General features: G+C 44.5%; 3 protein-coding genes and 4 pseudogenes across 4 annotated transcripts; 6 read left to right on the plus strand and 1 right to left on the minus strand.

The window, feature by feature from the left end:
• Positions 1 to 2,256: 2,256 nt before the first annotated feature.
• Positions 2,257 to 80,809, minus strand: LOC128847293 (olfactory receptor 5V1-like). Of its 2 annotated transcripts, none has more exons than XM_054046686.1 (2): positions 80,636 to 80,809; positions 2,257 to 3,214 (listed from the first exon to the last, which is right to left on the minus strand). In XM_054046686.1, exon 2 carries the CDS (start codon positions 3,187 to 3,189, stop codon positions 2,257 to 2,259), a length of 933 nt encoding a protein of 310 aa, XP_053902661.1. In that variant the 5' UTR covers positions 3,190 to 3,214; positions 80,636 to 80,809. The 2 variants fall into 2 exon arrangements, with proteins under 2 accessions (XP_053902661.1, XP_053902662.1); XM_054046687.1 differs by lacking the exon at positions 80,636 to 80,809 and adding an exon at positions 14,135 to 14,177.
• On the plus strand, positions 37,133 to 38,012 carry LOC128847334 (olfactory receptor 6N1-like; annotated as a pseudogene).
• On the plus strand, positions 74,980 to 75,938 carry LOC128847335 (olfactory receptor 6N1-like; annotated as a pseudogene).
• An 8,137-nt stretch (positions 80,810 to 88,946) lies between the features above and the next one.
• On the plus strand, positions 88,947 to 89,830 carry LOC128847336 (olfactory receptor 6B1-like; annotated as a pseudogene).
• A 24,077-nt stretch (positions 89,831 to 113,907) lies between these two features.
• On the plus strand, positions 113,908 to 114,870 carry LOC128848082 (olfactory receptor 10A7-like). Its single transcript, XM_054047843.1, has one exon. The coding sequence runs from the start codon at positions 113,908 to 113,910 to the stop codon at positions 114,868 to 114,870; it is 963 nt and encodes a 320-aa protein (XP_053903818.1).
• Positions 114,871 to 124,673: 9,803 nt separating this feature from the next.
• LOC128848073 (olfactory receptor 6N1-like) lies at positions 124,674 to 125,636 on the plus strand. The gene has a single exon (XM_054047833.1). The coding sequence runs from the start codon at positions 124,674 to 124,676 to the stop codon at positions 125,634 to 125,636; it is 963 nt and encodes a 320-aa protein (XP_053903808.1).
• Positions 125,637 to 137,616: 11,980 nt separating this feature from the next.
• On the plus strand, positions 137,617 to 139,192 carry LOC128848074 (olfactory receptor 6N1-like; annotated as a pseudogene).
• Positions 139,193 to 144,179: the final 4,987 nt, after the last annotated feature.

Raw genomic sequence — 144,179 nt, forward strand, 5'->3', positions numbered from 1 at the left:
AATGGAAATATTTTTTTATTTGGTTTGTATGTGTTCAGTGAAATCAATGTTTACTGACATTTACCGATGAAATTCTAATCCTTCCAAGCCTAGTCTTAGGGTATGTTTACACCACACTGTAAACCTGGGCTCAGATTCAGGTTTCAGCCCAACCCAGGCCCACCTCCTGGAAGTGCTACAGGATCAGAGCCTGAGCCCCACTGAGACTCAAGTCCAAGCCCTGTCATTTTGCAGTGTGGATGCAGCTCAAGCCTCAGTCCTGAGTCAGAAGGTGTGCATGGTGCAGCATGGACACGTTAGCATGGCTGTGAGACCTGGGTCCAGCAACTGCAAACCCAGGCTTATGATGCAATGTGGGTCCTCAAGCATGGGCTTGGAAATGCTGAGTTCACAAGCCTGGGTCCCACAGACCTGGGTATCCAATGGGGGTGTAGTCATACCATTAGATTGGACACTCTGCAGGGCAGGGAATGTCCCTTTGAGATAGGGTCCTGGCCTACAGGAACTAATTGTCATCCTAATACTGCAACCACTGTTGTAACTTGTGATACAGCGACTACTACAACTTTTCCTACCACTATTGAAGATGAAAGTGGTGCTAAACTAACAAAAAGTACACACAACATGGCTGAAATTCCCTTGCTGTCCCACCCTCACTCTGTTACCCCCTAGTGTGCATTATACAGTATAGCCGCCCCTTCCCCACCCCTCACCCTCTGCTGCCCCCGTGCCCATTATACAGAATAGTTGCTCCTTCCCCGCCCCCACCCTCTGCTGCCCCAGTGCCCATTGTGCAGGCTAGCCACCCCTTTCTCTTGTTAGTGCTGCGGAGAGTTGTTAAAGCTGCTAAGTTGTTCCGGCTGCTCAGTGCTGCTGTTCTTGGAGCTCTGGCGTCAGCTGCACGAGCAGAGGACACAGGTTGCCTATTCAGGAGGCCTCAATTTTACTCATAAAGAAAGACCACAGGCTCAGTTGGATGGTGAAGGCCCTTGGACAGGTTTATTGTTGATGAAGCCTGTCACCAGCGGCCTGACTCAATGGTTACAAGTTCACTAACACATATATTCCCGTGACAATGGTACCAGCTCAGTCAGGACACCATGGTCCTGTCCTCTAGGCCAACACAAAGATGCCCCTCCTGGGATATCTCCTTTTATACATTGAGACAAACAAGTTATGTTTTACACTCCAGATGTTAGTTACCAACCTTGTCCTTGTACCTGCTAGTTCGAACAAAACATCCTCACCCATTATCCTGTCATTCCCTCCTTTTCTTACGAGGGGTCGATGTGTTCTTGTACCATCTCTTAAGAATGTGTTTACATAGTTATTTGAGAGATCTGTATGTTTTTGTACCATCCTCTCTGGTCAGGACTGTTTTTACTTGGTTATCTGGCACCTGGTGCATTGCTATTTTGCCAGAGCCAGGCCTACTCTGGTTCCTAGCCTTTGATTCATACTGGTTCTCATGCATAGGGCTCCAGCAAGGCCTATAGCCACCAGCATCCATTATACATTGTGTCTCCTTATCTTTGGTACCATCTTACAACTAGTATAAACCTCTCTTTACCATGTGTTATTGTTCTCTGCCATTTCATTTACTGATTAATTTACAGGGCTTTGTAAATAAAGCATTTTTTTTGGAATTCGCTGTGTCTTTTTGGTTCTCTGTTCTGTGAGATGAGCCGATGAGTTGATTTTTATTGATTTTGTTTTGTTTGTTTTATTTTATTTTATGTTTTGTTACTAATAGGAGACCAAACATTTTGAAACAGAAAAAAAATCCTAAAAAATGGTCTTTCATAAATGTGTGGTGTGAGTGTGTAAAAAGTTGTGGACATTTTAATTTTGTAGGTTTTATTTTTTTTGCAATTAATTTTATGATATAAATTTTTTTATTGAAATAGTTGTTGTTTTTTTTACCTGAGCAGTTTCAGTAAATGAAAAATTGTGCTAAGCATTTTGAGAATTATTTTGAATACAATTTCACTTAAATATTGTAAAACAAAAACAAAAACAAAAAAAAACCATCATTAGCAATTCAGTATAACGTTTAATCAAAAAAAAAAAAAGACAAAAATGGGACCATTTCAATGTTCAAATTGAAAACAATGTCTAGATTTTTATTGTATATTGTTGTAATTTTTTTTTCATGTTTTCACCAATTCTACTGAACATAGATGGGAAAACACAAAGCAGAGAACTTTAGCCCCCAGATAATATTGAGAATCCTCCGGGAGGGGAAATTTGCCCCTTTCATTGCAAACACAATTTCCCCATGAAAACTTTTCTCAGAGCCCCCTTCACATCCTTGTTCCTCAGGGTGTAGATCAGTGGATTCATCATGGGGGTTACTATGCTGTAAAGCACCGAGATCAGTCTGTCGTTGTCCAGTGAGTAGCTGGAGATGGGCCGGACGTAGGTGAAGATGGAGCTTCCGTAGTACATCAGGACGATGGTCAGGTGAGATGCGCAGGTGGAGAAAGCTTTGAGTCTCCCCTCTGTGGAGCGTATCTTCAGGATGGTGGAGATGATATAGACATAAGACAGGACTATGCACAGGAACGGGGTCCACCCGATGAAGACCCCGATGGCGAGCAGGATGATCTCATTGAGGGAGGTGTCCCCACAGGAGAGTTTGAGGAGGGGTGGGATGTCACAGAAGAAGTAATTGAGCTGGTTGGCCCCGCAGAAAGGCAGCCGGAAGGTGAAAAATGTGTGCACCACAGAGTTGAGGAAGCCGCTGGCCCAGCAGGCACCAGCTAGCTCGAGGCAGACAGCTTTCCTCATGATGACCAAGTAGTGCAAGGGGTTGCATATCGCCACATAGCGGTCATAAGCCATCACAGCCAGGAGGATGCACTCTGTGCCCACAAAGGAGAGGAAAACATAGAGCTGCATGATGCAGCCTGCATAGCTGATCCTCTTCCTTTCTGCCAACAGGTGCACCAACATCTGGGGGACATTGGTGGTGGTGTAGCAGATGTCCAGGAAAGAGAGGTTTCCCAGGAAGAAGTACATGGGGGTGCAAAGCCGGGGATCTGTGCAGACAATCACGATGATGGAGATGTTCCCCACCAGAGTGCAGAGGTAGGTGACCAAGAAGACGCTAAAGAGCAAGAACTGCAGCTGCTGGAGGCTGGAGAACCCCATGATGATGAATTCAGTTGGGGCAGTTTCATTTGCCATTTCTTCAGAGCTGAGAGGGATGACTCTAAAGAGAATAAATGTAAGGAATGAGGCTAAGGTTCTCAAAGCCACCTAAAGGATTTGGATGCCCAGTCCTCATTACAGTTTATGGGAACTGGGCATCTAAATCCCTTAGGTGGCTTTTGGAAATCTCAGATTTAGGTTGTTTGTGAACTTGGACAGAAAATTTTAGGGGATAATTTCATCTTAAATTGTGCAATATAAAGGCAAGAAAGTGTATCTGTGTGTCTCTTCATGTGTGTGTTTGATTGCATGATTGTGTTTGTTACTGTATCTGGTTGTGTGTATGTGTGTGTGTGTGTGTGTGCGCGCGCATGTGAGAGAGAGAGAGAGTTTTATTTTGTGTGTGTGTTTATATTTGATTGGGTGTATTGTTGTGTATGTTTGCCATTGTGTGTATGATTACGGTAGTGCCTATTTTCTATTTTCTATATATATATATATATATATATATGGTTGTGCTGTGTGCGGTGTTGTTTGTGTATGTGATTGTGTATGTGATTCTGTGTGATTGTGATAGTGTCTCTGTGTTCATTTGTGTATGTATACAGTTATGAATGTTTGCTGATTTGTATTTAGATGTTTGTGTGTTCAATTGTGTGTGCTTGTGTGTGATTCTGGTAGCACATGCACATGTGTGTTTCAATGTGTATGTATATGATTGTGTGCGTTATGTGTGTATGTTTTTGTGTGTGTATTTGTGGTAGTGTCAGTGTGTGTGTTTAATTGTGTTTGTGCATGTGTAAGTGCAGTAGTGTATATTTGTGGTTTCTGTGTCTGTATATGTTTGAGCATGTCTGTGCTCTTGTGTGCTTAGCTATTTCTACTCAATACAAATTTGGCTGCAGACCTAAATTCATCATTGATCGAGGAGAGGATAACCCCATCTATAGCTCTGTGAGGAGAGAATGCGGTTTCAATTCTGGTCATGTCAATACAGTAGGAATCCTGTATCAGAACATTCCCTCTATACAACTCTGGTACTAAATTCATAAAGCTCCACAAAACTCTCCCATCGCTGGTGTGTTTCATACCAACCTTTCCCACTACCACCTCCATGAATGTTCTGTGCCACCTCCGAGCCAGCCAGCACACATTTCCTCATCTACATCCCATCTGGGCCCATACCCAGGTACATCACTAACTATGACACACATAAACCTAATAACACTTTTCAGCGGTAGAAGACAGAATCAACTAATTCCCCTTATCTCCTGCTAATCACTCACTCACTCCTATCTAATTTATCTATCGTCATCATCATGACTAGATTAGTCTCTTTCTTTCCAGGCATGTCTGTCTATTTCTTGTTCTCTTTCTATGTCCTTCCTGACTGTGGCCACCCCCCACTCTCTCCTCCTCACCTAATTAATATCCCTCTCCCACCCTGCCATAAAGCACCCAAGCCCCAGGACTTTCATACTGCCGCTGAGGTCTTACCTGCATGGACACTTAGTGCACGGCAGCAGTGTTCAGATGGACACTTGTTACACTGCAGGCTAGTGTGGGGTAGATTTACACCCTTCACTAACAGTCCCCTAGTGTGCTTTGATCTAGCCTGCTTTGCAACGGGAGTAGCTCAAAGTGCACTCAGGAGCTATTAGTGTGTGGCAGCAGCATCCAGTCAGATACTTAGTACACCCCAGCTTGCTGCAAACTAAGGCTAGGTCTATACTACCCGCCTGAATCGGCGGGTAGAAATCGACCTCTTGGGGATCGATTTATCACGTCCCGTCGGGACGCGACAATCGATCCCCGAATCGGCGCTCTAACTCCACCAGCGGAGGTGGTAGTAAGCGCCGCCGACAAAAAGCCACAGAAGTCGATTTTACCGCCGTCCTCACAACGGGGTAAGTCGGCTGCGATACGTCGAATTCAGCTACGCTATTCACGTAGCTGAATTTGCGTATCTTAAATCGACTCCCCCCTGTAGTGTAGATGTACCCTGAGTGTTCATTTAGACGAGATGTGACACTCATACTTAGTCAAGATATGTTGAGTTCACAGGAACCATAGATTTCTTTGGGTTGCAGGGACCTGGCAGTCACAAGGGAGAGATATGAACTGCAGAATATGGGGCTGCCCAGCTGAGCAGAAGCCCAGCTACAATATTTAATATGGCATTGAGAGTTGGCACTGGGTAAAGGGGTGGATTTTTAAAGACAAAGGGTGCCTTTGAAATGGGAGCTGGAGGTCTAACTATCCTTTATGCCTTTAAAAAATCTCCCCATATGACTAAGATTTTCAAAGCTGCCCAAAAGATTCTGAATTGCCCAATTTAAGTCACCTTAAAGGGACATGATTCTTCCCCACTTTCTGAAAATCAGCCCTCTTTAAGGCATCACACATTAGAAAACTGAAAATTGAGGCATCCAAAATCACTAAAGGTCCAAATGATTTCAATGGGTGTTAGGCACCTAGATCTTTTGAAAATCCCATGAGGTGCCTAAATACCTTTAAGGCCAGAATTTTCAAAGGGAGATATGGGCCAGTTTTTTAGTCATCAACATACATACACAACAGTCTGACACAAACAAATCTACAGATATAAGTAGACATTGAATTGCAGAGATGTGGGGCTGGAAGAGATCTCAAGAGGTTATCTAGTCCAGCTCCCGGTGCTGAGGTAGGACCAAGTAAACTTAGATCAGTTGTGACAGGTGTTTGTCCAACCTGTTCTTAAAAATCTCCAGTGACGGGGATTCCACAACCTCCCTAGGTAACCTGTTCCAGAGCTTAACTATCCATAGAGCTGGAAAGTTTTTCTTAATATCTAACCTGAATCTCTCCAGATGCAAACTACACTGATTCCTCCTTGTCCTACTCTTAGTGGACATGGAGAACAATTGATCACCATCCTCTTTGAAACCACCTTTCACATATTACACAACATACAAATACAAACACAAGGACATAATGAAATAATGACCCGAAGAAGAGCTCTGTGTAAGCTTGAAAGCTTGTCTCTCTCACCAACAGAAGGTTGTCCAATAAAAGATATTACCTCACCCACCTTGTCTCTATAATGAAATAAGGGTTGTTACGCTCTGGAAAAGGCTTCCAAGGGTGGCAGTGGAATCCCATCACTGGAGGTTTGTAAGATGACGGTGGACAAACATCTGTCAGGGATGGTCTAAGTTTACTGCCTCAGCACAGGGGGCTGGATTTGATAATTCCCAAAGTTCTTTCCAGAGCTATGATTCTATGACACACACATGAGCACAAAGACACAATCTACAAACACAGATCCTCAGACCTTGTGTGGGATTTTTAAAAGTGCCTAGAAAGACAGAGATACACGTCTCTGGAGTTTTATGTGACTTGTGCTCCTTACTCACTTGGTTTCTTTGGAAAATCCCCCCAAAAAACAATTAAACATACACAGATGAACATACATTCACAACAGAATCTCGCCCACAAACCTATAGTCAATCACAATGACACACACACACAGATGAGCAGACAAATGCAGTTAGACACACACTTAAGAACACGCAAAAAAAAATGATTAACCCAGGTATATGACCATAAAAACACAATGACACATAGCTGCAAACAGAATCACACACACAAACCTACAAACAAAATAAAACACACAAATATGATCACACAAACATGATCTCACCCACACAGAACTACAAACACATCCATATAAATTCCAGACAAATACAGTTCTAGACATAAACACACAGAGAGAGTAAAGGAAACAGACAAACACATGTACCAAACAAACTGTACGCAAACTCAGACAAACACACACTAACCATATTAAACCAGGTCCCTAAACTGGTATAATTCAGCATAGCCCCTTTGGAGTCAATGGGCCAGATTCCCTGCTTGCATAAATCTGTGTAGCTCCACTGCCTTCATCATTTGCTGTACTGCTTTATACAACTTAGGATCTGGCCAGCTGGCTTTGATTTGCTTCAGACATGATCTACTGGAAATGCCAGTGGAATAGAGAAACAGAGAATCCACACATACACACTCAGACACCCCTAATGTCCTCAATAAAAATCCCGGCCTAATTCACCTAAATAGAAGTGAATGGCACAACCTAAGCAGGATTCCCAACGTGCCACACTGCGATTACTTATATACGTTTTCATGACCACGAGGTAATTATCCCCAAAGATCTTCTGCCGTGATGTTGCCAAGAAACTCCAACTGCCCTTAGTAACAAGAGAGGAAAGAAATCAAACATTCAGAATCCTGCAAGGAACATCTGGCTCTATTTCCCACGGGGATGGATTTACAGCTGGAGATCTTAGATTACAAGAGATTTAGACTCAAGGAAACAGAGTCACTTTGGACCAAATTTTTAGAGGTATTTAGGAACATAGACAGATTTTCAATGGGTATTAGATACCCAGATGCTTTTGAAAATCCCACTGGTGCCAAATATCTTTAAAAATCTGGCCCTTTGTGTCTGAACAAAGTTGCAAAGAACAGCTGTACCATCCTGGTCCCTGTTATTGCTTTGCAGTATTTGTGCCATGGAATAAATGCCACCTTGAGGTAATATTATGAAATGCTAATGCACCATCAGGACTCAAGACATTGACAGGAAGGTGCACCAGGGATACTTTTGATCCTGTGTGACACTATTTGCTATCCTGGGCCAACTATCAAGCCTGGTTTAACACATTTCTCTCTCTCGCTCTCTCCCTTTCCAAATTCTGCACCCCTTCTGCATGCTGAAGGGCGGGGAAGATGTTTCTTCTCTCTCTTCTTCCTCCTGAATGGTGAGTGCTTTCTCCTTCCCCCCTGTTTTCCAACCCTTCCTAGGACCTGAATTTCTCACTTCAGTATGGAATTGATCCAGTGACCATGGAAGTAATTGGAAAGGCTCCCATTGGGTTGTGTGATGCCTATTATATGAATATCCTCATTTAATACCAGGCACTCAAGTTCACTCATCTTAGTACTTCTAGCATTTGTGTACAAGCATTTATAATATTTGTCAATATTTAGTTGTTTGCCATTATGTGATGTAATTGAATGGGACTCTTCTTCATTTGTCTGTTTCTCTTCACCTCCTACCTGTGCTTTATCAATTTCTATCCTCTCCTCTTTACTAGGACATAAAGAACCCCCATTAATAGATCCTCCTCTAAGGGATGTCTCTGTCTGAACCATGTACTCTTCTGTAGCTTTCAGCTTTCACCCAGACCTTGGTGTAAGAACTCCTTTGTGACCTTTTTAATTTTACTTGCCAGCAGTCTGGTTCCATTATTGTCTTGGGTGGAGCCCATCCTTCCTCTATACTCTGGTCCTTTCCCAAAAGATTCCCCAGTGTCAAACAAACCTAAAATCCTTCTCCCAACACCATCATCTCATACACGCATTGAGATCCTGCAGTTCTGCCTGACTGATTGGCCTTGTGTGTGGAACTGGAAGCATTTCAGAGAATGCTACCATGGAGGTTCTGGACTTTAATCTCTTACCAAGCAGACTAAATTTGGCCTCCAGGACCTCTCTCCTACGTTTCCCTATGTCACTGGTACCTACATGTACCACAACCATGGCTTCTCCCCAGCACTGCACATAAGCCTGTCTAGATGTCTGAAGGGGTCAGCAACCTTCACACCCAACCAATTCACCATGCGGTTCTCCCGGTCATCGTAAACCCAGCTATCGATATTTCTAATAATCAAATCCCCTGTTACTGTTACCCCTACAAGGGAGGGGAACCCAGTTATTAGGAAGAGATAGGTATCATCAGTGCAAGAGGATACCATGACATCATCTGGAAGAAGGGTTCCAACTATGGGATCATTGCCCTCCACTCGGGCTTGATGTTCTCCTTCCCCAAGACTTTCATCCTCCTCAACAGCACCGAGGCTCTCAGTCCGGAGGTGGAATGGCTTTATTGTGTCCACACAGATGGAATGAAGGAACATATTACTGATTTTCTTAATCCTATCAGAGAAATCCCCACAGGATGGAGGAGAAAAATTCCATTATTGCCTCAGAAGACTAAAACCAGGTGAGTGTCATCAAATGTTTATTATATCCTTCACCCTGGAAATTCAATCTCCCTTTGCATGTACACTTGTGGAGAATTGATATTGGTGAAAATGATGTGAACAGTTGCAGAGTTGTTCAATTCATTGCATTTAAATTACAATATTATGCTGTGTAACATTTCAGTGGTTAATTGTCCTCAGAGATGAACATTTGCACCTTATTTCCTGTTTGAGTTTTGCTGACTTCTATTTCCAGGTGCTGGATCTTGTTTTGTCTTTGTCTGCCATAATAAAGAGCCCTCCACTATATCTTCTCTTCATGTGAATACGTATAGATGGTACTCCAGTCAAGATAGATAGCTATCTGAACTAAAAGATGGGAGAGGTACAGCTGTGAGAACTTCGTACCTCAAATCCTGTGTGGTGCTGAGTACCTGTTACTCCCCTTGTTTTCAGAGGGACAGATACTCAATAAGGTTAGTGTTGTTAAGTGCTGAAGTGTGTTATTGCTCCTGCAAAGTTGTTACTGTTTTGGAGCTCTGATGTCAGAGGCACTAGCAGACAGTGCAGCATGTTAATTCAGCAGACCTCGATGTTACTCATAAAGAAAGACCACAGGCTCAGGTCGGTGACAAAGGCACTCGGCCAGCTGTATTGGCCTCAAGGCACAGTTCTAGCATCCTGGTTCTGTGGTTACAGGTACAGTAACACACGAGTGCCCAGTGCCAAGGAGTGGCTCAGTCAGCAGCGGGAATTTCTACTGTCCCTTGGCTACACAGAGGTTTAAACTGAGGTACCCTAACATTTATAGACTGAGACAGCCTTATGTCCCACCTCACATGTTTCATGACATCTGCTTGTTACCTCCTCTTGTACCTTGCTCCAGGTGTCTCAGGCAAAGCATCCCTATTCATCACTTCTGTCAAACCCTCTTATCTGGTGTTAGGTCAGGACGTACCTGGGCTAAACTTTTGGAGTCTGTTCACACACATACCCAGTGTCTATTGCTTCCTAGGGGTGCCTGTGTGTTAGCATAATGCAGTGGTTTGCATATTACAAAATACGGATCACAAGACATTGAGGCTAGGAGATAACATTCTGTAGATACAAGACCACTAAACAAATTGAACTGCACAAAACAGCTGCTAACAGAAATGGTTCTGTGTTCAGTCAGGAGACTGACCAGCATACTGGGCAGGATGGTGGAGGTGTAGCAGGTCTCCAAGCAGGACAAGTTCCCCAGGAAGAAGTACATGGGGGTGTAAAGGTGCTGATAAGTCACAACTAGCATCACAGTGAGGATGTTCACAGCCAGGGTCACAATGTACCTCGCTAGAAACATCAGGAAGAGAAAAATCTGCAGCTCAGGAAGCTCCCCAAATCCTAGGAGGATGACATATGTGATGGTCATTTATAGATGTGATTTCCACATTCTATATTTATTATGGTTTGCGTCTAAGAGGGAATAAAACAAACTCTGAAAAAAACTCAAGGAATCAAAACTTTTAGTATTTTAATATAATGTTAACATTTTAATTCCAAATTGTTCAAAAGCTGTCTTCCATTGCGGGTTACCAGCCCAATGGCTGGCTCAGGAAGCCAGACTGGGAAGGTTAATTCTAGTGTCTCTGCTGGTGGAGACATCTGAACTTTGGAATCTATACATCTATGAATATATAAAAACAAGGTCAGAAGGACCCATTGTGATCATCTAGTCTGACTGATAACACAGGCCCTAGAACTTCCCAAAAAATAAATCCAAGAGCAGATCTTATAGAAACAAAAAAGTCAGCCCAAATTTCTTTGAATTGTTAGGGCATTCCCTTTTTAGGGAATGTCAGTCATTCTTTAGCTGCGAGGTCAGCCATATCATTGAGCCAGGCACCAATATTTGGAGAGGATTGACTTTTCCATCACTGGCAATTTTTATATGAAAATTGGATGTTTTTCTAAATGATCTACTGTAGTTCAAACAGGGATTATTTTGGAGCATTTTTATGGCCTGTGTTATACAGGAGGTCAGACTAGATGATCACAATGATCACTTCTGGCCTAAAGATGCTATGATGCTATGAAAACCCTTCAAGATCAAGTATTCTCTGTCAAGTATTCCTGATGCAATTTTTTTTCCTATTACTTTTATATTAAATGTTAGGGAGTTTGGAAAAAAAAATACTTCAGATAAGGGGTTGCCCACCCCTTTTTACCCAACTTCATAAAAAGGCATGTGGTTGGACTGAAATGTGTTTACATGACCAAATAGAAGTGACCCTGACAATTTTCTCCTGCCTAATTCTTGCTAGGAGCACACAGCTTTTTCTTTGGTGTTCTCGCTACCATCACCTATGCCACTGTCTGTTCAGAGGTAGGTTACTGGTGTAAAAAGTGGAAGCACTCTTGGGGTATGTGAGAATGATGTAAAAAGGTCCCATTGAATTTTAAAAGCATCCTTTTTTCATTGTATATATAGGGCCATGAAGAGAAGAGAGTCTTATTGTAGGTGTACGTCAGACATTCTGTTATGTACATGGGTTGCTGCTTAACTTCTGGATAGAATTTATTCTAACCTCTAACACCCTTAATGACTTGAGGCATGCATACCTGATACTACCTGTCACCCCTGGTGAGAGTAGAAGGTACATGTGCTCCATCATCTGCATTGGTTGCTGGCTTTCTGGGTAGAATTTAAAGATGTTTGCTCTACTCCTATATTGTAGGTAGAACCTATAAACTTGAGACTGTCTCTCTGTCTCATATTGATACAACTGCAGCCCGTGGAGAGATCATGCCACTACCTCCTTGAAATAATACAGAGAAGCTGCTGGAAGAGTATTCTTCACAGGGAGGGCTGGATTTAAGGGCAGGTGACCCAGACAACTGACAGGGATAAATCATGCAGGCAAATTGTGCATCAAAGTCGTGAAATGGGCTACAAATGCAATACAAATAAGGTATTCAAAAGTTTATCAAATGGAGGGGGCGCCAAAGACGCTCCTTGCCTGGGGCACCATTTGGTCTAGGGCCAGCCCTGTCCATAGGGGCCATACATTGCTGGAATTCACTTCCTCACTTGATATGAAATAGCCTGAATCTGTTGAGATGGGGAGGGCTTATGGAATTGGGCATTGATCTGCTATTGGGTTTTGAGGCTCATAATCTAAAGCTTCCTAAAGGGATTTGGACATACAATTCCTGATGAGTGAATGGGAACTGAGCCCAAAGGTGGCTTTGAAAATCTTACCCTGAATGCTTTGATGGTGGCTGGGTCCTGTTGGGGTGGCTAGAAATTGTCTGGGATTTGTGTAAGTAATAGCAGAGAGTGCTGAGATTTGGAATAGTGCTTGTAAATCACAAATGAGAAGGTTTCCTAAATTATCCCTATGCTCAATTCCAATTAATATTAATGGGGGAGGGATATCGAGTTTTCCAAGACAGCTTTGAAAATCTCAGTCCATCATAGTCTCAAACTGTGTTTCTGGACTGATGTGTCACTTAGCCACTATTATACTGGAGATTGTGATGTAGTTCAGTGGACTAGGCACCAAAATGGGAGTGCAAAGCTGTGAGCTTCATTTCTAACTTGTTTATGATCATGGACCGGTCAATTCCCCTCTCTGTGCCTGAGTTTCCTCATTTATAAAATGGGGACACAGATACTGCTTAAAGTGGTTTGAGTGCTATAGATAATGAGTGCTTTTCTAGGTGCTAAGCACTACCATATCATTATTCTGCCATGCGACCAAGCACAGCTCTCCAGACACACATTCAAACATGAAGCTGAAACTGTCTCCCTCACTTGATCATCTCTGCTATTTTAATCCTCAACCAGTGCAGAAATGTTAACAAACTTGTTCTAACCTCCACCCCACTCCGACCCCAGTATTTCGTATTTGTTCATATTTCTCATAGACATTTTGCCTGGGATTTTCAAAATAATCAACACTGGTCTAATTCTGATCCCAATTAAATCACCTTTCAATATCCCGCCTGAAATTCACTGGGAGTTGTGTGCCTGAATCTATTAGGCTCCTTGGAAAATCCTACTGCTCTTTCGGATTCTCCTACTGGAAAATTGATAGTACACTGATATGAATCAGCTTTTCATGGGTCTTTTTGGCAGGGATATCAAACTCCAAAGTTTAAGCCTGATTGGTGATCCCTTATCAAACCTAATTGATATGTCACTCAGATACCATAGTAAGGATAGAGAAATGTCAAAATAAATTCGGGATTTTAATGGGAGCTAGGTGCCCTACACCCTAAATCACATTTAAAAATCCTGGCCTAGATAAGCATACAGGGCAACATTTAATGTGGATAGAAGGAGATAGATCTACCTCTCCATTCCAGTCCTATGAGACAACAGCACAGAGATGGTAGCTGAATTTCTGTTTGTGGATGAGATCACCCAGAGGTAAGATGTAGAAGGAGAAGAGGAAGGGACTAAGGAGAGAGCCCAACAGAATCCCCATAGAAAATTGGAGAGGGGATGATAAGGAACCTCTGAAGAAGCTGAAGCTGCTATTAGAGAGGCAGAAGGAGAACCAGGAGAGGACAGACACATGGAAACCAAGGGAGGACAAGCTTTCAAGAAGAACAGCATGATCAGAGGCATTGACAGTCTGACAGTTCAAAGAGGATAAGGATGGAGTACTGGTTCTGAGCTTTAGAGATCATTAGAGACTTTGGTGAGAGTGATTTCAATGGAGAGCAAGGGTAGAAGCTGGATTGGAGAGTATCTAGAATGGAACTAGAGAGGAACTACCATCAGTGATTGTTAATAGCACATTCAATGAGCTTAGAGATGAAAGGGAGAAGGATTGGAGAGGCAAGTGGAGTCAAAGATGGATTTGGGGGGGGGGCAGTGGGGGGTCAGGTGGGAGAGATTAAAGCATGTTATATTGTGGGGGGGAAGAGCCAGAGGAGAGTGAAAGATTATCACATTTTCTACTCACGTTTCTAACCTCTCAATATTTCTTTTTCCTGGCTTCAAGGCACTAACCCTAGAAAAAAGATATTAAAGAGGTGGTGAAGAAAGACTCCTCACATATATTGCTGCTACTTCAGCTTGTCTAGCACTGTGTCTGAATTAACTATGAGTTTTCTGTGTATGCCTACCACTCACCGAGGTGGGAAGTATCTTAGAAAGATTGTCTCTGCTATACCATGTTCAGCAGTATAGCAAAGACAGTTACTGTTCAACATATTTATTAATGATCTGGATAAAGGGGGAAACAATGAGGTGGTAAAATTTGCAGATGATACAAAACTACACAAGATAGAACGAGGAGTACTTGTGGAACCTTAGAGACTAACAAATGTATTTGAGCATAAGCTTTTGTGGGTTAAAACCCACTTCATCGGATGCATGCATTGGAAAAATAGTAGGAAGATATATATACACAAAGAACATAAAAAATGGGTGTTGCCATACCAGTTGTAATGAGAGTAATTAATTAAGGTGAGCTATTAGGTGAGTTAATGCTATCATTGAGATGTATGGTGTTTAATTTAATTTCCTATATTTTAAAGGTAAAATAAAATCAAATTTGGTGAGTTAAATAAAACTTACTGTGATGGAGTTTGTAGATGACCCCTGATTTATAATGTGTTTTCTCCTGCAACTTCAATGTTCTTCTGATCAATAAGGGAAATGGATTGTTCTGCATTATAACTGGCCCCCTATCTATTGATCTAGCACTCTGTTGCTGTCTTCAGATGAATTGTGTATAGCTAACTGTGGTCTTCACTAGCAGCAAAAGGGGGTAGCTTTTGGAAAGATCTATCCATTGTCATTATTTAAGGGTTTGGGGGGACTCATTCCCTGGAGCCCTGCACAACTCAAAAGCAGAGGACCAGAGGCAAAACTTAACTTTTTTGTGCTTTGTGTGTGGTCTAAAATTTCACCAAACTAATGTGAAAACAGATACAGGGCAGAATGGCTAGTGCTCAATGGCTGAGTTCATGACTGGGAGCCAGGGACTCCTGATTTCTAGCTCTGGCCATGTGGAAATGACACATGTGGTTCCGATCCATTGTCACTGTGTTCTTATTTTTCTATCCAGACATTCTACATATCAATTTTTTTTCAGAATTTTTGTTCTGCAGGAAATTTTGACATTTCAGTTTTCATTTTGGCTTGGAATAGAAACAAATTTTGAACTGTCGGAATTTCCCAAGGAATGTAAATTCCATGTTGCAACCAGCTCTAATCTCCACCTTGTAGCCTTTAAATTAATTTGGGGTGCAAAATGAATTTGTCACTAATAACAGTTTCATTCTTTGGTGGCTACTTAGAGATTAATAAGGAAGATGATTGGTGAGACACACAGAGATTGAGTTTTATTAATAACATGATCGACATAAGCAAAATCACAGAACTAGAAAAACAAGATGAGAATAACAGCCTAATCCACATCATCTGTACTCATGAATCTATGGAGCTGTGGGTTCTTGTTTCTCAGACTTGTAAATGTTTGGTTTCACTGCTGGTGGAACAATGGAAAAGAACACAGAAATGAACACAACAGGTCATGATTCAGAGACAACACTGAACTTGGGTATCATGTGATATAACAAAGTTAAGGAACATAGAAATAATGACCACATGTGGTGGGCAGATGGCAAAGGGTTTATACTGGCTTAAATAGAAGGAACTCTGAACAGTAAACGTAGATATAGCCTGAGAGTGCAACATGAGGAATTATTTTTGCTTGGTGAAAAATACCCTCTCTATCAATTTTCTCAGCACATTTTTAGCTCCTTGTTTCTGTTGACCTGATTTTTAGAGGGCTGATTTATTATAGGCTCGCCAATGATCTGACCAGAAGATAATCAGATTCTGGTCCTAAAATCAGGCTACAGAATTAAATGTAGAGAGTTCAATACTTTGTAAGGACCCTGGGGGTGTGTTTCAGGAACACTCAAGCTGAGGACAAAGCAAAGCTTTAAAGATTTTTATTAAAATAAAGGAAAAAGTTACCAAAGCTCCAAACCACAGAACCAAAAAGAAATAATACAATTCTAGGGAACCCTGTGGTAACATTCCTTACAAGGCTATTTAGGCTAGCGCACTCATACCCTTCCCTGGGGACTTGATGATGAGAGACAAAGGACCAGACTTGTCTCTGGCAAGGCAAATGAGTCCGATGATCCAGGTTCCTCAATGCCGAGATGGTGGTGGTAAGGGTCAGGTGTTGAATAGCTAAGTTATACTTAAAAGCTAAGCTAACAGCTAAAATTAAAAGAACAAAAGGAACTAAAGAGCTCTCTCCACATGGTGGTTTGCCTTTTTATAGGGTCTTGGCACTATCCTAAATATTCATGTCAGTGCCCAGCCTTCCATCCTCAAATCTTATTTCCTCACGCACATAATCTTAGGGTACACTTACTCTACAGACTAGCATATTCATACATATTGAAAGAATATCCATGCATATTAAAATCAATTATCTCATTCTCAAAACCTGTTACCGTTGGCCTGAACCATTATTTCCACGTTCTTGTGGTGTCTCTTGCGGTTACCCAGTATGTCCCAGAATTTTGGTAAACACATTCAGTTCCCCAAAGTCTAAAAGGGTAACCGGTAGGCCATTTATCTATGCCAAAGGTTACAAAAACTCATGCTAACTTGCTTTAGCTAATCATAGGATACAGGCCTTTAGGTTCCTTGCCTTACAGCCCAATATAATGAATAAATGTCTACTGAAATTATTCAATACAAAAATAAAAACCAAAATAATATAATCAAACCAATAAAGAAAAACAGGATATATAATATAGCAAGCTAGCAGGCTAGCCCTATGGGCTACATTTCTCACTACCCTTAGGCGAGTTCTACATTAGAAACTTTTGTGGGTATAGTAATGTCGGTTAGGGGTGCTAAAGCCCTAGACACATTTGCCAGTATAGGTTATTTCATTAGTAAAATATGGTAATGGCTTTATTATTAAAGCTTCAATATTGCATGAAGCAACTTGCTGCTCACAACACTCAGCCCTGGGATATGCAAGGCTACATTGAAGGGATAATGTCCTGTGAGTGTGTGAGCCCATACTCTCATTGATGGGGTTTGAGAATGAAAATGTGCCCAAGACTGTGATGGGAAATTAGCACTACCTGAAAAAGGTAATTTAATGCATCTCTGCCATCCTTCTGGCTGCAGAAAGTTAGAGGAAGCCTTGCCTGGATTTGCTGTCACTGCATTGACATTGGTTTCATGATGCATTTTTTATCAAGACTAACCGGAGTAGCGTCTTCCCCAGGGGACCTTTTCTCTCCTTATTTCTCAGGCTATAAACCACCAGATTCCACAGTGGTGGCAAAACAGAGTAAAACACAGCAGCCAGCAGGTCCTGATATAGTGAGGACATTGACTTTGGTCTCATGTAGGTGAACATTGTGGTGCTCAAATAATGAAAAAAACCATCAGGTGAGGCAGTTAGGTGGAAGCGGTTTTGTGCTTGCCTTGTGCAGAAGGGATTCTTAGAATGGTGGTTGAAACAACGAAAAGTAAACCAAAAAATAAAACACAGACAACAATAAAAATTTCATTAGCTGATGTATCGTAGCAAGAGCTCTTTAGTAGCTGTGGGATATCGCAGAAGAACTGCCCAATAACTTTGGAGTGACAGAACGATAACCTAAAGGTGTTACCAGTTTGCAGCACTGAGTAGAGGACACCACTGATCCAGTATCCAGATGCCATCTGGGCGCACACAGCCTTGTTCTTGATCACTCTAATGTAGGGGACAGCAGATAGCAATATAGCGATCATACGCCATGACCACTAGAAAAATCATCTCTGCAAAAGCTAAGGTGGGAACCAAAAAGACTCGGGTGACAACCAGAGAAAGATCAATCTGGTGTTGGTTAAGGAATTGGCCACGGATTTAGGGACAGTAACAGATGTAGCAGACATCTAGGAAGGACAAGTTTCCAAGGAAGAAGTACATGGGGGTGTGAAGTTTGCAGTGGAGGGCTACGACCAGGATGATGAGACGATTCCCTACCACAGCTTCCAGTAAATTACTAGAAACACCACAAAGTGTAGAATCTGCACCTCCCAAATGTCAGAGAATCCCAGGAGAAGAAACTCAGTCAGGGTGGTTTGGTTGAACATTTCTTGCCTTGGATACACTTTGTGGAGAGATGGACATGGAGAGAAAGAAAGAAGGAGAGAAACTGTTTATATGTATTATGTAGCAGAAAAGATACGGGGGGCTGAAGAACTACAAATGGACTCTCCTTTTTTTTTGCTTTGCTATGTGGATGTACATTTCTTATTATAGTTAAGAGGAGTTTTATTTTGAAAGATGACAATTTAGAAATATATATTTTTATTCAACAGGCTGCCTGCCTGTGTATATTCCAAATCATATCTGCTGGCTCTACTGACCAAAATGAGTTATATTATTTATTTTCCTGTTAACCCTGTAGAAGCAAAACAGCTATAGAAGAATAGCATGTATAGTATTCTGGCTCACTGATCAGCTTTAGCAAGAGCATTCTTAGCTAAGTTTCAAAAACAGACACAGTTTTGCCCTCACTTACACCTGAGGTATAACATTGTCTTAAATTCCACACATACTGACACCTGTACAACCCAGCTGCCTTCAAATTCCTCCCTCGGTGACACACATGCTGTCATAACTATAAAGGGAAGGGTAACAGCTGTCCTGTGTACAGTACTATAAAATCCCTCCTGGCCAGAGACTCCAAAATCCTTTTCCCTGTAACGGGTTAAGAAGCTCAGGTAACCTGGCTGACACCTGACCCAAAGGACCAATAAGGGGACAAGATACTTTCAAATCTCGAGGGGAGGGGGGGAGGGAAAAGGCTTTTGTTTGTGTTCTTTATTTGGGAGTGTGTTCGCTCTCGGGACTGTGAGGGACCAGACATCAATCCAGGTTCTCCACATCTTTCTAAACAAGTCTCTCCTATTTCAAACTTGTAAGTAAATAGCCAGGCCAGGCGTGTTAGTTTTCCTTTGTTTTCTCAACTTGTAAATGTACCTTTTACTAGAGTGTTTATCTTTGTTTGCTGTACTTTGAACCTAAGACTAGAGGGGAGTCCTCTGAGCTCTTTAAGTTTGATTACCCTGTAAAGTTATTTTCTATACTGATTTTACAGAGATGATTTTTACCTTTTTCTTTAATTAAAAGCCTTCTTTTTAAGAACCTGATTGATTTTTCCTTGTTTTAAATCCAAGGGGATTGGATCTGTAGTCACCAGGAGTTGGTGGGAGGAAGGAGGGGAATGGTTAATTTCTCCTTGTTTTAAGATCGAAGGGGTTTGGATCTGCATTCACCAGGGAATTGGTGAAAGGTTTCTCAAGGCTTCCCAGGGAGGGAATCCATTGGGAATGGTAGCAGCGGGACCAGAGCTAAGCTGGTAGTTAAGCTTAGAAGTTTTCATGCAGGCCCCTACATTTGTACCCTAAAGTTCAAAGTGGGGATACAGCCTTGACACATGCTAATCATTTATTTCACAGTCTACCCAGTACAACTCTATTGTCTTTATTTTCTGCCCTCAGTGACAGCAGTTGAGATTTTCAAAGTGGCCAAAGGGGTTTTGAAATCCATTTTCACGATTTTATTAATAATTGATCATCCAAATCTATTAGGTGACTTTGAAAATCTCAGTCGAAATTTTTTACAGACGAGGATACACAGATATTCTTCATAGACACATTTCTCTAAAGACATTTTATCCCACAGCAAGGACTTAGTAATTTGTCTCTTCACAATTTCAATCAAAGATTCAGAAGCGTAAAGGATGGAAAAATCTATTGAGCCATCTAGCCCATCTTCCTGGGTTCTGTATAAGATTGCTATCTCTGGGACATTTTCTTGTATCATGTTCAGTGTTGTTTGTGAAATATGAAGCAATAGGATTTCCAATATTTGTTCCATGTGTTTTAGCTCATTATTGCTTCAAGTCCAATTCCTCTGGTACCACCCAATGCAGAGAAATTAATGGCCTTCTGAGCAACCCGATGTCAGAAATATTTTGGAAACATGGACTGAGTTCAGAGAAGAGCAATAAAAATGAATTTGAAGACTGGATTTGTTGATTTAGGATGAAAGTTTAGAATGCTGTAGATCAAATATAAAATAAAAATAATGATTTTGAAGGAATGCATTCACATATCTTGTCTTAAATTCAGGTGGCTGCTAAAAGGTGTACATTAAATTTTATTTGTTCAATTTTGGTCATAATTTCAGTGTTGCTAGCATAAGCATAAGTGTGTACATTTATTTCATTGGTCATTTCAGGTGGTGTTAATGATTCACATTCTTTCAATAATAATGCTGGAAAAATGTAATTTATACATTTTGTATAAGAGTGACATTAATTACTCCAGATAATTAGCCTTAATAACGAGTTAAGAGGAAAGTCTACCTTGGATCTTCCTGCAAATAAAACCCTCAGATTATTCCCTGTGAAGGGGACACTGCATTGTACCCTAGTATACCCACCCACATACACACTCACACATGCACGCATGGCTCTGACTTTTCAGTAAATTGCACGTTACCCCAGCATGTCTGCCACTGTGGGTTAGCATGAATAGGAAGGAAGGATATTCCCCTGGTCCCCTTTGAGGCTACTACCCTTCCTTCTCCCCTCTCCTGTTGTAAGATCTATGCCAAGACCTATGAGTATCTCACAGTGCTGCCCCTGCCCTTGTCTGTCCTGTACTGTGACTCCAAGGGACTTGGAGGTACTCACTGAAGACCACCATCCATGCTGTCCACCCATCCATTTAACACCAGCCTCTGGGGCAATGTGTCCCACTGCCTGCTGAGGGTGAATGTTGGCATCTGAGTCTCTGTGTGGTGAGGAGACATCATCCCCAATATCCAGGCAGTCGATTTTGTCAGGTTCCTCCCTGTGGGTCACCAGCTGGTGGAAGCAGATGGCCATCCTCTGGAGGCTGCTCAGAAGAGCTAGTGTAACCCGGATGTCAGTGTATGTTAGGGGTCCCTCTCTGTGCCCAGTCCACAGAGGATCTGAGTCTGTTACAGCCCTGACTAGGGAGCTTTGGCTCAGGTGGTAGCTCTAGCAACTCATGTAGCACTGGAAGTCCCCATTTTAGCCCTTGATCTGTTTGCCAAAGTGTCGGCCATCACACCAGCATAAAAGGGGCCGTTACTGTGGGGCAGGTGGACAGCTGAATGGGAGGGCATAGATGGTGGGCATCCATGAGGGAGAATGAAGTGTCCCCAGGCCCCTCCTGAGCCACAACATGTGGGAGAGACTGCAATGGAAGACACAACATCTGGAATACAGTGCAGCAGAGAAGGGGGAACATGCAAGGTGGGGTGAATGTCCCTCCCCAATGTCCAGCCAGCCACAAGGTGAGGGGCTTCTTGGGTGGGGAGAACACCTCAGTGAACACCTATCACAAGCAAGGAATGAGCTGTTATGACAGTTGTTATCGTGACTGATAGACCAGAGACTGAAATGGGGACCTCCAGAGATAAAAATAGAAGCTTGAACTCAAGGCCTGGGGCACCTGAGATCAGGAGCTAAGGCTCTTGAGCTGTGACTCTTACATACTCATATCCTCTGTGGATTGGGCACTGTGTTACTGGGAACATCCTCTGTTACTGGGAGCCTGTAACACACACTCACAAATCGATTACACTCTCACACCTCTGCTTGGCCCATGGCACATCATCAGCCTCTATGAAAGCCCTCAAGTCCCCTGTAGAGGTCTTCCCAGGACCACACCTGAAGTGAGACCTCTCCACACCACTGCATTTATATCATCATTTGTGAGTGTGGTAGTGATACCTTGGTGGTGTTTTTGCAGTCATGGGGGGGGGGGGGGAAAGAGAGGGGGATAACCAATAACAGGTCCTAAAAGCAGGTATTGTAGACGGAATGCCCCCTCAGCAATGTTTCGCTGTAGTGTTAGAACTTAGGGTGGAACATTTTCTTTGGTGAAGGTTATTTTTTAAAAGTGAGAGATTTCCCTGGAATTTGAGAAATTGGTGATTTTTGAGCAGTTATTCAGTGTGGATCAATGTCTCATTCTTCAAAACTCCTGTGGAAATTCAAGAGCAATGGAAATATTACATTCTAGAGTTAGGGACAGATTATTAAAGATATTTAGACACCTACTGGGATTTTAAAAAGCAAATGGTGCCTAACACTTATTGATTCCAATGGGAGCTGGGCACCTAGATGTCTCCCTTATTAGAATGGAATAAAAATTACCATGATAGTATCCAGATGTCAAAGGCACAGTTATCTAAGACCCTTTCACCCGTCACATTAAGACTTAACTGATATAAGCAAACCGGCACCTGTTGCTCTCTGCAGATGAGCTGCGTATAGCTGACTTTGGCCTCTACTCTCAGTAAAGGATTGTTGGTGCTGGGGAAGGAGATTTATCCAGGTCTTTTCTCCCAGGGACTTAGGGGACATGCTCTCTAGAGCCCTGTACAGAGCAGGGCCGCAAGCAGAGGCCCCAGGGCAAAATATAACTTCTCTGTCCCATGTGTTTCTACAGTTTATCAAAACAAAATGAGAGAAAAGACAAAGAAAAAGGCCTAGAGGATTGAACTCAGCGCTTGCATCCAAAGCATCCTGAGTTATAATCCCAGCCATAGGTAAAATACATATGCGTTAGCTATCTATTGACGGTGTCCCAAGTATTCTCTGCTTTTTAACATAGGGATATTTGGGTAACATATATGGTTGGTGATATGCAATAAACCAGATTAGATGAACTGATGATTCCCTTCTGGCCTTAAACTCTATGAAACTGTTAAACAACATGTGTATCCTGTAATCTGAATTCAGTCCTGCTCATTGCTTAGGCCTTTCAGTGGTTGCAAGGCTTAGTTAGTCCTTAGAAAGGCTTCAGGCTTTGGTTAGGCCTTGGAATAACTGCAGGCCTTGGTCAGGGATTTAAATGTCTTCAGGCAGTGATTAGCCTGTATCATGGCGACGTCTCTTTGTTAGGCCTTAGAATAGCTGCAGCCTTGGTTAGGTATCAGAATGGCTGCAGTACCTGGTTATGTTTTAGTATGTATGCAGCCCTTATTTAGACCTTGGGGTGGGTGCAGGTCTTTCGTTAGGCTTTGGAATGGAGACAGAACTTGACTAGGCCTTGGAATGGTTATATGTTCAGCTTGGAAAGACTGTTGGCTCTGGTTAGGCCTTGGATTTACTATAGGCCATAGTTAGACCTTGGAGTGGCTGTAGGCTGTAGTTAGACTTTGGGATGTCTATAGGCCCTGATTAGGCCTTGAAATGGCTGTAGACCTTGGTTAGGCTTTGGAAAGCCTGTAGGCCTTAGTTAGAGTTTGGAATGGAAGCAGGCCTAAGTTGGGTCTTAGAATGGGTGCAGGCATTGCTCACCTCTTTGATTGGCTATAGTTATACCTTGGGATATACTTTCATAACATCTCACACAGACACACAAACAGCCTCAAGGAACAGGAATGCCTCTGTAAGGGTCAAAATCTAGTCACATTTAAGGAGTCCCTTCCCACCAATGTTTCTAAAGGGCAACTGGGCCTTTCTTTCTTTATAAACACTGGGAATAATAAAGCAGAAAGATGATGAATATTCCTGGCTGGAATATCTAAACTGTCAAGAGGAGGGTTATGATCTAGGGTTCTGGCCCTATCCCACCTCTAGAAAACCCACCCCTGTCATGTTTGCCTTGGGGCGGGGGGGGGCAATTGGTGTGTTCTCCAGAGAATCCAATGGCTTAATGGGAACTGGATTCTCTCTCCTGCTTGGAGAGGTCTTTCCAAGTCAGGGCTGGTCCTTGCTCTCTGCTGAGTGTCTCAAAGGAACCAAGTAGCTCAGATGGGTTGGTTGGTATATGTGCTGTGGTTTCTCATTCAGGACTTTGAGAAGGGTCAGTTGCCTCCTGAGCACCTCCTCATGGCCTAGGGTCACACTATAGGCAGCCTGCCTCAATTTCCCCTCTTCAGGGCCCTTAACACAGATTCCACACACTTTTTTTTTGGTCCATTTGTAACCCACATGCCTAATAGGGAGATATTTTTTTAAGGGATCTATATGGGGGCAGGGGGCAAGAATGAGTTGCGTCTAGGTTATTGTTGCTTGACAGATGCACAATTAGCACTCCACGCTCAGATGTTTCTGGAATTGGGTGTGGTAGTTTTGAGTAGGCTCAATCCCTGTTGCTGGACTCAGGCTCCATGAGGGCGAGTAGTGAGGGCAGCTGTTTTGCAAAAGGCCACATGCCCTGTGTGTGTTGGGAGAAGCTGAGCCCAGGAGCAGTAAGCAGGCTGGTTTCCTAAACTCCGAAGCATTTTGCAGCAGGTTAGTGATATTGTTAATAGTCCAGCAGGGAAGCCCCATCACTGTTAATTACAGGAAGAGAAAACTAATTTTTTATTTTAATTTAATACTTTGAATGTTGTTTGACTTTAGACAAACTGTTTTAGTTAAATTGTCTCAACTAGTAGGATTCACCAACTTTTATTTTATTTAAATGTAATACTGGGGAAAGTCATTTATTTTGCTCTTCTCAGTTTTGTATTTTTTCCTATAACTTTTTTTTTTTTTAGATCTATATACTTAAGTGAGTGGTTGGTTAATTGGTTAGTTGACTAGCTACCAAGGAGGAAGAGTCTGCATGGATTCCAACTGAAGATTTCTACAAACAAGTAGAGGGAAGATGTTGCTTTTGACTCAGACTATATATATTTGGTGATCAAAGTATCTAACTGAGATTAAGGTGAACTCAGACAAATTTTTAGAAACTCTGAGTTTCTTCTCACTGTGTTTCTGGGGGGACTGACCTGTTTAGATTTAATTTGTTTTCTTTATGTTTATGTGTAATTGAGAATAACATATGTGGTTTATAACTTAGCCAAGTTATTAATTATATTTCTTTATTATAAGATTTTAGAAAATTGGTACTTAAGAATTAAGTTAATTCCTTTGTTCTTTTGGACTTGATTGTGGGGAGGTTGACTCTGTGTAATCCTTGATGAAAATCCTCAATGACTGAATTTTGGGTCACGAGGTGCTTTTCTATGGGAGTTGGGGGTTTTTAGGCACTGGAGAAGGGCAGTGAAGTAAACTCTAGTCCACTCAAAGGTTATACATTCACAGCCCCCTTTTTGGTGTCTGGGTTCATTCATAGAAAATCTCAAAATAAAACTCAAAGTCCCCAATTAAAGTCCAACAAATAAACATTTCTTTTTCTACTCCTAAGTCTTTCTGCCTTGAGAGTTCTGTGCTCTCTGCAAGTTCTGTGCTTGCTCAGGGTCTCCCCTGCCTTAGTAGGCTACCCCCAACCCTTCCTAGCTAGAGTCTTAATTCCCAAACCCAGAACTCTGCTTATTCCTAGTAGCCTCTGCTCTTCCTGAGCACCACTGCAGTTTCCAGCTACTCTTTACAGGGTTGTAAAAGGGTATCCACCCCCACACAATGCCTGAGCAGATTAAAAAGGGCCAATTAATGTCTGACAAGCTGCACCTGAATGAGAGTCAGGGCTGATAAGGTCTAATGGATGATGAAGCCCACTTGGGCAGAGGCAGGTTTAGTTTGTATAAAAACAGGAGGTAGTATGCAAAAGGAGAGTCTGTAGGGAAGATCTCTGTAGTGTCTTCCTAGAAAGGAGTGGAGTTGGCTAGGTACAAGGAAATGTTTTAGGTATTGAGTAAGTCCTGGGATTCTGTCTTGGACTATCAGCTTTGGTAAGAAGCTGAGAGGGATGAAGTAGCCACAGGCATGAAAAAAGCCTTAGAAGCTAGAGAAGGGCAGCAGGAAAGAGCCCAGGCGAAACACCAATAGGGTGAGAACTTGAGCAGACTATGGTTGCCTAGTATAGGGTCCCTGGGTTAGAACCTGGAGTAGTGGGCAGGTATGGGTTCCTTTACCTGCCTCTAGGAAAGCAACACAAACAGCATAGTGGATTGGAAGAATACCAGAGATAGTTTGTTTAGAGGGACTTTGTTACCCCAGAAGGGGAAGATTATAGTTATGTGGCTGGAGGACTGAGTCATGAAGAATGAGCAATCAAGTCCAGAGAGAAAGAGACCACTGGACAAGCAACCAAAGGAGGGGGCATTAGACTAGATGAGGCACAAGGAGGTGACCCAGTGGTGACTAGTAAACCCTATGATAAGGGGATTGTATGCTCCTTCTTAGGGCTGGCTCCTTCTGTAATAAATGTGGGCTTAATCTCAGGCTTTTAACAGCTCAGTACACAGGAGTCAAAAAGAACAGTTTGGGGGCACTACTTACTTGGACTGGTTGCAGAAGTTCACTATAGATGAAGGGGCCTATCTCATTCCCTGTGCCCAGAGCCAGCCATTCCCTGTCAACACTGAGCTCTCTGTAATGTTCATGGGGAAATGTAGTGTAAAATGAGGCCTCATTTGCTTCCTAGTGGCCAGAGCGGGGTTAATAGCAAGAACTGTTGTGCTTTCTCAGGATAACTGGGGCACACACTGTGCCCCAATGTTCAGTTTCTGCTCAGTGCACAGGGATCATCCCATCATCTCAGTAATGCAGGTATCTATAGCTACTAAACCAAACAGACCATGTGGAGTTTCCCTGAGGAGGTACTTAGGGGGAGCACAGTACTCTGGTTGTCCCAGTGGGCACTGGAGTGGATTCAGGAGGAAATAACTCAACAGAAAGGGCTGGACTCATCCCTGGTGCAAATCCATTTACTTCTGTGGAGTTACATAAGGAATAGATTTGGCCCCTGTGATGGCATACACCCCTGTATTGACACCCTACACACTACTGTAATAATCTTTGTACAAAATATACCTGGAAAGTTATCATTTAGAAACCAACAACTTGCTGGTCAATATCATGGTCAAATTCATATAATGTAGTTGCATGAAAAGTTATGAACAGAAGATGAAATCATGACTTGAAGTGTGTTTACCAGACAAGTCTGGGAAGTGAGTAAAGCTGTTTCTCGAAGACAAATGACAAGTTGACATCTGGCCCGGTGTCATCAAAGCTGATGGGCCATCACCTGTCAAGTGACCATTCTTTGGCAAGGGAAGGGGGCAAGAACAAACAGAGCTGCATCTTGGCAAACACCTTAGCAAAGCTCCCACCACCACCACCAGACTCCATCTCCTTGCTCTCAGCTGGAAAGAACATTATCTAGGGGTCACTCTCAGGAAGATGCATTTCAAAGGGTAACTGAACTATAAAAATGAGGGGCAAAAACACAAAATTATCTCTCCCTGTCCATTCTTCTTCTTGAACCTAAGAAGAGAAAAGACTTCAGCCCTTTCCCTCTGGAAGGGATCCTGACCTGAAGATTGGTCAGTAATGCTGTTGGAAGCACGTGGTGAGAATTTTACCTTGATCCAAACTTAGTTTGTAAAGGTTTTTGTACTAGGAAGCATTTTCTCTTTATTTTTCTTGTAACTTTTTCTGACTCTAATACCTTAATACTTGTACTCACTTAAAATCTATCCCTTTGTAGCTGAACTTTGTTTTGTTCGCTAATCAAAATTAATGCTTGTGTTGTGAACTGTCTGGGTAACCCCCATTAAAGTGGAAAGTTGTTGTATATTGTTCCATTACCTGGACAATAGACCTTTGCTATCTGAACTGTCCAGGAGAGGGCTGGACCGTGCTGTTCCAGAATACACACTTTGGGCGGGGGGAGGTGGAATCCAGGACTGGGCACATATTGGGGTCACCCTTCATGTGGTAACCAAGGCTGGTGGAAACCAGTGTGTGACTGGAGTGTGCTGGCAGGCTGCAGCTATAAACAGATATGCAGGGTGTGACTTCCTTGCTGGTGGCTGTTTTGTGAGCGGCCCAGGTTTGAGTGACAGCAGCAAGGCATTGTAAGGCACCCACAGTTGCAGGGAAGGTGTATCACAGCCGCTCACTCATCTGGATTGCATCCCAAAATATCATAGCCCCCATGGGCCTCTGGAGAAAAATGTAAGTGACTATGCTATGTCCCAGCGAATCATAGGTGGCATGATGTGCTTCCAAATGTAAAAACATAAACCTGATTAATTGATTAATATTGCTCCAATGTAAAATGATATCACTAATTTGTCACTACTCCAAATTTTGACCTATATTTTTACGGCACTGGGATTCTTACCAGGATCTCCATATCCGCACACCACTAACCCCTTCACTCTACCCCATCCTAGTCTGCAATGTTGCAGTGTGTTCCAGCCGTTCCTTAGAGGGTGCCCTTTTGCTTGTAGTTAAGGGAATCCATTCTTCAAGTCATGTTCAAGGACTCGCCATCTTGGTGTAAATGATTGCAAATAACAGACAACTTTAGAAATTCCAAAAGGAATTTCATACAGACCACTCAAAACTCGGTGACTAAGCCAGGGGATCTTATTAGCACATTGGCTTAAACTTTCATAAGTGATTAGAGATTTTGGGTAGCCAAGTTGAGACCCTTTAAAGGGTCTTGATTCACAGGACCTGTCCTTAAAATCAGGCTCATTTAAAGGTGTCTTATGTTTGGGGGGTGTCCAACTTGAGGCTCTCCAAATCACTAATCGCTTTCAAAATCTTATGCTAAGCCTCATTTTCCCTGTGTTCATATTAGTTAGGATGCAGCTTCTTTCCAAGGTAATGTCTGTTGGGTCAGAGTGGAGCCCCTAACCCTCTAGTGAAAGACCCTGTGTGAATTGCAATCACTTGGACTCTGCTTATTCATCAGCAGACAGGATAGCATGAGCATGTGTGTCATGAGTTCTAACTTCAATTCCTGCTTCTCCTGCAGACTCTGTGGATGAGCTCAGGACCGTTCCTTCTCTGAGTACTTCACTCTCTCTGTTATCCTGTTACAAGCACTAGTGAGTGGGGAAATCTTTCCTTTTCAGACACTTACTAGCTGAGCATTGCATAGAGCAATCACTTCCCCCTCCCCCTCCCCCTCCCTGCTTTCTCCTCCCTTTGAAGTCAAAGATGGTTAGGCTATTTCTCATCTTTCATGAACTGAAATTGTTCCCCAGGGCCTTTTTTTTCTTTCCTCTTAACCTCAGCTGCCACAGGGTGGAATTTCACGGTTCCTCCACTCTTAGACCAGGACCTAAGCAGCTGGTATGTGGGGTAGTGTTCTTATCATCCTGCGGGTCCAACTAGGTTTCGGGCACCTGCATTTCCTCCTTCCAGGGATCTGTGGCCAATGAAATTGACTAGCAGACACCTTTAAAAATTTCTTTAGTTTTCAAATCAACAAAAGCCTACACTCGTATAATCAAAGCTCATGCTTCAGGATGTTAGCTGGTTATCTGCAGGGGGGGCATCAAGTATTCTTTCCCCAATGCACAACTGGTCACAGATTCTGGGGGGATTTTTTGACCACCTCTGAAACATGCAATATTGGCCACAGCTGGAGATGGTAACCCAGATGGGGTGGACCAGTGATCTGAGGTGGTACAGATTGGTATTTTCCCCTCGAAAGTTTCAATTTTGATGAAAGGTGCTGGCTTGACAGCCCTGGAGGATGAATATTCTCTCAGCATCCAAACATCAGACATAACATGGGCTGTGGTAGCTCCATCAGATGGCCCTGCCAGTGACTCCCAGACCCCTTTATGGATATCCCCCTTCCAGCACCAAAAGAAGAATTTACTCTATTCCAGGGCATTCTGTCCTGCACCATGTGTTGTTGAGACTCTACAAAAAGGACCAGTAAAGGCCAGCCAGTATGGCTAATTGCCCATCAATTTTATTTCTGTGAGGATACCTTCCTGAGCTCCCATCAGAACTGAATTTCCTTAGCTCACTTCACATCAGGCACATGGAACTGCTCTCATATGGAAATAACTTAGGGACAGATTTTTAAAGATCTTTAGGTATTGAGTGGGATTTTCAAAAGCATCTGTTTAAATTAATGTGAATTAGGTGCCTAGATGCTGTTGAAAATCCCACTCAGTGCCTAAATACCTGTTGTTGTTTGTTTGTTTTTAAATCTGGACTTTAGTACTTAGTTATTCCATGGTAACTGACTGGAGCCATCTGGGTTACTCCATACAAGTTGTATCTCTCTTTCTCTCTTCTTAGAGAAATAAGGTGGGTGAGGCAATATCTTTCATTGGACCTGCTTCTCTTGGCAAAAGGCTAGTTTTTGAGCTTATACAGAGATTTTCTTCCTGTCAGACCCTGACATATGCTCACGGCACTGGGAAATTTGAAAAATGCACCATATCCTTCTAGGAAAAATGACACCTAAAGAAATACTGGAAGTCCTGAAATGTACTCATGGAAATAATTGGCATTAATACATGCTGCAGGATCAAGTGTTTGGATAGAAATGAATCTCATCTTGAATGCCAAGAAGAAATACAATTCCAAGCTAGAGACCTCACAGCAGAGGAAAGGTCCAAACTAGTCCAGATGGTCAAATTCCTGGACTGTATTTTCTCTAAAGGCAACCTCAGTCATGGACTCCCTGTGCTCCACATTGTAGAGATCCCATAGCTTTCCATAGAATCATGGAACATTAGGGTTGGAAGAGACCTCAGGAGATCATCTAGTCCAATCCCCGGCTCAAAGCAGGACAAACATCAATTAAATCATCCCAGCCAGGGCTTTTTCAAGCCAGGCCTTAAAAACCTCTAAGGATGGAGATTCCACCACCTCCCTAGGTAACCCATTCCAGTGCTTCACCACCCTCCTAGTGAAATACTGTTTCCTAATATCCAATGCAGACCTCCCCCACTGCAACTTGAGACCATTGTTTCTTGTTCTGTCATCTGCCAGCACTGAGAACAGCCGAGCTCCATCCTCTTTGGAACCCCCCTTCAGGTAGTTGAAGGCTGCTATCAAATCCCCCCTCTCTTCTCTTCTGCAGATGAAATAACCCTAGTTCCCTCAACCTCTCCTCGTAAGTCATGTGCCCAAGCCCCCTAATCATTTCCGTTGCCTTCCACTGGGCTCTCTCCAGTTTATCCACATCCCTTCTGTAGTGGGGGGGGGGGACCAACACTGGACACAATACTCCAGGTGTGGCCTCACCAGTGTTGATGAGAGGGGAATAATCACTTCCTTCGATCTACTGGCAATGCTCCTACTAATACAGCCCAATATGCCATTTGCCTTCTTGGCAACAAGGGCACACTGCTGACACACGTCCAGCTTCTTGTCCACTGTAATCCCCAGGTCTTTTCTGCAGAACTTCTTCTTAGCCAGTTGGTCACCAGCCTGTAGCGGTGCATGTGATTATTCCTTCCTAAGTGCAGGACTCTGTTGAACCTTATCAGATTTCTTTTGGCCCAATCCTCCAATTTCTTTAGGTCACTCTGGACCCTATCCCTACCCTCCAGCCTATCTACCTCTCCCCACAGCTTAGTGTCATCTGCAAACTTGGTGAGGGTGCAATTAATCCCATAATCCGCATCATTAATAAATATGTTGAACAAAACCAGCCCCAGGACCGACCCCAGGGGCACTCCGCTTGATACCGGCTGCCAACTATACATCGAGCCATTGATTGCTACCCAGTTAGCCTGACAATCTAGCCAGCTTTCTATCCACCTTATAGTCCATTCATCCAATCCATACTTTTTTAACTTGCTGACAAGAATACTGTGGAGACCATATCAAAAGCTTTGCTAAAGTCAAGATATATCACACCCAGTGCTTTCCCCCTATCCACAGAGTATTTATCTCATCATAGAAGGCAATCAGGTTGGTTAGGCATGACTTGCCCTTGGTGAATCCAGTTTGACTTTTCCTGATCACCTTCCTTTTCTCCAACTGCTTCAAAATGGATTCGTTGAGGATCTGCTCCATGATTTTGCCGGGGACTGAAGTGAGGCTGACTGGTGTGTAGTTCCCTGGGTTCTTTCTTCACTTTTTTTTAATTATGGGCACTATATTTGCCTTTTTCCATTCATCTGGGACCTCCCCCGATCACCACGAGTTTTCAAAGATAATGGCCAATGGCTCTGCAATCACATCAGCCAACTCCCTCAGCACCCTTGGATGCATTAGATCTGGACCCACGGACTTGTGCATGTCCAGCTTTCCTAAATAGACCTTAACTTGTTCTTTCACCACTGAAGGCTGTTTACCTCCTCCCCATACTGTGTTGCCCAGTGCAGCAGTCTGGGAGCTGACCTTGTCTGTGAAGACCGAGGCAAAAAAGCATTGAGTACTTCAGCTTTTTCCACATCATCTGTCACTATGTGGCCTCCCCCATTCACTAAGGGTCCCACATTTTCCACGACCACCTTCTTGTTGCTAACATACCTGTAGAAACCCTTCTTGTTACACTTCACATCCCTTGTTAGCTGGAACTCTAATTGTGCCTTGGCCTTCCTGATTACACCGCTGCATGCTCTTGCAATATATTTATACTCCTCCCTAGTCATCTACCCAAATTTCCACTTCTTGTAAGTTTCCTTTTTTGAATTTAAGGTCAACAAAGATTTCACTGTTAAGCCAAGCTGGTCACCTGCCATATTTGCTGTTCTTTCTGAACTCCAGGATGGTTTGTTCCTGTGCCCTCAATAAGGCTTCTTTAAAATTTAGCCAGCTCTTTTGGACTCCTTTCCCTCCATGTTATCCTCCGAGGGGATCCTGCCCATCAGTTCCCTAAGGGAGTCTAAGTCTGCTTTTCTGAAGTCCAGGGTCCGTGATTTGTTACTCTCCTTTCTTTCTTTTGTCAGGATCCTGAACTCAACCATCTCATGGTCACTGCTGCCTAGGTTGCCACCCACTTCTTCTTCCCCTACCAATTCTTCCCTATTTGTAAGCAGCAGGTCAAGAGGAGCATGACCCCTGGTGGGTTCCTCCAGCACTTGTACCAGGATGTTTTCCCCAACACAATAGAAAAACCTCTTGGATTGTCTGTGTGTTGCTGTGTTTCTCTCCCAGCAGTGATTCAAGTCCCCCATTGGAACCAGGGCCTGTGATCTGGAAACTTCAGTTAGTTGTCTGAAGAAAGCCTCGTCTACCTAGTCTTTCTAATCTGGTGGTCTATAGCACACGCCCACCACAACATCGCTCTTGTTGCTCTTGCCTCTAAACTTAACCCAAAGACTCTCAACAGGCTTTTCTCCAGTTTCAGATGGGAGTTCTGAGCAATTATACCACTCTTACATACAATGCAACTCCTCCAACTTTCCTCCCGTACCTGTCCTTCCTGAACAGTTTATACCCTTCCATGAAGTGCTTCAGTCATGTGAACTGTCCCACCAAGTTTGTTATTCCAATCACATCATATTTCCCTGATTGTTCCAGGACTTCAATTCTTCCTGTTTGTTTCCAAGGTTTCTTGCATTCGTGTACATGCACCTAAGGTATCTAGCCAATTGCCCTACTTTCTCAGTATGAATCAGAAGGCTTCCTGTCTTTTGCCCTCCTCCTTGTGTTTCCTCCCAGTATGGGAAAGCTGCAGCCCAATGGCCAATGGCCAGCAACCGAAGTGGAAGGCCAAGAAAGGACACGTTATGTTGCCAAATGACCAACAGAGGGAAGTGAAAAGGGAGGTGAGGCTGTATAATGTTGTATAAGTGGAGAGGAAAGAACATTGAAGAGAAAAGGACCTCTATGCTATGTAATGAACGGTGGATAGTAGCTGATGTTACGGATTGAGAAATGGGCTGTTATACTAAATAATGTCCACCAGGTGACATGAGAGTCAAAAACAGGAAAGAGGCAGCTACAGTAAGAAGAATCCACTAGAGGAGAGCAGAGTAACAGGCTGTCATGCTAGGAAATTGACATTATATGGCAACAGAGTAGAGAAAACCAAATGCGGGGGGGGGGGAGAGAGGGGAGTGAAATACTGGATAGTGACCAAAAGATTTCAGTAGCCAATAAAAAAAAAAATGGGAAAGTTATACTGTAAAATGGCCACGAGGTGGCAGCATAGAACCATTGGGTTAGAAGTGACTGCAAGGATGATCTAGTCTACCCCCCCTGCCAAGATGCAGTATTTGTTGAGTCTCAGCCATCCAAGACTTATGTATTTTGAAGACCACTATCATGTATTTGAAGAACACTACCATGTCCCCCCTTAATCTCCTCTTTTCCAAATTAAACATATCCAGTTCCTTCAGCCTTTGCTCATGTGGCTTGCCTTCCATCCCTTTGATCATCATTGTTACTCACCTTTGGATCCTTTCCAGTTCTCTACATCCTTTCTATACATTGGTGACCAAAATTGGACACAGTCTCCAGCTGAGGCCTAACCAGAGCTGAGCAGAGTGGTACTATCACCTCCCAAGACTTGCATGTTATGCCTCGGTTTATGAAACCTAAAATTGCATTTCCTTTTTTTCCAACAGCATCACATTGCTGACTCCTGTTGAGCTTGTGATGCACCACAACTCCCAGATACTTCTCAGCAGTGCTGCTGCCAAGCCAGTTATCCCCCATTTTGTATTTGTGCATTTAGTTTTTCTTCCCTAAGTGAAAGCATGTTGTAAGGGTGATATAATGTACTTACACCATCAAAATATGCTGCCATCTAGTGGGCATTTCTGAAAATAGATGCCCATATAACAGACCATCACCTTGGATAGGCATCTCCCAAAAATGAAAGCTGGTGTTTGATCATGATCTCAAATATTTTACACATAGATTCATTAGACTTAAAAAAAAAAGTTGCAATTATAGAAGTCATGCTGTACAAGTCCCATTGGTCATTGTTAGCAACAAAGCTTTGGAGACACAAAATGAACCAAGTGGGAGAAACCCTGAAGTGGGACCATATTAAAAAGCGTGAAGACTAAATACAAATATGAGGCAGCATTTACACTTTGGAAAATGAGCTTCTCCTTCGATTTACAAAGGTAGATCAAATGCAGCTGCTCAACCCTTCAGGTAACTTCAGGTCTCTTCAATGGAGAAAATCCAGTTTCTGCAGAAAGAGGAGAGACACAGGAACCTCAGCTGAGTAACCTATGTCCTGGTAGCCAAGCCCTGAGAAATAAGAGCTCATCGCTTCAAGCTTGGGATGTCCTGTGGTTACAGGTGAGCACCAGCTTCTTGACTGTATTTCTATATCACCAGGGCCGGCTCTGGCTTTTTTGCCACCACAGGCAACCGCCGCCCCCCTCCCCCACTGCGGCAGGGGAGGGCGCCGAGCCCAGCCTCGGGCCCACTCTCCCCGACCGGCCAGAGCGCCGGAGGGAGGGCGGCGAGCCCGCCGCGGCTCTGCTGGCGGAGGGAGCCCCGGGAGGAGGGTGGAGAGCCCGGCCTGGGCTCCGCTCTCCCCGGCGGCCAGAGTGCCGGGGGGAGGGCAGCGACCCGCCGCGGCTCCGCTCTCCCCAGCGGCGAGCCCTGCCGGGGCTCCGCTCTCCCCAGCGGCCAGAGCGCCGGGGAGAGGGTGGCGAGCAATGCCAGGGCTCCGCTCACCCCAGCGGCCAGAGCGCCGGGGAGAGGGTGGCGAGCAATGCCGGGGCTCCGCTCACCCCGGTGGCAAGCCCGCTGCTGATTCGCGCTCCCCGGCGGCGAGCCGGCTGGGGTTCCGCGCTCCCTGGTGGCCAGAGTGCCGGGGAGAGGGCGGCGAGCCCGCTGCAGCTCTGCTCTCCCCGGCGGCCGGAGTCGGAGCGCCGCGCCGCCCCCGTCCAGATGCCGCCCCAAGCACAAGGTTGGTGGGCTGGTGCCTGGAGCCGGCCCTGTATATCACCACCAAACAGAGGCATGAATGTGCTTGTGAATATTCGATGGACAAGGTGGTGAGGTAATATCTTATATTGCACTAAGCCCTGTTGGTGGAGGACAGAAGTTTTTGAGCTACACCGAGCTCTTCGGGTGAATATTAGCAGTTTTAGCCTCACCTTCCCACAGCAGTGCCAGACAGCGTTCACAGCACCATTTCACAGAGATGGAGCTTGAGATCCATGTCTGGTGACACATCCTCAGTTGGGGATCTGCCCCACTGACACAAAAGGAGCTACCTTGATTTACACCAGCTAAGAATCTGGCTCACTGTGTGCCCCAATGGGGTGGCAAATGCTGATAGTCTTACTAGCCGGGATGACACATGCCAGATTGTTTCTAGACTCTGACTTCAGGGACAGCATCTCCCGCCTCCCCACCCTCTAGTGTCTTTCTTGTTCTTGTGTTATCATCCCACAATCAGTATGGCAAGGGGAGGGTCACTCTCCAGTTTGGGTTGCACGTCAGCCTGGTTTTGTCCCTTCCTAAGATCCAACCTCCAAAGAGCTCTATTTTATTACTACTAAATAGTGAACATCAGGAAACAGAAAAGGCATTGCCAGTCCCTCACCACATCACCATCACAGGAACTAAGGGAGAATTTACTCCATTTCATAATTTATGGCATAAACTGACCTCTTGTGAGGGAGGCATGAATTATTCCTTTTCTTACAGGGAAGTTGCTGAATATACCAGGAAACTTTGTTAGATTAATTTTCATTAATTCTAACAGATGATCAATGCCTAAGGAAAATAGATTGCACTGGAAATCTCAGTTCAACATTTTAGTTGATGTATATATTGATTTTTGACTCCTAAGTCATGGCACGATTCTGGCAATTGTCAGAGGTGAAATACTGCATTTAAACATCATTGTTAAGCTTCAGTATGTCACTAGATGGGATACAATAGCAGATAAAGAAAGAGAGACTGATCTGATTATCAGCATTCAGCTACCAGAGATATGGACAATTATATTAGTCATTGTTCTGATATGGCAGAGCGTGGTCTACATGGATACAAAAGATCAGTTGTCGACCTGAGACTCCTTGCACTTTGACTGAAGTCTACTTTTAGTCTTAAAATTTCAGCTGGTAACTAGGAGAGGGAGGGAGTTTCTGAATATTTATAGAATTAATTCATGACACTTGATTACCTTTCAGCTCTATGTTCTTCCAATTCAATTGCATCATTTGCTTTATTATTCCTAGACTCAACCCATGGCAGACATAATCCGGAGAAACCAAACGGCTGTCACAGAATTTATCCTCGTGGGATTCGGGGATCTCTCTGACCTGCAAATTCTTTTCTTCCTGATGTTCCTAGTGATCTATATGGCAACCGTGGCCGGGAATATGCTCATCACTGCACTAGTTGTTGCTGATAAGCACCTTCACACCCCCATGTACTACTTCCTAGGGAACTTGTCCTGCTTGGAGACCTGCTACACCTCCACCCTACTGCCCAGGATGCTGGTCAGTCTCCTGACTGGGGACAAAACCAACTCATTCTGTGGCTGCCTCTCACAACTGTATTTCTTTTGTGCTCTGGCTGGTATGGAATGCTGTCTCCTAGCAGTGATGTCTTATGATCGGTATTTAGCGATATGTAAACCCCTGCACTATTCAACTCTTATGAATAACAGGTTTTGCCTCCAGTTGGCTGCAGGTTCATGGTTAAATGGTAGCTTGGCCACTACCATCTTTATATGATTCATATCACAGTTAATTTTCTGTGGCCCAAATGAAATTGACCATTTCTATTGTGATCCCATCCCACTGATGGAACTCTCCTGCAGTGACACACACCTAAGCATATTGGTGGATCTCATATTAGTCTCCGCATTCACCCTCCCTCCATTCCTACTAACCCTGACATCCTACGTGTGTATCATCACCACTGTCCTAAGAATCCCTTCCACCACTGGGAGACAAAAGGCCTTTTCCACTTGCTCCTCTCACCTCACTGTGGTGACAATTTTCTATGGCACCATAATGATTTTCTGTATGCTACCGAAATGTGATACACTCACAGATCTGAAGAAAGTGCTCTCTTTGCTTCACGATCCTAACTCCCCTGGTAAACTCCCTCATCTACAGCCTGAGAAACAGAGAGGTCAAGGAAGCCTTGAGCAAAGCAGTCAGTAAATGTGGCTTTCACAAAAACATGCAGAGACTCTCTGAGATAATAATTTAGCCTGAGTTTTTTAAAGCTGCCTGTGTGATTGAAGCAATGAGCCTGTGATGCACTGTACCTCAAAGTAGCCCCCTGTAACCTCCATATTCATCTTTTATATGTGGTTGTGATAAAAAGCATGCCTTGTAAGGTATCATATGAAACATCAGTCTGTTGAAACACAGTGCTCTGTCAAAATATGTATATCATTATTGTATACATCATTATCAGATTTTGTTATATGGTTGTTACCAAAATATGTTGGGATTCTGGGAGTCGCCCACTGTTAGTTCTCCAGTGACAACATAGGAGCTGATCCACACCCAGACGGGCGTTAATCGAACATCACCAGCCATTGACGAGCAGGGGAATTTTAAACAAGATATTCTCAATTTTGTAAGACAGTTGTGCAAGCACCGCATAATGGGAATTGCTGAACTCTGTGACTTAGCAAGGCCCACCAGGACATGTCTGGGCCAGTATTTTTCCAGAGACATGAATTGAGAATATAAAATAAGGGAGAGTGGCATCATGAGATCACTTCTCTCCTCCCCCACCTACTCTAGAGGCAACAAGAGCACTGGGAAGACAAAGACTTAAACGGGGGAGGTTGGTCCCAGGCTGAGAAGGGAATTCTGACTGTGCATTAAAAACTGTAACCTGGATGCAGCATCCAGTGGGGTGAGAAACTGTTTGAATCAAATTGTACTGAGTCTGATAAAGTTTAGGATTTAGAATGAGTTTTTATTTTTTTTTCCTTAAGCATAAAGGTCAGAGATAGTTACCTAAAACTTATAAAAACAACAAGGAGTCTGGTGGCACCTTAAAGACTAACAGATTTATTTGGGCATAAGCTTTCGTGAGTAAAAACCTCACTTGCATCCGAAGAAGTGAGGTTTTTACTCACGAAAGCTTATGCCCAAATAAATCTGTTAGTCTTTAAGGTGCCACCAGACTCCTTGTTTTTGTAGATACAGACTAACACGGCTACCCCCGATTCCTAAAACTTATAATTGCTTAAAATCTATCTTTCTGTAGTTAATAAACTTATTTAAATGTTTACTCTTAATAAGTGAGTTTCTCTAAAATGCTTGGGGAATCTGCTCAGATTATAAGGACTAGTGCATGCTCACTATCCTTTGATGAAGTGGCAAACTAATTAATGAGCTTGCATTGTTCATGAGAAGGTCTTGAGCACTGTAAGATGGTACATTTCTGGGGGTCCAAGGCTGGGGGGATTTGCTGGTGTCTACCTCTGTGTAGTTCATGAGTAGGTTGGAGAGCATTCATGCAATTCAACTCTGTATTCTTGTGACTGAGTGATAAAAGCAACTGGGGGGAGGGGGGGTTGCTGCTTCTCACTATTAAAGCATCTTGAGAGACAGTCCAGGCTGGAGAGAGAAGGGGGCACAGTGGTCCCACAGCTCCAGGTTGTACACTGGGGGTCCCATTGCATAGCCCCCTTAAAATTAAGTTGAAAACTCCCATTGTCCATCTAAATGGAAGGATGAGGGTGGGAGGTGGCCAAAACCATGTTCCTATCATGAAGTTTTCAACTGGGCACCAGGAGCGGTGGAGTCAATTTTAACCATTTTGTTATTTGTAAAACAGCCATTATTATCAAAATAAATGTTAGTATTTTTGTTGTCCAAATGCTTGGTGCAGCCTTTGTGGGGTCATAAGCCTAGGAAATCTGCCATCTCTAAAATTGTGCCTAATTCCATCCCACCGTACACCACTGCAAACCAACTACCTTCATTACACTCACACAGGCCAGAGGCAAACAGCCAGACCCAGCAGTGATCTCTGGACACTTCACCAGGAACAGCTTTATAGCTCTTATCTGAACTAAACCTGGCTGTGACCAGCTCCAGTAAAGCAACAGCTCCAGGATCACAGGACCCTTGGAGGTGAGGAGGTTGGGCAAACAAAGAGGTAGACTCACAAGCCAGGACACCTCTAGAACTGAGGCTATTTCTGGGATCGAGTCTGTCAAATGGTCACTGGCGAGGGACTCTGCATGTGGCCCTCCAGGGCACAAGCTGCTCTGCTGCCACCCATTGCACAGAGCAGTACAAAGGGTTGGGACCTGTACAATGACAGGTTTCAGAGTAGCAGCCGTGTTAGTCTGTATCCGCAAAAAGTACAGGAGTACTTGTGGCACCTTAGAGACTAACAAATGTATTTGAGCATAAGCTTTTGTGGGCTACAGCCCACTTCTTTGGATGCATAGAATGGAACATATATTGAGGAGATATATACTCACATTAGGGGGGGCATGAAAAGGTGGGAGTTGTCTTACCAATTCTGAGAGGCCAATTAAGTAAGAGGGGAAAAAAACTGTTGAAGTGATAATCAAGCTAGCACAGTACAGACAGTTTGATAAGAAGTGTGAGAATACTTACATGGGGAGATAGGCTTGAATAGAGACTGGGAATGCCTGAGCCATTACAAACATTGAATCTATCTCCCTTTGTAAGTATTCTCACACTTCTTATCAAACTTTCTGTACTGTGCTAGCTTGATTATCACTTCAAAAGTTTTTTTTCTCTTAATTAATTGGCCTCTCAGAGTTGGTAAGACAACTCCCACCTGTTTATGCTCTCTGTATGTGTGTATATATATCTCCTCAATATTTATTCCACTCTATATGCATCCGAAGAAGTGGGCTGTAGTCCAAGAAAGCTTATGCTCTAATAAATTTGTTAGTCTCTAAGGTGCCACAAGTACTCCGGTTCTTTATACTAAATAATGTCAAGTATCAGAGGGGTAGCCGTGTTAGTCTGAATCTGTAAAAAGCAGGACCCTCTGTTGCTTTATACTAAATAATGTACACCAGGTGACAGAGTCAAAAATGAGAAACAGGAAGCTATAGCAAGAAGAATCCACTAAAGGAGAGCAGAGAAAAAGGCTGTCATGCTGGGAAATCGACATTAGATGGCAGCAGATTAGAGGAAATGAAAGGGGGATAGGGTGTCAGAAATACTGACTAGTGATCAATAGATTTCAGTACCAAATAAAATAATGGGGAAGTTATACTGTAAAATGGCCACTAGATAGCAGCATAGAACCACAGGGTTAGAAGGGACTACAAGGGTCATTTAGTCTACCCCCTGCCAAGATGCAGGATTTGTTGAGTCCCAGCCATCAAATACTGATGGCTGTCCAGCCTCCTTTTGAAAACTTCCAGTGAAGGAGATTCCATGACTTCCCTAAGTGGACTGTTCCATTGTCCTACTGTTCTTATATTTTGGAAGTTTTTCTTGAGATTTAATCTAAATCTGCTATGCTGCAGTTTGAACCCATTGCCTCCTGTCCTGCCCACTGTGGCAAAAGTGAACAACTTTTCTCAATCTTTTTTATGGCAGCTTTTCAAGTATTTGAAAACTGCTGTCATGTCCCCCCTTAATCTCCTCTTTTCCAAACTAAACATACCAAGTTCATCCAGTCTTTGCTCATATGGCTTGCATTCCATCCCTTTGATCATCCTTGTCACTCGCCTTTGGATCCTTTGTAGTTTCTCTACATATTTTCTATACATTGGTGACCAAAATTGGGCAGAGTCTCCAGCTGAGGCCTAACCAGAGCCCAGCAGAGGGGTACTATCACCTCCCAAGACTTGCATGCTATGCCTCTGTTAATGAAACCTAAAACTGCATTTGCTTTTTTTGAAACAGCATCACATTGCTGACTCATGTTGAGGTTGTGATCCACCACAATTCCCAGATCCTTTTCAACAGTGCTGCTGCTAAGCCAGTTATCCCCCATTCTGTATTTGTGCATTTGTTTTTTCTTCCCTAAGTGAAAGTATGTTGTAAGGGTGATAGATGGGGAGCTATTTTCAGAAATGCCCACTAGAGGACAGCATATATTGACTATTAATAAAGGGGCAGTGTAAGTACATTATAACAGGCCATCACCTTGCACAGGCATATTCCAAAAATGTAAGCTGGTGTTTGTTCATGATGTCAAATATTTTACAGATAGGTTCATTAGACTTTAAAAAAAAATGAATTATACAAGTCACACTGTACAATTCCCATTGGTCATTGTTAGCTTCAAAGCTTTGGAGACAAGTGGGAGAAAGGTTGAAATGGAACCATATTAAAAAGAGTGAAGACCTAATACAAATATGCAGCAGCATTTACACTTTTTAAATCGAAGGAGAAGCTCATTTTCCGAATGTAAATCAAAGGTACCTGCTCGTCCCTTCAGGTAACTGCAGGTCTCTTCGCTGAGAAAATTCAACTTCTGAAGAAAGAGGAGAGACAAGAACCTCACCTGAGGAACTTACATCCTGGCAGCCAAGCCCTGAGAAATAAGAGCTCTGTGTTTCAAGCTTGGGCTGTGCTGTGGTTACAGGTGAGCACAATCATATTGACTGTATTTCTATACCACCAACAAAACAGCGTCATGATGTGCTTTGTGAATATTAGAGGGACAAGGTGGTGGTGTAATATCTTATATTGCACTAACTCCGGTTGGTGGATGAGAGAAGTTTTTGAGCTCCACAGAGCTCTTCTTCAGGTGAATATTGGCAGTTTTAGGCCTGGTCTACACTGGCCTGTTATTTCGGAATTAGCCAAGTTATTGCGAGAAAAAATGATTCCGTCCACGTGACCCAAAGTTTTTTTTCGTTTTAAAGAGCTCTTTAATTCGATTTCTGTACTCCTCCCTGGCAAGTGGAGTAGCGCTTAAATTGAGATCGCAATCCCGGGTTAAAAGTATTGTGGACGCAATTTGACATTATTGGCCTCCGGGAGCTATCCCAGGATGCTCCCTTGTGACCACTCTGGACAACACTGTCAACTCCAATGCACTAGCCAGGTGGTCAGGAAAAGCCCTGGGAACTTTTGAATTTCATTTCCTGTTTGGTCACCAGCAGCACAGGTGTCCATCAGCACAGTTCACCATCACAGGCGACCATGCAGAGTCCAGCATCACAAGAAATCACGCAGTCCTGGATTCGCAGACGAGCTCCAGCATGGTCTGAACGGGAGGTACTGGATCTCACCACATTCTAGGGAGATGAGTCTGTCATGGCAGAACTACGTTCCGAAAAAAGGAACACAAATACCTATGCTAAAGTCTCCAGGGCCATGATGGAAATAGGCTACTCCAGGGACACGTAGCTGCGTCATACAAAAATCAAGGACCTCAGGCCAGCGTACCAAAAAGCCAGGGAGGCAAATGGGCGCTCTGGGTCACAGCCCCATACATTCCGCTTTTACTGTGAGCTACATGCAATTATAGGGGGTGAAGCCACCACTACCCCACCTCTGTCCATGGACACCTGCAAGGGGGGAGTTGCACAGAGTGAGGAGGAAGTGACATTGGAGGACGAAGAAGAGGAGGAGGAGGAGGACAGTGCACAGGAGGCAAGTGGGGAATCCGTCCCATCCCCCCCCCCCCCCCCCGCCCCCAGCCAGGAACTAATCTTAATGCTGGATCTAATAGCCTCCCCTCACTCCCAAGGTGGGCTCCTGTTCCATGACCCTGGAGGAGGTACTTCTGGTGAGTGAGAGCCTGATCAGAGCCACATGGTGGGAGGCATCGGGGGAACCCAGCCACGCTGGATTGTTCGCGTTTAGTGTAAAGGGCTCATCCCTGCTGTGAGCCTGATCGGAGCCACGCGGTGGGGGGCAGAGGAGGGGGCTTGTTGTGTGCAGTGATCATCCCAGAGAGTCCACAGGCCCTCCTTTTATATGGCAAACCCACGGCTTGCTGTGGGAAAGGGGGCCCCGCAGTTTGAAAACATTGAAAGAATTGTAGAAGAAGCAGAACCCCGCGTGCCCCTAGGGGCTGCCTGCAAAATGAATTCTGTTGCCCGGCCGTATATGATGGCTTACTCATACCAAAGTGCCCCCTTTGTTCTCTGCAATGTGTTTTTTTAAATACTACCCTCCCTTTTTCTCCTGCTGCAGGGGCTAATGTTTCAATGCGGCCCCTATCTACTCCGTCCCAGAGCCTGGTCCAGATTAGAAGGCGGAAAAAACGAACTTGGGACGACATGTTCACCGAACTCATGCAGTCCTACTGCACTGATAGTGCCCAGCTGAATGCATGGAGGCAAACAATTGTGGAGTCCCATACAGCATTACAGGAACACAAAGAGACTAGGGACGCGCGCGATGAGAGCAGGCAGGACGCTATGGTCAAGCTCATGGGGGAGCAAACTGACATACTACACTGTATGGTGGATCTAATGCGGGGAAGGCAGCAAGACCACAGACTTCTGCTGCAGCCCCTGTATAATCAAACTTCCTCCTCCCCAACTTCGATAGCCTCCTCACCCAGACGCTCAAGAACATGAGGGGGAAGGCTACAGGGACCCACACACTCAACCCAGGAGGATTGCCCAAGCACCATAAAGCTGGCATATGCAAACTTTTGATTTAGTTTCTGAACTTGTCCTTCCCTCCTCCTCCACCACCCTAACCCAACCCCCCCCTCCGCCCCAGTCTACCTTCTAATTTTCCTCAGTACATTGTGCATCAAATAATAAAGAACAGTTTTTAAACAATTTTGACTTTGTTTCTCTTGAAGTTACCCACACCCTATACATATGAAAGGAAATAAACACAACTGTAATACCATACCCTGGCCAGTCATGAAACTGGCTTTCAAAGCTTCTCTGATGCTCAGCGTTCCCTACTGTGCTCTTCTAATCGCCCTGTTGTCTGGCTGTGTGAAATTGGCCACCAGGCGAGTTGCCTCAACCTCCCATCCCTCCATAAAAGTCTCCCCCTTACTCACACAGATATTGTGGAGCACACAACAAGCAGCAATTACAATGGGGATATTGGTTGCGCTGAGATCTAACCGAGTCAGTAAACTGCACCAGCGCCCTTTCAAACATCCAAAAGCACACTCTACTACCATTCTGCATTTGCTCAGCCTATAGTTGAACTGCTCCTTACTACTGTCCAGGGTACGGCTTCATGAGCCATGGCATTAAGGGGTAGGCTAGGTCCCCGAGGATAACTATAGGCATTTCAACATCCCCAACAGTAATTTTCTGGTCTGGGAAGTAAGTCTCTTCCTGCAGCTGTTCAAACAGACCAGAATTCCTGAAGATGCAAGCGTCATGCACCTTTCCCAGCCATCCCACGTTGATGTCGCTGAAACGTCCAATGGAAAAGTACCCCTTGCGGTTTATGTACTGGCCGCTATGGTGTGCCAGGGCCAAGATGGGGATATGCGTTACATCTATCACTCTGCAGCAGTAAGGGAACCGCAGCGCATTAAAGCCATCCACAGTGGTCTGCACATTTCCCAAAGTCACTACCCTTGATAGCAGCTGGTCAATGATTGTGTTGACTACTTGCAGCACTGCAGCTCCTACAGTAGATTTGCCGCACTCGAAACTGATTCCCGACTGACCGGTAGCTGTCGGGCGTTGTAAGCTTCCACAGTGCTATGGCCACTCGCTTCTCAACTGTGAGGGCTGCTCTCATTTTGGTGTCTTTGTGCTTCAGGGCAGGGGACAGCAAGTCACAAAGTTCCATGAAAGTTGCCCTATGCATACAAAAGTTTCGCAGCCACTGGGAATCAACCCAGACCTGCAACACTATGCAGTCCCAAGAGTCTGTGCTTGTTTCCCGGGCCCAGAATTGGCGTTCCATGGCATGAACCTGGCCCAATGCCACCATGATCTCCCAATCACCACATGCTGTGCATCTAGGAATGTCCAGGGCTGGCTCTGCCTTTCTAGCCGCCCCAAGTAAAAAAAAAAAAAAAAAAAACCTGTGGCGTGGCCGAAGCCAGGGTGCAGGGGGACTCCCTGCCCTGCAGATGTGCCCCAGCTAGCGGGGGGAGGGGGTTGGAGCGGGGGGGCAGAGACAGAAGGGAGGTGGCCAGGGCTTCAGCGGAGCACTGCCAAGCAGCCCCGACCGCTGTGCCACCTGCCGGGAGGGCTCTATGCTGCTCTGGTTGGCTGGGGGGAAGGACGTGGGCTGCCCTGCCAGGCTTGCTGCAGGGCACTCCCGTCCTCCGCGCCACTGCCCCCTACAGGGCGGCCAGAGCGGAACAACAACAACAGAAAAGCAGCCGTGCCACCCTAGGATTGGGCGGAATGCCGCCTCCTACAAGCTGCAGCCCCACGCACCAGCTTGCTCGGCTGGTACCTGTAGCCGGCCGTGGAAATGTCTGTGTCCATGTCCTCATCAGTTTAGTAATCACACTGTCGTCGCTTCCTCACCTGTAGCAGAGATCTGAGTAGACTCCATTTTTGCCACGCAATGGTGCCTGCACGGGTAATCCTTGAAAAAGGGCTCAAAATGAGCTGTTCGGTTCAAGATGGCCGATAAAATGCAGTAAATGGTTGTCTTCTGTAGCTTCCACAGGAGTCCAGGACAGCTTCTGCCGCTTTCTCCAGATTGTCTGTGTGGCTCTGTTCATGATGGCCAAGAAACAGCAGGGAATTGTTGCCTTCTGTAGCTTCCACTGGAGCCCAGGCCCAACAACATGGAAAAAGCGGCGAGAGCAGAGTTTGCAGCGGAAGCATGAGCAGCGTTTGTGGTGGAACTGTGCGTCTCTGTTCACGATGGCCAAGAAACGGCAGGGAATTGTTGCGTTCTGTAGCTTCCATGGGAGCACAGGACAGACAATCTGGAGAAAGCGTCAGAAGCTGTGCGGTTCTGTTCACGATGGCTGAGAAATGGCGGGAAATGGTAAGATGAAAGAACAGATAGAAATAGGAGAGGACATTCTAAGTGGATTCAACATACCAGGAGACGTGCTGCACCATCTGCTGGCAGCATGGCATCTGACGTAACTTTCACAGAGGGAGGAGCAGGTGACAGCACACACTCAGAAAAACCCGGGAGAATGTTTTTGCCCCATCATGCACTGGGAGATTAACCCACAATTCCAATGGGCAGCAGAGACTGCAGGAACTGTGGGATAGCTATCACAGTGCAACACTCTGCCATTCAGTGCTAGCCTTGGTACTGTGGATGCACTCTGCTGAATTCACACGCTTTAGTGAGGACACATAACATCGAATGTATGAACTCAATTCTCGAAATTCAAATAAAATAACTTCGAATTAATTTCGTACTGTAAACGGACCCTTAGCCTCACCTTCCCACCGCAGTGCCAAGCAGCATTCATAGGACCATTTCACAGAGATGGAGCTTGAGATCCATGTCTTGTGACACATCCTCAGTTGGGGATCTGCCCCACTGACACAAATGGAGCTGCCTTGATTTACACCAGCTGAGACTCTGGCTCACTGTGTGCCCCAATGGGGTGGTGAATGCTGATAGTCTTATTAGCCCAGATGACACATGCCAGATTGTTTCGAGACTTTGAGTTCAGGGACAGTGTCTTTCCTCCCCCCCTCCCCCAGTGCCTTTCTTGTTCTTGTGTTATCATCCCACAATCATTATGGAGTGTGAGGGTCACTACTCAGTTAGGGTTTTACATCAGCCTGGTTTTGCCTCTTCCTAAGATCCACTCTCCAAAGAGCTGTATTTTATTACAGCTACATAGTGAACGTCAGGAAACAGAAAAGGCATTGCCAGTCTGTGACAGATTTTTGTTACCAATCTGCCTGCAGTGTCAGGTGATCAGGATCTTTTGGGGAAGAGATGACGGAACATATCAAGCATCTAAATATTAAAGCTTTATTAATAAAATACAAAAACAACAGCAGAGAGTTCTGGGAACTCTCCCATGACACTCTGGGCGTGGGGGAGAAGAAAGCATTAGCACCCCAAGCCCTAACCCACTTTCATACTCACATACGCACTACCCAAGACTGGCCAGGCCTGGGTGTAACCTCAGAAGAAAGTGCGGGGAGGTGGACGAGAGTACTGTCCTGTGCCCAGGCCATCCAGGTCTGCTGTTGCTCTCCAAATTGCTCCAGCTCTCAGGAGGGTTTTAAGTCCTGGCTCCTCTGGGCGGGGAGGAGAAGGGATACTCCATTCGGGGACCTCTGTTCCTGGTGCCCACTGTGCCAATCCAAACCGGCTTTTTGTGGTCTCTTCAATGTTCCCAAAACACCACGGTTCCAGGAACACGAGGCTCGGCTCCCCCTTTCGCTATCTCATCTGTGTTTTCCATCTCTTCAGCCCCTAGACTTTGTTTTCCTTCCTGCTGGCTTTGCTGTTTTACAGGTCTATGCAGCTGAATTTTTCTTTCTCACGGCCGCTCGGGCACATTCAAGCCCCCGTCTTTCTTGGCTGTGAGCACTGTCCTTGGGCAGGGGCAAGCATCTTATCTTCGCACTGAGCTAGCTACAGTGTTGAGTTAACTCGTTATCCTATCTCCTAGAACTGGAAGGGACCTTGAAAGGTCATCAAGTCCAGCCCCCTGCCTTCACTAGCAGGACCAAGTACCGATTTGTACCCCAGATCCCTAAGTGGCCCCCTCAAGGATTGAACTCACAACCCTGGGTTTAGTAGGGCAATGCTCAAACCACTGAGTTATCCCTCCTCCTCCTCGTTCTCTGCTCTTTTCTTATTCTTCCCCCCTTCTCGGCATCTTGTAACCTACAAAGGAAACTGTCACTACTCACTCACACCTTTAACCCTTCCCAGCATGCTTTGCAATGTTTGCAACAGTGTTAGCCACATACAATGCTGATCTGCCCTCCCCGGGGACCTATGGGAGGGAGGGGACCGTTGAGGTGTGACAAGTCCCTCACCACGTCACCATCACCACCACAGGAACTAAGGGAGAATTTACTCCACTTCATAAATGTATGGCATAAACTGATCTCTTGTGAGGGGAGCGGGAATTGTTCCTTCTCTTACAGGACGTTGAAATGCTGAATATACCAGGAAACATTGTTAGATTAATTTTCATTAATTATAGCAGAAGCTTATTGCCTAAGGAAAATCGACTGCACTGGAAATTTCAGTTCAACATTTTAGTTAATGTATTTATTGATTTTGACTCCTAACTCATGGCATGATTCTGGTCATCTGTCACTTTCTCATGTTCAGGACTGATATACACAGTATGATGATATTTTTGTCCATCGTCTTGTCTAAACATTCACCCTACGTGAGGAGTGTTTACGACATTTAAAATGCACAGGGCTGACATTGATTGTTAGTGGATTTTGTACCTTACACAAAGTAAATTCCTGTGTATATGCCCTGTTCATTGTTTCTCTATGTTAGATAATGAAGTTTTGTAATCTAATTCAGACAGTCAAATAGAAAATAAAACACAATGGGTGACATCATGTTTTTTTGCTGCAGTTCTTATGCCCCTAAGGACACAATGGAAAATCCAGCCAGAACACGGGACAGTGTTGTCAATCTAGTGGAAGGACCAGGGAGGGAGGTGGCCATAACTATGTTTCCATCATGGAGTTTAATTAGGCACCAGGCAGAGTGGAGACAATTTTAACCAATTTTTTATTTCCATAAAAAAAAGCTGGTTTTGATCATAATTATTTTTTGGACAATAAAAATACTAACTCCTGGTGCAGCATAGATGGGCACATAAACCTGGTAAATCTACCACCCCTGAAATTGAGATTACTGCCATCATAGCCCTCTGCAAACCTACCTTCACTGCACTCACACAGGCCAGATGCAAACAGCCAGGACCCAGCAGTGTCCTCTGGACACTTCACAAGAAACAGCTTCATAGCTCTTATCTGGGCAAAGCCCAGCTGGGACCAGCTCCGACAAAGCACCAGCACCAGGCTCACAGGGCCCTTGGAGGCAGGGATTTTGGGCAAACAAAGAGGAAGACTCACAAGTCAGTGGCATTGGGACTGTCCAGACCCAGGTGGGGATTTGCCAGAGCACACGTAGAACGGAGGCCATTTCAGAGGTCACATCTGTCAAACGGGCACCGAGGAGGGATTTGTCATGTGACCCTGCAGGGCAGAAGCTGCTTTGCTGCTGCCAGCTGCACAGAGCATTTCAAAAGGAGGGGACCTGTTACAATGAGTGTCCCTAAAACTGATTGCAATGAATGCAAGTCCCGAAAGGGCTAGTTCTCAGGGCATGGTGTCCAGACAGCTCGCGTGCCTTAGGGTATGTCTACACTATAGGATTACTCCAAATTTACAGAATTTGTTTTTGTGCAACCGATTGTATAAAGTCGAATGCATGCGGCCACACTAAGCACATTAATTCGGCGGTGTGCATTCATGTACCGAGGTTAGTGTTGACTTCCGGAGAGTTGCACTGTGGTAGCTATCCCATAGCTATCCCATAGTTCCCGCAGTCTCCCCCGCCCATTTGAATTCTGGGTTGAGATCCCAATGCCTGATGGGGCAAAAAACATTGTCGCTGGTGGTTCTGGGTACAGCCTCACCCCTCCCTCTATGAAAGCAATGGCAGACAATCGTTTCACACCTTTTTCCTTTGTGAACTGTGCAGACGCCATACCACGGGAAGCATGGAGCCTGCTCAGCTCAATGCAGCAGTCATGAACATTGTAAATACCTTGCGCATTATCGTGCAGTCTATGCTGAACCAGAACCTGAAAAACCAGTCGAGGACGAGGCTGCAATGGGAGCACGCGGATGAGACTGATGAGGACATGGACACAGAATTCTCTCAAACCGCAGGCCCCGGCGCTTTGGAGATCATGGTGTTAATGGGGCAGGTTCATGAAGTGGAAAGCCAATTCTGGGCCTGGGAAACAAGCACAGACTGGTGGGACCACATAGTGTTGCGGGGGTGGGACGATTCCCAGTGGCTGCAAAACTTTCGCAAGAGTAAGGGCACTTTCATGGAACTTTGTGACTTGCTTTCCCCTGCCCTGAAGCGCCAGAGTACCAAGATGAGAGTAGTCCTCACAGTTGAGAAGCGAGTGGCGATAGCCCTGAGGAAGCTTGCAATGCCAGACAGCTGCTGGTCAGTCGGGAATCAATTTGGAGTGGGCAAATCTACTGTGGGAGCTGCTGTGATGCAAGTAGCCAAAGCAATCACTGAGCTGCTGCTACGAAAGGTAGTGACTCTGGGAAATGTGCAGGTCATAGTGGATGGCTTTGCTGCAATGGGATTCCCTAACTGTGGTGGGGCAATAGATGGAACTCTTATCCCTGGTTTGCACCGGAGCACCAGGTCAGCAAGTACATAAACCGCATTGGGTACTTTTCAATGGTGCTGGAAGCACTGGTGGATCACAAGGGACGTTTCACCAACATCAACGTGGGCTGGCTGGGAAGGGTTCATGACGCTAGTGTCTTCAGGAACACTAAACTGTTTAAATGGCTGGAGGAACGGATTTATTTCCCAGACCAGAAAATAACTATTGGGGATGTTGAAATGCCTATAGGTATCCTTGGGGACCCAGCTTACCCCTTAATGCCATGGCTCATGAAGCCATACACAAGCAGCCTGGACAGTAGACAGGAGCTCTTCAACTATAGGCTGAGCAAGTGCAGAATGGTTGTGGAATGTGCATTTGGATGTTTAAAGCGTCGCTGGTGCACTTTACTGACTCGCTCAGACCTCAGCCAAACCAATATTCCCATTTTGGAGCACACAGCAAGCAGCAATAACAATATCTGTGAGAGTAAGGGGGAAACCTTTATGGCAGGGTGGGAGGCTGAGGCAAATCGCCTGGCCACTGATTACGTGCAGCCAGATACCAGGGCGATTAGAAGAGCACACCAGGAAGCGCTGCGCATCAGAGAAGCTTTGAAAACCAGTTTCATGACTGGCCAGGCTATGGTGTGAAGTTCTGTTTGTTTCTCCTTGATGAAAACATTCCCCCTTGATTGACTCATTCCCTGTAAGCAACCGACCCTCCCCCCGCTTGCTTTCAAAGGAAATAAAATTACTATCATTTAAAAATCATGTATTATTTATTAATTGATTATAAAAAGAGGGAGAGAACTGACAAGGTAGACCGGGTGCAGCTTGGGAGGAGGGAAGGAAAAGGCCACCTCAAAAGTTCAAAATAATGACAGCCTTTTGCTTGGGCTGTCCACTGGGGTGGAGTGGCTGGGTGCACAGAGCCTCCCACCCCCGCGTTCTTACACGTATGGGTGAAGAGGCTATGGAACTTGGGGATGGGGGAGGGCGGTTATACGGGGCTGCAGCGGCACTTTGTGATCCTGCCGCCATTCCTGAAGCTCCACCAGATGACAGAGCATGTCCATTTGATCATGCAGCAGCCCCAGCATTGCATTCTGCCTCCTCTGATCCTCCTGTTGCCACCTCTCATCTCGGGCATCCCTCCTGTCCTCACATTCATACCTCCTGTCCTCATGTTTGTCCCTCCTGTCCTCTCGTTCACTGGCAGCTTTCCTTTACTATGATACCATGTCCTTCCATTCATTCAGATGAGCTCTTTCATTGCGGGTCAATTCCATGATTTCAGAGAACATTTTGTCTCGCGTGTATGTTTTTAGCCGCCTTATCTGAGAGAGCCTTCGGGACGGAGGAGGGAGGCTTGAAAAATTTGCAGCTGTGGGAGGGATGGAAAAAGGGAGAGAAATATTTTAAAAGATACATTTTACCAAGCAATGCTTGTACTCTTTCACGGTGAGCAACGCTATTCACATTACATAGCACATGTGATTTTGGTACAAGGTCGCATTTTGCATCTTGATATTGAGTGCCTGCAGCTTCGGTGTTAGAGTCACAGATGCAGGTCTGGGCAACAGAATTCGGCTTGCATGCGGCCATGGTAAGCCATTGTCTTTCAGCTTCTGCAACCTTCCTAAAAGCAGCGACCTCCTTTCCCACATAAAAAGCAAAGCCCGTTGAGTGGTGCGGTTTTCCTGTTAACGTGCAGCAGCAGAAACCAAAGTAATATCCCCTCAATTCAATTATCTGGAATGACCGCTTTACCCCTCCCCGCATCGCGTGGCTGGTATCAGAGAAGTTCCTTGCTAGCCAAACGCGAAAAGCTCAGCACCAATGCCCCCCGCCCCGCTTGGTGAACTGCAGGGAAGGATTTCTTTCCAGCCACAGGCAAACAGCCCAGTAGGAACAGCCACCTCTGTCTCCTTAATTAAATTCCCGTCTTTCAACCACGTTACCATGAATGATATCACTCTCCTGAGAATAACACAGCGAGATAAAGAATGGATGTTGCTTGAATGCCAGCAAATACCAGGACCATATCTGCCAGGCTTTGTCATGCAATGATACCAGATTACTTGCTACTAGCATGGCGTGGTCAAGTGTCCTCCATGGAGGATAGAATAAGGGTGCCCTGCCCAGAAACCTTCTGCAAAGGTTTTTGGAGTACCTCCAGGAGAGCTTCATGGAGGTGTCCCTGGAGGATTTCCGCTCCATCCCCAGACATGTTAACAGACTTTTTCAGTAGCTGTACTGGCCGCAAATGCGTCCCAAGTCCTCAGGGCAAATTAATCATTAAAAAACGCTTGCTTTTAAACCATGTTTTATATTTACAAAGGTACACTCACCAGAGGTCCCTTCCATGGCTTCATGGTCTGGGATACCACGTTGGGAGGGTACTTCAGTCAGGCTGAGAAAAAGATCCTGGCTGTTGGGGAGAACAGAGTGCTGTGTGCTCTCCACAAGCTTGTCCTAGTCCTCCTACTCCCCGTCCAGGGAATCCTCAGGCATGTTTGAGAGTACCCCCTGCTCAGAATCCATGGTCAGGGGTGGGTGGTGGTGGTGCCACCCCCCCAGAATTGCATGTAGCTCAGCGTAGAAGCGGCATGTCTGCAGATCTGCCCCAGACCTTCCGTTTGCTTGTCATTTTCTGGTAGTCTTGTCTGAGCTCCTTAACTTTCACGCGGCACTGTAGTGAGTCCCTATTGTGGCCTCTCTCCATCATGCCCTTGGAGATTTTTTCAAATGTTTAGGCATTTTGTCTTTTGGAACGTAGTTCTGCTAGCACAGAATCCTCTCCCCATATATCAATCAGATCCAGTGCCTCCCGTACGGTCCATGCTGGTGCTCTTTTTCGATTCTCGGACTGCATGGTTACCTGTGCTGATGAGCTCAGCGTGGTCACCTGTGTTCTCCACGCTGGGCAAACAGGAAATGAAATTCAAAAATTTGCGGGGCTTTTCTTGTCTATCTGGCCAGTGGATTCGAGTTCAGATTGCTGTCCAGAGTGGTCACAATGGTGCACTGTGGGATAGCTCCCGGAGGCCAATACCGTCAAATTGCGGCCACATTAACCCTAATTCGAACCAGCAATGGTGATTTTAGCACTACTCCCCTTGTCGGGGAGGAGTACAGAAATTGATTTTTAAGAGCCCTTTATGTCGAAGGAAATGGCTTTGTTGTGTTGACGGGTGCAGGGTTAATTCGATTTAACGCTGCTAAATTCTACCTAAACTCGTAGTGTAGACCAGGCCTTAGAAAGCTCTGCTCCATGGAGGGCCCTCCCCTTGGGGTGTGAGGCAACCTATGGCAAGAGGAAGCAGCTACAACCTACCAATGGGCAGAACTCATGTGATGTCAAAATGGCAGTGCTGGCTCAATCACTGGGAGCACATCAGTGCTTGGCCAGGGGTAAGGGAGTTGGGCACCAGTGAGAACGGTAGGACTTGAGTCCTGAAGAAACCATTTTCCATGGGACCTAACAGAATTAGGCACCCAAATCCCTTTGAAATGGTTGCTTAACTCTCTTAGATGCCTCTGAGAATCTCAGCATCAAGAGTCACTGGGATTCTGTCACAGTAGCTTCTCTCATCAAATGTTTTTCGGCTGTGTTTGTGTGTTGTGTTGTCTCCGCGCTGCACAGTCTCAGACTCTCTCTAACACAGGTTGAATCTATGCATTTCCATTGGAAGCAGACCCCACAGCAACAGCAATGCACTGGATGGATGGGAAACCCCTGCTAAACCTTTGAGATCCACTGCTATTGTTGTATGTGCTTTTGTAACCAATCATGCTGTTGTACAGTTTTGTTCCCAGTGGCTCTAATTTGGAACAGCGCACACCTAAGAAATGAGGAAAGATGTGATTATGTTCTCTAGGGTCACTAGAGGGTAGAGATATAGGAAAGGTGCAGCGGTGTTACCCAGTGGATAACAACCAAAGTGGAAGTCATGTAAGAAGTTATGTTGCCAAATGACGCACAAAGGGTAGTGGGCAGAGGTAAAGCTGTATAATACAGTCAAGAAGGCATCAGTGTAAATGGTGAGGAAATAATTTTGTGGATCAATGGACCTCTATGCTATGTAATGAACTGGAAATATCTTTAGAAACCAAAGTGAGGAATGTGAGTGAGCAATGTATAAATGAAGATATTGAGGAATTCTGAAGCCGTGTTAATAAGGGAATTGGAGACAGCCAGCATAGCTAGTCCTAGGTTACCAACACTACCTAAAGAGAGGAAAAGTGTACCATGGTGGAACAATGACCAACGGGGACACGAGCATCAAGGATGGAAAGAAGCAGCTACAGCATCCACTGTAGTTAACTCCAGAAGAGAGCAGAGTGTAAGAACAGAGCAATCGATTGTTCATTTCTTTAAATCTGCTGCACCTAGATTCGATTACACAGCATTACAATGGTCAGTCGTAGTGGCCAGTATATTTCAGAACAGGATAAAGTCTTGTAATGTGAAAAAGAAAGGTCAGTGATGCTGCAAGGTGTCCACTAGAGGGCAGCACTTTCAAAGCAGGAAAAAAGGGGAGCTATTTTCTGAAGTGCCCAGTAGGTGGCAGCAGATATAGGCTTAATATTATTTATTATTCTATGGGCAGTAGGTTTTAACAGGCCATCACCTAGAGTTTCATCATGATGTGAAGTATTTCCCCTGTGGGATTTTTTTTCCGCCTTTTATAAGTGTAAGCAAGGTCAACATGAACTCTCCCCTGACCTCTAGTGATGAACTAGGGAAGAAGACTTCATGAACTGACCTTATTTACATAGACACACCCATTCTACCTAGCATGATGGAAATGCTTTGCCCAAATAATGACTTTTGGTGGTGTTGGGTCACAAGTCACTTTGTTATTGGGGCAGACATAATAAAGAGTTGTGTATCCCTATGTGGGGATCAAGGGGAAGCAGAACTATACTTGGTATACTCTGATGGAGGGACTCACCCTCAGCTAAACTGCATTTGCTAAGCAGGAGACATGGGTGCCAAAGCCCAGTGGAATTGAGAGAGGGTGAGGGTAGGTAGTTTCTGGTGTGGGCTTTGCTGAAGGGTACCAAACACTACTTGACACTTCTTTTCTCCACTGTTTAATAATAGAGTTTAATAAGACTCCCGTGAAAGTCTTGTTGCAAACCAACAGAATTGAAATCACTAATAACCAGCTTTAAGCATTACACCTGTTTTGCAGCGGTGTTTCTGATGCCAGAGAGTGTCCAATATGTACTAGTAGCTGGGTTTGCCCACAAACAGCTGAAATCACAGAGAGCTGTGTTAAGTTGTAGGCCCTCAAACCATTCCAGAGGGTACAGGAAGTGGCCGGTGGAGGGGCAGGTGTCAGGGCATGAACCTGGGCAGCGGACCAAACAACGTGCTATTTTCTCCCCATCACCCCCTGATGGGAGGTGAACTCATGCAGATGCATTTCTGAACTCTGGGTCTTTACTGACTAATGACAATAACTGTGAGTGGGGTTTGGTGAAGGCAGGGGCACACTAAAGGAACTTTTGGTTTCTGGACTTAAGAACCTGAGGCACAGTGGCGTAGCACGGTCTACGTGTAGGGAGAGCAAACATAAAAAAGGTGCCCCCCTTTGGCTCGTCCTCTGGCCACGCCTCGCCTTGTCTCCTCCCATTTCTCCCCCGGATTAACCCCGAGGCCCGGCTCAAGACTCCAGAGGGCTTCCCTGGGCTGCGGATACCTCCATCCCCCCGCGGTCCTGGGAGAGTCTCGCCTGCCCAGCCCACTCTGCAGGTGTCCCCCACCGGGCTGCGCCACCCCGCCCCACCTGTGGGGTCCCATCCCCCCCTCTCTGGGCTCCAGGCTCCTGCGCCAGGGCCCCCCATCCAGACAGCAAGGCCTGCACCCCTGCCCTGTGGGCCCGGCCTAGGGGAGCCCCTCGCCTGTAGGGGACCCCCCAGTGCAAGACACCGGACCCCCGCTGCTCACCTTCTGTCCTGCACTGCCGCCTGTCCCCAGCTGATCCCGGACCCGCGCTGCAGGCGCATCCCAGCTCCAGTCCCGGCTCCGGTTCGGGGCGGGGAGCGCTTGGCCGCTGAGCCCTGAGCTTCCTCAGGAGGTAGCTGCGCCTGCAGCGATGTTGGGGCCACGTGGGGTGCAATGGCGGCCCCCTCGCTCCTCCGGCTGCGCGTGCCAACCTCCACCCCCAGCTCCTCCAGCCATGCTGCCCGCAGCGTTGGCCCAGCCGTCCTGCCCAACATACTCAGGGGTGGGTGTTTTGCTGATGGTTTTATGTGATGAATCCTGCTTGCAGCATTTTCCCAAGTTAATGCCAGGTTACTTTCCCCGATTATATTAAAACTTTATTTTCTGCATTCAGACTCTGTGCTTGTAAGAGGAGAACTGTTGCCTCTAGAGGCGCCCCAGGGGTAGTATGTGTAATTGTCTCAGGTTACTGGGTTGGGGTTTGAGCCAGTTTTGTGTTGAATTGTTGGAAAGGAAACCTTAGATATTGAACCCGTCCCCTGTTGCTGCCGACTTCACCTGGAAGAAGGATTACATGAGGAATGAATAATTCACATTGGGCAATGTTCGCAACAAAGATTTGGAGACACAAAATTAGTCAGCTGAAAGATAGGTTGAAGTGGGACCCTTATTGAAAAGTTCAAACACCATCACCATAACAACAAACCAACCACACAAAAATGGGTTGGGAATAATGTTTTCCCAATCTATTTTGCAACCAAACTAATAATAAATGTGCATTACTTTACATTCATCCACATCAAATGTCATTTGCCATTTTGTTGCTCAGTCATTTAGTTTTGTGAGATTGTTAAGTTCTTCACAGTCTGCTTTGGTCTTAACTATCTTGAGCAGTTTTGTATCATCTGCAAACTTTGCCACCTCACTTTTTACCCCTTTCTGCAGACATTTATAAATAAGTTGAATAGAATTGGTCCTAGGACTGACCTTTGGTGAACACCACTAGTTACCCCTCTCCATTCTGAGAATTTACCATTTATTCCTACCCTTTGTTCCCTGTCTTTTAATCAGTTCTCTATCCATTAAAGGACCTTCCCTCTTATCCCTTGACAACATAATTTATGTAAGAACCTTTGAGGGACCTTGTCAAAGGCTTTCTGGTAATCTAAGTACACTATATCCACTGGATCCCCCTTGTCCACATGTTTGTTGACCCCTTCAAAGAACTCTGATAGATTAGTAAGACATGATTTCCCTTTACAGAAACCATGTTGACTTTTCCCAAACAAGTTATGTTCTTCTATGTGTCTGACAATTTTATTCTTTACTATTGTGTCAACTAATTTGCCCGGTACTGTTAGACTTACCGGTCTGTAATTGCCAGGATCACCTTTAGATCCCTTTTTAAATATTGGCGTTACATTAGCTATCTTCCAGTCATTGGGTACAGAAGCCGATTTAAAGGACAGGTTACAAACCATAGCTAATAGTTCTTCAACTTCTCATTTAAGTTCTTTCAGAACTCTTGGGTGAATGCCATCTGGTCCCGGTGTCTTGTTACTGTTAAATTTATCAATTAATTCCAAAACCTCCTCTAGTGACACCTCAATCTGTGACAATTCTTCAGATTTGTCATCTACAAAAGCCAGCTCAGGTTTGGAAATCTCCCCAACATCCTCAGCCGTGAAGACTGAAGCAAAGAATTCATTTAGTTTCTCTGTGATGACCTTATTGTCTTTAAGTGCTCCTTTTGTATCTCAATCGTCCGGGGGACCCACTGGTTGTTTTGCAAGCTTCCTGCTTCTCATGTACTTAAAGACATTTTGTTATTAACTTTTAAGATTTTGGCTGAAACGGTGATGCGTTTCAGTTTACTAATAACCATGACATGCCCACAGGTTAGTAACCTTTGAACAACCCCTGTGCAGTGACTCGGTACTTAGTGCTGTTTTTCACCACCTCAGATATTTCAATTAGGAGGCAAGTTCAAATACATTGTTTCTCTCCATATCTCTTGAGTCAGTAAGACCAGGGATAGGGGAGACTAGTTAGACAGCCTCCAAATGTCCAGGTTCCATTCTGTAATCAGGCAGGGGCTGAAAATGAACTGAATATAAAAAGGACACATTTATGGAAAACCCTTTCCAAACTGTCATCTCTACAATCTCAGGCACTTTTGCAGGTACAGTTTTGAGAACTCCTCAGTGCCGCTTAGGATGAACATTAGCCAAATTAAACAGATCAGAAAACCTAAGAAGTTTACTTTAAAAGAGGGTTTCCCCAAAAAGTGGGCACCGTGCATCACCCCAGTAGCCTCAGGACAGATAAGGCTGGACATTTCCTTTCCAATTTCAAACTATTTTTTTTCTGTTCCTTTTGGAGAGGCAGGAACCTCTCAGAAATGAAAATCCAACACACAGAATGCTCAGGCAACCAACAGGGCACATATTAGGAATGACAATGGATCTATAGGAAAGTTATTGCAATAGTTATTAGGATACAGACCAGAGGGCTGTTGCATTGAAAATATGTAAACACATGATGCAATAGCATTAGAAAGAAGCACAGCGACACGCCTCAGAGTCCATGCAGAGAAGTACCCTGCCTTGCCCAGCTCCCACTCACTGGTAATGACCCAGCTTTCACCCTTAGTGTCCTAGGAAGAAAATATTGTGTGGGGAAAAGGTCCTTTCACACTAGTCCTGCTCCTTGCATACGCCTGAGATTCCTAAAAGAGGGGAGACCCTGCATGTTGTCTGTGGCCACCTCTGTTTCAGGATTAGTGTAGATAGTGTAAACATATAAGTTACAGTAAGAGGCCACACCACTGGATTCTCCTCCAATGGGAAACTGACGGTCTAGGTGGTTTCCCAGGGTACAACTTGGAACTGTGAGACCTGCTTTGCCCCCTGAACACACTAGCCTGGGGTGTCTGTCACAATGCTCTGCTAGTGACAAGAAGCAAACCCCTCCAGGTACTGTTTTCAGTCTGTCCAGCAGCAGGAGGAGCCCCACACCCAGTTAGTTTGCATGAATGCTCCCACAGCCATTCATATATCTCACAGAGAAGGATACCAACCGGATCCCACCAGCTCCTAGCCTTCTAACTCAGAGATATACCATCTTGGACAGAAAAATACCAATTTATTAATTGATTCACCACTTACTTCAAGGGAAAGTGGGCATGCACAGCCTTTGCCACCTGAGTAGATTTACCAAACACTTCAGACAAACTCACTGGTGAGGATAAACATCAAAGTAAGTTTATTGGCTACAAAAGATAGATTTTAAGTGATTATAAGTGATAGGCAAAAAGTTCAGATAAGTTACCAAAAGAAATAAAAGGAAAACACATTTTAAACTAATCTAAACACTCAGTAGCCTTGCAACTTAGATGCTTCTCAGCACAAGGTAACTTGTTGCCTTTCAGCCAGGCTCTCCCCTTTGATCAGCGATTCTAAGTCTTGGTGGTGGTGTTTGTAGATGGAGGAGGAAGAGAGAGAACATGGCAAATGTCTCTCCCTTTTATAAGGTTCTTTCTTCCCTGGTGGATTTGCCCCCCCCCCCCCCGCCCCGTTCACAGTCAGGTGAGCATTACCTCATCATAATCCCAAATTGACCAAGGGAAGGGGGATGGCTGACTCGAGAGTCAAACTAATTCTTGTTCTTGCTAGGCTGGGTTGGTGTAATCAGGCGCAGACTCACCCCATGGTGCCTTCCACTGGTAGACTCGGGAATTAGCTCACCAGTCGTCGGAGCGCCCTCTGCAGATTAGGTGTCCCTCTGCTTCTGGAGCGTTTTGTCTGGGCTTGTTTTAATCCTTGAGGATACATTTTCAGCCTCATACCTATATACATGAATTTACAACCGGTACATTACTAGACATCTACCTCCATATAATGCTGTCCTCGGGAACCAAAAAATCTTACCGAGTTATAGGTGAAACCGCGTTATATCGAACTTGCTTTGATTTGCTGGAGTGCGCGGCCCTGCCCTGCCCCTCCCCAGAGCACTGCTTTACCGCGTTATATCCAAACTCATGTTATATTGGGGCAGAGGTGTATAACAAAGATGATCAGTGCATCATAAGCCTCCCAAAGACACCCAACATGACAAACTTTGCATTGGATACTACACAATCATATTATCAGGATGAACATGAGGGTGCAGGATGTTCCCCCGATGTACAGAATGTCACCGAAACAAATTTGCAAGATGCTGAGTTCCACTACTGCTCAGAAGAAGGGGGAGAGTATTGTTAAATAAACATTTGTAATTAAGAATAACAAAAGTTCCTTGGGAGAAATATTTCTGGGGGGGAGAGGGGAAGAGTCTTTCATTTACAAATTATGATTAAATCTACTTTACATTCAGTTTCCTGTGTGTTTGTTAAACTGTGAGGCTTCAGCACCAGTCTGGCAGGCCTAACGTTCTTAGCCATTGTTACTCACGTAGTTGCGTTCAATGGAACAACTGACATGAGTAAAGATGACTGAGTAGAGTCAGTCTCTGCACAGTCATGCACTCCATGGGTGTTGCATTAGATTTCAGCCATGCAGAGCTATGATCTCATACATCAGAAAGGCGATTCATCTGGGTGGGGGAGGTTGGTTCCATCAGGACAGCTGTTTTTACTGTCTGCAAACACAAAAAATCACAAATTCCCCAGGCTCAGCCTCTTCAGAGACTGAATCAAGGGAGACGCAGCTTTCCATGGAGAAAGATACAAGTATGAGGACACCTTTGCACTTTGTAAATTGTGGGGGAAGAGCGTGTTCTAAGACAGATTGCAGAGGCCGCTCGTCCATTCAAGGAGATGCAGGTCTCTCTACTGAGAAAATCCAGCTTCTGCAGAAAGAGGAGAGAGGTGAGGATCCTGAGTCCTGGCAGCCAAACACTGAGAAATAAGAGCTCATTGCTTCAAACTTGGGCTGTGCTTTGGTTACAGGTGAGCACCGTCTTCCTGACTGTATTTCTATATCACCTTCCACACAAGGAAGTGCTTTGTGAGTATTATAGGGATAAGATGGGTGAGGTAATATCTTTTATTGGATAAACTTATGTTGCTGAACAAGAGAAGCTTTTGAGCTACACAGAGCTCTTCAGGTAAATATTTACAGTTTTAGCCTCTCCTTCCCACAGCAGTGCCAGTCGGCGTTTATAGCACCATTTAATAGACAGGGAGCTTGAGATCCATGTATGGTGACAGGTCCTCAGTTGGGGATCTGCCCCACTGACAGAAATGGAGCTACCTTGATTTACACCAGTTGAGGATCTGGCTTAGTGTGTCCCCAAATGGGGTGGTGGATGGTGACAGAATGTTACTAGCCCGGATCACACATGCCAGATTGTTTCTAGACTCTGAGTTCAGGGACAGCATCTTTTTTCCCCAACCATCTAGTGCCTTTCTTGTTCTTGTATTATCATCCCACACTCATTCTGGAGTGCAGAGGGTCACTCCCCAGTTCGGGTTGGACATCAGCTTGATTTGGTCCCTTACTAAGATCCACCCCCCAAAGAGCTGTATTTTATTACTGCTACATAGTGAACATCGGGAAACAGAAAAGGCATTGCCACTCCCTGACCACGTCACTATCACCACCACAGCAACTGAGGGAGAATTTACTCCACTTCATAATTTACCACATAAACTGATCTCTTATGAGGTGATGAAAATTGTTCCTTTTCCTATAGGGCATTGAAATGTTGAATATACGAGTATATATGTTGTGATGTTATTGACACAACCTGTGACTGTATAGACTGCAACTACTATCTTGTACAAAGAGGATTAAGTAAGGTGTCTATGAGGAAGTTATGATTTGCTGGTTATGATTATGCTACCTGTTTGCATGTATCATGTTTGTATTTAAAGTCATAAGTATTGTCTCTATACTATCTGTATTTCAAACTTGTGTTATGCTTCAGGGTGAGAACCCACACAATTTGCATCAGCCTGGTGTGCTTGATGACCCATTAATGACCATCAGCTGTACAACTGACCCACTGAGAGAAGGCAGATACACCTTCTGACTCAGAAAGACATACAGGAACATGCCTAAGGACAGAACTCTAAGGTTTTTCTATGCCATGTGCTGGGTAGCATGTATTTGAGACAAAGGAAGCACAAGCCACATGGCAAAAGGACTATAAAAGGGAGCTGCATCATCTCCATTTTGTCTTCAATCCTGCTTCTTACCTCTAGAGGAACTTTGCTACAAACTGAAGTTCTGAAAAAAGGACTGAATGACCCATCCAAGTGTGAATGTACTCCAGAGACTTGATTTGAATCTCCAATTTATTCCATCACCTCTAAAAGGCTGAACCAAGAACTTTGCCATTACTGTATGTAATTGATTCCATTTAACAAATTTTAGCTCTCATCTACATTTCTTTCTTTTTATTAATAAACCTTTAGATTTTAGATTCTAAAGGATTGGCAACAGTGTGATTTATGGTAAGATCAGATGTGTATATTGACCTGGGTATGGGGCTTGGTCTTTTGGTATCAGGAGAATCTTTCTTCTTTTATTGGGATATTGGTTTCATAACCAGTCATCTGCATAAAGAGTGATGTTGGTGGTGATATTGGGAAATTGGAGTGTCAAGGGAATTTCTTGTGTGACTTATGGTTAGCCAGTGAGTTTAACCAAAGTCCTCTCTGTTTGGCTGGTTTGGAATCCCTTAATAGTAAAGGAACTCTAGTTTTGGGCTCTAACTGCCCTCCTCAAAGCAAATTTATCCTGAATTGAGTCTCTCAGTAGTGTACTGCCAGAGGCCGCATCATTCCATATACTTAGATTAATTTCCATTATCTCTAACAAGAAATCAATACATATGGAAACTAGACTTCAATGAAAAATCTGAGTCCAAGATTTTAGTTGACGTACTTATTGGTTTTGACTCCTAAGATCTGGCATGGTTCTGGATATTGACAGAAGAGAAATATAGAACTTAAGCATCATTGTTAAGCTCTGGTATGTAACAAGATGGGATATGATGGAGAGCCAAGGTCTGATATGACAGATCAGACCAATTCTCTACCAGAGATATAGACTGTTATATTAGTCAATGCTCTGATATGGCAGAGGGAGGTCTACATAGGTATCAATGTTCTTTCCTTGTACTGAGACTCCTGGCACTTTGCTCTGAAACCTACATTTAGCCTTAAAATTTCAGCCTGTAACCAGGAGAGGAAGGGAATATTCTTAATATTTATGGTATTAATTCACAAGACTTGATTAAATTTTAACGCTATGTTCTTCCAATTCAATTGCCCAGCTTGTTTTTTTGTTCCTAGCCCCAAACCATGGCGGACACAGATTGGAGAAACCAAACGACCGTCAGACAATTAATCCTCCTGGGTTTCGGGGATCTCCCTCACCTGCAAATTCTTCTCTTTCTACTGTTCCTAGTGATCTACATGGCAACTGTAGCTGGGAACACTCTCATCCTGGTGCTTGTTGTCACTGATCAGCACCTTCACACCCCCATGTACTTTTTTCTGGGCAACTTGTCCTATTTGGAGATCTGCTACACCTCAACCTTCCTGCCCCGGTTACTGTCCAGTCTGCTGACTGGGGACAGAACTATCTCAGTGAGTGGCTGCATCACACAACTGTATTTCTCTGGCTCTCTGGCAGCTACAGAATGCTACCTCCTAGCAGCAATGTCCTATGATAGGTATTTAGCGATATGTAAACCCTTGCACTATTCAACTCTTATGAAACAAGACTGGTTGTTGAAACAATCAGTCTGCGATGCACTGTATCTCAAAATAGCATCCTTTAACCTCCATCTTTTGTATATAGTTGTTATACTTCATAAAAAACATGCCTTGTAAGGTATCATATGAAAGGTCATGATCTGCTGAAACTCATTCTTCTGTCAATATATATATATCATTGTATATGGCGTTATGATATTTTTTTATATGGTTGTTATTGAAATGTGTTGAAAGTTTGGGAGTTGCCCACTGTAAATTCTCCAGTGACAACATATGAGCTGGCCCACACCCAGGCAGATGTTAAATGACCATCACCAGCCATTGACCAGCAGGGGAATTGTAAACAAGATGTTTACAAATCTGTAACAGACAGTGTGCAAGCACCATAAAATGGGAACTGCTCAACACTGTGATTCAGCAAGGCCCACCAGGACATGTTTTGGCCAGTATTTTTCCAGGGACATGAATTGAGAGTATCAAATAAGGGACAGCGGCATCATGAGACCACCTCTCTCCTCCCCCACCTATTCCAGAGGCAACAAGAATGCTGGGAAGACAAAGGCTTTGAACTGGGGAGGTTGGTCCCTGGCTGAGAAGGTAATTAATCTTGTGTGTTAAGAACTGTACCCTGGCTGCAACATCCAGTGGTGTGCGAAAAGCTTTTTGATTCAGATCTTACTAAGTCTGATAGAGTTTAGGATTTAGAATGTGTTTTTAATTTTTTTTCTTAGGCATAAAGGTCAGAGATAGAGTTTAAGTGATCATAAATGTTAGGTAGCTATCTTTCAGTAGTTAATAAACTTATTTTAGGGTTTAATCTTAACCAGTATTTTGTCTAAATTGCTTGGGGAATCTGCTCAGATTACAAGGGCTGGTGCATGTCCGCTATCCTTTCATGAACAGCCAGGCCCCAGCAGTGACCTCTGGACACTTCAGCAAGAATAACTTTATAGCTCTTATCTGAACTAAACCTGGCTGTGATGCAGGGAGTTCCAGACGCAGCTGGTGGATTGCCAAGGCACTCATAGAACTGAGGCAATTTCTGGGATTGGGTCTGTCAAATGATCACCGATGAAGGACTCTGCTTGTGGCCCTGCAGGGCACCAGCTGTTTTGCTGCCATCAATTGCACAGAGCAGTCCAAAGGGAGGGGACCTGTTAAAATGAGTGTCCCCAAAACTCACTGCAATGACTACATGTCCCGAGAGGGCTAGTTCTCAGGACACGGTGTCCAGCTTTCCCAAGTTGTCTTGGATAGCTCTACTGCATGCAGGGCCCTCTCCTCAGGGCATAATACAACCTATGGTGAGAGGAAGTGACTACCGCCTAGCAACGAGCAGAACTCCTGTGGTGCCAAACACAGCAGTGCTGGCTCAGCCACTGTGAGCACGGCCAGAGGCAGGGGAGCTGGGCACCAGTGAGAACTGTATGATCTCAGCACTGCGGAAAGGATTTTCCAAGTGACCTAACAGACTTAAGAGTCCATCTCCCATTTCAAAAGGCTTTGGGTACCTAACTCCTTGAGACCCACCTAGAATCTCAGCCTGGAGAACCACTGGGCTGCTGTCACTGTCGCTTCAATCTATGTATTTCTACTGAAAACAGAGTCCACAGCAACAGAAATGCACTGGATTAATAGTAAACCGCTGCTAAACCTTTGAGACCCACTAATGTTGTACGTGTAGTTGTAGCCATTAATTTTCCAATCATGCTGTTTTGTAATTTGGTTCCCAATGGTTATCATTTCAAACTGTGCACACGTAGCAATAGGTAAGAAATGAGGAAAGATGCAGTTATTCTGTTTATGGCCACTAGAGGGCAGAGGAATGGGAAAGGTGCAGCCCAATGGACAGCAGCCAAAGTGGAAGGGCAAGAAAGCAGAAATTATGTTCCCAAATGATCAGCAGCAGGAAGTGGAAAGGGAGATGAAGCTATAAAATGGTATATAAAAGGTAAGGAAAGAGAATTGAAGAGAAAAGGATCTTTATGCTTTGTCATGAACTGTCGATAGTATCAGATATTATTGAGTGAGTTATGGGCTGTTTTACTAAATAATGTCCACCAAGTGACATGAAAGTCAAAAATGGGAAAAAGAACAGGAGTACTTGTGGCACCTTAGAAACTAACAAATTTTTTTGAGCATAAGCTTTCTTGGGCTAAAACCCACTTCATCAGATGCATGCAGTGGAAAATACAGGAGAAGAATATATATATATATATATATATATATATATATATATATATATATATATATATATATACACACAGAGAGAACAAGAAACAATGGGTGTTACCATACACACCTGAGAGATCAGTTTAGGTGAGCTATTACCAGCAGGGGAGAAAAAAATTGACAAGAAGGTGTGAGGAACAAACAGTAGAGGGGAAGAATAAACATCGGGAAATAGTTTTACTTTGTGTAATAACCCATCCACTCCCAGTCTTTATTCAAGCTTAATTCAATTGTGTCCAATTTGCAAATTAATTCCAATTCAGCAGTCTCTCTTTGGAGTCTGTTTTTGAAGTTTTTTTTTGTTGTAATATTGAGACTTTTAGGTCTGTAATCGAGTGACCAGGGAGATTGAAGTGTTCTCCAACTGGTTTTTGAATGTTATAATTCTGGAAATCTGATTTGTTTCCATTTATTCTTTTTTGTAGAGATTGTCCAGATTGGGCTATGTACATGGCAGAAGGGCATTGCTGGCACATAATGGCATATATCATATTGGTAGATGTGCAGGTGAACAAGCCTCTGAGAGTGTGGCTGATGTGATTAGGTCTTATGATGGTGTCCCCTGAATAGATATGTGGACAGAGTTGGCAACAGGCTTTGTTGCAAGGATAGGTTCCTGGGTTAGAGTCTATAGGGTGCAGGGAGCGGCCGACAGAGAAGGAGATGCCAGGGGAAGAACTTGGGCAGTGGAGCTCTCAAGGTGCTTTCCCCCGCCCCCAACAGGTGAAGACAACGCACACTAAAGGAACTTTTAGTTGCTGGACTTAAGAACCTGAGGCACAAGGTTGCCTCTAGAGGCTCCCAAGGGATAGCTTGTAATTGTCCCAGGTTACTGGGTTGTGGCTCAAGCCGGTTTTGTGTGTTAATGATGGAAAGGAACCCCTAGATATTGAATGTGGCCCTTGTTGCTGCTGACTCCAACTGGCAGAAATGTTACATAAGGAATCAATGTCACCTCGGGAAATGTTCACAACAAAGATTTGGTGATAGAAAATTAGTCAGCTGAAAGATAGGTTGAAGTGGGATCTTTATTAAAAAGTTTAAACATGATCACTTTAAAAACCAACCAACCCCAAAATGGATTGGGATTAATGTTTTCCCAATCTATTTTGCAACCAAAATAATAATAAATAAATCAAGTGCTTTGTTGCGGAGAATCTGAAACAGCAATTTTATTTGGGTTCATATGAGAAAACTTGGGTTAAAAGATAAGAACTTAATGCTTGTATACCAACTTCTGGAAAGCAGGTGTATGGAGAATATCCTGATAATATCAAATAATATCAATGTCAAAATAATTTAAGGAAATGGGTGTGGAGGACTGTCCTCTAGTGGATGGAGCTAGATCATGTCAAATGTGCCTCTTCTGCTAGTATGTAATTCAACTATTCCAGAATTCAGATATTGGTCTATGCTTTGAGAAGAATGACCCCAGATTTACCTATTCTCTTTCCATAGCATTATAGGATTTGACAGACTGGATCAGACATTAGGTCCATCTAGTCCAATATCCCTGTCTGACAGTGGCCAGACCCAGATGTTTAAGAGGAAAGTGGAAGAATCCCACAGGAGGTAGAGGTGAGATAATCTGCCCCCTTCCCGCCCCCCATATAGCTCTCACCGTGGTTGCTATTACATAGGGATTGGTTCAATACCTGAAGCATGAGGTTTAATACCCTTCCAGAATGTTGGTTGGCATTAATTATGATAACCCTGGAAATTACTGATATTCATGTAAATATCCAATCCCTGATGTTTGAAACGGTGATGCCCTGTGAAATGATTCTGTACTGAGTGCTGCTTTTCACCACCTCAGATATTTGCATTTAGGATACGAGTTCGAATACATTGTCCCGCTCCATATCTCTTGAGTTAGTAAGACCGGGGATAGGGGAGACTAGTTACGCAGCCTCCAAATGTTCAGGTTCCATTCTGTAACCAGGCAGGGGCTCAAAAAGTGCTGACTATAAAAGGACACATTTATGGAAAACTAGGGTTACCATATTTCAACAATCAAAAAAGAGGATGGGAGGAGCCCCGCCCCCATCCTGTCCTAGCCCCGCCCCTGCCCCTGCCCCTTCCACTCCCTCCCACTTCCTGCCCCCTCAGAACCCCCAACCCTCCCCCCCACTCCTTGTCCCCTGACTGCCCCCCAGGATTCCACCCCCTCCCTAAGCCTCCCTGCCTCTTGTCCCCTGACTGCGCCCTCCTGAGACCTTCCCCACATCGTAACTGGCCCCCTAGGACCCTACCTCCTACCTGTCCCCTGACTGTCCCAACCCTTATCCACACCCCCACCACCTGACAGCCCCCCCCGCAGAACTCCTGACCCATCTAAACCCCTCTGCTCCCTGTCCCCTGACTGCCTCCTCCTGGGACCCCTGCTCCTAACTACCCTCCAGAACCCCACCCCCTACCTAAGCCTCCCTGTTCCTTATCCCCTAACTGCCCCCTCCTAAGACCCCTCTCCCTAACTGCCCCCCAGGACCCTACCTCCTACCTGTACCCTGACTGCCCAAAACCTTATCCACCCCCCCCAGAAAGCCCCCCCGAACTCCCGACCCCCCCCGCTCCTTGTCCCCTGACTGCCCCCTCCTGGGACCCCTGCTCCTAACTGCCCTCCAGAACCCCACCCCCTACCTAAGCCTCCCTGTTCCTTGTCCCCTAACTGCCCCCTCCTGAGACCCCCCCACCTGTACTCTGACTGCCCAAAACCTTACACCCCCAACCCCTAGACAGCCCCCCCCAAACTCCTCACCCATTCAACCGTCCCCCCTGCTCCCTGTCTCTTGACTACCCCCCCCAGAACCTCCCTGCCGCTTCTCTGACCCCCGGCCCCCTTACTGTGCTGCAGAGTGGCGCACTCGATAGCGGGGGAGGGGAGCAGGGTCAGAGCTCCAGACTGCCGGAGGCCGAGGCGAACGGCCAGCCGGCCATCTGCAAATGCAGGGTGGGGGGAGGGAGAGAGAATAGGGGAGTGGTGTCAAGTTTCCGGGGAGAGGAGGGGGAAGTGAAGGAAGGGCTCTGGCTGCCAGAGCCCTGTGCGAGTGGCACGATCCGGCCGGCTGCCCTGAAAGCCGCGCACGCTCTGCATGGGGGGAAGTCCGGACATTGACAAATTCCCCCCGGATGCTATTTTTAACTTTAAAAAGCCGGACATGTCCGGGGGAATCCGGACGAATGGTAACCCTAGGAAAACCCTTTCCAACAGTCATCGCTACAATATCTCTGGCACTTTTGCAGGTACAGATTTGAGAACTCCTCAATGTCACTTGGGATGAACATTTGTCAAATCAAAGCAATTAGAAAACCCAAGAAATTGACTTTTAAAAAGGGTTTTCCCCAAAAGTGGGAACTGTGCATAATCCCAGTAGCCTCAGGACTGAGAAGGCTGGACATCTCCTTTCCCATTTGAAGCGATTTATTACTTTGGGAGAGGCAGAAATCTCTCAGAAATGAGATTCCAACACAGAAAATGCTCAGGCAACCCATAGGGTGCATCCCAGGAGATACATTGGACCTATAGGGAAGGTACTGCAATTGTTATTAGGGTACAGACCAGAGGGCTGTTGCATTGAAAATATGTAAACACATGATGCAATACCATTAGGAAGAAGCACAGCAACATTCATCAGAGAGGTCATACAGAGAAATACCCTGTCTTGCTCAGCTCCCACTCCTTGGTTATGACCCAGATGTCACCCTTAGTGTACTAGGCTGAAAATATTGTGTGGGGGAAAGGTCCTTGCACACTTGTCCTGCTCCTGGCTTATGGGCTAAGATCTGTAAAAGAGGGGAAACGCGACATGTTGTCTGTAGTCACTTCTGTTCCAGGATTGGTGTATATAGTGCAAACAAACAAGTTACACTAAGAGTCCACATCACTGAATTCTCCTCCAATGGGAAACTGTGATGGTCTAGGTGGTTTCCCTGGATACAATCTGGAACTGTGAGACCTGCTCTGCCCCCTGAACTCACTAGCCTGGGGTGTCTGTCACAATGCTCTGCTAGTGACAAGCACCAAATCCTTCCAGGTGCTGTTATCAGTCAGTCCAGCAGCAGGGGAAGTCCAACATCCAGCTAGATTGCATGAGTGCTCCCAAAGCCACTCAGGAATCTCAAAGAGAAAGACACCAGGCAGATCTCCCCGCCCCCCGCCCCAAGTCCCAGCCTTGTATCTCAGGGATATACCGTCTTACAGTGAATAATGCCAATGTATTATTTGTATTTCACAACATACGTCAAGGGAAAGTGGACATGCACACTTCTGAGGATAAACATAAAAGTAAGTTCCTTGACTACAAAAGATAGATTTTAAGTGATTATAAGTGATAGCCAAAAAGTTCAGATAAGTTACCAAAAGAAATCAGAGCAAAACGCATTGTAAGCTAATATTAACACTTTCAGTACCCTTACAACTTAGATGCTTCTCACCACAGGCTGGCTGGTTATCCTTCAGCCAGGCTCTCCCCTTTCATCAGTGCTTCAGTCACTTGATGGTGGCATTTGTAGATGGAGGTGGAAGAGAGAGAGCATAGAAAATGTCTCTCCCTTTTATAAAGTTATTTCTCTCCTCTTCGCTTTGCCCACCCCCCCTTTCAGAGTTAGGTAGTCGTAGGCTGGGCTGGGTTTGTGTCAAACACACCCTGATGAGGTGTGAACCATCCCTCTTCTCCCAGAGCATTTTGTCTGGACTTGTTTTAAGCCATGAGGGTACATTTTCAACATCGTAACTATATACATGAAATTACAGCCAGTACATCACTATAACAATGATGATCAGTGCATCATGAGCCTTCCAAAGACAGCCAACATGACAAAATTTGCATTGGATGCCACACAATCATATTATAAGGATGAACATGAGGTTGCTGGGTGTTCCCCCAAGTGTCACAGAAATCAATTTGCAAGATGCTATCACTCAGTGAAGGCTGAGAGTATTGTTAAATAAACATTTCTAATTTACAATTATAAAGTTCCTTGGGAGAAATATTTCCGGGGTGGGGAGGAGGAGGGAGATTCTTTCATCTAAATCTTTCTTTTGCAAACTATGGATTAAATCTACTTGACATTCAGTTTCCTGTCTGTTTGTTAAACTGCATGGCTTCAGAACCCAATCTGGCAAGCTTAATCATTTTAGCCATTGTTACTCTTGTATTTGCCTTCAACAGAACAACTGACATGAGTAGAGATGACTGAGAAGAGTCAGTCTTTGCACAGCCATACACTCCATGGGCGCTGCATTAGATTTCAGCCATGCAGAGCTATGATCTCATACAGCAGGAAGGCGATTCCTCTGGGTGGTGGAGATTGGTTGCATCAGGACAGTTGTGTGTAGTGTCTGCACAATAAAAAAAAAGCGCTAACTCCCCGGGCTCATCCCCTTCAGAGGAGAAATCAAGGGTGATGCAGCTTTCCATGGAGAAGGATACAAGTATGAGGACACCTCTGCAATTTGTAAATAGAGGAGGAAGAGCGTGTTCTAAGAAAGATTGTGGCAGCCGCTCATCCATTCAAGGAAAGGCAGGTCTCTTCACTGAAAAAATCCAGTTTCTGCAGAAAGAGGAGAGAGAAGAACATGAGCTGAGGATCCTGAGTCCTGGCGGCAAAACACTGATAAATAATAGCTCATTGCTTCAAGCTTGGGCTGTTCTGTGGTTACAGGTGAGCACCATCTTCCTGACTGCATTTCTATACCACCTTCCAAAGAGGGGCATCAATGTGCTTTGTGAATATTAGAGGGACATGATGGATGAGGTAATGTCTTCTATTGGATAAACTTCTGTTGGTGAATGAGAGAAGGTTTTGAGCTACACAGAGCTTTTCCGCAGGTGAATATTTACTGTTTTAGCTTCTCCTTCCCACAGCAGTGCCAGTCGGCATTTATAGCACCATTTAATAAAGAGGGAGCTTGAGATCCATGTCTTGGGACAGGTCCTCAGTTGGGGATCTGCCTCACTAAAATAAATGCAGCTTGATTTACACCAGCTGAGGATCTGGCACAGTGTGCCCCAAATGAGGTGAGAAGTTGTAACAGATTCTTACAAGCCCAGACCACACATGCCAGATTGTTTCTATACTCCGAGTTCAGGGACAGCATCTTTCCCCCCTCCCTCCCCTTCCAGTTCCTTTCTTGTTCCTGTATTATCATAACACACTCATTATGGAGTGCGGAGGGTCACTCCCCAATTAGGGTTTCACATCAACCTGGTTTTGCCCCTTCCTGAAATCCACCCTCCAAAGAGCTGTATTTTATTACTGCTACTTAACATCAGGAAACAGAAAAGACATTGCCAGTTGTTGACCCACGTCCTCATCACCACCAGAGGAACTAAGGGAGAATTTACTCCACTTCATAATTTTCAACATACACTGATTTCTTGTGACGGGATGAAAATTGTTCCTTTTCCTACTGGGCATTGAAATGCTGAATATACCAGGACATATGGTGTGACATTATTGACACAAACTGTGACTGTATAGACCACTGTTGTAACCAAGATTCTGTAGTGGCACCAAATCTTGTAAAAGGGAGATTAAGTAAGGTGTCTATGAGGAGGTTATGATTTGCTGGTTATGATTATGATACTTGTATGCATGTATCATGTTTGTATTTAAAGTTATAAGTATTGGTTCTGTGCTGGCTGTATTTCAAACTTGTGCTATGCTTCTGGGTGACACTCCACACAATTTGTCATCAGCACTGCCTAGCCTGTTTGATTACTCATTAAGGACCATCAGCTATACAACTGAACCATTGAGAGAAGGCAGATACACCTTGTGACTCAGAAAGACGTACAGGGACATGCCTATGGACAGAACTCTAAGGTTTTTCCATGCCATGTGCTGGGTAGCTTGTATTTGAGACAAAGGAAACACAAGCCACATGGCAAAAGGACTATAAAAGGCAGCTGCATCATCTCCATTTTGTCTTCAATCCTGCTTCTTACCTCTGCAGGAACTTTGCTAGAAACTGGAGCTCTGAAATAAGGACTGAATGACCCATCTAAGCTGTGGATGTGCTCGAGAGACTTGATTTGAATCTCCAGTTTATTCCATCACTGCTACAAGCCTGAACCATGAATGTTGCCATTCCTGTATGTCATTGATCCTATTTAACCAATTTTAGCTCTCATCTGTATTTCTTTCTTTTTATGAATAAATCTTTAGATTTTAGATTCTAAAGGATTGGCAAGAGTGTGATTTGGGGGTAAGATCTGATTTGTATATTGAACTGGTCTGGGACTTGGTCCTTTGGGATTGGGAGAACCTTTCTTCGTTTACTGGAATATTGGTTTTCATAATCAGTCATCCACATAAAGAGTGATGCTGGTGGTAATATTTGGAAATTGGAGTGTCTAAGGGAATTGCTTGTGTGACTTATGGTTAGCGAGTGGGGTAAAATCGAAGTCCTCTCTGTTTGGCTGGTTTGGCGTGCCTTAATAGTAAAGGAACTGCATCTTTGGCCTGTAACTGCCCTCCTCAAAGCAATTTGTCCTGAATTGATACTCTCAGTAGTGTGACACCAGAGGCACATGATTCCATATGGTTAGATTAATTTCCATTAATTCTAACAAGAGATCAGTGCCTAGGGATACTAGACTGCATTGGAAAATCTCAGTCCAAGATTTTAGTTGATGTACTTATTGGTTTTGACTCCTAAGACATGGCATGATTCTTGCTATTGACAGAAGTGAAATACAGAACTTAACTACATAGTTAAGCTCTGGTATATCACAAGATGGGATGTGATAGATAGCCAAGTTCTGATATGACAGATCAGACCAATTCTGTACCAGAGATATGGGCTGTTATATTAGTCATTGCTCTGATATGGCAGAGGGAGGTCTACATGAGTATCAATGTTCTCTCCGCGGACCCAGACTCCTGGCACTTAGCTCTGAAGTCTACATTTAACCTTAAAATTTCAGCCTGTAACCAGGAGAGGAAGGGAATTTTCTGAATATTTATGGTATTAATTCACAAGTCTTGATTAACTTTTAATGCTATGTTCTTCCAATTCAATTGCCCAGCTTGTTTTTTTGTTCCTAGACTAAACCCCTGGCAGACACAGATTGGAAAAACTAAATGACCATCACAGAATTGATCCTTTTGGGTTTTGGGGATCTCCCTGACCTTCAAATTCTTCTTTTTCTAATGTTCCTAGTGATCTATATTGCAACCGTGGCTGGGAACACTCTCATTGTGGTGCTTGTTGTGACAGATCAGCACCTTCACACCCCCATGTACTTCTTCCTGGGCAACTTGTCCTACTTGGAGACCTGCTATACCTCGATATTCCTGCCCAGGTTACTGTCCAGTCTCCTGACTGGGGACAGAACCATCACAGTCAGTGGCTGCATCACACAACTGTATTTCTCTGGTTCTCTGGCTGCTACGGAATGCTATCTCCTAGCAGTGATGTCCTATGATCGGTATTTAGCAATATGTAAACCCCTGCACTATTCAACTCTTATGAATAATAGATTTTGCCTCCAGTTGGCTCCTGGGTCATGGTTAAATGGTTGTTTGGCCAGTACAGTCATTATATTGTTCATATCACAGCTTATATTCTGTGCCTGAATGAAATTGACCATTTCTATTGTGATCCCATCCCACTAATGGAACTCTCTTGCAGTGACACACACCTGAGCATATTGGTGGATTTCATAATAGTCTCCATATTCACCCTGCCTCCATTCCTACTAACCCTGACTTCCTACGTGTTTATCTTTGTCAGTATCCTGAGAATCCCTTCCACCACCGGGAGACAAAAGGCCTTTTCCACCTGCTCTTCTCACCTCACTGTGGTGACAATTTTCTATGGAGCCATATTCATTGTCTACATGCTACCGAAACGTGATACACTCAGAAATCTGAAGAAAGTGCTCTCTGTTTGCTTCACAGTTCTAACTCCCCTGGTAAACCCCCTCATCTACAGTTTAAGAAACAGAGAGCTCAAGGAAGCCTTGAGCAAAGCAGTCAGTAAATGTGGCTTTCACAAAAAAAAGATGCAGAGACTCTAAGATAATAATTTAACCTGAGGTTTTGAAAGCTGCCTGGGTGAATGAAGCAATCAGTCTGTGATGCACTGTACCTCAAAATAGCACCCTGTAATCCTCATCTTCATCTTTTGTATTTTGGTTGTGATATTTTATAAAAAGCATTCCTTGTAAGGTATCATATGAAAGGTCATGATTTGCTGAAACTCATTGCTCTGTCAAAATACGTATATCATCATTGTATATGGCGTTATGAGATTTTGTTATATAGTTGTTATAGAAATATGTTGTAAGTCTGGGAGTCACCCACTCTTAGTTCCCCAGTGACAACTTAGGAGCTGACCCACATCCAGGCGAGCGTTAAACGACCATCACCAATGATTGACCAGCAGGGGAATTATAAAAAAGAGGTCTACAATTCTGTAATAGGTAGTTGCGCAAGCACCACACAATGGGAATTGCTGAAATCTGTGACTCATCAAGGCCCACCAGGACATGTCTTGGCCAGTATTTTTCCAGAGACATGAACTGAGAGTATAAAATAAGGGACAGCGGCATCATGAGACTACCTCTCTCCTCCCACGCCTATTCCGGAGGCAACAAGAATTCTGGGAAGACAAAGGCTTTGCACGGGGGAGGTTGATCCCAGGCTGAGAAGGGAATTCAGCCTGTGTATTAAGAATTGTAACCTGGCTGCAACATGCAGTAGGGTATGAAAAGCTTTTTGATTCAAATCTTACTGAGTCTGATAAAAAGTAAACACACAATCTAAATCCTAAACTTTGTTTCTTAGGCATAAAGTTCAGAGATAGATTTTAAGTGATCATAAGTGTTAGGTAACTACCTTTCTGGAGTTAATAAACTTATTTTAATGTTTAATCTTAACCAGTTAGTTTGTCTAAAATGCTTGGGGAATCTGCTTAGATTTAAAGGGCTGGTGTATGTCCACTATCCTTTCATGAACAGCCAGACCCCAGCAATGACCTCTGGACACTTCACCGAGAATAGCTTTATACTTCCTATCTGAACTAAACCTGGCTGTGACCAGCTCTAGGAAAGCAACATCACCAGGCTCACAGGGCCCTTGGAGGCAGGGTGGTTGGGCAAACAAAGAGCTAGACTCACAAGCCAAGGATATTGGGACTGTTCAGACCCAAGTGGGAGTTTTCCAGGGCACCCGTAGAACTGAGGCAATTTCTGGGGTCAGGTCTGTCAAACGCTCACTGACAAGGGACTCTACATGAGGCCCTGCAGAGCACCAGCTGCTCTGCTGCCACAAACTGCACAGAGCAGTTCAAAGGGAGGAGACCTGTTACAATGAGTGTCTCCAAAAATCACTGCAACAAGTGTACATCCTGAGAGGGCTCGTTCTTGGACAGCTCTGCTGCATGCAGGGGCTCTCCTCAGGACATGACGTAACCTATGGTGAGAGGAAGTGGCTATCGCCTAGCAATTAGCAGAACTCCTGTGGTGCCAAACATGGCAGTGCTGGCTCAGCCTCTTTGAGCATGTCAGGATTTGGCCAGAGGCAGGGGAGCTGGGCACCAGTGAGAACTGTAGGATTTCAGCACCGCAAAAAGGATTTTCCAAGTGACCTAAGACACTTAAGCGTCCATCTCCCATTTCAAAAGGCTTTGGGTGCCTAACTCCCTTAAATGCTGCCTAGAATCTCAGCCTGGAAAGCCACTCAGCTGCTGTCACTGTGGCTTCAATCTATGTATTTCCATTGGAACCAGACTCCGCAGCAACAGAAATGCACTGATTAATGGTAAACCGCTGCTAAACCTTTGAGACTTGCTAATGTTGTACGTGTAGTTGTAGCCATTAGTGTTGCAATCATGCTGTTGTGTGATTTGGTTCCCAATTGTTATAATTTCAAATTCCGCACACCTATCAATAGGTAAGAAATGAGGAAAGATGCAGTTATTCTGTGTAGGGCCACTAGAGGGCAGAGGAATGGGAAAGGTGCAGCCCAATGGAGAGCAGCCCAAGTGGAAGGGCAAGAAAGCAGAAATTATGTTCCCAAATGACCAACAGTGGGAAGTGTATAGGGAGGTGAAGCTGTATAACGGTGTATAAGTGGTGAGGAGTGAGCATTGAAGAGAAAAGGAGCTTTATGCTATGAAATGGACTGTGGATACTAGCAGATATTATGGAGAGAGTTATGGGTTGTTATACTAAATAATGTCCACCAGGTGACATGAGTCAAAAATGGGAAAGAGGCGGCTATAGCAAGAAGAATCCACTAGAGCATTGGTCTCCAAACTTTTTTCATTGTGCATCCCTATCAGTAAAAACTTTTTGAGCACGCACCCCCAAAATATGTATATTTATTTATGTATAAATTATATACATGTGCTACTGTACTAATATATTTTGTACATTATAAAACATACAGAAAAATATAAATAAACAATATTTCATACTTTTTAAAATTTTATTTATTAACTGTACAAAAAAACGTTTTGCTCACAAAAAATATTATTAATAATAATATTTTTAGTGAGAGCAATGTGATTGAATAGGTTTCATTATGTCTGAAAATCTTGGTTTATCACTTTGTGAGGCATCTTTTTCAGTAGTTATGTAGCCTGTAGTTATCCGGGTCACCTTTTTCCCCTTCTTGAAAATAGGAACCACATTAGCTATTCTCCAGTCAAACAGTACCACCCCCGAGTTTACAGATTCATTAAAAATTATCGCTAATGGGCTTGCAATTTCTCACGCCAGTTCCTTTAATATTCTCGGATTTAGATCATCCAGTCTGCCCAATTTAGTCCCGTTAAGCTGTTCGAATTTGGCTTCTACCTCGAATATGGTAATGACAACCCCCCCTCCTTTATTCCCATCCATCTCGCTTCCACTATTCCTCAGCCCTTCATTAGCCTCATTAAATACCGATGCAAAATATTCATTTAGATATTGTGCCATGCCTAGATTATCCTTAATCTCCACTCCATCTACAGTCTTAAGCGGTCCCACTTCTTCTTTCTTTGTTTTCTTCCTATTTATATGGCTATAAAACTTCTTACTATTGGTTTTAATTCCCCTTGCAAGGTCCAACTCTACACGGCTTTTGGCTTTTCTCACTCCATCTCTACATGCTCTGACCTCAATAAGGTAGGTTTCTTTGCTGATCCCTCCCATCTTCCACTCTCTATACACTTTCTGTTTTTTCTTAATCACCCCTCTGAGACGCTCTCTCATCCAGCTCAGTCTAAATCTCCTGCCTACGAACCGTTTTCCCTTTCTTGGGATACAGGCCTCCGACAGCTCCTGCAACTTCAATTTGAAATAATCTCAGGCGCCTTCCACCTTTAGATCCCTAAATATGTTAGTCCAATCCACTTCCCTAACTAGTCCCCTTAATTTATTAAAGTTAGCCCTTTTGAAATCGTAAACCTTAGTCTCCGATTTAATTCTGTTAATCTTTCCATTTAGTTTAAACTGAATTAGCTCATGATCACTCAAGCCAAGGTTGTCCCCTATAACCATTTCCTCAACGAGGTCCTCACTACTCACCAAAACCAAATCTAAAATGGCATCCCCCCTCGTCGGTTCAGCAACTACTATCATGTCTAGGAAAATCTGAGCCCTATTATTGTTACTAGCATTTGTTCCCCAATCTATATCTGGGAAGTTAAAGTCTCCCATGATTACACAGTTCCTATTAGTATTTACTTCCCTAAAAACATTAAAGAGTTCTCTGTCCATATCCAGGCTAGATCCCGGCGGTCTATAGCACACCCCAAGCACTATCCCAGGGGAGGCTCTAGTAGTTCTTTTAGCCAATGTGAGTATTGCCCAGACAGACTCTGTCTTATCCATTCCATCACTTATTATTTCTTTATAGTTTACCTCATTATTGACATACAATGCTACTCCCCCACCTTTACCTTTGTTCCAGTCTTTCCTAAACAGCACATACCCTTCCATACCTGTACTCCAGTCATGACTACCGTTCCACCACGTTTCAGTTATTCCTACGATATCCGATTTCATTTCTCGGACCAGGAGCTCCAATTCCTCCATTTTGTTACCTAGGCTTCTCGCATTGGTGTATAAACATCTTAATTTATGCCGTTTGGCCTCTCTCACATTCGTTATCCCATTTGGTATGGACACCGTACTGCTAGTATGACCTATTAGTCTAGTATCCATCCCCACCCTCCTCCTTATGTCCAATCTCTTTCCCCCGGCTATATCCGTTCTTATCTCATCATCCTCCCTCTCAATGTTATAATCTGGTGTGGAAATTAACTGGACATCTCCCAACCGTCTCCCCCAAATTCCTAGTTTAAAGCTCTTTTGATGAGATGAGCCAGCCTCCCTCCCAGAAGTCTATTTCCTTCCCTACTTAGGTGAAGTCCATCCCGTGAGAACAGTTTTCTGTCCCCGAAAGCCTCCCAGTGGCCATAAATCCCAAAGCCCCCTTTATAGCACCACTCCCTTAGCCAACTATTTATCATCACAATCCTGTCACCCCTTTGCTGCCCTTCTCTAGGAACAGGCAGAATCCCACTGAAGATGATCTGAGCCTCGATTTCCTTAAGCTGGGTCAGCGGGGATCCATCCGCAATACGCTGATCACACTCTGACTCACCGCACTGTCCAGTTCTGCCCCTGGGCTACTTCCTACCCCATCTCTCAAGCAAGTCCCTCAGGTTATTCCCACACATCAGGGTATTCTGCAGCCGGTAGTCCCGGTAGCTCCAACTCACCCTCAGCATCTGGGTTACTCGGGCTAGGGCCGCTGCTTGGCTCCTCCCATTCCTCTGGGTAGTCTGCAACTGGCAGTCCTGGTATCCAGAGTCCTTCTTCCAGGTCAGATTTCCCTGGGTCCAGGACCTCTCCTGGACCAGCAGTAGGTTCTGCAGGGAACAGCCAGCAGTCTGCGTCTGTCTCCGTCCCTGGTGCAGCCCTCTTTGGGCTAAGGGCCCCGCCTTTTGTACTTCCTGTTCCAATCCTCCCCTTCCAGGGGGGTGGAGTAAGCTTGGGCAGGCTCCGCCCACTCAGGCAGAGAGAGTGTCTCTTTACCCTCTGTTTCGGAGGCAGACCACCCTGGCTCCTTACACCATCTTACTGTCATCCTGACCTTATCTTTAGAAGGGGTCACTGTGTTCCTGTTATCTTCGGGAAGTGTGTGTGTACTATTCTTGGTATCGGGGTGTTCTGGTAACATCCCTCTGGAATGTGTTTACATGAGTGCTTAGTGCCTAGGAGTGCTTGTGTTTTTGCTATGACAGTCCTGCTATTTCCAAGTTCTTGTATCAGAGAATTAACCTGCCAGCAGGCATGTTTTGTAAGAGCCTGACTTCTGCTCCCAGCCTGATTTTGCTTTAAAGCAGCAGGGCCTGACTTCTGTTCAGACCTTAGGCCTTATACTCAGCCTTAAGTCTCAGGCTCTATCTATTATAGGTTCAATCTATGCATTTCCTTTGGAAACAGACCCCACAGCAACAGAAATGCACTGGATGGATGGGAAGCCCCTGCTTTGAGAGCCACTGCTATTGTTGTATGTGCTTTTGAAGCTACTAATGCTGCAATCACACTGTTGTACTATTTTGTTCCCAGTGGCTCTAATTTGGAACAGCGCACACCTAGCAGTAGGTAAAAAATGAGGAAAGATGTGATTATGCTTTCTAGGGTCACTAGAGGGTAGAAGAATGAGAAAGGGGCAGTTGTGCTGCCCAGTGGATAGCATCCAAAGTGGAAGTCATGAAAGGTGAAATTATGTTGCCAAATGACCAGCAAAGGGAAGTGGACAGATGTAAAGCTGTGTAATACAGACTAGAAGGCATCAGTGAAATGGTGAGGAAATAATTTTGTGGATCAATGGACCTCTATGGTATGTAATGAACTGGAAATATCTTTAGAAACCAAAGTGAGGAATGTGAGTGAGCAATGTATAAATGAAGATATTGAGGAATTCTGAAGTTGTGTTAATAAGGAAATCAGAGACAGACAGCCTAGTTAGTCCTAGGTTACCAACACTACCTAAAGAGCGGAAAAGTGTACCATGGTGGAACAAGGAATGTGAAATGGTAGGAGATGCTAAGGGACAAGAAATGGGCTGTTATACTGAATAATGACCAATGGGGACACAAGAGCATCAAGGATGGAAAAAGACAGCTACTGGAAGGTGCTGGAAGGTGTCCACTAGAGAGCAGCATATTTTTAGCAGGAGAAATGGGCAGCTATTTTCTGAAATGCCCAGTAGATGGTAGCAGATAGAGGCAAAATGTTATTTATTAATCTATGGGCAGTTGGTTTTAACAGGCCATCACCTAGTGTTTTATCATTATGTGAAGTGTTTCCCCCCGTGAGATTTTTTTCGCTTTTATAAGTGTAAGCAGGGTCTGCATGAACTCTCTCCTGACATCTAGTGATGAACTAGGGAAGAAGACTGCATGAACTGAGCTTGTTTGCATAGACACGCCCACTCTGCCTAGGCATGATGGAAAAGCTTTGCCCAAATAATGACTTTTGGTGGTGTTGGATCACAAGTCACTTTGTTATTGGAGCAGGGGAAATAAAGGGTTGTTTATCCTTGTTGTGGGGATCAAGGGCAGCAGAACTGTACTTGGCATACCCTGATGGAGGGACTCACCGTCAGCTAAACTGCATTCGCTAAGCAGGGGACATGGGTGCCAAGTCCAGTGGAATTGAAAGAGGGTGGGGACAGGTAGTTTGTGATGTGAGCTTTGCTGAAGGATACCAAACACTATTTGGATCTACTTTTCTCCACTGTTTAGTAATAGAGTTGAGAAAGACTCAATTGAGAGTCTTGTTACACACCAACAGAATTGAAATCACTAATTATCAGTTCTAAGCATTAGACCTGTTTTGGGGCAGTGTTTCTGATGCCAAAGACTGTCCAGTCTGCATTAGTAGTGGGGCTTGCCAACTAACAGCTGAAATCACAAAGAGCTGTGTTAAGTGGTTGGCTCTCAAACCACTCTAGAGGGTGCAGGGAGCGGCTGGTGGAGCAGGAGATATCAGGGAAAGAACTTGGGCAGTGGATCGAGCAAGGTGCTTCCCCCCCACCCCCACAGGGTGGGAGGTGAACTCACCCAGATGCATTTCTGAACTCTGGGTCTTCACTGGGTGAGTGTGGTAGTGATGAAGAGAGGGGCACACTAAAGGAACTTTTGGTTGCTGGACTTAAGAACCCGAGGCACAAGGACACTGCCGAATATACTCTTGAGTGGGTGTTTTGTTCATGGTTTTATGTTATGAATCCTGCTTGCAGCATTTTCCAAAGTTAAAGCCAGGTTACTTTCCCCCTTTTTATTAAAAGTTTCTTTTCTACACTCAGACTCTCTGCTTGTGAGAGGGGAAGTGTTGCCTCTAGAGGCACCCAAGGGGTGATGTGTAATTGTCCCAGGTTACTAGTTGGGGGCTCAGGTCAGTTTTGTATTGTATTGTTGGAAAGGATCCCCTAGATATTGAACCTGGCCCTTGTTGTTGCTGATTCCAGCTGGCAGAAGGGTTACATAAGGAATCAATAAGTCACATTGGGCAATGTCTGCAACAAAGATTTGGAGAAAAAAATTAGTCGGCTGAAAGATAGGTTGAAGTGGGACCCTTATTAAAAAGTTCAAACACCATCACCATAAAAACAAACTAACCAACCCGAAAATGGTTTGGGAATAATGTTTTCCCAATCTATTTTGCAATCAAATTAATAATAAATAAATTAAATGAATCAAGTAGTTTGTTGCCAAAAAGATGAAACAACAATTTTATTTTGGTTCCTGTGAGAAAACTTGGGTTAAAAAAATGAGAACTTCTTGCTTGTATACCAATTTCTGGAAAGCAGGTGTATGTAGAATTGTGTGATACAGAAACGGAATAGATCTATAGACAATATCAAAATAAGGAAATGTGTTGGGGGGACTGTCCTCTGGTGGATGGAGCTGGACCTTGTCAAATGTGCCCTCTTCTGCTAGTAACTTAGATAATGTGCCCTCTTCTGCTAGAACTCAGATATTGGTCTGTGCTTTGTGCAGAATGACCCCAGTTTTACCTATTCTGTTTCCATGGGAACATAGGAATTGCTAGACTGGATCAGACACTAAGGGTATGTCTACACTGCGAAATTAGGTCGAATTTATAGAAGTCAGTTTTTTAGAAATGGTTTTTATACAGTCGATTGTGTATGTCCCCATACAAAATGCTCTAAGTGCATTAAGTCGGCAGACTGTGTCCACATTACTGAGGCTAGCGTCGACTTCCAGAGTGTTGCACTGTGGGTAGCTGTGAGTAGCTATCCCACAGTTCCCGCCGCCCATTGGAATTCTGGGTTGAGATCCCAATGCCTGATGGGGCAAAAACAGTGTCATGGGTGGTTCTGGGTACATGTCGTCAGGCCCCCTCTCACTTCCTCCCTCCCTCCGTGAAAGTAACATCAGACAATTGTTTCACACCATTTTTCCTGGGTTACCTGAGCAGACACCATACCACGGCAAGCATGGAGCCCGTTCAGCTGTCTGTCACCGTACGTCTCCTGGGTGCGGGCAGACGTGGGACTGCATTGCTACACAGCTGCAGCTCATTGACTTTTGGCAGCAGATGGTGCATTACGATTGGTAGCCATCATCGTCATATTCCTGGGTGCTCGGTGATATTGGTCGGGGCACCTGGGCAGACATGGGAGCGACTCAGCCAGGTCATTCCCATCTTCTGGCGAGCACCCAGGAGATGACGATGGCTTGCAGTCGTACTGCACCGTCTGCTGCCAGCCTAAGATGTAAAAGATAGATGGATCAAAAGAAGAAGGTTAAATTGAGGTAACACTGCTAAATTCGATCTAAAGTCGTGGTGTAGACCAGGCCTAGGTCCATCTAGTACAATATCCTGCCTGACAGTGACCAATCTGCAAGATCATGAATTCTGCTACTGTTCAGCAGAAGGGTGGGAATATTGTTAAATAAACAAACACTAGTAATTACTAATAACATCAAAGTTCCTTGGGAGAAATATTTCCACTGGGGATGTGAGTGTGTGAGAGAGATTCTTTCATCCAAATCTTTCATTTGCAAATTATGGATTAAATTTACTTTAAATTCAGTTTCCTGTTTGTTTGTTAAACTGTGTGGCTTCAGCTCCCAATCAGGTAAGCCTGAGTCATGTTAGCCATTGTTACTCGTGCAATTCTTCCATTGAAAACTGTTGTCACTTGTCGGCTGTGTGTGTTCTCTCTGTGTACTGCACCAGCTCTGCGCAGATAGCTGGCCTAGCAGACATTGATAAAACTGCCCAAGAAGACCACGGACTCTTTTCAGTGGCGAAGCCGCTTGACCAAATTTATTGTCAATGAAGCACTGTCTTTGCATCCTAGATATGCTACAGGTACACTAACACATGTATGCCCATTACAATGGACTCGGCTCAGTGAGCAGAGGGACTCTCCGCTCCCCCATCAGCCAGACCAAGACACCCCCTCTCTGACCTCTCTTTTATACACTGATACAAACAAGTTACCTATTGCCCCTCTGACGTGGCTAGTTACCACTTTACCTTGTACCTGTTGGTTCAATCAAAACATCTCTATCCATCATCCTGTTATCCTGACCTTATCTTTAGGAGGCATCAGTGTGTCCCTGTTATCTTTGGGGAGTGTGTTTACACCATACTTGGTATCGGGGTGTTCTGGTACTACACTTCTCGAATGAGATTACATTAGTGTCCTGTGCCTACCACTTCTTAGGAATGTTTGCATTTTTGCAACACCAGCTCTGTTCCTGCCAAGTTCTGTGAATTTGCAAGAGGGCATGTTTTGTAACAGGGCCTGACTTTTGCTCACAGCCTGATTTTCCTAACTTTGTTTTATATCAGCCGGGCCTGATTACTTTAGTTCAATCCTTAGGTCTCATACCAGGACCCTTATACCAGGCTCTCCTCTTCTCCTACAAAGGCACCGGGACAATTGACATGAGTAAAGATTGCTGAGTAGAGTCAGTCTCTGTATGGCCAGGCACTGGGTGGGTGCTGCATTACATTTCAGTCATGCAGCGCAATGAGCTCATACAGCTGGTAGCAGAAAGGCGATTCCTCTGGGCGTGGGAGGTTGGTTCCATCAGGACAGTTGTTTGCACTGTCTGCACAGAAAACACGGTGCTAACTCCCCGGCTAAGCCCCTTCAGAGGTGCAATCAAGGGAGACACAGCCTTCCATGGAGAAGGATACAAATGTGAGGACTCTGCACTTTGTAAATAGAGGGGGCAGAGCATGCTCTCAGACAGATCACAGCAGCTGCTCCTCCATTCAGATAGATGCAGGTGTCATTGCTGAGAAGATCCAGTTTCTATTGAATGATGAGACTGAAAAACCTCAGCGGTGGAAACTGAGTCCTAACCGCCAAACCCTGAGAAATAAGAGCTCATTGCTTGACGCTTGAGCCATCATGTGGTTACAGGTGAGCACTCTCTTCCTGACTGCGTTTCTATACCACCTTCCAAACAGGGGCATGAAAGTGCTTTGTGAATATTGTATGCAGCGTTATTGTAGCCGTGTTGGTCCCACAATATTAGAGAGACAAGATGGGTGAGGTGATATCCTTTATTAGACCAACTTCTGCTGGTGAGAGAGACAAACTTTCGAGCCACACAGAGCTCAACTCGAAAGCTTGTCTCTCTCACCAGCAGACGTTGGTCTAAGAAAAGATATCACCTCACCCATCTTGTCTCTCTAATATTAGCAGTTTTAGACTAACCTTCCCACAGCAGTGCCAGTCGGTGTTAATAGCACCATTTAACAATGGGGAAATTGAGATACATTTCTTGTGAAAGGTCCTCACCTGGGGATATGGCCCATTGACTCCAGGGAAGCTATGGCTGATTGATACCAGCTGGCGATCTGGCTCAGGATAACTAGGGTGAAGCCTGGAATAGAATAATGGAAATCAAAACTGAGTTAATCTGATAGAAAGGAACATTCAAATGGCATGTGAGGTGGGTAAAGTTTAATAATGAAATTAGGAGCATAAGAGGGAATTTAAAGAACAAATGGTCTTAGTTAAAAGTAAATGACAAAAACTGTTTCACTATATCTGAGTCAGGCAGGTTGCAAGAGAATCCACGGGTCCACTGAAACATCAGGAAATAAACAAGATATAGACATTGCAGAAGGGCTAAGACTGAGATTTGCAAAACCACCTAGGAACTGGGTGTCCTAATCTCCTATTAGAATTAATGTCCGTATCCCCTAGTTTGACAACTTCCTCTCAAATGATTTCTTGTATCAATCTTCACCAAAAAGTGTTACAAAGTTATCTATGCCAGGCCAACTTTTTTTCAGGTAACAGCCTATCAGAGACTGAAGTATAAAAAGTGTAGCTTCTTGAACTAATTGGAATTTGGGGTTTCTCTGTATCACTTTAGGAGAACGTAATTATATAAGAACTGCCAGATTACATCAGACCCAAGGGCCATCCAGTCCAGTATCGTTCTCCGAGAGTCGTTAGTACTAGATATTTCAGAGGAAAATGTCAGAACACTGCAGTAGCAGTTCTGGGATGATCTCCCCCAACATGTGTCATGTTGGACTACAATAATTAGAGATTGGCTTAACCCCCAAACATGAGGCTTTATATCCATTCCAAAACTGTTGTTGCCATTAATTATGATAACTCTGGATATTGATATCTGGCTATTGATATCCATCTCTTCTGGAATCCAATTAAATCCTTCATATCAATGACTTCCTGTGGCAGTGAGTGTGATGCTCCCAATGGGGATACAAGAGTGTGAGTGCCAAACTCAGGGCTGACAGTTACAAACCAGAGCACAAACCCCTCATTGGTTGTCAGGTCTAAACTTAGATTTCACCAACCAACTGCACCGAGTGCAAACTCCTTAGGCAGTTTAGCAGCCCTGACAGTCACCGATAGTCCCCTTGGCTCTGCCAGTCTGTCCTGCCACCCAGGTGACCGTATCTGTGGTACATGGCCCCTTACGCCAAGAATCACAGCAATATTCAGGTTACTCCCAACTTCCCCCAGGTCAATTGTGCTTTAGATCCCACACCAAAGACGACGCTTGCAGCCAATGCTGTAGTGAACTATATGAAGATTTCTTAAATAGGAAAAGGAAATGAGTTATTTACAAGATTAAAGCAAGAAAACAGACCCGTGAATGAGTCTCAGTCTGAGGTTTCAAAAGATAATAAAGGCTTCTCTCTGATTGCAGCTGTGTATCTGTCAGTATCCCACTGAGACAGGGAGACCTTGGCAGGAGCTGGCACCTGGTCTGCCAGCATCACAGTGGGTGCCACACTTTAACTACACCCTGTGTGAACAAGTATTTCATTTTATAGATTTTAAGTTTCCCACCTTTTAATTCCATTGTATGTCCCCCTTGTTCTTGCAGTAAGGGGCAGGGAAAACAGAAGTTCCACATTCTACCTTCTCCAGATCATTATTTATCATGTCCCCTTTTATCCCTCTCCATTCTAAGGTAACAATCCTGATCTTTGCAATCTCTCCTCAGATGGTAGTTTTTCCTATCTCAATTATTCTTGCCATTCTTCTCTGAACACCTCTCCCCTACCCGCCCCCCGACCTGAGAAGGCCTTTAGAGTGTAGATAACATTAAGGTTCATCAGTGGGACGAGTTAGTCCTTATGGAACACAGGACTGAGTCCCTATGGGGTGGATCACAAGGTATCACAGAGTAGCACTTTTCAGATTGTTTCTAGACTCTGAGTTCAGGGGCATCTTTCTTCACCAGTCCCATTCTCGTTCCTGTTTTATCAGCCCACAACAACCATTCAGGAGTGATGAGTCACTCCACAGCTAAGGGGCAAAACTAAGAAGATTTGCAACCCTCCTAACACCCAACAACAAAACAAGCTGTAGTTTAATACTGCTACATAGTTAACACAGGGAATTCTCATCCAAAACAGAACAGGGATTGCCATTCCTAGATTCAACCCATGGCAGACACAGACAGGAGAAATCAAACTGCCATCACAGAATTCATCCTCCTGGGATTTGGGGATCTCCCTGACCTGCAAATTCTTCTCTTCCTGATGTTCCTAGTGATCTACATCGCAATTGTGGCTGGGAACATCCTCATCATTGCACTAGTTGTGGCTGATCAGCACCTTCACTCCCCCATGTACTTCTTCCTGGGGAACTTGTCCTGCTTGGAGACCTGCTACACCTCCACCATCCTGCCCAGGATGCTGGCCAGTCTCCTGACTAGTGACAAAACCATCTCATTTAGTGGCTACTTCTCACAACTGTATTTTTTTTTTCTCTGGCATGTACAGAATGCTATCTCCTAGCAGTGATGTCTTATGATCCGTATTTAGCGATATGTAAACCCCTGCACTATTCAACTCTTATGAATAATAGGTTTTGCCTTCGGTTGGCTGCTGGATCATGGTTAAATGGTTGTTTGGCTACTGCCATCTTTATATTATTCATGTTACAGTTAAAATTCTGTGCCCTGAATGAAATTGATCATTTCTATTGTGAATCCATCCCATTGATAAAACTCTCCTGCCGTGACACACACTTGATCATATTGCTGGATTTCATTCTAGCCTGTGTATTCACTCTGCCTCCATTCCTACTAACCTTGAAATCCTATGTGTGTGTCATCGCCAGCATCCTGAGAATCTCTTCCACCATTGGGAGACAGAAGGCATTTTCCACCTGCTCCTCTCACCTCATTGTGGTGACAATTTTCTATGGAACAATAATGATTGTGTACATGCTGCCGAAACATGATACACTGAGAGACCTGAAGGAAGTGTTCTCTCTTTGCTACACTTTCCTGACTCCCCTGGCAAACCCCCTCATCTACAGCCTGAGAAACAGAGAGGTCAAGGAAGCCTTGTGGAAAGCAATCAGTAAATGTGACTTTCACAAAAACATGCAGAGACTCCGAGATAATATCTTAGCCTGAGGTTTTCAAAGCTGCCTGGGTGATTTAAGCAAAATTAAGTTGAAAAGTCCCATTGAAAACATCTCATCACTAAAGTGAAAAAGAATTCAGATGATCTGTATAGCGCTACTAAGACAGCTTTTGTGGTCCCCCGCTGTGGCCATGTAACACAACTTATAGGAATGTGCCATTGTGGACAGCTCTGTCACTCTCTCATGTTCAGCACTGATATAGGCTGTATTATGATATTTTTCTCCATGGTGTTGGCAGTTCACCCTATGTGAGAAGGGTGAACAGTGTCTGAAAATACACGGATGAATGCTGACATTTTGTAAGGCACAAAATCCACTACCCATCGAAGTAAATCCCTGTGTATATCCCCTGTTCATTGTTTCTCTGTTAGATAATAAAGTCTTGTAGTCAAATTCAGCCAGTCTATTACAAATAAAACACAATGGGTGTGCGATGAAGTGGGAATTTTTCATAATGTTTTATATGAATATGGTATATGCCTCAGTTTCCCCATGTGGTGCATATTTAATTAGGTGGGGGAAGGGCTGTTTACTCTTTGCAGAATCTCCGAGACACAGGCGTGACAGAAGCCCAGCTGCCTGGAACCTGGGTACCCATGCCCATGGAGATTCCCAGGAGACAATGGCCACTACAATTGCCCGGAGATTTGGCGCCTAGGAACAAATGACCATAGGTGGATCAACCTCCACAGGAATCCAGCTGGGTGTAACCAGCTGGAGGACAAAGGACTGGGGAGGGGTCAGGGGGGGGTTTTAAGTGTGCGATGTTAGAGACAGGGAGAAACTTCTGGACTGGGACTACAGGGGGTTCAGAGGGCTCTGGGCTCTGGGACTGACCCAGATGGGATATGCTGTAACTTTTAATTCTCTAGGGTAGGCCTCTTGGCTTCACCGCCTCCAGGGACCCAACTTCAACAAAACAACCTGTAGTTTAATACTGCTACATAGTTAACACAAGATCTGTGCCTAAGGACACTAGACTGCATTGAAAAATCTCAGACCAAGATTTTAGTTGATGTATTTATTCATTTTGACTCCTAAGACATGGCATGATTCTGGCCCTTGCCAGAAGTGGATGCTGCATTTAAGCATCATTGTTAAACTTCAGTATGTCACTAGATGGGATATGATAATATATAAGGAAAGGGTCTGATCTGTCATATCAGTTCTTGGTTAACAGAGAAATGGGCTGTTATAGTAATTATTGCTGTGATATGGCAGAGGCTGATCTACATGGATACCAATGATTAGCTGCATGCCATTCTAGTGGGGGACCCTACCAGTGCCCCAACACTCTCCTTGGACACTTGCAAGGTGTCAACCTCACACAACATGGAGGAGGATTTTGTGGATGAGGAAGAGGAGAAGGAGGAGGAGAATGTGCAGCAGGCAAGCAGAGAATCTGTTCTCCCCGGCAGCCAGGACCTTTTCCTTAGCCTGGAGCCAATACACTCCCAGGGCCTATTGTTCCCGGACCCTGAAGGCGGAGGAGGCACATCTGGTGAGTGCACATTTGTCACGACACTACAGGGGTTAAAAGCAATTCTTTTTAATGTTTGATTTGCCCTAAACAATTGGGATGCATTCGCGGCCAGTATGTACAGCTAATGGAAAAGTCAGTTAATGTGTCTGGGGATGGAGTGGGAATCCTCCAGGGACATCTCCATGAAGCTCTCCTGGAGGTACTCTGAAAGCTTTTGCAGAAGGTTTCTGGGGAGAGCTGCCTTATTTCGTCCTCTATGTTAGTACATTTTACCATACCAAGCCAGTAGCAAGTAGTCTGGAATCATTGCAGCACAAAGCATGGCAACGGATGGTCCTGGGTTTTGGTCACATTCAAGAAAAATTCGGTCTTTATCTTTCTGTGTCAGACTCAGGAGAGTGATATCATTCATGGTTGAAATGGGGGATGTTTTGTAAGGGACCATTAATCCCCTGTGTTTGGTGAGCCCCAACACATTAGACCCCAGGCATGCTAGGCTGTTTGCGTTTGGCTAAAAGGGATCAACCCGGAGAATAGCCACGGGGGGAAGGGGGAGGAAAGGGTGTGCTTCACATCCACCCCAGAAATGCAGCCCCTCCTTTTAAGTGGCAAACCCAACCGGCATTGGTTGCTATGGGAAAGGAGGACACTGCAGTTTGAAACCATTCCCATATGTTATGAACACTGAAGAAACCAAACCCACGTACACTTTGGCTTACCATGGCTGCCTCTAAAACAAATTCTGTTGCCAAGCTGTGTGTGATGTGTCACCATACTGGCAGGCGCTCAATATAAAAGGCAAAATGTGACCTTGTACCTAAAGCACGTGCTGTCTGCTGTGAATTGCTTGATTCACTGTGAAAGAGTCTCCCTTTTGTTCTCAGAAATGTATCTTCTTAAAAGTCTACTCTCCCTTTTCCCCCCTCCCCTGCAACTCCGTCCCTGAGGTTATCGCAGATTAGAAGGCAAAAAAAAAACCCCACACACGATGACATGTTTTCATAGTTCATGCAGTCCTCTCACGCTGATAGGGCACAGCTGTATGCATGGAGGCATTCGGTGGCAGAGACCAGGAAAGCATATAACGAGCCAGATCGGAACATGCAGGAGGCAATGCTGAGGCTAATGGGGGAGCAAACGGACATGATGAGGCGTCTGGTGGAGCTTGAAGAAAGGAAACTAGATTACAGCTCCCTGCTCCATCCACTGTGTAACCACCTGCCCTCCTTGCCAATTTCCATATCCTCCTCACTCAGATGCCCAAGAATGTGGCGGTGGGGGGGGGGGGGAATGCTCCGGTCACCCTGCCACTAGGGTGACCAGATGTCCCGATTTTATAGGGACAGTCCCAATTTTTGGGTATTTTTTCTTATGTATGCTCAGATTACCCCCCACCCCCATCCCAATTATTCTCAGTTGCTGTCTCATCACCCTACCTGCCACTTGACTCCAGGGGATGGCACAAGCAACAGAAGGCTGTCATTCAAACAACTTTGATTTTTAGTGTGGCTACAATAAGCAATGTCACCTTGTCCTTCCCTCTTCCCCCACCCCTCCCCATTATCAAACCCTTTGTACACCCAGGCTTCCTTTTATAAGTCAGTGTTGTCAGTGATCTCTTTTTTTTTTAATAAATAAAGAATGAATGGATTCAGAACAATAGGATCTTTATTTCCTGTGCCAGCTGTGGTCGAAGGAAGGGAGGAGGATTGGCTTACAAGGAGGTACATTCACCAAAGGGGGTGGGTTTCCATCACGGGTAAAAACACACAACTGTCACACCGTAGCCGGGTCAGTCATGAAACTGTTTTTCAAAGCCTCTCTGATGTGCAGCTTGCCTCGGTGTGCTCTTTTAATTGCTCTGGCATCTGGCTGTTCAAAATTGGCCACCAGGCAATTTGCCTCAACCTCCCACCCCGCCATAAATGTCTCCCCCTTACTCTTACAGATATTATGGAGCACACAGCAAGCAGCAATAACAATGGGAATATTGCTTTCACTGAGGTCTAACCTATTCAGCAAACTGTGTCAGCGCCCTTTTAAATGCCCAAAGGCACATTCTACCCCCATTCTGCACTTGCTCAACCTAGTTCAATTGTTCCTTATTGCTGTCTAGGCTGCCTGAGTAGGACTTCATGAGCCGTGGGAGCAAGGTGTAGGCAGAGTCCCCAAGGATAACTATTGGCATTTCAACATCCAAAATGGTAATTTTATGGTCTGGGAAGAAAGTCCCTTCTTGAAGCTTTCCGAACAGCCAGGAGTTCCAAAAGATGTGAGCATCATGTTGATGTCGATGAAATGGCCCTTGTGATCCACCAGTGCTTGTAACACCACTGAGAAATATCCCTTGCGGTTAATGTACTCTTTGGCAAGGTGGTCTGGTGCCAAGATAGGGATATGCATTCTGTCTATAGCCCTACCACAGTTAGGAACCCCATTGCAGCAAAGCCATCCACTATGACCCACACATTTCCCAGAGTCACTACCGTTCTTAGCAGAAGGGTATTGATTGCCCTGGCTACTTGGATTACAGCAGCCCCCATGAGAGATTTGCTCACTCAGAATTGATTCCCGACTGCACAGTAGCAGTCAGGCATTGCAAGCTTCCACAGGGTTATTGCCACTCACTTCTCAACTGTCAAGGGAGGTCTCATCTTGGTATTCCTACACTTCAGGGTAGGGGAAAGCAACTCAGAAAGTTCCATGAAAGTGGCCTTACACATGCGAAAGTTTCGCAGCCACTGGGAATCATCCCATACCTGCAACACTATGCGGTCTCTCCAGTCTGTGCTTGTTTGCCAGGCCCAGAATCAGCGTTCCACTGTATCAACATGCCCCAATACTGTCATGATATTCTAATTGCCACATACCATGCTTTCAGGAGCTTCTGTGTTCATGTCCTCCTCACAATCTTCCTAGCTAGGCTCTGCACATACTGCAGGATAATGCATGAGGTGTTTGCAATGTTCATAAAAGCAGTGTTCACCTGAGTGGGCTCCATGCTTGCCATGCTATGGAGTCTTCATGGATAACCCAGGAAAAAAGGCGCAAAATGATTGTTTGCCATTGCTTTCAAGGAGGGAGGGGAGGGGGAGACATGTACCCAAAACCACCCGTGACAATGTTTTTGCCCCCATCAGGCACTGGGAGCTTAACCCAGAATTCCAATGGGCAGCAGGGACTGTGGAATAGCTACCCACAGTGCACCACTCCGTGAGTTGATGCTAGCCACGGTATTGAGGATGCACTCCACTGACCTAATGTGCTTAGTGGGGACATGCACGATCAACTGTATAAAATTGGTTACTAAAGATCGACTTCTATAAAATCGACCTAATTTTGTAGTGTAGACATGCCCCTAGATTCCAAATTGTTGCCCCAGTTTAAGTGTAAAGCAGCCTTGTGGCCCTTGCCCATCAAAGAGCAACCTTTTCACAAGGTGGCTGTGGACATAGTGGGGCCCCTCAGCAAGGAGATCCAGTCAGGGAAGAAATGCACACCTTGGGGTAGCGGGTAGTGAAATCTAACACCACCAGTATGTATCTGTCCTCCAGCAAGGCAGACTCCGTGGCAGATGCGCTGCTGACCATTTTCAGCATGGTGGTGTTCCCCAGAGAGGTCCTTACAGACCAGGGATCCAATTTCATGTCAGCCCTGCTCTGGTGCTTGTGGGAGAAATGTGGGGTTCAGCACACCAGGGCCTCTGTATATCACCCTCAGTCCAACGGGCTGGTGGAATGGTTTAATGGGACCCTGAAGAAGGTGCTGAGGACTTTTATGGATCAACAGCCAAAGAACTGGGACAAGTATTTACCCCACCTGCTGTTCACATACAGAGAAATGACTCAGAAATCCACAGGGTTTTCCCCTTTCGAGTTGCTGTATGGGAGGAGGATGAGGGGACCCTGGGACTTGAGGGACGAATGGGAGGGGGAAGGGCTCTTCTGATAGGGACTCGGTGGTGGAATATGTGCTGTCTTTTCGAGAAAGGCTCACTGAGCTCATGGGTTTGTCCAGGGAGTACTTAGCCCAGGCCAAAGGGAAACAGGAGGTTGGGTGCGACCGCTCACTGCGTGCCTGCTCCTATGGCACCCGGGACCACGGGATGGTTCTCATCTCTGTGCAGAAGAATAAGAATAAGAATCTCCAGGCTGCCTGGGATGGGCCCTTTGAGGCCATCAAGCAGTGGAATGAGGTGAGCTATGTGGTTGTCACTGAAATATCGGGACCACCTAACTGAGAGCCAATAACAGCCAGACAGGGATAAGGAAGAGTTGCTTTATTCTGCAGAAGAAAGGAGAGCTTTGCACCTTGGTACAAAGACTCTGTCTTACACACATTTTACAGATCCTTGATACACATTCAGACAAAGGCCCTTGCCATGTTAATACTTGATTGGTGGTTGTCAGACCCGTGCTTTTGCTATCTGGTCAGTGAAAACCGGCTTGGGACCAGCTTCAACTACTTTAAGGCCTTAAAGGGAAGACAGTTGAAAAGTTCAGGCTACTGTGTACTTGAAGTGTCTGCTTCCCCCTAATGGCCGCTGGCTGACATAACAGCTACTAGCTGTTAAGGGGGGTGGTCACTAGTAACTTTCACAGTCCCCCCTTCAGGCCTGACAAACCCCAAAATTGTCAGGCCCGTTACGCATTTTGCAATCAAGCTGGAGGGACAGGTACTGGGTTTTCTTATGGACAGCAGAGCTTTTGATTATAGCATTACACAGGCATTTGGCACATTGTATCATTATCCAAATAACACATAGAAAGAAAAGAATCCATTTAACAATTGTTCGAAAGAGCCCCGTAAACCATGCATGACCCAAGATCTGGAAGGAGGTCCTCAAAACTAAAGGTGTGATCAAGAGATACAGCATGGAAAACAACAGCAGCATTCTGTTTATATATAGGTCATTCTGATATCTTGTTTTGCTCACTAATGTAGACTCTTAGTCTACATTCCATATTATCTACACATTATCTACACAAGGTTGCAACAACTTCTCACACAGTTCTTTCCCACTCACCTCACACATTCCTCGCTTCTACAAATCTCGCGTTATTAGGGTTACAGTTAGCCTGACTCTTGCTAACAAACTGTCATGCATTGCAATCCCCTTCCTGTCAGTTCTTTCTCTGCTTCCACAACCCTGCCGATTTGTACTGCTAGTACAACAAACATTTTCAAATCTCTATTTGCATTGTCTTGGAATTCAGATTTTACTTCAGATGCTTCAAGCTTAGGGGTTTTGATTGGATGTAATGACAATGCATGATGAGCATGGACATGAAAGGTATTACTATTATTACATCCTCAACAACAATAACATAATCCTAAACTAACTAATAGCAATACAAGCAATAACATTCCCATAGCAATAATATGATGGGATTTTTGTACAGTTTTAGTCATAAAGCACAATACATCATACTTAATACATAAAATAGACACTCTATAAGCTGTATGAAAGGCATACTTTTCAACTTGATATATATATATATATATTGAAGCATGTGAATTTGCCCTTGTATTTCAGAGATTTTCTGAACCTTTGGTAACAGTGAAAGCAAATTTTGAAATCGATCAGGTACTAAACTAGTCCAATTAAAGGGTATCTGGAACCTAAGGGCTACTTGGAAAATTCTATCTGCAGGCCAGTAAATAATATGATTGCCTGCAATGGTAATGAGATTAAAATGTATGTCTTGCAATGTGGTGGCTTTAACATACACACAGCTATCATTAGCTTGAAAAAGTAAGTGTCTTGTCAGGGTAGTTCCTTGTCCCCTACCCTCCCAGCAAACATAGTCATGAAGAGTAACAACTTCTCCTGGCTTCAGTTTATGGATACACTGAAGCTGTGGGGGTTCTAATGACCAAAATGTCCATTGACTCCCTAATCCCATTCAAATGTCAGGTGTAATCCCAGGAGCACTGACTAAAAATCGATTGGGCATACCAGGTATTCTAATTTACCAGATGTCTCGGTGAATTACCCAATCCCACATGCATCCTCCCCATGGACCCGGCAGGATTCAGTATGTGGGAGCCCACATCCCCCCAACCGGTCCATATGCTTGGAAGGAGCACTGAGAACATCCGCACTTCCACCCAGAAAGTCTCCAAGTATGTCTCCATGGTCACAGATCAGATGGTACTCCTGATGTGTCTGTAAGGGCAGTGGGCCAAGCCTGAACATGCTAGATCCCACTGCAATGCCTTCCCAGCCTTAGTGATATTCAATACCATTTCTGTTAGCAACTTCTGGGTCATTGAACTAAGGGCGGAAATAACATGTAACTAACCAACTCCAGCCTGTACCTGGGTTAGTTGTGCCCCAATTTCTCATCATGTTTTTGGTTCTTAAAAATATTCCAAACTGCTGCTGCACTATTGGCCCCATCCCAAAGGGATCCGGTCAAGCCTCTCTTCTTTCTAGAGGAAATAACCCAAGCCCTCTGTTGTGCTAATCTAATGGCAGCCCCCTTTGAGCAATTTGGGTATGTAGAGGTAATCTGGAAACTGGATAAGGGTAATGAAAATTTAACAGTCCCTATTGTAGTGTTAATCACAGTTCGTTGATATCCTAATACATTTCTTTGATGTAGTACTATACCACATTCCCAAGCATGGGTCCCACAAGTTTCTTCCTGCCAGTGTATAATTCTTTGTTTCTTCACCAGGGTCAGTTCTTAATGTCTCTTTGTAGGCAGGAATCCCTGGATTTTGATGGTTCCAATGGAGCAAGTGTTTCTTCTTCTCTTTTCCTGAAACGGTCATGGTTCAGCATCATACAGGGGAGAGGTTACTAGCACATGACCCTGTAATGGTTTTGCTTCTTCTAGAAAAATCCAAAGGCACAGTAGGTCTGTCAGTGGACAAAGGAGAGGTTACTAGCACTTCACCTTGTCTTTTTTTCCTTTTTCCTGCTGTCCAGAAGGCACAGCAGAGCTAGAAGGAGAAATAGGCTTATCAGTCGGAGAGTCCTCCCGAGGTGGAGGGGTCTTTTTACAGTGAGAAGCATGGGTCCAGGTAGGCAGTCCTTGGCACTTCACAGCAGTGTTGGTGGTTAACAGGACTTGGAAAGAGCCTTTCCAGTGTGGAGCCAAAGCAGTCTTTCATTGATGGACTTTACGTAGACTCAGTCTCCTTGTTTCAGTGAATTGCAGGCTGCTAGGGTCTTTGGGTAGCACTTCTTTTATGTGTGAGAAAAGAAACCTAACACATTTCATTAATGCCTGGCAGTGTTTTGCAGATCTCATAGTTGCTTGGGCACATTCAGGCCCCCCTTTTCTTGGCTGTCATCCAGTCTTAGCTGTGGGCAGTGTCCTTGGATGGGGCCAGTGTCTTATCTTTGGACTGAGCTTGCTAGCTATTTTTTCCAGTTAACTCGTTCTGTTCTTTTTCCTTCTCCTTCTTTTTGGCTTCTTTTAACCTACAAAGGAAACTTCCATTCTTCACTTATCCACCTTTTCCCAACAATGAACACATACACATTGCCATTAAACAGTACATTACTCTTATTATTCAATGTATGCCATATACACCCTTCCAGTAAAATAACTTTATCACAGAGCTTTGGAGCAACAAACCAGGACAAGCACACCCACTTTTGAGGAGTCCACTCGGTACAACCTCTGGTGTCCAATAGCTTACCTCCCTCCCCAGCCCTCTGGCTAGAAATCTGAGGTAGCCAGAAGGATCCCATGTGCAATATGGAGAGTGGGTTAACCTTCCATGTCCTTGCTTCCAAAGACTGTTGGTGTGCAAATTTTAACAACAATTTTGGCCATAGAACACAAAAATAATTCCTATTGTGCCAGTGAATGCATGGTACGTTGAATGCTATTCAGCTGGCATCCGTTTTCTCTGATGATCTGAAAGACAAAAGAACAGAGGTCTACCCCTTCTGGGCAGTCAGTCATTGCTTAAAATATTTCCTTTATATACACATACTCTTGTTGATTTTAGGCAAAACAGAGGAATTACCCCATATTTCCTTGTATTTGTTTCATAGGCAGCCCAGGTTTCAGTGGCTTCTACCTTATTAGTTAGAAAATTGCATTAATACAGATGCTTTCTGGCTTGCTTCCAGATCCAAAGCTATCTACAGCTTAAAGATTCTTACTTAAAAAAAGGAACACAATTATAGACTCATAGACTCATAGACTCTAAGGTCAGAAGGGACCATTATGATCATCTAGTCTGACCTCCCGCATGATGCGGGCCACAAAACCTGACCCACCCACTCCTGGAAGAATTCTCTCCCTTGACTTAGCTGTTGAACTCCCCAAATCATTATTTAAATACTTCAAGTTTCTGAGAATCCTCCAGCAAGTGACCCCTGCCCCATGCTGCGGTGGAAGGCGAAAAAACTCCAGGGCCTCTGCCAATCTACCCTGGAGGAAAATGCCTTCCGGACCCCAAATATGGCAATCAGCTGAACCCTGAGCATACGGGCAAGATTCTCTAGCCAGACCGCCTGGAAAAGTTCTCTGTACTAACTTTTAATATCCCATCATTTCTTGTTAGTTATCCCTAAATGCATAACCTTACACTTCTCACTATTAAATTTAATCTCATTACTATTACTCCAGTTTACAAGGTCATCCAAATCTCCCTGCAGGATATCCCGATCCTTTTCCGAATTGGCAATACCTCCCAACTTTGTGTCATCCGCAAACTTTATCAGCCCACTCCTACATTTGGTTCCCAGGTCAGTAATGAATAGATTAAATAAAATCGGACCCAATACGGAACCTTGAGGAACTCTTCTGGTAACCTCCCTCCAACCTGACAGTTCACCTTTTAATACGACCCGCTGCAGTCTCTCCTTTAACCAATTCCTTATCCACCTATGGATTTTCATATCGATTCCCATCTTTTCCAATTTAACCAATAATTCCTCATGCCGTACCGTATCAAACGCTTTACTGAAATTGAGGTATATTAGCTCCACCACATTTCCTTTATCTAAAAAATCTGTTACTTTCTCAAAGAAGGAAATCAGGTTGAAATGGCACGATCTACCTTTTGTAAAACCGTGTGGTAATTTGTCCCAATTGGCATTGTCCTCAAGGTCCTTAACTACTTTCTCCTTCAAAATTTTTTTCTAAGACCTTGCATTTTACAGATGTTAGACTAACAGGCCTGTAGTTACCCGGGTCACTTTTTTCCCCCTTCTTGAAAATAGGAACCACATTAGCTATTCTCCAGTCAAACGGTACCATCCCCGAGTTTACGGATTCATTAAAAATTATCGCTAACGGGCTTGAAATTTCCCGCGCCAGTTCTTTTAATATTCTTGGATGAAGATCATCCGGTCCGCCCGATTTAGTCCCGTTAAGCTGTTCGAGTTTGGCTTCTACCTCGAATACAGTAAGGTCAATCCCCACACCTTTATTCCCATCCATCTCGCTTCCATTATTCCTCAACCTTTCATTAGCCTCATTAAATACCGATGCAAAATATTCATTTATAGATTGTGCCATGCCTAGATTATCCTTAATCTCCACTCCATCTACAGTCTTAAGCAGTCCCACTTCTTCTTTCTTTGTTTTCTTCCTATTTATATGGCTATAAAAGCTCTTGCTATTGGTTTTAATTCCCCTCGCAAGGTCCAACTCTACTCAGCTTTTGGCTTTTCTCACTCCATCTCTACATGCTCTGACCTCAATAAGGTAGGTTTCTTTGCTGATCCCCCTCCTCTTCCACTCCCTGTGTGCTTTCTGTTTTTTCTTAATGACCCCTCTGAGACACTCGCCCATCCAGCTCGGTCTAAATCTTCTGCCTACGAACCGTTTTCCCTTTCTTGGGATACATGCTCGGACAGCTCCTGCAACTTCAACTTGAAATACTCCCAGGCGCCTTCCGCCTTTAGATCTCTAAATATGTTAGTCCAATCCACTTCTCTAACCAGTCTCCTTAGTTTGTTAAAGTTAGCCCTTTTGAATTTGTAAACCTTAGTCTCCGATTTAATTCGGTTAGTCTTTCCATTTAGTTTAAACCGAATTAGCTCATGATCACTCGAGCCAAGGTTGTCCCCTACAACCATTTCCTCAACGACGTCCTCATTACTCACCAGCACCAAATCTAAAATGGCATCCCCCCTCGTCCGTTCAGCAACTACTTGATGAAGGAATTCATCAGCTATTACATCTGAGCCCTGTTATTGTTACTAGCATTTGTTCCCCAATTTATATCCAGGAAGTTAAAGTCTCCCATGATTACACAGTTCTTATTAGTATTTACTTCCCTAAAAACGTTAAAGAATTCTCTGTCCATATCCAGGCTACATCCCGGCGGTATATAGCACACCCCAAGCACTATCCCAGGGGAGGCTCTAGTAGTTCTTTTTCCCATTGTGAGTATTGCCCAGACAAACTCTGTCTTATCCATTCCATCACTTATTATTTCTTTACAGTTTACCTCATTATTGACATACAATGCTACTCCCCCACCTTTACCTTTGATCCGATCTTTCCTAAACAGCACATACCCTTCCATACGTGTACTCCAGTCATGACTACCGTTCCACCATGTTTCAGTTATTCCTACGATATCCGGTTTCGTTTCTCGGACCAGGAGCTCCAATTCCTCCATTTTGTTACCTAGGCTTCTCGCATTGGTGTATAAACATCTTAATTTATGCCTTTTCCCAGACTTTTGATTGCCTTTTATTTCTAACTTCTGCTTTCAAACACACAGTGATCTGAAAAAGACAACACAACCTATATTGGTAGGTTTGCATTTCTTTTACCTCTACTACAATATACACTGCACATGTTTGGGGGAAAATGCACATCCTCTCCACAATTCAATTTCCACAACACTAGCCACATCAATTTCTGCACAAAGTGTAACTATTTCTTTTTTGAACACCAGGTAAAGGCCATTTACTTAACGGGCTATCCTCAGAGGGTTTTACCAGAGACCCACCCATCTGCCTGCTGACACTCTAACAGAGAATTACATAGAGAACAGAGGGAATTATGGCCTAATAGGATCCTTTATACAGGAATTTCTAATAATACTGACCACTACAGGGGACGGGAGAAAACGATCCGAATTCGACCTCAGAGCTTCATCGCATGCGATGGCTTCCACCCTGAGGAATTACGAATGAGAAGCTCAGTTCCGTACACACACCTAACGCCCAAATGTATAAGACAGAAATTCATTAACCGGTTAATCAGAACAGAACCAGACCAGAACCAGAACCAGACAGTGTCGTCTTATCCTATTAGGACTCACATTATCAGAGCACAAACCCCAGGGGCTGCAGTGAAGCAGAGAAAAGGGGTCGGGTCTGTCAAACGGGCACCGAGGAGGGACTTTGCATGTGGTCCTGCAGGGCAGAAGCTGCTCTGCTGCTGCCAACAGCACAGAGCAGTTCAAAGGGAGGGGACTTGTTACATTGAGCATTCCCAGAACTGACTGCAATAAGTGCCCGTCAGAAGAGGGGTAAAGCGCAGCGCACGATGCCTAGTCAGTCCTAAGTGCCTTAGACAGCTCCGCTTCACGCAGGGCCCTCCCCTTGGGGCACGAGGCAACCTATGGCGGGATGAAGCGGCTACCACCTACCCATGGGCGGAACTCTTGTGATGCCAAAATGGCAGTGCTGGCTCAGTCACTGGGAGCATGTCAGGGCTTGGCCAAAGGCAGGGGAGGTGGACACCGGTGAGAACAGAAGGACTTCAGCACTGCGGGAAGGATTTTCCAAGGGCCCTAATGGAGTTATGCACCCAAATCCCTGTGAAATGGGAGTTGGGCATTTAACACCCTTAGACACCTTTGAGAATCTCAGCCTGAAGAGCCGCTGGGATTCTGTTTCAGTAGGTTCAATCTATGCATTTCCATTGAAAACAGAATGATTGGACACCCCTGCTGAACTTTTGAGGGCTGCTGCTGTTGTTGTAGGTGCTGTTGTCACCACTAATGTTGCAAACATGTTGTTGTACCGTTTGTTTCTCAGTGGCTATAATTTGGAGCAGCGCACACCTAGCAGTAGGTAAGAAATGAGGAAAGATGTGATTATGCTCTCTAGGGTCCCTAGAGGGCAGAGGAATGGGAAAGTTGCAGCCCTGCTGACCAATGGCCAACAAATAGCAGCCAAAGCGGAAGGGCAAGAAAGGAGAAATTATGTTGCCAAATGACTACCCGAGGGAAGAGAAAAGGGAGGTGAAGCTGTATAACACTGTATAAGTGGTGAGGAAAGGACCCTGAAGAGATAAGGACCTCTGAGTATGTAATGAACTATAGATAGTAGCAGATGTTGCAGAGTCAGAAGTGGGCAGTTTTCTAAATAATGGCCAGCAGGTGACATGAGTCAAGAACTGGAAAGAGGCAGCAATAGAATAACCCATTAATCCATGAATAATCCGACTGTTGTGCTGGGAAATGACCACTAGATGGCAGCAGAGTAAAAGGAATGGGAGGGGGTGTCAGAAATATTGACTAGTGACCAACAGATTTCAGTAACCAACACAATAATGGGAAAGTTATACTGTTAAATGTCAGAGGGGTAGCAGTGTTAGTTTGTATCCACAAAAACAATGAGGAGTCCAGTGGCACCTTAAAAACTAACAGATTTATTTGGACATAAGCTTTTGTGGGTAAAAAAACACTTCTTCGGATGCACTGAGTGAAATTTATAGCTACAAGCATGAACATACTGGCACATGAAGAGAAGGGAGTTACCTTAAAAGTGCAGAACCAGTGTTGACAAGGCCAATTCAATCAGGGTGGATGTGGTCCACTCCCAATAATTGATGAGGAAGTGTCAATACCCAGAGAGGGAAAATTGCTTTTGTAGTGAGCCAGCCACTCCCAGTGCCTGTTCAAGCCCAAATTAATGGTGTTAAATTTGCAAATGATTTGTAGTTCTGCAATTTCTCTTTGAAGTCTGTTTTTGAAGTTTTTTTGTTGCAGGATGGCTACTTTTAAATCTCTTATTGAATATCCAGGAAGATTGAAGTGTTCCCCTACTGGTTTTTGTATGTTACCATTCCTGATGTCTGATCTGTAGCCATTTATTCTTTTATGTAGAGACTGAGCTGTTTGGCCAATGTACATGTGTCATAACTATAAAGGGAAGGGTAACAGCTCTCCTGTGTACAGTACCATAAAATCCCTCCTGGCCAGAGACTCCAAAATCCTTTTACCTATAAAGGGTTATGAAGTTCAGGTAACCGGGCTGACACCTGACCCAAAGGACCAATAAGGGGACAAGATACTTTCAAATCTTGGGAGGGGGTTGGGGAAGGCTTTTGTTTGTGCTCTTTGTTTTGGGGGTTGTTCGCTCTTGGGACTGAGAGGGACCAGACATCAATCCAGGTTCTCCAAATCTTTCTGAACAAGTCGCTCATATTTCAAACTTGTAAGTAAACAGCCAGGCAAGGCGTGTTAGTTTATCTTTGTTTTCTCAACTTGTAAATGTACCTTTTACTAGGGTGTTTACCTCTGTTTGCTGTAACTTTGAACCTAAGGCTAGAGGGGGGTCCTCTGGGCTCTTTAAGTTTGATTATCCTGTAAAGTTAGTTTATATCCTGATTTTACAGAGATGATTTTTCCCTTTTTCTTTAATTAAAAGCCTTCTTTTTAAGAACCTGATTGCTTTTCCTTGTTTTTAGATCCAAGGGGGTTGGATCTTGATCCACCAGGAGTTGATGGAAGGGAGGAGGGGGGGTGGTTAATTTCTCCTTGTTTTAAGATCCAAGGGGTTTGGATCTGTATTCACCAGGGAATTGGTGAAGAGTCTCTCAAGGCTACCCAGGGAAGGGAATTAGCATCGAGAGTGGCAGCAGCGGATCAGATCTAAGCTGGTAGTTAAGCTTAGAAGTTTTCATGCAGGCCCCCACATCTGTACCCTAAAGTTCAGAGTGGGGAAGCAGCCTTGACAACATTGCAGAGGGGCATTGTTGGCACGTAATGGCATATATTACATTGGTAGATGTGCAGGTTAATGAGCCCCTGATGGTGTGGCTCATCATGTGATTGGGTCCTAAGAAGATGTCACTAGAGTAGATATGGAGACAGAGTAGGCAACGAGGTTTGCTACAGGGATTGGTTCCCAGGTTGGTGTTCCTGTGGTGTGGTGTATAGTTGTTGGTGAGTATTTGCTCCAAGTTGGGGGGCTGTCTGTAAGCGAGGACTGGCCTGTCTCCCAAGATCTGTGAGAGTGAGGGATTGGGTTTCCAGAATAGGTTGAAGATGGTTGATGATGTGCTGGAGAGGTTTTAGCTGGGGCTGTATGTGATGGCCAGTGGTGTTCTCTTATTTTCCTTGTTGAGCCTGTCTTGTGGTAGGTAACTTCTGGGTACCCATCTCACTCTGGAAATCTGTTTCCTCACTTCCCCAAGTGGGTATTGTAATTTTAAGCTCTTGTAGATGTTTGTCTCTGTCTGAGGGATTGGCACAAACACAATTGTAGCTTAAGGACTTGGCTGTAGACAATAGATCGTGTGATGTGTCGTGGATGAAAGCTGCATGTAGGTAAGCATAGCAGTAAGTAGGTTTCCGGTATAGGATGGTGTTTATGTGACTATCACTTATTTGTACAGTAGTGTCCAGGAAGTGGATTTCTTGTGTGGACTGGTCCAGGCTGAGGTTGATGGTAGGGTGGAAATTGTTGAAATCCAGGTGGAATTCTTCAAGGGCCTCCTTCCCTTCGGTCCATATGATGAAGATGCCATCAATGTAGCACAAGTAGAGGAGGGGCACTAGGGGACAAAATCTGAGGAAGTGTTTTAAGTCAGCCATCAAAATGTTGGCATACTGTGCGGCCATGTGGGTACCCGCAGCAGTGCCACTGACTTGAAGGTATAAGTTGTCCCCAAATCTGAAATGGTTGTGGGTGAGGACAAAGTTATGAAGCTCATCCACCAGGTGTGATGTGGGCCCATCTGGTACATTAAGAACTTAACATAAGAACATAAGAAAGGCCGTACCGGGTCAGACCAAAAGTCCATCTAGCCCAGTATCTTGTCTACCGACAGTGGCCAATGCCAGGTTCCCCAGAGGGAGTGAACCTAACAGGCAATGATCAAGTGATCTCTCTCCTGCCATCCATCTCCACCCTCTGACAGACAGAGTTTAAAAGAGAACTGGATAAATTCATGGTGGTTAAGTCCATTAATGGCTATTAGCCAGGACGGGTAAGGAATGGTGTCCCTAGCCTCTGTTATAGTCCTAGCCTTCACAACCTCCTGAGGTAAGGAGTTCCACAAGTTGACTGTGCACTGCGTGAAGAAGAACTTCCTTTTATTTGTTTTAAACCTGCTGCCTATTAATTTCATTTGATGTCCCCAAGTTCTTGTATTATGGGAATAAGTAAGTAACTTTTCCATATCCACTTTCTCCACATCACTCATGATTTTATATACCTCTATCGTATCCCCCCTTAGTCTCCTCTTTTCCAAGCTGAAGAGTCCTAGCCTCTTCAATCTCTCCTCATATGGGACCCGTTCCAAACCCTTAATCATATTAGTTGCCCTTTTCTGAACCTTTTCTGGTGCCAGTATATCTTTTTTGAGATGAGGAGACCACATCTGTATGCAGTATTCGAGATGAGGGTGTACCATTGATTTATATAAGGGTAATAATATATTCTCAGTCTTATTCTCTATCCCCTTTTTAATGATTCCTAACATCCTGTTTGCTTTTTTGACCGCCTTTGCACACTGCGTGGACATTTTCAGAGAACTATCCAAGATGATTCCAAGATCTTTTTCCTGACTTGTAGCTAAATTAGCCCCCATCATATTGTATGTATAGTTGGGGTTATTTTTTCCAATGTGCATTACTTTACATTTATTCACATTAAATTTCATTTGCCATTTTGTTGCCCAATCACTTGGTTTTGTGAGATCTTTTTGAAGTTCTTCACAGTCTGCTTTGGACTTAACTATCTTTAGCAGTTTAGTATCATCTGCAAACTTTGCCACCTCACTGTTTACTCCTTTCTCCAGATCATTTATGAATAAGTTGAATAGGATCGGTCCGAGGACTGTCCCTTGGGGAACACCACTAGTTACCCCTCTCCATTCTGAGAATTTACCATTAATTCCTACCCTTTGTTCCCTGTCTTTTAACCAGTTCTCAGTCCATGAAAGGACCTTCCCTTTTATCCCATGGCAGCTTAATTTACATAAGAGCGTTTGATGAGGGACCTTGTCAAAGGCTTTCTGGAAATCTAAGTACACTATGTCCACTGGATCCCCCTTGTCCACATGTTTGTTGACCCCTTCAAAGAATTCTAATAGATTAGTAAGACACGATTTCCCTTTAGAGAAACCATGTTGACTATTGCTCAACAGTTTATCTTTTTCTATGTGTAGGACAATTTTATTCTTAACTATTGTTTCAACTAATTTGCCCGGTACAGACGTTAGACTTACCGGTCTGTAATTGCCGGGATCACCTCTAGAGTCCTTTTTAAATATTGGCCTTACATTAGCTAACTTCCAGTCATTGGGTACAGAAGCCGATTTAAAGGACAGGTTACAAACCTTAGTTAACAGTTCCGCAACTTCACATTTGAGTTCTTTCAGAACTCTTGGGTGAATGCCATCTGGTCCCAGTGACTTGTTAATGTTAAGTTTATCAATTAATTCCAAAACCTCCTCTCGTGACACTTCAATCCGTGACAGTTCCTCAGATTTGTCACCTACAAAAGCCAGCTCAGGTTTGGGAATCTCCCTAACATCCTCAGCCGTGAAGACTGAAGCAAAGAATCCATTTAGTTTCTCCGCAATGACTTTATCGTCTTTAAGCGCTCCTTTTGCATCTTGATCATCAAGGGGCCCACTGGTTGTTTAGCAGGCTTCCTGCTTCTGATGTACTTAAAAAACATTTTGTTATTACCTTTGGAGTTTTTGGCTAGCCGTTTTTCAGACTCCTCTTTGGTTTTTCTTATTACATTCTTGCACTTAATTTGGCAGCGTTCATGCTCCTTTCTATTTGCCTCACTAGGATTTGACTTCCACTTTTTAAAGGAAGTCTTTTTATCTCTCACTGCTTCTTTTACATGGTTGTTAAGCCACGGTGGCTCTTTTTTAGTTCTTTTACTGTGTTTCTTAATTTGGGGTATACATTGAAGTTAGGCCTCTATTATGGTGTCTTTAAAAAGCGCCCCTGCAGCTTGCAGGGATTTCACTTTAGTCACTGTACCTTTTAACTTCTGTTTAACTAACCCCCTCATTTTTGCATCGTTCCCCCTTTTGAAATTAAATGCCACAGTGTTGGGCTGTTGAGATGGTCTTCCCACCACAGGGATGTTGAACGCTATTGTATTATGGTCACTATTTCCAAGCAGTCCTGCTATAGTTACCTCTTGGACCAGCTCCTCAGGACTAAATCTAGAGTTGCCTCTCCCCTTGTGGGTTCCCGTACCAGCTGCTCCATGAAGCAGTCATTTAAAGTATCGAGAAATTTTATTTCTGCATTTCGTCCTGAAGTGAAATGTTCCCAGTCAATATGGGGATAATTGAAATCCCCCACTATTATTGAGTTCTTAATTTTGATAGCCTCTCTTATTTCCCTGAGCATTTCATCATCACTATCACCGTCCTGGTCAGGTGGTCGATAATAGATCCTTAATGTTATATTTTTATTAGAGCATGAAATTTCTATCCATAGAGATTCTATGGAACATGCGGATTTGCTTAAGATTTTTACTTCATTTGATTGTACATTTTCTTTCACATATAGTGCCACTCCCTCCTCTCCTCCCCCCCCCCCCCCCCGCACGACCTGTTCTGTCCTTCCAATATATTTTGTACCCCGGAATGATTGTGTCCCATTGATTGCTCTCAGTCCACCAGGTTTCTGTGATGCCTATTATATCAATATTCTCCTTTATCACAAGACACTCTAGTTCACCCATCTTATTATTTAGACTTCTAGAATTTGTGTACAAGCACTTTAAAAACTTGTCACTGTTTATTTGTCTGCCCTTTTCTGATGTATCAGATTCTTTTTTATGTGAATGTTTATCATCTGATCTGGCCCCTACTTTATCCTCTTCCATCCTCTGCTCCTGACTATAACCTGGAGATTCTCTGTCATGAGATTCTCCCCTAAGAGAAGTCTCTGTCCGATCCACATGCTCCTCTGCAGCAGTCGGCTTTCCCCAATCTCCTAGTTTAAAAACTGCTCTACAACCTTTTTAATGTTTAGTGCCAGCAGTTGGGTTCCACTTTGGTTTAGGTGGGGCCCATCCTTCCTGTACAGGCTCCCCCCATTCCAGAAGTTTCCCCAGTTCCTAATGAATGTAAACCCCTCCTCTCTACACCATTGTCTCATCCACGCATTGAGACTCTGAAGCTCTGCCTGCCTACCTGGCCCTGCGTGTGGAACTGAGGGCATTTCTGAGAATGCCACCATAGAGATCCTGGATTTCAGTCTCTTCCCTAGCAACCTAAATTTGGCCTCCAGGACATCTCTGCTACCCTTCCCTATGTCATTGGTACCTACATGTACCACGACCACCGGCTCCTCCCCAGCACTACACATAAGTCTGTCTAGATGCCTTGAGAGATCCACAACCTTCGCACCAGGCAGGCAAGTCACCATACGGTTCTCCCGGTCATCACAAACCCAGCTATCTACGTTTCTAATGATCGAATCTCCCAATACTAATACCTGCCTTTTCCTAGCAACTGGAGTTCCCTCCCCCGGAGAGGTAACCTCAGTGCGAGAGGCAACCCCAGCACCATCTGGAAGGAGGGTCCCAACTAAGGGAAGGTTTCCCTCTGCTCCCGTTGACTGCTTTTCTTCCCGGGGCCTTTCATCCTCCTCAACAGCGCAGGGGCTGTCTGACCGGAGGTGGGACAATTCTACAGTGTCCTAGGAAGCCTCATCAACATACCTCTCTGCCTCCCTAAGCTCCTCCAGTTCCGCCACCCTTGCCTCCAGAGTCCGTACATGGTATCTGAGGGCCAGGAGCTCCTTGCACCGAATGCACACATATGCCACCCGCCCACGGGGCAGGTAATCATACATGCTACACTCAGTGCAATAAACTGGATAGCCTCCACTCTGCAGGTGGGCTTCTGCCTGCATTGTCTCCTAGTTAATGAAGGGGTTGTTTAAAGCAAGAAGTTTTGAATGTAGTTTGGGCTATAGGTTTTAAGGGGAATAAAGGGTATAAGATAGAACCGGCAAAGGACCCCCGCTCCCTTCCCAAACTCCCTTGCGAAACTCCCTGTTAGCAGCCCCTGGTCGCAAAAGCTCCCTGGTCGCTTATACGTTGATTTATAAAGCCCTGGCCTGGGTGAATGCCCCGCCCACTGATTAAGGCTCAGCCATTTACCAGAGGCTTCTAGCCTTCAGACCTTCCTTTGAAGCTCACAGCTTCCAACTGCCAGTCACAGCACACGGTCCTTCAAACAACCAAACAGAATGACAAACACAAGCTCAGCACACAGCAAGTAACCCCCAAACACAAACAAACACACACTACAGACAGTCACTTACCCCAAGGGTCCTGTATTTGCTCCTCCTTCACCTGGAGAACTCCTTTGCGAAACTCCCTGTTCCTGACAGCTTGTACATCCATGGTGGCCAGGATGGTGTTTTCAGGAAGATCACCAATGCATTGTAGTTTTCTCAGGAAGTCGGTGGTGTCTCAAAGCTAGCTAGGAGTGCTGGTAGCGTAGGGTCTGAGGAAAGAGTCCAAATAGTGAGAAAATCCTGCTGTAAGAGTGCCAATGTCTGAGATGATGGGGTGTCCAGGGTTTCCAGGTTTATGGATCTTGGGTAGCAGATAGAATACTCCTGGTCGGGGCTCTAGGGGTGTGTCTGTGTAGATTTGTTCCCATGCTGAGCAGAGAGTTTGTTGAGTAGGGGTGCTGTTACTTTGATACTCCTCAGTGGGATCAGAGCATAGTGGCCTGTAGAATGTGGTGTTGGAGAGTTGCCTGGCAGCCTCCTGTTCATAATCCGACCTGTTCATGATGACTACAGCACCTCCTTTGTCAGCCCCTTTGATTATAATGTCAGAGTTGTTTCTGAGGCTGTGCATGGCCTTGTGTTCTGTACGGCTGAGGTTATGAGGTAAGTGATGTTGTTTGTTCACAATTTCAGCCTGTGCACATCTGCAGAAGCACTCTATGTAGAAGTCCAGTTTGTCATTACGACCGTCAGGAGGAGTCCATGCGGAATTCTTCTTCTTGTAGTCTTGGTAGGAGAGTTTCTGTGGGTCAGTGTGCTGTTCAGTGGTGTGTTAAAAATATTCCTTGAGTTGGAGACGGCGAAAGTAGGCTTCCAGATCACCTCTTTTCTCTATCATGTGTGTGGAGGGGGTGGGGCAGAAAGTTAAATGGCCATTCGGTGGCAGCATGTTGTAAGGATTATATATGGGCAGCTATTTTCAGAAATGCCCACTAGATGGCAGCATATAGTTAATATTAATAATGGGCAAAAAGAACAGAAGTACTTGTGGCACCTTAGAGACTATCAAATTTATTAGAGCATAAGCTTTCGTGGGCTACAGCCCACTTCTTCGGATGCATATAGAGTGAAACATATATTGAGGAGATATATATACACACATACAGAGATCATGAATGGGTGGGAGTTGTCTTACCAACTCTGAGAGGCCAATTAAGTAAGAGAAAAAAACTTTTGACGTGATAATCAAGATAGCTCAGTACAGACAGTTTGATAAGAAGTGTCAGAATACTTACAAGGGGAGATAGATTCTCACACTATGTTTCACTCTATATGCATCCGAAGAAGTGGGCTGTAGCCCACGAAAGCTTATGCTCTAATAAATTTGTTAGTCTCTAAGGTGCCACAAGTACTCCTGTTCTTTTTGCGGACAGACTAACACGGCTGCTACTCTGAAACATTTCATTAATAATGGGGGGCTGCAAGTATATTATAAGAGGCCATCATCTTGGACAGTAATCTCCCAAAAATGTAAGCTGCTGTTTAATCACAATCTCAAATATTTTCCACAATGGATAATTAGACTTTGAAAAAGATGCAATTATACAAGACACACTGTACAAGTCCCATTGGGCATTGTTAGCTACAAAGCTTTGGAGACACAAAATGAACCAAGTGGGAGAAAGGTTGAAGCAGGACCTTATAAAAAAGTTTGAAGACTGAATATAAACATAAGGCAGCATTTACGCTTTTTAAATTGAAGGGGAAGCTCATTTTCCAAAGGTAGATCAAATGTACCTGCTCATTCCTTCAGGTAACTGCAGGTCTCATCACTGAGAAAATCCAGTTTCTGCAGAAAGAAGAGAAACAAGAACCTCAGCTGAGGATCCTGAATCCTGGCAGCCAAGACCTGAGAAATAGGAGCTCATCGCTTCAAGCTTGGGCTGTGCTGTGGTTACAGGTGAGCACCATCTTCCTGTCTGTATTTCTATACCACCACCAAACAAGGGCATGAATGTGCTTTGTGAATATTAGAGGGACGAGGCAGGCAAGGTAATATCTTTTAGTGGACCAGCTTCTGTTGGTGAATGAGAGAAGCTTTTCAGCTACATAGAGCTCTTCTTCCGATGAATATAAATAGTTTTATCCTCACCTTCCCACAGCAGTGCCAGTCAGGATTCATAGCACCATTTCACAGAGATGGAGTGTGAGATCCATGTCTTGTGACAGGTCCTCAGTTGGGGATCTGCTCCACTGACACAAATGAAGATACCTTGATTTACACCAGCTGGGGATCTGGGTAAGTGTGTGCCGCAATGGGGTGCGGAGTGGTGCTAGCGTCTTACTAGCCCAGATCACACAGGCCAGAGTGGTTCTAGACACTGAGTTCAGAGACAGCATCTTACACAAACACACAAATGCACACGCACACGCCCACCAGTGTTTTTCTCTATTACCATCCCACACTCATTATGGAGTGCAGAGGGTCACTCCCCGGTTAGGGTTGCACATCAGCCTGGCTTTACTTCTTCCTAAGAGCTATGTAGTCAATGTCGGGAAAGAGAAAAGGCATTGTCAGTCCCTCACCACGTCGCCATCACCACCATAGGAACTAAGGGAGAATTATTCCACTTCATAAATTTATGGCATAAACTGATCTCTTGTGAGGAGGGTGGAAAAATTATTCTTTCTCCTACAGGGCACTGAAATGCTGAATATACCAGGAAACATTGTTAGATTAATTTTCATTAATTCTAAGAGAAGATCGGTTCAACATTTTAGTTGATGTATTTATTGATTTTGACTCCTAAGTCATGGCATGATTCTGGCAATTGCCAGATGTGAAATACAGCATTTAAGCATCATTGTTAAAGTTCTGTATGTCACTAGATGGGATACGATAGTAGATAAAGAGTCTGATCTGCATATCAATACTTCAGAGAAATGGACTGTTATATTAGTCACTGCTCTGATATGGCAGAGGGTTGTCTACATAGACACAAAAGATCTGTTGTCGAACTGAGACTCCTTACTCTTTGACTGAAGTCTATGTTTAGCCTTAAAATTTCAGCTGGTAGCCAGGAAAGGGAGGGAATTAATTTAAGGAATTAATTCATGACATTTTATTACCTTTCAGCTCTGTTCTTCCAATTCAATTGCACAGTTTGTTTTATTGTTCCTAGACTCAACCCATGACAGACAGAAACCAGAGAAACCAAACGGCTGTCACAGAATTTATCCTCCTGGGATTCGGGGATCTCCCTGACCTGCAAATTCTACTCTTCCTGATGTTCCTAGTGATCTACATGGCAACCGTGGCTGGGAACATGCTCATCACTGCACTAGCTGTGGCTGATCAGCACCTTCAGACCCCCATGTACTTCTTCCTGGGGAACTTGTCCTGCTTGGAGACCTGCTACACCTCCACCATCCTGCCCAGGATGCTGGTCAGTCTCCTGACTGGGGACAAAACCATCTCATTCAGTGGCTGCCTCTCACAATTGTATTTCTTTTCTGTTCTGGCTGGTACGGAATGCTATCTCCTAGCAGTGATGTCTTATGATCGGTATTTAGCGATATGTAAACCCCTGCACTATTCAACTCTAATGAATAACAGGTTTTGCCTCCAGTTGGCTGCTGGGTCATGGTTAAATGGTTGTTTGGCTACTACAATCTTTGGCTTATTCCTATCACAGTTAACATTCTGTGGTCCGAATGAAATTGACCATTTCTATTGTGATCCCATGCCACTGATGGAACTCTCCTGCAGTGACGCACACCTGAGCATATTGGTGGATTTGATAATAGCCGGTTTATTCACCCTGCCTCCATTCCTACTAACCCTGATGTCCTACGTGTTTATCCTTGTCAGCATCCTGAGAATCCCTTCCACCACCGGGAGACAAAAGGCGTTTTCCACCTGCTCCTCTCACCTCACTGTAGTGACAATTTTCTATGGAACCATAATGATTTTCTATATGCTACCGAAAAGTGATACACTCAGAGATCTGAAGAAAGTGCTCTCTCTTTCCTACACAGTCCTGACTCCCCTGGTAAACCCCCTCATCTACAGCCTGAGAAACAGAGAGGTAAAGGAAGCCTTAAGCAAAGCAGTCAGTAAATGTGGCTTTCACAAAAACTTGCAGAGTCTCTGAGATAATAAAATAGCCTGAGATTTTGAAAGGTGCCTGTGTGATTGAAGCAATCAGTTTGCGATGCACTGTACCTCAAAGTAGCCCCCTGTAACCTCCATATTCATCTTTTGTATCTATATGGTTGTGATATTTCATAAAAAACATGCCTTGTAAGGTATCATATGTAAGGTCATGATCTCCTGAAACTCATTCTTCTGTCAAAATATCTAGATCATTATTGTATACATCATTATCAGATTTTGTTATATGGTTGTTACCAAAATATTTTGGGAGTTTGGGAGTCGCCCACTGTTAGTTCTCCAGTGACAACATAGGCGCTGACCCATACCCAGGCTGGTGTTAAATGAATATCACCAACCATTGACCAGCAAGGTTATTGTAAACAAGAAATTCACAATTCTGTAAGAGACAGTTGTGCAAGCACCACACAATAGGAATTGCTGAACTCTGTGACTCAGCAAGGCCCACCAGGACATGTCTGGGCCAATATTCTTCCAGGGACATGAATTGACAGTATAAAATAAGAGACAGCGGACTCATAAAACCACCTCTCTCCTCCCCCACCTATTCTGGAGACAACAAGAACACTGGGAACACAAAGACTTTGAACTGCGGAGGTTGGGCTGAGAAGGGGATTCACCCTGTTTATTAAGAACTGTAATCTTCCCGCAACATCCAGTGGGGTGAGAAAAGGTGTTTGATTCAGATCTTACTGAATCTCATAAGGTTTAGGATTTAGAATGCGTTTGTATTTTTTTTCTTAGGCATAAAGTTCAAAGATAGATTTTAAGTGATTATATGTGTTAGGTAACTATCTTTCCATAGTTAATAAACTTATTTTAATGTTTAATCTTAACCAGTGAGTTTGTTTACATTGCTTGGGGAATCTGCTCAGATTACAAGGGCTGGTGCATGTCCACTATCTTTTGATGAAGTGGCGAACTAATTAATGAGCTTGCATTGTTCAAGAGACGGTCTTAAGCAGTTTAAGATGATACATTCCTTGGGGTGCAAGGCTGGGGGGATTTGCTGGTGTCTCCCTCCATATAGTTCATGAGTGGCTTGGAAAGCATTCATGCAACTCAGTTGAGTGTGTCTGTGTATGCTGGTGACCGAGTGATAACAGTAACTGGGGGAGGGAGGTGGAGATTGCTGCTTCTCACTATTAAAGCATCAGGAGAAACAGCCCAGTCTGGGGAGATAAGGGGGCACAGCAGTTCCACAGCTCCAGGTTGTACCCCGGGGGTCCTGTCACACAGCCCCATTAAAATTAAGTTGAAAACTCCCATTGAAAATCTCAGCACTCAGTGTTGTCCATCTAAGTGGAAGGACCAGGGAGGGAGGTGGCCAAAACCATGCTCCCATCATGGAGCTTTCAACTGGGCACCAGGAAGAGTGGAGACAATTTTAACCATTTTTTTTTTAATTTCTAAAAAAGCCATTTTTTATCAAAATAAATGGTTGGACTATAAAAATACTAATTTCTGCTGTAGCCTATGTTGGGACATAAGCCTGGGAAATCTGCTACCTCTGAAATTGCGCCTAATTCCATCCCCACCATACCCCCCTACAAACCAACCACCTTCATTACACTCACACAGGCTGGATGTGAACAGCCAGGCCCAAGCAGTGACCTTTAGACACTTCACCAGGAACAGCTTTATAGCTCTTATCCGAGCTAAACCTGGCTGTGACTCAGCTCCAGCAAAGCAACAGCCCCAGGCTCCCAGGGCCCTTGGAGGCAGGGAGGTTGGGCAAACAAAGAGGTAGACTCACAAGCCAGGGATAATGGGACTGTCCAGACCCAGGTGGGGGTTTGCCAGGGCACATGTAGAACTCAGGCCATTCCTGGGGTCGTGTCTGTCAAATGGGCACTGAGGAGGGATTCAGCATGTGACCCTGCAGGGCAGAAGCTACTTTGCTGCTGCCAGCTACACAGAACATTTCAAAGGGAGGGGACCTGTTACAATGAGTGTCCCTAAAACTGATTGGACACTGTGTCCTGAGAACTAGCCTTTCGGGACATGCAGTCTTTGCAGACACCCCGGGTGCCTTAGACAGCTCTGCTCCATGGAGGGCCCTCCCCTCGGGGCGTGAGGCAACCTATGGCAAGAGGAAGTGGCTACAACTTACCAATGGGCAGAACGCCTGTGATATCAAAATGGCAGTGCTGGCTCAGTCACTGGGAACACGTCAGGGCTTGGCCAGGGGCAGGGGAGCTGGGCACCAGTGAGAATGGTAGGACTTGAGCCCTGCAGAAACCATTTTCCAAGGGACCTAACAGAATTAGGCACCCAATTTCCTTTGAAATGGGAGTTGGATGCTTAAATCTCTTAGATGCCTCTGAGAATCTCAGTTTCAACAGTCACTGGGATTCTGTCACGGTAGCTTCTGTCATCAAATGTTTTTCAGCTGTGTGTGTGTGTGTGTGTGTGTTCTGTTGTCTCAGCTCTGCACAGTCTCAGGCTCGCTCTGATACAGTTTCAATCTATGCATTTCCAATGGAAACAGACCCCACAGCAACAGAAATGCACTGCATGGATGGGAAACACCTGATATACCTTTGAGAGCCACTGCTATTGTATGTGCTTTTGTAGCCACTAATGTTGCAATCATGCTGTTGTACAGTTTTGTTCCCAGTGTCTCTAACTTGGAACAGCGCACACCTAGCAGTAGGTAAGAAATGAGGAAAGATGTGATTATGCTCTCTAGGGTAACTAGAGGGTAGAGATATGGGAAAGGGGCAGTGGTGCTACCCAGTGGATAGCAGCCAAAGTGGAAGTCATGAAAGGAGAACTTAAGTTGCCAAATGACCAGCAAAGGGAAGTGGACAGAGGTAAAACTGTATAATACAGATTAGATGGCATTAGTGTAAATGGCGAGGAAAGAATTTTGTAGATCAATAGACCTCTGTTAGGGCTGTATTCCCACTTTGAACTTTAGGGTACAAAATGTGGGGGCCTGCATGAAGACTTCTAAGCTTAACTACCAGCTTAGCTCTGGTCCGCTGCCACCATCTCCAATGGATTCCCTCCCTGGGAAGCCTTGAGAAACCTTTCACCAAATCCCTGGTGAATACAGATCCAAGCCCCTTGGATCTTAAAACAAGGAGAAATTAACCATTCCCCCTCCTTCCTTTCACCAACTTCTGGTGAATACAGATCCAACCCCCTTGGATCTAAAAACAAGGAAAAATCAATCAGGTTCTTAAAAAGAAGGCTTTTAATTAAAGAAAAAGGTAAAAATCATCTCTGTAAAATCAGTATGGAAATTAACCTTACAGGGTAATCAAACTTAAAGAGCTCAGAGGACTCCCCTCTAGTCTTAGGTTCAAAGTACAGCAAACAAAGATAAACACTTGTGGAAGGTACATTTACAAGTTGAGAAAACAAAGGAAAACTAACACTCCTTGCCTGGCTATTTACTTACAAGTTTGAAATAGGAGAGACTTGTTTAGAAAGATGTGGAGAACCTGGACTGATGTCTGGTCCCTCTCAGTCCCGAGAGCGAACGCACTCCCAAACAAAGAACACAAACAAAAACCTTCCCCCCGCCCAAGATTTGAAAGTATCTTGTCACCTTATTGGTCCTTTGGTCAGATGCCAGCCAGGTTACCTGAGCTTCTTAACCCTTTACAGGAAAAAGGATTTTGGAGTCTCTGGCCAGGAGGGATTTTATAGTACTGTACACAGGACAGCTGTCACCCTTCCCTTTATAGTTATGACAACCTCTATGCTATGTAATGAACTGGAAGTATCTTTAGATATCAAAGTGAGGAATGTGAGTGAGCAATGTAGAAATGAAGATACTGAGGAATTCTGAAGCCATATTAATAAGGGAATCAGAGACAGACAGCCTAGATAGTCCTAGATTACCAATACTACCTAAAGATAGGAAAAGTGTACCATGGTGGAACAATGACCAACGGGGACACAAGAGCATCAAGGATGGAAAAAGGCAGCTACAACATCCACTGTAGTTAACTTCAGAAGAGAGCAGAGGGTAAGAACAGAGCAATAGACTGTCATGCTGTGTAATCGACCCTAGGGGCAGCAGATTGAAAGAAATGAGGAAAGGTCCATTATATTTATCCAATTCTGAAATATACTGGCTAAGTCCTGTAATGTGAAAAGGAAAGGTCAGAGAAGCTGCAAGGTGTCCACTAGAGGGCAGCACATTCAAAGCAGGAGAAATGGGCATCTATTTTCTGAAATGTCCAGTAGGTGGCAGCAGATATAGGCTTAATATTATTTATTATTCTTAATAACAGGCCATCACCTAGAGTTTCATCATTATGTGAAGTATTTTCCACTGTGGGATTTTTTTCCCTTTTATAATTGTAAGCAAGGTCTGCATGAATTTTCCCCTGACCTCTAGTGATGAACTGGGGAAGAAGACTTCAGGAACTGACCTTGTTTGCATAGACATGCCCATTCTGCCTATGTATGATGGAAATGCTTTGCCCAAATAATGACTTTTCGTGGTGTTGGAAAACAAGTCACTTTGTTATAGGAGCAGGGGTAATAAAGAGTTGTGTATCCTTATGCGGGGATCAAGGGTAGCAGAACTGTATTTGGCATACCCGAATGGAGGGACTCACCCTCAGCTAAACTGCATTCGGTAAGCAGAAGACAGGGGTGCCAAAGCTGGGTGGAATTCAGAGAGGGCGGGGACAGGTAGTTTGTGGTGTGGCCTTTTTTTCTCCACTGTTTAATAATAGAGTTTAGTAAGACTCACTTGAAAGTCTTGTTGCAAAACAACAGAATTGAAATCACTAATTACCAGCTCTAAGTATTAGACCTGTTTTGCAGCAGTTTCTCTAATGCCAGAGACCGCCCAGCCTGCACTAGTAGTTGGGCTTGCCCACTAACAGCTGAAATCACAGAGAGCTGTGTTAAGTTGTGGACCCTCAAACCACTCCAGAGGGTACAGGGAGTGGCAGGTGGAGCGGCAGATGTCAGGGCAAGAACCTGGGCAGCGGAGCGAGCAAGGTGCTTTTTTCTCCCCAACTCCCACAGGTGAGAGGTGAACTCACGCAGATGCATTTCTTAACTCTGGGTCTTTACTGACCAAGGACAATAACTGTGAGTGGGTTGTGGTGACGAGAGGGGCACGCTAAAGGAACTTTTGGTTGCTGGACTTAAGAACCTGAGGCACAAGAACACTGCCCAACGTACTTTGGGTTGGGTGTTTTGCTCATGATTTTATTTTATGACTCCTGCTTGCAGCGTTTTCCCAATTTAATGCCGGGTTACTTTACCCCTTTTTATTAAAACTTTCTTTTCCGCTCTCAGACTCTCTGCTTGTGAGAGGGAAACTGTTGCCTCTAGAGGTGCCCAATGGGTAGTGCGTAATTGTCTCAGGTTACTGGGTTGGGGCTGGATCCAGTTTTGTGTTGTATTGTTGGAAAGGATCCCTTAGATATTGAACCCGGCCCCTGTTGCTGCCGACTCCAACCGGCAGAAGGGTTACATAAGGAATCAATACATCACATTGGGCAACGTTTGCAACAAAGATTTGGAGACACAAAATTAGTCAGATAAAAGATAGGTTGAAGTGGGACCCTTATTAAAAAGTTCAAACACCATCACCATAACAACAAACAAACCAACCCCAAAATGGTTTGAGAATAATGTTTTCCCAATCTATTTTGCAAGCAAATTAATAATAAATAAATCAAGTGGTTTGTTGCTGAAAAGCTGAAACAATAATTTTACGAGAAAACTTGGGTTACAAAAATGAGAACTTCATGTTTGTATATCAACTTCTGGAAAGCAGGTGTATGGAGACAATATAAAAATAATTTAAGGAAATGTGTGTGGGGGGGGGAACTGCCCTCTAGTGGATGGAAATAGATCCTGTCAAATGTGCCCTCTTCAACTAGTATCTAATTCAAGTATTCCAGAACTCAGATACTGGTCTGTGCTTTGAGCAGAATGACCCCAGATTTAACTATTTTCTTTTCATAGGAATTGCCAGACTGGATCAGACACTAGGTCCATCTAGACTAATATCCTGTCTCACAGAGGCCATAACCAGATGTTTAAGAGGAAGATGGAAGAATCCCATAGGAGGTAGAGGTGGAATAATCTGCTCCCCACATAGCTCTCACTTTGGTCTCTGATACTTAGAGATTGGGTCAAGCCCTGAAGCATGAGGTTTAATATCCCTTCCAGAATGTTGGTTGTCATTAATTATGATATCTCTGGACATTACTGATATCCATGTAAATATCCAATCCATGACATTGGAAACAGTGATGCTTTGCAGTTTAATAATGACCATGACATGCCCACAGGTTACTTACCTTAGAACAACTCTTGTGCAGTTACTCTGTACACAGGGCTGCTTTTCACCAGCTCAGGTATTTCAATTAGGATGTGACTTCGAATACATCGTCTCTCTCCTTATCTCTTCAGTCAGTAATGCCAGGGATAGGGGAGACTAGTTAGACATCCCCCAAATATCCAGGTTCCATTCTGTCACCAGGCAGGGGCTCAAAAAGAGCTGTTATAAAAGGACACATTTATAGAAAACCCTTCCAAACTGTCATCTCTCCAATCTCACTGGCACTTTTGCAGGTACAGTTTTGAGAATTCGTCAGTGCTGCTTGGCATGAACATTGGCCAAATCAAAGAGATCAGAAAACCTAAGAAGTTTACTTTAAAACAGGATTGCCCCAAAAAGTGGTCACTGTGCATAATCCCAGTAGCATCAGGACAGAGAAGGCTAGACATTTCCTTTCCTATTTCAAACGATTTATTTTCTGTTCCTTTGGGAGAGGCAGGAACCTCTCAGAAATGAGAATCCAACACACAGAATGCTCAGGCAACCCATAGGGCACATACTAGGAATGACAGTGGATCTATAGGGAAGTTATTGCAATAGTTATTAGGATACAGACCAGTGGGCTGTTGCATCAAAAATATGTAAACACATGATGCAATAGCATTAGAAAGAAGCACAGGGACACTTGTCAGAGAGGTCATGCAGAGAAGTACCCTGCCTTGCCCAGCTCCCATTCACTGGTGATGACCCAGCTTTCATCCTTAGTGTCCTAGGCTGAAAATATTGTGTGGGGGAAAGGTCCTTGCACACTAGTCCTGCTCCTGCCATACAGGCAAAGATCCGTAAAAGAGGGGAGACACTGCTTGTTGTCTGTGGCCACCTCTGTTCCAGGACTGGTGTATATAGTGTAAATAAATGAGTTACACTAAGAGGCAACATCACTGGATTCTTCTCCAATGGGAAACTTTGACAGTCTGAGTGGTTTCCCAGGGTACAGCCAGGAACTGTGAGACCTGCTCTGCCCCCTGAACACACTAGCCTGGGGTGTCTGTCACAATGCTCTGCTAGTGACAAGAAGCAAACCCCTCCAGGTGCTGTTATCACTCAGTCCAGCAGCAGGTGGAGCCCCACACCCAGTTAGACTGCATGAATGCTCCCACAGCCACTCATAAATCTCACAGAGAAAGACACCAACCGGATCCCACCAGCTCCCAGCCTTCTACCTCAGGGATGTACCATCTTGGACAGAACAATACCAATTTATTAATTGATTCGCCACTTACTTCAAGGGAAAGTGGACATGAACAGCCTTTGCTACCTGAGGAGATTTACCAAACGCTTCAGACAAACTCACTGGTGAGGATAAACATACAAGTAAGTTTATTGGCTACAAAAGATAGATTTTAAGTGATTATAAGTGATAGGCAAAAATTTCAGAGAAGTTACCAAAAGAAATAAAAGCAAAACACATTCTAACGTAATCTTAACACTCAGTACCCTTACAACTTAGATGCTTCTCATCACAGGCTAACTGGTTGCCTTTCAGCCAGGCTCTTGCCTTTGATCAGTGATTCAGTCGCTTGGTGGTGGTGGTTTGTAGATGGAGGTTGAAGAGAGAGAGCATGGAAAATGTCTCTCACTTTTATAAGGTTCTAGAGGAGAGCTGTGTAACAGGCTGTCATGCTGGGAAATCGACATTAGATGCCAGCAGAGTAGAGGAAATGAAAGGGGGGCGGTCAGAAATACTGACTCGTGACCAATAGATTTCACTAGCCAATAAAATAATGGGAAAGTTATACTGTAAAATGGCCACTAGGTGGCAGCATAGAACCATTGGGTTAGAAGGGACCACAAGGGTCATCTAGTCTAACCCCCTGCCAAGATGCAGGATTTGTTGAGTCTCAGCCATCCAGGACTGCTGGCTGTCCAGCCTCCTTTTGAAAACTTCAAGAGAAGGAGATTCCATGACTTCCCTAGGCGATCTGTTCCATTATCCTACTGTCCTTACAGTTAGATTAAATCTCATGAAAAACTTTCTAAGTCTGCTATGCTGCAATTTGAACCCTTTGCCTTGTCCTGCTCTCTGTCCAAGAGAGAACAAAATTTCTCCTTCTTTTTTATGGCAGTCTTTCAAGTATTTAAAGACCGCTATCATGTCCCCCCTTAACCTCTTCTTTTCCAAAGTAAACATACCAAGTTCCTTCAGCCTTCCCTCATATGGCTTGCCTTCCATCCCTTTGAATATCTTTGTTGCTTGCCTTTGGAACCTCTGCAGTTTCTCTACATCCTTTCTATACACTGGTGACCAAAATTGGACACAGTCTCCAGCTGACGCCTAACCAGAGCTGAGCAGAGTGGTACTATCACCTCACAAGACTTGCATGTTATGCCTCTGTTTATGAAACCTAAAATTCCTTTTTTTGCAACAGCATTGCATTGCTGACTCCTGTTGAGCTTGTGATGCACCACAACTGCAGATACTTCTCAGCAGTGCTGCTGCCAAGCCAGTTATCCCCCATTCTGTATTTGTGCATTTAGTTTTTCTTCCCTAAGTGAAAGTATGTTGTAAGGGTGATATAATGTACTTACACCACCCCTTTAATAATATTCAATATATGCTGCCATCTAGTGGGCATTTCTGAAAATAGCTGCCCATATAACATGCCATCACCTTGGATAAGCATCTCCCAAAAATGTAAGCTGGTGTTTGTTCAGGATCTCAAATACTTGACACATAGGTTCATTAGACTTAAAAAAAGTTACAATTATAGAAGTCACCCTGTACAAGTCCCATTGGGCATTGTTAGCTACAAAGCTTTGGAGACACAAAATGAACCAAGTGGGAGTACCGCTGAAGTGGGACCATATTAAAAAGCGTGACGACTGAATACAAATATGAGGCAGCATTTACGCTTTGTAAATCGAAGGGGAAGCTCATTTTCCAAAGGTAGATCAAATGCACCTGCTCATTCCTTCAGGTAACTGAAGGTCTCTTCAATGAGAAAATCCAGTTTCTGCAGAAAGAGGAGAGACAAGAACCTTAGCTGATGAACCTACGTCCTGGTGGCCAAGTCCTGAGAAATAAAACTCATCGCTTCAAGCTTGAGCTGTGCTGTGGTTATAGGTGAGCACCATCTTCCTTCCTGACCACCAAACAGGGGCATGAATGTGTTTTGTGAATATTAGATGGACAAGGTGGTGTTGTAATATCTTATACTGCACTAACTCCTGTTGGTGGAGGAGAGAAGCTTTTGAGCTACACAGACCTCTTCAGGTGAATATTAGCAGTTTTAGCCTCATGTTCCCACAGCACTGCCAGTCGACGTTCATAGCACCATTTCACAGAGATGGAGCTTGAGATCCATGTTTTGTGACATGTCCTCAGGTAGTGACCAGGAGAGGGAAGGGAGTTTCTGAATATTTATGGAATTAATTCATGACACTTGATTACCTTTCAGCTCTTCGTTCTTCCAATTGAATTGCACAGTTTTCTTTATTGTTCCTAGACTCAACCCATGTCAGACAGAAACTGGAGAAACCAAACGGCTGTCACAGAATTTATCCTCCTGGCATTCGGGGAACTCCCTGACCTACAAATTCTTCTCTTCCTGATGTTTCTAGTGATCTACATGGCAACCGTGGCCGGGAACATGCTCATCATTGCACTAGTTATGGCTGATCAGCACCTTCACAACCCCATGTACTTCTTCCTGGGGAATTTGTCCTGCTTGGAGACCAGCTACACCTCCACCCTCCTGCCCAGGATGCTAGTCAGTCTCCTGACTGGAGACAAAACCATCTCCTTCAGTGCCTGCTTCTCACAACTGTATTTCTTTGGTTCTCTGGCAGCTACAGAATGCTATCTCCTAGCAGCAATGTCTTATGATCGGTATTTAGCGATATGTAAACCCCTGCACTATTCAACTCTAATGAATAACAGGTTTTGCCTCCAGTTGGCTGCTGGGTCATGGTTAAATGGTTGTTTGGCTACTACAATCTTTGTCTTATTCCTATCACAGTTAACATTCTGTGGCCCAAATGAAATTGACCATTTCTATTGTGATCCCATCCCAGTGATGGAACTCTCCTGCAGTGACACACACCTGAGCATATTGGTGCAATTCATACTAGCCTGTGTATTCACCCTGCCTCCATTCCTACTAACCCTGATGTCCTACGTGTTTATCCTTGCCAGCATCCTGAGAATCCCTTCCACCACCGGGAGACAAAAGGCCTTTTCCACCTGCTCCTCTCACCTCACTGTGGTGACAATTTTCTATGGAACCATAATGATTTTCTACATGCTACCGAAAGGTGATACACTCAGAGATCTGAAGAAAGTGCTCTCTCTTTGCTTCACGGTCCTAACTCCCCTGGTAAACCCCCTCATCTACAGCCTGAGAAACAGAGAGGTCAAGGAAGCCTTGAGCAAAGCAGTCAGTAAATGTGGCTTTCACAAAAACATGCAGAGACTCTGAGATAATAAAATAGCCTGAGATTTTGAAAGCTGCCTGTGTGATTGAAGCAATGAGCCTGTGTTGCACTGTACCTCAAAGTAGCCCCCTGTTACCCCCATATTCATCTTTTGTATTTGGTTGTGATATTTCACACAAACCATTCCTTATAAGGTATCATGATCTGCTGAAACTCATTCTTCTGTCAAAATATGTATATCATCATTGTATACGTCATTATGAGTTTTGCTGTATGGTTGTTATTGAAATATATTAGGAGTCTGGGAGTCGCCCACTGTTAGTTCTCCAGTGACAACATAGGAGGTAACGCACACCCAGGCGAGCGTTAAACGACCATCACCAGACGGGGAATAATAAAGAAGAAGTCTACAATTTTGTAACAGGCAGTTGCGCAAGCACAACACAATGGGAATTGTTCAACTCTGTGACTCATCAAGGCCCACCAGGACATGTCTGGCCCAGTATTTTTCTAGGGATATGACTTGAGAGTATAAAATAAGGGACAGGGGCATCATGAGACAACCTCTCTCCTCTCCCACCTACTCTGGAGGCAACAAGAACACTGGGAAGACAAAGACTTTGAACTGGGGAGGTTGGTCCCAGGGTGAGAAGGGAATTCAGCCTGTGTGTTAAGAACTGTAACCTGGCTGCAACATTCATTGGGGTGTGAAAAGCTGTTTGATTCAGATATTACTGAGTCTGATAAAGTTCAGGATTTAGAATGTGTTAGATTTTAAGTGATCATAAGTGTTAGGTAACTATCTCTGACCTTTATGTCTAAGAAAAAAAATACAATCTTTCTGTTGTTAGTAAACTTATTTTAATGTTTAATCTTAACCAGTGAGTTTGTCTAAAATGCTTGAAGAATCTGCTCAGATTATAAAGGATGGTGCATGTCCACTATCCTTTGATGAAGTGAGGAACTAATTAATGAGCTTGCATTGTTGAAGAGAAGTTCTTAAGCAGTTTAAGACGATATATTTCTTGGGGTGCAAGCCTGGGGGGAATTGGTGATGTCTGCCTCCGTATAGTTCATGAGTAGCTTGAAGAACATTCAAGTGTGTCTGTGTATGCTTGTGATTGAGAGATAACAGCAACTGGGGGGAGAGGGAGAGGAGATTGCTGCTTCTCACTATTAAAGCATCATGAGAAACAACCTAGGCTGGAGAGGTAAGGGGGCACAGCGGTCCCACAGCTCAAGGTTGTACCCCGGGGCTCCTGTCACAGAGCCCCAATAAAATTAATTTGAAAACTCCCATTGAAAGTCTCAGTACTCAGTGTTGTCCATCTAAGTGGAAGGACCAGGGTGGGAGATGGCCATAGCCATGTTTCCATCATGGGTTTTTCAACTCGGCACCAGGAAGAGTGGAGACAATTTTAACCATTTTTTTATATCTCTAAAAAAGCAATTTTTTATCAAAATCAATGGTTGGTCAATAAAAATACTAACTTCTGCTGCAGCGTATGTGGGGACGTAAGCCTGGGAAATCTGCTACCTCTGAAATTGCGGCTAATTCCCTTCCCACTATACCCCCCCTGCAAACCAACCACCTTCATTACACTCACACAGGCTGGATGTAAACAGCCAGACCCAAGCAGTGATAGCTGGACACTTCACCAGGAATAGCTTTATAGCTCTTATCTGAGCTAAACCTGGCTGGGACCTGCTCCAGCAAAGCACCAGCACCAGGCTCACAGGGCCCTTGGAGGCTGGGTGGTTGGGCAAACAAAGAGGTAGACTCACAAGCCAGGGACACTGGGACTGTCCAGACCCAGCTGGGGGTTTGCCAGTGGACCCGTAGAACTGAAGGCATTTCTGGGATCTGATCTGTCAAATGGTAACTGAAGAGGAACTCTTCATGTGGCCCTGCAAAGCACAAGCTGCTGTGCTGTCACCAACTGCACAGAGCAGTTCAAAGGGTGGGGACCTGTTACAATGAGTGTTCCCAAAAATCACTGCAAAAAGCGCACATCCTGAGAGGGCTCGTTCTCAGGACACAGTGTCCTGCCAGCCCCAGATGTCTTGGACAGTTCTGCTGCATGCAGGGGCTCTCCTCAGGGCATGACATAACCTATGGTGAGAGGAAGTGACTACCGCCTAGCAACGAGCAGAACTCCTGTGGTGCCAACACAGCAGTGCTGGCTCAGCCACTGTGAGCATGTCAGGACTCGCCCAGAGGCAGGGGAGCTGGGCAGCAGTGAGAACTGTAGGACTTCAGCACTGCAGAAAGGATTTTTGATGTGACATAACAGAGTTAAGCGTCCATCTCCCATTTCAAAAGGATTTGGGTTCCTAACTCCCAACCACTGGGCTGCTATCACTGTAGTTTCTATCTATGGATTTCCATTGGAAAGAGAATCCACACCAACAGAAATGCACTGGATTAATGGGAAACCCCTGATAAATTGTTGAGACCTGCTAATGTTGTACGTGTATTTGTAGCCTCTAATGTTCCAATCATGCTATTGTGTGATTTGGTTCCCAATGGTTATAATTTTGAACAGCAAACACCTAGTGTCATAACAATAAAGGGAAGGGTAACAGCCCTCCTGTGTACAATACTATAAAATCCCTCCTGGCCAGAGACTCCAAAATCCTTTTACCTGTAAAGGGTTAAGAAGCTCAGGTAACCTGGTGGACACCTGACCCAAAGGACCAATAAGGGACAAGATACTTTCAAATCTTGGTCAGGGGAAGGCTTTTGTTTGTGTTCTTTGTTTTGGGGAGAGTTTGCTCTTGGGACTAAGAGGGACCAGACATCAATCCAGGCTCTCAAAATCTTTCTGAACAAGTCTCTCATATTTCAAACTTGTAAGTAAACAGCCAGGCAAGGCGTGGTAGTTTTATCTTTGTTTTCTCAACTTGTAAATGTACTTTTTACTAGGGTGTTTACCTCTGTTTGCTGTAACTTTGAACCTAAGGCTAGATGGGGGTCCTCTGGGCTCCTTAAGTTTGATTACCCTGCAATGTTATTTTCCATCCTGATTTTACAGAGATGATTTTTACCTTTTTCTTTAATTAGAAGACTTCTTTTTAAGAACCTGGTTGATTTTCCCTGTTTTTTAGATGCAAGGGGGTTGAATCTTGATCCACCAGGAGTTGGTGGGAGAGAGGAAGGGGGATGGTTAATTTCTCCTTGTTTTAAGATCCAAGGGGTTTGGATCTGTATTCACCAGGGAATTGGTGAAGAGTCTCTCAAGGCTACCCAGTGAAGGGAATTAGCACATTGGGAGTGGTGGCAGTGGACCAGATCTCAGCTGGTAGTTAAGCTTAGAAGTTTTCATGCAGACCCCCACATCTGTACCCTAAAGTTCAGAGTGGGGAAGGAGCCTTGACATGGTGGCAGAGCGGTGGGATCATTTTAAACCAAAAGCCAGTAAGATTTTTTTTTCTCCTTTCTAGATGCTTGGAAAGCACAGCTGAAGGTAGATGCATATGTCCTCTCTCCTTGCCTGAATGCAGAGGTGTTAAGTTTTTTTAACAAGGATCTTTGTTAAGAGAAGGGTTCAAGCAGTGAGCAAACAGCTGGCAAAAGGAATTTACAAGCTGAATTGTTTTTTTTCTTTCTACTTCTCTGGGATAGCTAGTTAGAAAGTCTCTGTTACCTAAGGCAGCCCTGAGCTGAGTGCATCCCAGTTTCAGTGAACTGCAGAGGAGTGTGGCCCAGCACAAGAAAGCAGGAAAATGACTACCAGTGAAGCAGCTAACAAACTAGAACTGGCTAGACTTGAAGCAACAGAAAAAGAAAACGAACATAAGAGACGGATGAAACTAAAACCATTAGAAATTAAGGCAGAGGAGGCTGCCCACAATAGAGCTATGGAGGAGACGGAAAGAGAGAGGAAGCATGAAGTGGAATTAGCAAGGGCTAGGCCGGATATACCAGGCAACCCTAGCAACCCCTCTCCAGGAACCCCTTCCCATCCCAGAAAATTCCCCACCTACAAGGCAGGCGATGATACTGAGTCCTTCTTAGAAATTTTGAAAGGGCCTGCCTTGGTTATAGCATCACTACAGACCAGTACGTGGTAGAGCTGAGGCCACAGCTCAGTGGACCCTTAGCAGAGGTGGCGGCTGAAATGCCTAAGGAACACATGAACAGTTATGAACTTTTTAAAAACAAGGCCAGAATCCGAATGGGGCTAACACCCGAGCATGCCCGTTGGTGGTTCAGAGCCCTAAGGTGGAAACCAGACGTGTCAGTTATCCGACATGCCTACCACATTGGGAAAAATTGGGAGTCCTGGATATCAGGAGCAAATGTTAAATCTACAGAAGAGTTGCCCTTCCTAATGCAAATAGAGCAGTTTTTAGAGAGTGTTCCTGAGGAAATAGAAAGGTACATCCTAGATGGGAAGCCCAAAACTGTAACCAAGGCGGGGGAGATTGGAGCCAAATGGGTGGAGGTGGCAGAACCTTGCCTACAGCCACGTTGCATGTCCAGTACAAAGGCTGGTAAGCAATGTGGACTTTTGCAGTCTATGACAATTATCCCATTCCCATGCTGCTGGGGGAAGACTTGGCCAACCATGTGAAGCTAGCCAAGAGGGTGGGAATAGTCACCCGCAGCCAGGCTAAGCAAGTTTTCACCCCCATCCCTGTTCCTGAGCCGTCCACCAGGGCCCCGTCTGCATTACCAGAGACCCAAACAAAGGTGGTGGAACCAGATCCCCTGCCAATGACTGCAACAGCCATAGTGGATCCAATCCCAGAGACCCAGCCAACGCCAGTCCCAGAACCGGAACTGTCAACGCAACCAGCACCAGAACCATTGCCAGCACTGAGTCCAGCGCTTGCAAACCCGTCTACAACTTCAGTGCCAGAGGGCACCAGCGAACCTGACCTGGCGGAAGCAGCAGATAACCCTACCCAAGAGGCTCAGACAGAGCCTGAGATACCACATAGCGCACCAGCGGACAGCGGTTCACAGTCAACGGAAACAGCCCCAGCACCTGCATCGCTTCCAGAGGGACCAAGCCCCAGTCCACAGTCCAAGGAGGAACTGATGTCTCCAGCATCAAGGGAACAGTTCCAGGCCAAGCAGGAAGCAGATGACAGCCTTCAGAAAGTTTGGGCGGCGGCGCAGAGCACCCCACCACCTCTCAGCTCTTCTAACCGATCCCGGTTTGTTGTAGAACAAGGACTTTTATACAAGGAGACTCTTTCTGGTGGACACCAGGAAGACTGGCATCCTCAAAGACAGTTGGTAGTTCCCACTAAGTATCGGGTAAAGCTCTTGAGCTTAGCCCATGATCATCCCAGTGGCCATTCTGGGGTGAACAGGACCAAAGACCAGTTGGGGAAGTACTTCCACTGTGAGGGAATGGGCAAGGACGTTGCTAATTATGTCCGGTCTTGTGAGGTGTGCCAACGAGTGGGAAAGCCCCAAGACCAGGTTAAAGCCCCTCTCCAGCCACTTCCCATAATTGACGTCCCATTTCAGCTAGTAGCTCTGGATGTTCTGGGTCCTTTCCCGAAGAAGACACCCAGAGGAAAGCAGTTCGTACTGACTTTCATGGATTTTGCTACCCGATGACCGGAAGTACCCTTAAGCAACACCAGGGCTAAAAGTGTGTGCCAAGCATTAACAGACATTTTTGCCAGGGTAGGTTGGCCCTCCAACATCCTTACAGATTCGGGAACTAATTTCCTGGCAGGGACCATGGAAAATCTGTGGGAAGCTCATGGGGTGAATCACTTGGTTGCCACCCCTTACCACCATGAAACCAATGGCCTGGTGGAGAGGTTTAATGGAACTTTGGGCGCCATGATACGTAAATTCGTAAATGAACACTCCAATGATTGGGACCTAGTGTTGCAGCAGTTGCTTTTCGCCTACAGGGCTGTACCACATCCCAGTTTAGGGTTTTCACCATTTGAACATGTGTATAGCCCCGAGTTTAAGGGGCCATTACAGTTGGTGAAGCAGCAATGGGAGGGGTTTACACCTTCTCCAGGAACTAACATTCTAGACTTTGTAAGCAACCTACAAAGCACCCTCCGACACTCTTTAGCCCTTGCTAAAGAAAACCTAATGGATGCTCAGAAAGAGCAAAAGGCTTGGTATGATAAACATTCCGGAGAACGGTCCTTCAAAATAGGAGACCAAGTCATGGTCTTAAAGGTACTCCAGGCCCATAAAATGGAAGCATCGTGGGAAGGACCATTCACGGTCCAGGAGCGCCTAGGAGCTGTTAACTATCTCATAGCATCCCCCACCTCCAACATAAAGCCTAAGGTATACCATGTTAATTCTCTTAAGCCCTTTTATTCCAGAGAATTAAAGGTTTCCCAGTTTACAGCCCAGGAAACAGATGACACGGAGTGGCCTGAAGGTGTCTACGACGAAGTAAAAAGTAATGGTGGCGTGGAAGAGGTGAACCTCTCTGAGACCCTTGGACGTCTGCAGCGGCAGCAGATCAAGGAGCTGTGCACTAGCTTTGTGCCAATGTTCTCAGCCACCCAAGGACGGACCGAACGGGCATACCAATCCATTGACACAGGTAATGCTCACCCAATTAGAACCCCACCCTACCGGGAGTCACCTCAAGCCCAAACTGCGATAAAAAGGGAGATCCAGGACATGCTACAGATGGGTATAATCCGCCCCTCTAAGAGTGCATGGGCATCTCCAGTGGTTCTAGTTCCCAAACCAGATGGGGAAATACGCTTTTGCGTGGACTACCATAAGCTAAATGCTGTAACTCATTCTGACAACTATCCAATGCCACGCACAGATGAGCTATTGGAGAAATTGGGACATGCCCAATTCATCTCTACCTTAGACTTAACCAAGGGGTACTGGCAAGTACCACTAGATGAACCCGCCAAGGGAAGGTCAGCCTTCGTCACCCAGGCAGGGGTGTATAAATTCAATGTACTCCCTTTCGGGCTGTGAAATGCACCCATCACCTTCCAAAGACTTGTAGATGGTCTCCTAGCGGGATTGGAAGAATCTGCCGTTGCCTACCTCGATGATGTGGCCATTTTTTCTGAGTCATGGGCAGAACACCTGGAGCACCTGGAAAAAGTCTTCAAGTGCATCAGGCAGGCAGGACTAACTGTTAAGGCTAAAAACTGTCAAATAGGCCAAAACAAAGTGACTTACGTGGGGCACCAAGTGGGTCAAGGAACTATAAAACCCCTACAGGCCAAAGTGGATGCTATCCAAAAGTGGTCGGTTCCAAAGTCAAAGAAACAGGTCCAATCCTTCTTAGGCTTGGCCGGATATTATAGGCTATTTGTACCACACTGCAGCCAAATCGCCACCCCACTTACAGACCTAACCAGAAAGAAACAGCCAAATGCAGTTCAGTGGACCGATGAGTGTCAAAAGGCCTTTAACCAGCTTAAGGCAACACTCATGTCTGACCCTGTGCTAAGGGCCCCAGACTTTGACAAACCGTTCCTAGTAACCATAGATGTGTCCGAGCGAGGTGTGGGAGCAGTTTTAATGCAGGAAGGACCGGATCAAGAATTCCATCCTGTCGTGTTTCTCAGCAAGAAACTGTCAGAAAGGGAAAGCCACTGGTCAATCAGCGAAAAGGAATGCTACGCCATTGTGTATGCACTGGAAAAGCTACACCCATATGTTTGGGGATGGCGTTTCCAACTACAAACAGACCATGCTGCGCTACAGTGGCTTCATACCGCCAAGGGAAATAACAAAAAACTTCTTTGTTGGAGTTTAGCTCTCCAAGATTTTGATTTTAAAATACAACACATTTCAGGAGCTTCTAACAAAGTGGCTGATGCACTCTCCCAGGAAAGTTTCCCAGAATCAACTGGTTAAAAATTGTTCTTGGAATGTGGGACATATTGTTACTTTTTATATAATCAGTAGTATGTCTAAAGGTGCATGTGTCTTATTAACTCTGTTTTCTCCTAGAGCTCCAGGAAGAAATCACAGCCAGTGTGGAACCGGCTGTCCAACACTATCTGTGATTTGGGGGGCGTGTCATAACTATAAAGGGAAGGGTAACAGCCCTCCTGTGTACAATACTATAAAATCCCTCCTGGCCAGAGACTCCAAAATCCTTTTACTTGTAAAGGGTTAAGAAGCTCAGGTAACCTGGTGGACACCTGACCCAAAGGACCAATAAGGGGACAAGATACTTTCAAATCTTGGTGGGGGAAGGCTTTTGTTTGTGCTCTTTGTTTTGGGGAGAGTTCGCTCTTGGGACTAAGAGGGACTAGACATCAATCCAGGCTCTCACAAGTTTGAAATTTGAGAAACTTGTTCAGAAAGATTTTAAGTAAACAGCCAGGCAAGGCGTGGTAGTTTTATCTTTGTTTTCTCAACTTGTAAATGTACCTTTTACTAGGGTGTTTAGCTCTGTTTGCTGTAACTTTGAACCTAAGGCTAGAGGGGGGTCCTCTGGGCTCTTTAAATTTGATTACCCTGTAATGTTATTTTCCATCCTGATTTTACAGAGATGAGTTTTACCTTTTTCTTTAATTAAAAGCCTTCTTTTTAAGAACCTGGTTGATTTTCCCTGTTTTTTAGATGCAAGGGAGTTGAATCTTGATCCACCAGGAGTTGGTGGGAGAGAGGAAGGGGGATGGTTAATTTCTCCTTGTTTTAAGATCCAAGGGGTTTGGATCTGTATTCACCAGGGAATTGGTGAAGAGTCTCTCAAGGCTACCCAGTGAAGGGAATTAGCACATTGGGAGTGGTGGCAGTGGACCAGATCTCAGCTGGTAGTTAAGCTTAGAAGTTTTCATGCAGGCCCCCACATCTGTACCCTAAAGTTCAGAGTGGGGAAGGAGCCTTGACACCTAGCAATGGGTAAGAAATGAGGAAAGATATAGTTATGCAGTGTAGGGACAATAGAGGGCAGAGGAATGGGAGAGGTGCAGCCCAATGGCCAATGGACAGCAGCCAAAGTGGAAGGGTAAGAAAGAAGAAATTATGTTCCCAAATGACCAACAGAGGGAAGTGGAAAGGGAGGTGAAGCTGTGTAATGATGCATAAGTGGTGAGGAAAGAGCATTGAAGAGAAAATTGAAGGAACTCTACACTGTGTAATGAACTGTGGATAGTAGCAGATATTATTGAGTGAGTTATGGGCTGTTATACTAAATAACGTCCACCAGGTGACATGAGAGTCAAAAATGGGAAAGAGGCAGCTATAGGAAGAAGAATCGTTGGGTTAGAATGGATTGCAAGGATCATCTAGTCTAACCCCCTGCCTCAGCCATCTAAGACTGATGGCTGTCCAGCCTTCTTTTGGAAAATTCCACTGAAGGAGCAGCTGCAGGGTGGGTGGGGGTTAGGCATTGGTTGCTATGGGAAAGGAGGGCGTTGCAGTTCAAAACCATTCCTACATGTTATGAACGCGGAAGAAGCCAACCCCACATCCCCTTTGGCTTACCATGGCTGCCTGCAAACCAAATTTGGTTACCCAGCCGTATTTGATGTGTCTCCATACCAGCAGGTGTTCAATATAAAAGTGAAAACGTTACCTTGTACCTAAAACAAATGTGCTGTCTGCTGTGAATTGCTTGATTCACTGTGAAAGAGTCTCTCTTTTGTTCTCAGAAATGTATCTTCTTTAAAGGAGAACCCATTGCCTCTTGTCCTGCTCTCTGTGCAATAGAGAACAAAATTTCTCTTTCTTTTTGATGGAAAGTGTTTCAAGTATTTCAAGACTGCTCTCATGTTCCCCCTTAATCTCTTCTTTTCCAAACTAAACACACCCAGTTCCTTCAGCCTTTGCTCATATGGCTCGCTTCTGGATCCTCTGGATCCTTTCCAGTTTCTCTACATCCTTTCTATATTTTGGTGACCAAAATTGGACACAGTCTCCAGCTGAGGCCTAACCAGAGCTGAGGAGAGCGGGACTATCACCTCCCATGACTTGCATGCTATGCCTCTGTTAATGAAACCTAAAATTGCATTTGCTTTTTTTGAAACAGCATCATATTGCTGACTCATGTTGAGGTTGTGTCCACCACAACTCCCAGATCTCTCTCAGTAGTGCTGCTGCCAAGCCAGTTATCCCCCATTCTGTATTTGTGCATTTGGTTTTTCTTCCCTAAGTGAAAGCATATTGTAAGGGTGATATATGGGCAGCTATTTTCAGAAATGCCCACTAGATGGCAGCATATATTGAATATTAATAAAGGGGCAGTGTAAGTACATTATAACAGGCCACCACCTTGGACAGATATCTCCCCAAAATGTAAGCTGCTGTTTGTTCATCTTCTCAAATATTTTACACATAGGATCATTAGACTTTAAAAAGTTGCAATTATACAAGTCACGCTGTAAAAGTCCCATTGGGCATTGTTAGCTATAAAGCTTTGCAGACACAAAATGAACCAAGTGGGAGAAAGGTTGAAGTGGGACCATATTAAAAAGAGTGAAGACCAAATACAAACATGAGGCAGCATTTACACTTTGTAAATCGAAGGAGAAGCTCATTATCCAAAGGTAGATCAAACACACCTGCTCATCCCTTCAGGTAACTGCAGGTCTCTTCGATGAGAAAATCCAGTTTCTGCAGAAAGAGGAGAGACAAGAACTTCTGCTGACAAACCTACGTCCTGGCGGCCAAGCCCTGAGAAATAAGAGCTCATCGCTTCAAGCCTGGGCGGTGCTGTGGTTACAGGTGAGCACCATCATACTAATGTATTTCTATATCACCACCAAACAGAGGCCTGAATGTGCTTTATGAATATTAGATGGACAAGGTGGTGAGGTAATATCCTGTTGGTGGAGGAGAGAAGCTTATGAGCTGCACAGAGCTCTTCTTCAGGTTAATATTAGCAGTTTTAGCCTCACCTTCCCACCGCAGTGCCAGTCAGTATTCATAGCACCACCTCACAGAGATGGAGCATGAGATCCATGTCTGGTGACAGGTCCTCAGTTGGTGATCTGCCCCACTGATACAAATGGAGCTACCTTCATTTGCATCAGCTGAGAATCCGGCTCTCTGTGTGCCCAATGGGGTGACAAATGCTGATAGTCTTACCAGCCCAGATGAAACATGCCAAATTGTTTCTAGACTCTGAGTTCAGCGACAGCATCTCCCCCCCGCCCCCAGTGCCTTTTTTGTTCTTATATTATCATCCCACAATCAGTATGGAGTGGGGTGGGGTCACTCCTCTCTTAGGGCTGCACATCAGCCTGGTTTTGTCCCTTCCTAAGATTCATCCTCCAAAGGGCTGTATTTTTACTGCTACATAGTGAAAGTCGGGAAACAGAAAAGGCACTGCCAGTCCCTCACCACGTCACCATCACCTCCACAGGAATTAAGGGAGAATTTACTCCACTTCATAATTTATGGCATAAACTGATCTCTTGTGAGGGGGGCGTGAATTATCCCCTCTCTTCCAGGGCACTGAAATGCTGAATAAACCAGGAAACATTGTTAGATTAATTTCCATTAATTATAACAGAAGATCAATGCCTAAGGAAAATAGACTGCACTGGAAAACTTAATTCAACATTTTAGTTGATGTATTTATTGATTTTGACTGCTAAGTTATGGCATGATTCTGGCAATTGCCAGAAGTGAACTACTGCACTTAAGCATCATTGTTAAGCTTCAGTATGTCACTAGGTGGGATACAATAGTAGGTAAAGAAAGAGCCTGATCTGTCATATCACTACTCGGCTACCAGAGAAATGAACTGTTATATTAGTCATTGATCTGATATGGCAGAGGGTGGTCTACATGGATACAAAAGATCTGTTCTCAAACTGAGACTCCTTGCACTTTGACTGAAGTCAACGTTTAGCCTTAAAATTTCAGCTGGTAGCCAGGAGAGGGAGGGGAGTTTCTGAATATTTATGGAATGAATTCAGGATACTTGATTACCTTTCAGCTCTATCTTTTTCCAATTGAATTGCAGTTTGCTTTATTGTTCCTAGACTCAACCTATGTCAGACAGAAACTGGAGAAACCAAACGGCTGTCACAGAATTTATCCTCCTGGCATTCGGGGAACTCCCTGACCTACAAATTCTTCTCTTCCAGATGTTCCTAGTGATCTACATGGCAACCGTGGCTGGGAACATGCTCATCATTGCACTAGTTGTAGCTGATCAGCACCTTCACAACCCCATGTACTTCTTTCTGGGGAATTTGTCCTGCTTGGAGACCTGCTACACCGCCACCCTCCTGCCCAGGATGCTGGTCAGTCTCCTGACTGGGGACAAAACCATCTCATTCAGGGGCTTTTTCTCACAACTGTATTTTTTTTCTTCTCTGGCAGCTACAGAATGCTATCTCCTAGCAGCTATGTCTTATGATCGGTATTTAGCGATATGTAAACCCCTGCACTATTCAACTCTTATGAATAACAGGTTTTGCCGCCAGTTGGCTGCTGGGTCATGGTTAAATGGTTGTTTGGCTACTACAATCTTTGTCTTATTCCTATCACAGTTAACATTCTGTGGCCCGAATGAAATTGACCATTTCTATTGTGATCCTATCCCACTGATGGAACTCTCCTGCAGTGACACACCTGAGCATATTGGTGCAATTCATACTATCCTGTGTATTCACCCTGCCTCCATTCCTACTAACCCTGATTTCCTATGTGTTTATCCTTGCCAGCATCCTGAGAATCCCTTCCACGACTGGGAGACAAAAGGCCTTTTCCACCTGCTCCTCTCACCTCACTGTGGTGACAATTTTCTATGGAACCCTAATAATTTACTACATGCTACGGAAACATAATACACTCAGAGATCTGAAGAAAGTGCTCTCTCTTTGCTTCACGGTCCTAACTCCCCTGGTAAACCCCCTCATCTACAGTCTGAGAAATAGAGCGGTCAAGGAAGCCTTAAGCAAAGCAGTCAGTAAATGTGGCTTTCACAAAAACATGCAGAGACTCTGAGATAATAAAATAGACTGAGATTTTGAAAGCTGTCTGGTTGTTGAAGGAATCAGTCTGCGATGCAGTGTACCTCAAAATAGCACACTGTAGCCCCCATATTCATCTTTTGTATTTGGTTGTGATATTTCATAAAAAGCATGGTTTGTAAGGTATCATATGTAAGGTCATGATGTGCTGAAACTCATTTTTCGGTCAAAATATGTATATCATCATTGTATACGTCATTATCAGATTTTGTTATATGCTTGTTATTGAAATATATTAGGAGTCTGGGAGTCGCCCACTGTTAGTTCTCCAGTGATAACATAGGAGGTAACCCTCACACAGATGGGCATTAAACAACAATCACAAGCCATTGACCAGCAGGGGTATTGTAAAAAAAATAATTGACAATTCTGTAAGAGACAGTTGTGCAAGCACCACACAATGGGAATTGCTCAACTCTGTGACTCATCAAGGCCCACCAGGACATGTCTGGGCCAATATTCTTCCAGAGACATGACTTGAGAGTATAAAATAAGGGACAGCGGCATCATGGGACCACCTCTCTCCTCCCCCACCTATTCTGGAGACAACAAGAACACTGGGAAGACAAAGACTTTGAACTGGGGAGGTTGGGCTGACAAGGGGATTCAGCCTGTGTCTTAAGAACTGTAATCGTCCTGCAACATCTATTGGGTGAGAAAAGCTGTTTGATTCATATCTTATGAAGTCTGATGAAGTTTAGGATTTAAAATGCATTTTTATTTTTTTTCCTTAGGCATAAAGATCAGAGATAGATTTTAAGTGATTATAAGTGTTAGGTAACTATCTTTCTGTAGTTAATAAACTTATTTTAATGTTTAATCTTAACCAGTGAGTTTGTTTACATTGCTTGGGGAATCTGCTCAGGTTACAAGGGCTGGTGCATGTCCACTAACCTTTGATGAAGTAGCGAACTAATTAATGAGCTTGCATTGCTCAAGAGAATGTTTTAAGCACTTTATCGTCTTAAACGATAACAATACATTTCATTGGGTGCAATTCTGGGGGGATTTGCTGGTGTCTCCCTCTCTGTAGTTCATGAGTGGCTTGGAGAACATTCATGCAACTCAGGTGAGAGTGTGTGTGTGTATGCTTGTGACTGGGTGATGACAGTAACTGGGGTGGGGGGTGATTGCTGCTTCTCACTATTAAAGCATCATGAGAAACAGCCTAGGCTGGAGAGGTAAGGGGGCACAGCAGTCCCACAGCTCCAGATTGTACCCCGGGGCTCCTGTCACACAGCCCCATTAAAATTAAGTTGAAAACTCCCATTGAAAATCTCAGCACTCAGTGTTGTCCATCTAAGTGGAAGAACCAGGCAGGGAAGTGGCCAAAACCATGTTCCCATCATGGAGTTTTCAACTGGGCACCAGGAAGAGTGGACACAATTTTAACCATTTTTTTATATCTCTAAGGAAGCCATTTTTTATCAAAATAAATGGTTGGACAATAAAAATACGAACTTCTGCTGCAGCCTGTATGGGGACATAAGCATGGGAAATCTGATCCCTCTGAAATTGCGCCTAATACCATCCCCACCATACCCCCCTGCAAACCAACCACCATCATTACACTCACACAGGCCGGATGTAAACAGCCAGGCCCAAGCAGTGACCTTTAGACACTTCACCAGGAACAGCTTTATAGCTCTTATCTGAGCTAAACCTGGCTGTGACCAGCTCCAGCAAAGCACCAGCACCAGGCTCACAGGGCCCTTGGAGGCCGGGATGTTGGGCAAACAAAGAGCTAGACTCACAAGCCAGGGACACTGGGACTGTCCAGACCCAGCTGGGGGGTTGCCAGGGGACCCGTAGAAGTGAAGGCATTTCTAGGGCCGGGTCTGTCAAACGGTCACTGACGAGGGACTCTGCACGTGACCCTGCAAGGCACCAGCTGCTCTGCTGCCACCCACTGCACAGAGCAGTTCAAAGGGAGAGCACCTGTTACAATGAGTGTCTCCAAAACTCACTGCATTAAGCGCATGTCCCCAGAGGGCTAGTTCTCAGGACATGTGTCCAGCCAGCCCCAGGTGTCTTGGACAGCTCTACTGCATGCAGGGGCTCTCCTCAGGGCATGATGTAACCTATGGTGAGAGGAAGTGACTACCGCCTAGCAATGAGCAGAACTCCTGTGGTGTCAAACACAGCTGTGTTGGCTCTGCCACTGTAAGCATGTCAGGACTCGGCCAGAGGGAGGGGAGCTGGGCACCAGGGAGAACTGTAGGACTTCATCACTGCAGAAAGGATTTTCTAAGTGACCTAACAGAGTTAAGCGTCCATTTCCCATTTCAAAAGGATTTGGGTTCCTATCTCCCTTACATGCCTCCTAGAATCTCAGCCTGGAAAACCACTGGGCTGTTGTCACTGTAGTTTCCATCTATGTATTTCTATTGGAAAGAGACTCCACACCAATAGAAATGCACTGGATTAATGGTAAACCCCTGATAAATCATTGAGACCCGCTAATGTTGTATGTGTAGTGTAGCCTCTAATGTTCCAATCATGCTATTGTGTGATTTGGTTCCCAATGGTTATAATTTTGAACAGCGAAAACCTAGCAATAGGTAAGAAATGAAAAAAGATGAAGTTTTTTTATGTAGGGCCACTAGAGGGCAGAGGAATGGGAGAGGTGCCGCCCAAAGGCCAATGGACAGCAGTCAAAGTGGAAGGGCAAGAAAGCAGAAATAATGTTTCCAAATCACCAACAGAGGGAAGTGGAAAGGGAGGTGAAGCTGTATAATGATGCATAAGTGGTGAGGAAAGAGTATTGAAGAGAAAAGGAACTCTACACTATGTAATGAACTGTGGATAGTAGCAGATATTGAGTGAGTTATAGTTGAAAATGGGAAAGAGAGAGCTATTGGAAGAAATATCCACTAGAGGAGAGCAGAGTAACAGGCTGTCATGCTGGGAAACTGACATTAGATGTCAGCAGAGTAGAGGAAATGAAATGGGGGTGGTCAGAAATACTGACTAGTGACCAATACATTTCAAGTTTCAGAGTAACAGCCGTGTTAGTCTGTATCCGCAAAAAGAAGAACAGGAGTACTTGTGGCACCTTAGAGACTAACAAATTTATTAGAGCATAAGCTTTCGTGGACTACAGCCCACTTCTTCGGATGCATATAGAATGGAACATATAATGAGGAGATATATATACACACATACAGAGAGCATAAACAGGTGGGAGTTGTCTTACCAACTCTGAGAGGCCAATTAATTAAGAGAAAAAAAAAAAAAAACTTTTGAAGTGATAATCAAGCTAGCCGAGTACAGACAGTGTGATAAGAAGTGTGAGAGTACTTACAAGGGGAGATAGTCAACGTTTGTAATGGCTCAGCCATTCCCAGTCCTTATTCAAACAGACTCCAAAGAGAGACTGCAGAGCTAGAATTGATATGCAAACTAGACACAATCAACTCCGGTTTGAATAAGGACTGGGAATGGCTGAGCCATTACAAACGTTGACTATCTCCCCTTGTAAGTACTCTCACACTTCTTATCACACTGTCTGTACTCGGCTAGCTTGATTATCACTTCAAAAGTTTTTTTTTTTTTTTTTTTTTTTTTCTTTTTCTCTTAATTAATTGGCCTCTCAGAGTTGGTAAGACAACTCCCACCTGTTTATGCTCTCTGTATGTGTGTATATATATCTCCTCATTATATGTTCCATTCTATATGCATCCGAAGAAGTGGGCTGTAGTCCACGAAAGCTTATGCTCTAATAAATTTGTTAGTCTCTAAGGTGCCACAAGTACTCCTGTTCTTCTTTTTGCCAATACATTTCAGCAGCCAATAAAATAATTGGCCACTAGATGGCAGCATAGAACCATTGGGTTAGAAGGGACCACAGGGGTCATCTAGTCTAACCCCCTGCCAAGATAGAGGATTTGTTGAGTCTCAGCCATCCAAGACTGATGGCTGTCCAGCTTCCTTTTGAAAACTTCCAGTGAAGGAGATTGCACGAGTTCCCTATGTTTTTTTTTCCATTGTCCTACTGTTTTTAAAGTTAGGAAGTTGTTCCTGAGATTTAATCTAAATCTGCTATGCTGCAGTTTGAACCGATTGCCTCTTGTCCTGTCCAATGTGGAAAGAGAGAACAATTATTCTCCATCTTTTTTATGGCAGCCTTTCAATTATTTGAAGACCACTATCATATTCCCCCCTTAATATCCTCTTTTTCCAAACTAAACACACCCAGTTCCTTCAGCCTTTCCTCATACAGCTGCATTCCATCCCTTTGATCATCTTTGTTACTCGCCTTTGGATCCTTTGTAGTTTCTCTACATATTTTCTATACAGTCTCCAGCTGAGGCCTAACCAGAGCCCAGCAGAGGGGTACTATCACCTCCCGAGACTTGCATGCTATGCCTCTGTTAATGAAACCTAAAATTACATTTGCTTTTTTTGAAACAGCATCACATTGCTGACTCATGTTGAGGTTGTGATCCACCACAATTCCCAGATCCTTTTCAGCAGTGCTGCTGCCAAGCCAGTTATCCCCCATTCTGTATTTGTGCATTTGTTTTTTCTTCCCTAAGTGAAAGCATGTTGTAAGGGTGATAGATGGGGAGCTATTTTCAGAAATGCCCACTAGATGACAGCATATATTTAATATTAATAAAGGGGTGGTGTAATTACATTATAACAGGCCATCACCTTGCACAGGCATATTCCAAAAATGTAAGCTGGTGTTTGTTCATGATGTTAAATATTTTACAGATAGGTTCATTAGACTTTAAAAAAATTGAATTGTACAAGTCACACTGTACAAGTCCCATTGGGCATTGTTAGCTACAAATCTTTGTACCAACTGGGAGAACCGCTGAAGTGGGACCATATTAAAAAGAGTGAAGACTGAATATAAATATGAGGCAGCATTTACACTTTTTAAATCGAAGGAGAAACTCATTTTCCAAATGTAGGTCAAATGTACCTGCTCATCCCTTCAGGTAACTGCAGGTCTCTTCCCTGAGAAAATCCAGTTTCTGCAGAAAGAAGAGAAAGAAGAAGAGATGACGCAGTCCCAGATTTGCAGACGAGCTCCAGCATGGTCTGAATGGGAGGTACTGGATCTCACCACATTCTAGGGAGATGAGTCTGTCATGGCAGAGCTACATTCCAAAAAAAGGAACACAAATACCTATGCTAATGTCTCCAGGGCCGTGACGGAAAGAGGCTACTCCTGGGACACATAGCTGCATCGTACAAAAATCAAGGAGCTCAGGCCAGCGTACCAAAAAGCCAGGGAGGCAAACAGGCGCTCTGGGTCACTGCCCCAGACATTCTGTTTTTACTGTGAGCTCCATGCAATTATAGGGTGTGAAGCCACCACTACCCCACCTCTGTCCATGGACACCTGCAAGGGGGGAGTTGCACAGAGTGAGGAGGAAGAGACATTGGAGGACAAAGAAGAGGAGAAGGAGAAGGACAGTGCACAGGAGGCAAGTGGGGAAACCGTTCCCCCCCACCCCCAGCCAGGAACTAATCTTAATGCTGGATCTAATAGCCTCCCCTCACTCCCAAGGTGGGCTCCTGTTCCATGACCCTGGAGAAGGTACTTCTGGTGAGTGAGAGCCTGATCGAAGCCATGCGTTTGGGGGTGTGGGGGGAACCCAGCCATGCTGGATTGTTCGCGTTTAGTGTAAAGGGCTCATCCCTGCTGTGAGCCTGAT

The sequence above is a fragment of the Malaclemys terrapin genome, chromosome 13 (assembly GCF_027887155.1).
Source record: "Malaclemys terrapin pileata isolate rMalTer1 chromosome 13, rMalTer1.hap1, whole genome shotgun sequence".
Lineage (NCBI taxonomy): Eukaryota > Metazoa > Chordata > Testudines > Emydidae > Malaclemys > Malaclemys terrapin.

Excerpts from the sequence above, each read along its gene's own strand:
- LOC128848073 (XM_054047833.1), top strand. The coding sequence starts at position 124,674 with ATGTCAGACAGAAACTGGAGAAACCAAACGGCTGTCACAGAATTTATC.
- LOC128848082 (XM_054047843.1), top strand. The coding sequence starts at position 113,908 with ATGACAGACAGAAACCAGAGAAACCAAACGGCTGTCACAGAATTTATC.
- LOC128847293 (XM_054046686.1), bottom strand. The coding sequence starts at position 3,189 with ATGGCAAATGAAACTGCCCCAACTGAATTCATCATCATGGGGTTCTCC.